The 126522-nt window shown below is 40.2% G+C and overlaps 2 protein-coding genes and 1 non-coding gene across 4 annotated transcripts; all 3 read left to right on the forward strand.

The window, feature by feature from the left end:
* The first annotated feature begins 6960 nt into the window (after positions 1-6960).
* Positions 6961-9583, forward strand: LOC147618737 (WD repeat-containing protein RUP2-like). Of its 2 annotated transcripts, XM_086774472.1 has the most exons (3): positions 6961-7414; positions 7529-9152; positions 9418-9583. In XM_086774472.1, exons 2-3 carry the CDS (start codon positions 7571-7573, stop codon positions 9474-9476), a joined length of 1641 nt encoding a protein of 546 aa, XP_086630598.1. In that variant the 5' UTR covers positions 6961-7414; positions 7529-7570; the 3' UTR covers positions 9477-9583. The 2 variants fall into 2 exon arrangements, with proteins under 2 accessions (XP_086630598.1, XP_086630597.1); XM_086774471.1 differs by lacking the exon at positions 9418-9583 and having other exon boundaries at positions 7529-9316.
* A 51901-nt stretch (positions 9584-61484) lies between these two features.
* On the forward strand, positions 61485-109860 carry LOC147618738 (uncharacterized). Its single transcript, XM_086774473.1, has 4 exons — positions 61485-61580; positions 61666-61843; positions 108636-108842; positions 109284-109860. The coding sequence occupies exons 1-4, from the start codon at positions 61530-61532 to the stop codon at positions 109736-109738; spliced, it is 891 nt and encodes a 296-aa protein (XP_086630599.1). The 5' UTR covers positions 61485-61529; the 3' UTR covers positions 109739-109860.
* On the forward strand, positions 67928-68001 carry TRNAV-CAC (transfer RNA valine (anticodon CAC)). Its single transcript has one exon. It is a non-coding gene; the product is annotated as a tRNA-Val (tRNA).
* Positions 109861-126522: the final 16662 nt, after the last annotated feature.

Raw genomic sequence — 126522 nt, forward strand, 5'->3', positions numbered from 1 at the left:
ATGCTAGCCACGGTGCAAGGACGAACAACTAACAAGAAGCGGAATTGCCTATCACACAATGAACTGCAGGCGTGAGTGAAGGGGGAAGGAAGCCAATCCATAGCGCGAGGATGAAGAAAAGACTAGAAACAAATTCTCTTTTTGCACGGTGAACTGAACGTTGAACTGAAAGTGCATGTGGAGGAAGGGGCAAAGAAGGAGGACCGAAATAAAAAAAATAAAATTTAAACAAGGCATGACTATATATAGATATTATTAAGGTTGACGTCATACATGCATGACGGAAGTGAAGGGCTGACATTACCAAAATGTGTCGTTGTGCCATGTGTAGGGCTGACATCATCATCGGAGTGCCACGTTGTAGGGCTTACATCCTCCTCACAATGATGACATCACATTCTATAAAATGGAGAAAATATTCTTTTTTTTCGGGTACCATTGACGACGCGAGTATTTTTAAGTGATTATTTCTGTAACTTTTTTCAACCTTTGCAATCCTCCCTCTACGGCGCAAAGAGAGTAATCTGTTAGCCTCCAATAAGGCTTATCGCATCGTGCACGGACTCCACGTTCTCGCCCTCCTCCCTCAACGGCATGAGTAGGGCTATCCGACAAGGTCCAATCTCAGTTATAACGCCATTGATAGAGCGACTCCTCGCCTTCATCCCTCTATGGCGCGATCAATCATATCCGCGACAGGCTCCAATACCTCGTATCGCATCGTGGACAGCTAGACATCGCCTTCTCGCCCTCCTCCCATGGCGCGAGTAGACATATCCGCAACGCTCTCTGATCTCTCTTATCGCACCGTGGAAGCACGGGTGAGTGTAGTCCTTCCCTGGATGTATCTTCCTCACAGTATGGCTTGTATAAAGCAAACAGTGAGGATGGTTTACCCAGATCCCTCCCTTCCTAAAGATTCAGTGCTAGAGCAAGAGCCAGAGGCAACAACTTCTAAGCAACCATTAGAAAAGAAACAAGTAAAGGGTAGAACCAATTTATCTAAGGCAAGAACTTTCCTCCAAAGACAAAAGAAATTGTTTGCTGAGATAAGGCAAGCATAGGAGGCTACACATCTGCTCATCCCTAGAGCACCATTCCTGAGAATTGTAAGAACAGTAAAGTGACAATATCAAAGGGCAAGGACATTATAGATGGCAGAGCAGTGCACTGGCATGTCTTCAAGAAGCTTGTGATTGAAGACTTTCTTATAGACTTCATGAATGATAGCTTCATATGTGCTCCCCATGTAAGAAGAGTCACTTTGATGGTGGACAAAGACATGACACTTGTTTAGCAGGGTGAAGTACAGGTTTGATAAATTTCTTCATCCCAAGGGCCAATGAGGGATAAGAAAGCTTTTGAGATCCTTGCAATTCCCCTAGCATTGAAAAGGAAATCAAAGGCAGATGATATTACAGTTGAAGAAGTTACTTCCCCTCCCAAGAAGAAGAAGAAAAGAAAGTTGGTTAAGAAATGTAAGCCAGATGATAAGAGTTCTGAGGAGGAGGAGGTGATTGAAAAGGTCTCACATGTGCATGATAGCTTAGAGACCCTTCTGCAGTTGGAGAAGGCCAATACTCAGAGGCTTGCCCAAGTACCAGGGCAGCTAATCTCTATATTGCACTTGGGGACCTTTACATGCTTGTAGAGAAGGATAGGGAGATCAATGATAGTGTTGTTCTCATGTGTATAAGGTATGACTACATTTTTCACATATGTATATTTTCTCATATGTATATGTTCTCATATTTTGTTCATTCCTTTATAAACTCTTGTAGGGCACTTATGAAGGAATTGCTTCTAAATCAAGTCAAGGAAATATTCATTTGTGATCCCTTACTGTCGCCTGCATTGATTGATATGAAGAAGAAGACTTCCGAGCTGACATCCTATTTCAAGCCAATGAGAAATAAGAACATTTGTTTTATTGTTTTGCCATATGTAGAGAGGTTCGTCTATAACTGATGATTCCTATGTGTTTAAATATTTGACATACGATATTTGCTTTCTTTATTATATCTTTTTCTTTTTTCCAGTGGGCACTGGAGTGCTTGTGTTATTAATCTTCTAAGAAGGATTGTTATTTTCATGAACAACCTAGCTGGCATGTATGGGCAGATTAAATTGTAAGTAGTTCTCCTTAATAACTTGAATATTGAGCTTCATACTTTATTTTTCCTTATATTCAAATTTGTTTTTTAATAGGGCATGTAAGAGAGCTATTGCCGGCTATTGAAGATGAATATCCAAATAAAAAGGAGACAGAGTATAAGTTTCTGAATCAACAGTGGCTTTACAAAAAGATTCTACCTCATGTGGATGGCATGTTATTGCTACTGTGTGGAAATATCTTTTATCTAAATATATCGACATTAATAGCAGTGTAGATTAAGTTAAAAACCCACTATTTTTGCAATAAATCTTTACTTAAATTTTTAACTTATTTTCTATAGTTCTTGGTTCTTAAATCTGAGAAGTTTTCTTAATTTGACAGACTCTTGGATCTCAGGAGTTTTGGATGTGGAGTGTTCGTGCAAGAGCTATCAATATTATTTTGAATAATTCAATTACTCCAAATGATTCAGATTCTCCACTACCCCCAAGGCAAGCCTCTCCATCTAAGAAGAAGAAGAAAATGCTTGTACATTCACCACTAAAGCATTTTATGTTTAAGCAAGGAACTCTACAAAAAGAAACCAAGGGTGCTCCTTAACAAGGCACGCATAAAGAAACCAAGGGTACTAAATCAAGAAGTACCTCAAAGAAAAGTGGTCCTCAAGTGGGTGCCAATAAAGGTGTTGGTGCAAGAAAGCTAAGAAGGAACTCAAGTTCAAATTTACTGGTACTGGTAGTAAGAATAACCAAAAACGGTCAAAGGATATAGACATGGAGACAAAGGAGGCCACAAAACCAGAGAAGACAAAGGGGGACATGGAGACAAAACCAAAGGAGATGGAGACAAAATAGAAAGCTTCATTCTCCTCCCTATTTATCATTGTAAATATTTATAAATTTTCTTCTAATTTTATAATCTTGTTGAGATTAAAAAATTCTCTTCTCATGTTGTGATGTTTTTTACTCAAAACACATTTGTACTTGAGTTTGTAATGGTTTTGAGATATTGTGCCATAATTGTCATCTCGTGGCTCGAGTACATCTCTAAAAGGAAAATATTAGAACTCTTAAAGGGCTTCATAAAAAGAGCTCTAAATATTAGAACTCTTAAAGGGCTTCATAAAAAGAGCTCTAAATATTAGAACTCTTAAAGGGCTTCATAAAAAGTGCTTTAAATATTGAAATTCTAAAAGAACAATATAAAAAATTACAAAGGCACAGCAATTACAAGACAAAACTTTTCATTGATGAATTACATACGTAAATTTACAAAATCCCAAGAGTCTAAATAATAGACTTCATATAAAAAAACTCCAAAGCTTTCTTATTAAGTCATGCTTTCACTTCCAATGATATTGAGGTGCTCCCTAATATTTAGTAGGCTCCAATGCCTGCTTGCACTTACAATTTCCACCACACCATTGGGCAACTTAACGCATATGTCAAGAGACAAAACAACTTGTTCATCCGCTTGCAATGGGACCCAACTAATATTTTTCGTCATCCACCGTTCGTAATAAAAGCGAATGTATAAGGTAGCACGAGCTTTAAGATACCAAAAATGTAACACTGAACTCTACTATTTTGCACTTGAATGTATCATCCTTATGCTGCCCCTCTATAATGTTCCACTACTCTCCAAGCAAGGTAACCATGTCATCACCTAGTACTTTCTTGCACACAAACATGGTAAGTGTTTGTGGGAAAGTAAATCGATTGAACATCTTAGCAAAAAGATGAATTGGACATACCCAATTGAGACCCACAAATCGAGAGCATCTTTGATTTCATGACCATAACCATCCAAGAATCAGGAGTTGGCCATTCAACAAAAGAGAGGAGAGGAGATGTGATGATCTCTAGCTTACCAAACCCATCGTCGTGCATTGGCACCACATAGGAGTGCCGGTAAAAAAAGATCTTTTCCTTAAGAAGGTCTGCATTGGTTTTACAAGAAAACAATGCCTCACCAATGTCTGTATGGAGTGCTTGAAATGTTCCAGTAAGGCTTCGTAATGGTTGCTTCTCTACCAAGCTGGAAGGAAAAATATCTACAACCCAAAAATAAGATCATTAAACATGAAAGATGTAGCTATCGTAATATCACAAGCCTCCTTCCTTCCCTATGATACTTACAGCTGCATGGGAATCAAGTTTGTTTACGAAGATGTATGTCTCATACCATGTACACATGTACAATGACCACCAGGTCTCCATTGCTCAAATTTTTTAATCCCTCTAAATGACCCTTCCAAATGAAGCTCCATCACATCTCGTCGTCTAACTCGGTGTGGACCAATAGCAGTAGGCGGCAGGAAAACCCAAGCACCCTTGCAAAATGCCTCTCTCACCCAAGCACCATCATTGTCCCTCTTGTTGTACAGTGAGATCTCCTCAATATCATCTTTTGGTCTTCTTCGTGGTGCAGCCATATCAATTGTGAAGCTATAGTAGTAAGATTAGGGTTGGGCAAATGAGATAGAGAAAGAAAACGTGAAGATGCTATGTAGATTAGAGTTTCGAGCTTAATGGATATTAAAGAGATGAAAGAGGAAGGGAGGAAGAGTTTAATGTAGACGTTCAAGAGGGAAAGCGGACTTGAAAATGAAATTTTTTACTACAATGAAATTTGAGATGGTTTTTTGGGAGGGAAAATTTCAAGGATTTTTTGAGCCACAAAATAAGATTAAGGTGGATTAAAGCACACAAGAAACTCCACGAGAGAGAGAAAGAGAGATTGCACATTCAACAATAGCTCTCTTGCATTTTCCAATGAACCATACAATGATATAGGTCTTCTAGCCTTATCCCACTTTACACATCATCATGCCATGTGGCACTCCCTTTTCCACATTCTTTTATGTGGCCCTCAACATTCAACACCACACAATATTATAATTATCTTGCACCTCTAAGGTGTGTTCACACACTCAAGCTTAAGATTCACTCACACATTTTACATTGCACATTTAAACACCTACTTCATTGGTTGCCTTTTGATCTTCACTAACACTGCAATCATTCTCTTAAAATTAAGCTCAAGAAATCTTAATCAAGATATAAACTCTGTTAAACAAACTTACAAAAGGCATAATAGACCATAAAATGTGTCAACTGTTGTAGATTATTGTTCAACTATTATGACCATGGTCCTAAACCTAATCTAAAAGTTGGTGCTCTATTACAATAGCCATGCTCATGATGATATTGGATGAGCTTGGGTTAAGAGCTTCATATGGGTTATATAATATCATGGAGAGCTTGTTTGGGATGTTTTGAGAGAGCATTACATGCAGATTACAACCATATGGAGGTGTTTATTCTCATACATTTAAGTTGAACCATGGATATGCATGTGAAACTGACATACACATAGTTCTAATTCTATTATACCATCTCTTAAATTATTGTTGCATGTAAGAGATGATCTTCCTTTATAAACTCAATGAAGCCTTATAGACATGTAGACACCCAAGTTGGTCATCTATTAGTGCAACTTCTCACGAGGAAGAGATAAGCTCTGTCTCATTAGACAACGTCTCATTCTCAATGGGGACTACCTTGGATGTGCACATGGGCGCTTTGCAAGTGGGGCCAACTTGCAAGGTATTCTATAGGTTACCTAACTTTACAACATGCAATGTGCTAAAGACTAGTTGTACTATGGATATGCACATGGATGATGCATATGGATGATGTCTAGATTGAGCTAATCTTTACGATGTTTTTATAGTGAGCTTACTTTCCTTCATATGTTGCAAGGGGTTCTCTTGTTATCACTGATGGGGATTGACTTGCTAGTTTCGCTAGTTGGTGTCTGCACCTATCTATTATGTATGTACATAGATTTTAGGTAACCTTCTTAGTTAGCTTGATGTATGGCCCTCTTTTGGTTGTTGTCCTTCAAATTAGAGACCTCAAAGGGAGTGGACAAATACTGGGGCAAAGGGTGGGCTAGTCTAGAATTATTGGGTAATGCATGAGGTATCTTGTCTTCTTTCTTCCTTGAGGGACACCACCCTAATGTTATCTATTGATCAAGAGGACCCCTATTCCCATACCTTTCATCTCCAAAGAGATCCATTCTCAAATTTAAACAAGGAGTATTTTTAAATTCCAAAATCGTAAAAAAGGTAAAGGTGCTTGACAAAGATGTAATTAAAAGATTTATTTGTTTGTCACCTATAAATCAAGGAAGAAGTGTTGCTAGCTATTAGCCCATTCACCTAACCAAGGCTAACCTCGCAAGTCTACCTATTTTAGGGCCATGGAGGGCTGTAACTTTTTATCATGTGGAAAGTATTTGTTTAGTGTTGAAATCTTGCGTATGTTAAACTTGCGATCTTGCATGGTTATGATGTATGTTCTTTGGAAACACCGGCAAAGCCACGAGGAAGAGTGCAAAATAAAACCCTGGGGTTAATTTAAAATTGAAACTTACAGACAAAAATTAGGACTGAAGATCTGGTTCTAGGCTTTAGGTATAAAAACCAGTAAACTGCATGATTTTTAGAGTTATTAGTAAATTTTTTTGGGAAAAAAAGTTTGTCATCATTTGGGTAGAAACTTGTGTTGTACACTGGTAGCCTGGTTAGTGGCTACCACTTGCCGGGAGTTGACCTGGTGAATTACCGGTCTATGATACGTGGACCAGGCAAAACAGCACCACGTCATCGCCCGGTTCCAATATTTAAGATACTGGCTTTATGAACGAGAAATTTGGTGAACACTGAAAAGTTAAGATATGTGGCTTGATTTGGTGACTGCGGTTCCCAGACCGCCACGCAGCTAGCTTTATTTTGGTGACTGCGGTTCCCAGACGGTACATGCACACGAGGGAATCGCAGCCATGGAGATTGGCGATCCGTGACGTTGGATTCTCCGTGCAGGCGTGGGCTGATGTTGGCCGTTCGCGATCTTTGATAGGCCACAGCCGTGAATGCGCGGCGAGGAAAACACGAATGATTCGCCGCAGAGGTTACGTTAGCCTCTCTCCTCCGGTAAACTCGCCTATAATCACTGATTTGAAATTGAGACACGAGAGCTCTCCTCTCTCCGCTTCAGGCCGGGATACAACCTAATATTAAGCTGCTAACAAGAGTTGTTGCGACCTTGCGGGCCTAGTGTGTACTCCGGCTGTGACAAGCGTGGATTTGGAGGGCCGGGTGGTGTCTGTGTTAACGTCTAGGAATTTTGAAGGAAATGATGGGCCGGTTTGCAAAGTAGTGTTTCCTGTGCCTCTATATGCTTTGATCTTCGATAACATCATGAGTCGTGAAACTGTCTGGTCAAGCTGGTAAGGGTTGGTTGCTCCACATAGTCTTTTTCAGATCAGTTAACTTGCACCGCGACGAGTTTCTTGTGATTGGTGTTATTTCACAATACGTTGTTGTGGTCTTTGTAAATGCAGGCAGGTGAAGAGTATCGTTGCCATGGTGATTCGGTTTTGTGCATGCCCAAAGATTTGTTTAAAGAGCCGGGCCATTCTGGATCTTGGATCCCGGACAGAGCTTCTTCCTTCGGAGACCATAACAACACCATAGTGCTAATCAGTCTCAGCCGCCCATCTCCTCAGATAGTAATTTCTGTGAACAAGCACTCTCAGGCGGCCGCGGGAATGCAGGGTTTACAGTTCCTGCGAGTGAAGCAACCTCCGTCACAAGATTCCAAACCACGGCAATGCAGTCCTGTGCAGGTTTCCTCCCCAGGCTCACTTAATGGCTTGCTTAAGCTGCAGGCAGGTTGTGAACCTAGGAAGGGTGTCTGTGAGTGTGACGGTTTTCCTTCGGATTCCGTTCACAGCAACTACCTTGCTCCTCCCAAGAAACTGTGCTTCCAGGTTGTTGCATCTCTGAGGGCGAAGCCTTGCTCTCTTGCATCAGATGTCATTGCAGCTATCGATTTCGATGAAACCGGTTCGAGATTCGCAACAGGGGGAATCGCCCGCAAGATCAGGGTTTACTCCTACACTGCTCTTACAAGCCCTCAAGAAACCTTGGAGGAAGATGTAGTTGAGGAAGACGATTCTGAAGAAGAGAAGCAAATCGGACCTCATGGATCCCGTCGTAGGAAATGCTACAGCGGGTTGAAGAGGAAGAATGCAGAACCAGGTGGTGTCCTAGTACAGAACCACGATCAAGCAGCTCTGAGGATGATTTGCACTCCTGCCAAACTTAGTAGTCTGAAGTGGAGACCTCTGGGGTCTAACGTGGTTGGATGTGGGGACTATGATGGTGTCGTGACAGAGTGGGATGTTGAGCAGGGGCTCTGTTTGAGCGAGAGGTACGAGCACAGTGGGCAGAGGATATGGAGTGTGGACTACAGCTGCTGGTTCCCCATCCTGTGCGCTTCTGCCTCCGGAGATGGCACAGTAAGGATATGGACCCACAACTGTGACAGAAGTGTAGGGGCTATCAGATCTCCGGGTAGGAATTCCATCTGCTGTGCAGAGTTCAGCTCTGACGGACCTCACAGGGTAGCTGTTGCGTGTGCAGACTCCAATATCTACCTGTATGATCTGAGGAGATTAGATTCTTCCTTGCTCTGCCTGCAGGGCCATGATAGAGCTGCAAGTTATGTTAAGTTTCTCGGTGACAATGAGCTTGTCTCAGCTTCAATTGACAGCACAGTCAAGTTGTGGGATGTGTCTAATGTTCCATTGTGCCGTAGCTGGAAGAAAGAAGTCTCGCCTAGGATCTGCCCCACTCCTGGAAGCATCGTGGGCTTCAAAAAACGCGGAGCTGAAAGGCTAACTAGGACATTCGACACTCACAGGAATGTGAAGAACTTTGTGGGATTGTCTGTGCTGAAGGAGGGTTTGTTAGCTTGTGGGTCTGAATCCAATGAAGTGTTTGTGTATGAGAGATCTGACAGCAAGCCTGTGTGGAGAATGAAGTTCCCATCTCCAGCATCACGGAGCTGCAGCAGTCAAGGTTCGATGAGGCATCGGACTGACGAAGGCGGTGATGATCGTTGCCTCAATGAAGGTGACCGAGGGAACTCCTTTGTAGGAGCCGTGTCCTGGAGAGAACAAGGTGATCATCACTCTCTTATCACCGCCAACTCTCAAGGCACTGTGCAACTGGTCAGAGTCTGTTGATCCTACCATCAGCAGATGATATATATTTGTATCTGCTTCAATTGTTCAAGTTCAAAGAACAAGTCGTAATTTGTTTGGCAAATGATCCCACTTGCAGTTTGCGCACTCTTTTCTTGGTTGGAACTCGGGAGTGGACTAAGTTAACGCGTTTATTCCATCTTTATTACAATGTCTCATTTCACCTAATGGTGTGTAACCAGGATGCCATAACTATACAATGACACTGTTGGCACAGTTCGAGACAATCGAAAGCTCATGAGACATGGCCAAAATTGCATTAAATGTGGTTTTAGCATGGTTCTTCGAAGGTTGAAACCCTTGAAGAGCTTGCAATTTATCTACTTGGATAACCCTTTAAAAGCTTTTAAATTACCTAATTGGATTTCCCGAAATCCATGTTTGCAAAACCTAGGTGTGGGAAATTAGAATTGGTTGTTAGTACAGTGAAAAAGTTGCATAAAAAATCGATTTGTATGATAGGGAAAGCCACATCTCTTTGTCTCTTTGTTGATGATTCATTCCCTTCTTATTGTTACCTCATCGTATTCTTAGTTTTTTCCATTCACTTGTTTGATTTTAGGGTTAGGGAAGATTTAGAGCTTTCTTTACAAGCTCTTCTCCCTAGCCCCTCGTCTTCTGTAGGCTCCACAAGACTCCCTAAGAACTCACATCTCTTTAGTGTTTGTGCATAATGTCAAAGACGACAATGGACATTGGAAGGGAGAAACTATTGGGTCTTTATATAACTTGGTGCCATAGGTCCCCATCGAGTTCAATAATAGTGTGTTATTGACGTTGGATGAGGAAAGGTATCACTTCAATACCCTTAGAGTGAAATGAAGAAATAGATACACCTAGTGAAATGAAGAAATAGATATACCTATTGACCTACAAGTGACAATGCCAAATGGAAGTATAGAACATGGTAAGTGCTAGAATTTGTTTAATGTGTGTGAGCTTAATGTGTGTGAGCATTTGATCTTGATGGGGTGCGAAGGAGATATAGTTACTTGTGTTTGTAGTTAATGTTCACCTCAATTTGTTTCTAATAAGAAAAGGGTTGGTTTTGCATGTTGGAAAACGAATAGAAAAATAAATAAAGGTATCCAATCAGCACTGGGGGTTGATGATGATGATGTTGTCCTGCAAAGCAATATGGCTTGAAGATGTGTTCATTGGCTTGCCATTTTGTTCCCGTTGTTGAATGCACAATCTTTTGTAACAAATTTGTCTAACTTTATCAATATGATATTTTTTATTTTATCTCATCTATATTGTTTATTTTGATCAAAAAACTTGTCAAGTTTACTTTGTCTCATCTATTTTTTGTTCACTATCTCATTTAGTTATTCTCTTTAAATTATGGTGCGAACATGCCTTTAACTTCTTACCTATAAGAGGAAACTTTAGGCCAAGACTCACCTCATTTAGAAAACGACTCTCAAGCAGTACACTAGCCTACAATCCATCACCCTCCTTGCTTACTGCACCATCAGATTACTATGGCTCTAACTACCTACGAAAAATTCTCACAATTCTTGGCAAGGTTGACTTTCAAGGACATAGAAAATATCTTTGTGGTATTCAACCATGAGATCAATCTAAGCAGAGCACAATAGCATGGCATGCAATCTCTAGGAGCATATTGATTACATGGAAAACCACATCAAGCCTTATGTGGTGAGCTTGCTAGCAAGCAAGGAGGCTTGAGTGCCATGCAACTCCTAACCTACATTAATTTAGACCCTAATTTTTTCAAACGCTTAGCTCAATTCATGAAAAAAATCATCCACTTAGTAGTATCACTAAGTACTATTGATATAGTGAGCAAGACGTGTGATTTGAATATAGACAATATAGGCCGATCATTTTTGTCATGGTCGACAACTTGTATTCTATTTCTTAATGAGGCTAGTGAACTCCCTCTCATGGACATAAGAAGCTCTCTACAAATTGCTAATTTTCTTGAGGATGTAGGTGAGATTTGTCTCCATGAAATCAACAAAGCACAGGATCAAGGGGCCAAGAACAATTAGAGAACTTGGAGAGCACTATTGTCTTTGGTGGAGCCCCAAATCTTAGGTCCATGAATAGTCGATCTGTGTTCCTACCGTGATGTTTTTTAAATCTTGAATAATTATTAAACCTAATAATATTTAAAATTTCATTAAAACTCATGTCAATAGCATCGATAGGCCACACACAAGATTACAATGAAACACTTTACAAGATGTAATTGTCATAGGTAGGGTCTATCTCTATTAATAATGGATCTAAGAAAATATCTAAGTCAAATGTGAAGCTCTCTAGATCCAAATGAATAATCATGTGTCTCCTATAAGATCTCGCCTCAGTAAAATCAATACTACCCTCATGCTCAATACCTGATTGCTCAAATATATGCACTATACCCATATAAATGTTGCTAGGTAAGCTGCGAGTACTACGAGTAGTTAAACATCTCCACATGTAAAAGCTCTAGAAGAATAGCTTGATAAATCTAGCACAAGAAACACATGCCTATGCTCAAGTGTATCCCGTGACCCCACATGTGAAGCGTCACTAACCTCGTGTATGCTAATAGATATATCACTAATCAAATGCTAACTCACGAGATCATCTAATACAAGATTATGATCCCTAGGAGGGTAGGTAGGCGTAGGTGTATGAACACTCGTAATGCTCGATGCTATCCTTTCCCTCAAGATCATGCCCACATGATCTAGCCCACACTCATCTCACTATCACATATATCAACATCATGTGCATAAGTGTCCGTGTCATCATGTGCACATATATCACTATCATCATGTGTGTCATCATGTGTATATATAGTATCATCACATGCACATGTATGTGATACATTAATATCATCATATGTGTATGTGCGCGATACATCATCATGTGTATATGGATGTAATACATCATTATAGATATGTGGGTGTGATACACCATCATCATCATCTGAATCTGTGTCGGTGTAGTCCAAGTACGTCCTCATGAACATAACCATGATGACCCAAGAGTGTGGGATACTCAAGAATGGGAAATGGGGAAAGACAGTGTAAAGTGTGAAAAAGGGGCAAGGATCCTAACGTATTAATGCTACGAACTTTTCCTTCTCCGCCATGATGGTGGCATGGCGGCAATGGGCTTTCTTCTTTCTCTTTTTTTAAGTCTGTAGTAGGTTCTCAGCCAGCTTCCCTTCCGCGTGATGACTACTGAGAGCTTTTAAAGCTCGATGATGCTTTGGAGGAAGGCGTAAGAGAGGCGCTGAGCTCGAAAGAAACGATCAAGGCACTATTTGCTTGCTGTGTGAGGCTGGCTTTCTGAGCTGAGCCTGATGAAGGCGCTATTGTGTTTCTCTCTCTCTCTCTCTCTCTCTCTCTCTCTCTCTCTCTTAAAAAGAAGAAGAAGGCAGCCACTGCGCTCGATGCTCTGAGATGGTGCTGCTAGGGGTTACAGTCTTGTTGTTGTTTTTTTTTTTAAAAAAATGCGCCTACGTTGCACGTTGATCTGCGTTGGGCCTCTTGTTTAATGTGTTTGGTGCTACTTACTCTTGTTTGGTGCTCTTCTCTCGTCGCAAACAATAGTGTGTTCTCGTTGCGCGTTGATCTGCTTACTTTGCCTAGCTCTCAAGGGCGATGATGTGGTGAATCATTTCATTTCGTATGCCCTGCTTTTTCAATCTCTAGATTGAGCTCCTTCACACGGCCAGAATAGACAACAGTTTCTTGCTTGATTTTAGACCTATCTGTGAGCAGAATCAACATGCTCTCTTTGAAGTGTCTGAGAGTAGGATGCTTTCTTTCTAAGTGCTAGGAGCGCTCCTCTATATTATTCTCCTCAAGCACGCTTTGCACAGGCCTCAATAATGTGTCAATCTCTATTGCAACATTTCGTTCCTGCTCTAGTGCAGCTTATTTGCTTGATTCTTTATTCACGGTAGAGGCCCCCAACCAATCAATTGGTTTAGTATGTTGATGGAGCCACTAATGGAGATTGAAGAAAGAGAGAAGTGTCAAAAACTAGTGAATTATTAAAGAATTCACAGTTCTTGGCTTAGGTGGAGTAGAGTAATAATGCATAAGACACTATATTTTTTCAACAAGGGAAGGCTTCTATTTATAGGAAAAATTGAGCTCCTAACCAAACAAATTGATTCTAGAATTTTTCAAGTCAGTTTGGTTGAATTTGGACTAGATTTGGACCTAGTTTGGTTACTTTTTAATTCGATTTGATTTCATTTTGATTTGGTTTGGTTCAAGAGAGATGAAAGATAAAAATATCACATTATTTTTTAGTTTAAAACTCATTCAAGCATGTGAAATATGTACCTCCTTTAAAGAACTCCCCTTCCTTACATAGGTGTCAAAATTTTATTGCTCATAGTTTTTTTACTAATAAACCTTGTACATTTTCAACTCTTCATCTTATGTGAAATATGCACCTTCTTTAAAGAACTCCCCTTCCTTACATATGTGTCAAAATTTTATTGCTTATAGTTTTTTTCTAATAAACCTTGTACATTTTCAACTCTTCATCTTATGTGAAATATGCACCTTCTTTAAAGAATTCTCCTTCCTTAAATATGTGTCAAAATTTTATTGTTCATAGTTTTTTACTAATAAACCTTGTACATTTTCAACTCTTCATCTTATGTGAAATATGCACCTTCTTTAAAGAACTCCCCTTCCTTACATATGTGTCAAAATTTTATTGCTTATAGTTTTTTTTCTAATAAACCTTGTACATTTTCAACTCTTCATCTTATGTGAGCATTTACTCATTTTTGGATATCTTCTTTTACAATTTGGATTTATCTCCTCCCTACACATGGATTGATGCTATTGGCCCATAGGAACCTTAATTGGACCATAATCCAAAAATTTCTGAAAATCTAGACCCTTAGACTAAGGTTCTTTATACCTATTTCCAATTAATTCCAATTGCACATTGGAAAATCCTTTTTGAATTTCTGTTTCAAGGGAACTTATTTTAATAAGATGAGTTTTTTTTCTATCCAAAAATATTCATAATCTGAATATTCTCTCTCTAGAATAATTTTCTCTCTCTAGGCTAAAACAGTTAGAAACAAGGTCTTTATATTTCTGAAGAGAGATTGATTACAGGGGAAGATACTAGACATCAAAAAAGGGGGTGGGGGAGGAATCTTACATTCTACCCCACTTAAAAAATGCGAGATGTCCTCATCTCGTAAACTGGGATAATTTCGCAAGATGCACGAATATGAGACTTAGAGTAAATTCTTAATCAAGATTAACCACGAAAAGTCTTAAAGAGAGCAAGATTTAAAATAAGAACAAGATTTAAACTTTATTCATTCTCGAAACTTATACAGTAAAGATAGAAGAACTCTTTACACTTCCATAAGCCCGTCCATCATATGGTCACAAAAGCAGCACTCACAAGCTGCACAAGTATAGGGTAACTCATCTATGGGAATGATTCTGCTGGTTATTGCCGCACCTATCTCAGTGGTATGAGGTGATCTAACAAAAGGACCTCTGAGAGGCAAGCCAAAAACGGGATAAAGGCATATCTTCTCATGAGGAAGAAAACACGCCAGTAAGAAGACCCGCTCAGAAAACCCAAGATGCCTTGATCTCATGACGCAGTAGTATCGAGGACCCAAACCCAAAGCTTCAATAACCATGGCCAAGCGGACATTGTTACGAAAGTGCTGCTGACCCCAGGGTGTTATCCTAGTTATGTTTTGATAGGTCCGCCATTTGGTCTGCGCTACAGAAGTTCCTAGGTGAGGAAAAAGCGAGCGCTCATACTGTTCTATAAAGTCTTTCTTCACAGACTCTCTTGCGTCTTGAAGGTGAGAAATCATCATGGATAAAACTAGTTCTTGTTGCCAAGCCATGAAGGAGATTAAGAAAGAAAGGAGATTGATGGGAGTAAGATTACTGTGAGCGACAAGTAAAAGTTACGACTTATATAAAGGAAGGAGCTAGCGTAACCTAGAAGCCAACGGTAACTTGCCACTGAAGTTTTACCGTCTTTCCATGATTTGTGTTTGACACATTTTTCTATAGAAGGCATTAAGAATTTTGAGATGAGGAGATAAAAGAAGCTTGTAGCTAAGTCACCTACTTTCATTGAATTCAGATATAAGGGTCACAATATCTGGGGGATAACTTCTTATACTCCCCAAGAGATAAAGAACTTCTTTTGGGCCGTACTCGAATGAAAACCAAAACCTTGGTATCCAAAACACCGATTCTCACTTCTGAACTCATTGTTCTAAATCTTTAAAACAGGTGGGACTCCTGAGAAGTATGCTAGGGAAAGGGTCTTCCTTTTTTAAACAGAAACTTTCTTTTATTTTAGAGAGGGAATAATTATAAGATCAGAAAGGGAGATTCTTACTCCTGTATACCTCGAAGGCTGGGGAGGAATCTTACATTCTACCCCACTTAAAAAGTGCGAGATGTCCTCATCTCGCAAGGTAGAGGACAGCTCTTTTTCTTAAGATCCAATTTTATTCTGGGGTTCCTTATATTCTGGTCAACCCAACAGAACACTGGGATAAATATCCCTTATATAGAACTCATCATTAATTAACAATTCATTCAGATCATGTCATTCATATCTTTAACATGATAATGGTCCATTAGACCGAAAAGTTTCCTTCGGAACATTCCTCCACGGAAATTTCAGTCAAACAAGTTCTCAATTTGACATCCCTTAACTTGATCTACCGGTCAAGTATTAACAGTAGCAATCTAACAGCACAACCCACTAACCTCATAGTGATTTGCTGAATTCATTATCATCATTCTAGTTATGAATATCATCACAGGGACTCGTCCCATTCCCCCTCATTGTGGTTTCATTATATTTCAACTAATTTTTAAAAATCATCATTTTTCAATCAGAATTTTCAATCAGAATCCAAATCAATTCATCCATTCTCAAACAGAATTAAAAATCATATCAATCACATGCAAAATCATCATCTGGATAGCATTAACGCTTATAATTTCAAGTCCTAGATTTACTCGTATATACTGTCAGTAAAGAGCTGCAGTATACTCTCGGTATATATGGGTAATCACGGCCCTTGGAATTATAAGGTAAATACTATCATGTCTAGGCCTCAAGCAAGTCAGGGATTCTATATAATTGCGGTACTTCCATCTGAAGACCCAATTACCAAATTACGAATTTCAGTTTGAATATCAAATTGTATGAATTATATCACATAATTATAACCTTTTTTGTGTTTCTTGATAAATTTTTGACATATTTGTCTTCTCAGTTGATCTTTATTAACCAAATGCTCTGATACCAACTGTAAGATCCCTGTTCCCACCGAGCAACGGATTCAGGATACTGGCAGCGGAAGTAGCACTTCTCGCGCGGGACAGGGGTCCCACATTCGGGGCCTCACCCACGGATATCCGGATAAGAGACTAATCCGTCGGTTGTTCCAAAGCCGAACCCGGAAAAACTTCCTTTACCGGAAAGCACGGGCGATTCCACCTGGATAACTTTTTACTCTAACGTAGTCAAGAACATTTCTGATCGAGCTGAACCAATTGCATCTATAAGATACATGGTCAGATTAAGGAAGAAACTTGCACTTGGATCATTGGGATCAACGCTTTTTTCCCCATTCAAGAGGCACAGCCGTTGATTCCTATCCATAGAACAGTTACTGTTCGGGATTTATTTTATCTATCGTAAAAACAAAAGTTTGAGTCTCGATTTACGGATCCATTAGTCCAGCCTAACCCCATCCAATCCCATGGGTTAGCCAACCGCCCAACCACTGTAGTGATGGGATCCAATTAAGAATTTGGTTAGGTTTTGTCCCGGGTACCAAGGAAAAGAGTTCCAAGGCCCCCTAGTCGGCGGATGTTCATGCAAAATAAAACTAGTCACACCACTCACACACCCATTATGAAATTGCCTTTTTCACAGATTCAACCAGTTTAAAACAATCCTTTAATAAAACCATGATATCACTGATCACCTTCTTCCAATTTATCCAGTTGATTCTTAATTTCCTATCATTCCTTCATCAGAGTATCTATGGCATCATTGGCAACTAGAACGCTCAGGGGCCGTTTCGATAGTTCCTAGCCCTTAATACTCGGCAATATAATCACTTATCAAGATGGACTCTCAGGGGCCGTTTCGATAGTTCCTAGCCCTTAATACTCGGCAATATCTATGGCATCATTGGCAACTAGAACGCTCAGGGGCCGTTTCGATAGTTCCTAGCCCTTAATACTCGGCAATATAATCACTTATCAAGATGGACTCTCATTGAAGATCAGCAAGATCAACCAACAGATCCATATAAAGAGCCATGGACTCATCCATTGAAGACCAGCAAGGTCAATCATCCATATAAAGAGCCATGGACTCATCCATTGAAGACCAGCAAGGTCAATCAACCAGATCCATGCCCGATTTCAGAAAACAACTCCAACTCTGTTCCAATATCTTCCTCGACGCACGCGTGGGTATCCTAGGCGACCCAGAGCCTGAGCACCGTATGGTCAGCACCCTCTAGGATCCTTCGTAGGTGACCTAGCGCTTCACTCATAGGCCGCTTCCTTGGCCCCTCATCCACCGTACCGGAAGCTCACCATTTTAATCGCACCGAGGCTGGTCAAGACCTCGGCCGACCTTGCTACGCAAGACGTCCTTCATTGACTCCCCGTCAACAGTTGCAACTTTACCATCACGACCTTAATCACAAGACGGTCAAAATGCTCCCCCCAGCATTCTTGACATAAAACAATCATTTACAAACAGCATTTACAAACAGTTTACAATACAATTTCTATTTTAACTTTCATTTTTCCACATTATTCCTCATCAATCTACATTACTTATTCCATATTCCATTTATATGTATACTCATCCCATCACATCATTTCCATCTCATCACTTCAGATTCCCTCACATCACATATCGTATATTCACATCCATACATCCACATCTATATGCGTACATTCACATCTACATGCATACATCTACATCTCTATGCATACATCCACATCCACATTCACATTCACCTCCATACATCTACATCTATATGCATACATCCACCTCCACATTCACATCCACATCTATACATCTACATCTACATACATACATCCACCTCTACATCCACATCTACATCTATACATCTACTTCTACATGTATACATCCACATCTCCATTCACATCTACATCTACTCATCTACATCTACATCCACTTCTACATGTATACATCTACTTCTACATGTATACATCCACATCTACATCCCTTCTACATGTATACATCCACATCTCCATTCACATCTACATCTATACATCTACATCTACATGCATACATCCATATCTCCATTCCCATCTACATCTATACATCTACATCTACATGCATCCATCCATATCTCCATTCCCATCTACATCTATACATCTACATCTACATGCATCCATCCACCTCCACATCCACATCTACATCTATACATCTACATCTACATGTATACATCCACATCTCCATTCACATCTACATCTATACATCTACATCTACATGCATACATCCATATCTCCATTCTCATCTACATCTATACATCTACATCTACATGCATCCATCCACCTCCACATCCACATCCACATCTACATCTATACATCTACATCTACATGCATCTACCTCCACATCCACATCTACATCTGTACATCTACATCTACATGCATACATCCACCTCTACATTCACACTCACATCCATACCTCTACATCTACATGCAAACATCCATATCTCCATGCATAATGATATTCTTTTAGTTAATCTAGGATGATAGTTCCTAGAATATGGTAGGAAGTTCTCTTTTTATGCTTTGAATGAAATTATTTTATGCGTAATTTCTATAAAAATTTTGCCATAGCTCCGCTACTATGACTGATAAGTCTCAATTTTTTCTAAGGGATAAGGTTTATCATTAAAGAAATAATTAGAATGGTCTCTAATTGGACCATCAATCCATAATGGTCTCTAATTGGATCATTAAGAAAATAATTAGAATGGTCTCTAATTGGATCATCAATCCATAATGGTCTTTAATTGGATCATTAAGAAAATAATTAGAATGGTCTCTAATTGGATCATCAATCCATAATGGATTGAATCATCAATATACATAAACTAAAAGCATAGAAAAAAAGCCCTTAATTTGGCCTCAAGTATAGTTTAATCTTGGATTAAGGAAAAGCCTTATGAAAAGCTTCATTTGGATTGAAAAGGGTCATGAGTATGACCATTTCTTAAGTGAGAGAGAGAAAAACCATTAGAATTAAATATAAATAGCATTTTATGTGATTCTTTACTATCACTAATTAATTAACTTCAATAGCAAAAACCATACCAATTAAGCTTCTCAAGCTTGAGAGGGGTTGAGAAGAGAGAATCATTGAGAAATTATAGAAAAGATCAAAATTCACTATACTTACCTTATAATTTGCTTGATTCTTTATTCACGGTAGAGGCCCCCAACCAATCAATTGGTTTAATATGTTGATGGAGCCACTAATGGAGATTGAAGAAAGAGAGAAGTGTCAAAAACTAGTGAATTATTAAAGAATTCACAGTTCTTGGCTTAGGTGGAGTAGAGTAATAATGCATAAGACACTATATTTTTTCAACAAGGGAAGGCTTCTATTTATAGGAAAAATTGAGCTCCTAACCAAACAAATTGATTCTAGAATTTTCCAAGTCAGTTTGGTTAAATTTGGACTAGATTTGGACCTAGTTTGGTTACTTTTTGATTCGATTTGGTTTCATTTTGATTTGGTTTGGTTCAAGAGAGATGAAAGATAAAAATATCACATTATTTTTGAGTTTAAAACTCATTCAAGCATGTGAAATATGCACCTCCTTTAAAGAACTCCCCTTCCTTACATAGGTATCAAAATTTTATTGCTCATAGTTTTTTTACTAATAAACCTTGTACATTTTCAACTCTTCATCTTATGTGAAATATGCACCTTCTTTAAAGAACTCCCCTTCCTTACATATGTGTCAAAATTTTATTGCTTATAGTTTTTTTCTAATAAACCTTGTACATTTTCAACTCTTCATCTTATGTGAAATATGCACCTTCTTTAAAGAATTCTCCTTCCTTACATATGTGTCAAAATTTTATTGTTCATAGTTTTTTACTAATAAACCTTGTATATTTTCAACTCTTCATCTTATGTGAAATATGCACCTTCTTTAAAGAACTCCCCTTCCTTACATATGTGTCAAAATTTTATTGCTTATAGTTTTTTTTCTAATAAACCTTGTACATTTTCAACTCTTCATCTTATGTGAGCATTTACTCATTTTTGGGTATCTTCTTTTACAATTTGGATTTATCTCCTCCCTACACATGGATTGATGCTATTGGCCCATAGGAACCTTAATTGGACCATAATCCAAAAATTTCTGAAAATCTAGACCCTTAGACTAAGGTTCTTTATACCTATTTCCAATTAATTCCAATTGCACATTGGAAAATCCTTTTTGAATTTCTGTTTCAGGGGAACTTATTTTAATAAGATGAGTTATTTTTCTATCCAAAAATATTCATAATCTGAATATTCTCTCTCTAGAATAGTTTTCTCTCTCTAGGCTAAAACAGTTAGAAACAAGGTCTTTATATTTCTGAAGAGAGATTGATTACAGGGGAAGATACTAGACATCAAAAAAGGGGGTGGGGGAGGAATCTTACATAGTTGTTTAGTGAACCATTGCATGAGCTCCTCTAGAGAGTTTGCTCTAGGTTGGATGTGTTGTGACTGTGCTCCTTGAGTAGATGCCTCAAAGGCTGAAATTTGTTCCCTTGCTACTTCTCCCCCACTACCTACTTGAGCTCGATACTTAAGCTTTCTATCTTTTAACCTAGCCAACTAGAGTGCTTCTTCAAACGTTCTCGGGAATTTCGCCTTGACCTTCTCCTTAAATGGTGTAAAGAGTCATGCTAGGAACCTATCTTTTCTCAAGAAATTTGGAGCCCTTTCCTGCCCTCCTAAAGATGTGGCCCATCTTCCCCACATCTGGGGAGACCTTGGCTAATAGCAATGATGGGAGACAAATGTTGGGAAACTTGGATGCTAGTGTTAAAGCTGCACCATGAGAAAGGAGGAGGAAGGAAGACCATCACATATGACATCAAAGTTGGTAGAAGGTGAATCTTAAGTATGAGATTATAGGAGATGAGCTTAGTAGTAGTGAGGGTGCCTTGTTAGGGAGCGAGATGAGTAGTGAAAGTGTAGAGAGTTCGTGTTGGAAGTGATGGGTCTAGTCCTTAGAGAGCCTGTTTCTCCTAGGCAAGAGGAGGACAATACCATGCCCGAGGTTGATGAAGGGAACTTGAAGGAATATTAGCTAAGAGTCTTTCCATAGAAGAGAGGGAATTGTATATTAGCATGCTAAGGAAGCATCATAATTTGTTCATCACCAACTACACACATATCACAGGGGTATGTGTAATTGAGCACCACATTGAATTGAAGGATGAAGCAAAGCCAGTAGCACAAAAATTGAGGAGATTGGGAGTAGTATAGAGAGAAGCACTATTGGAAGAAGTGAAGAGATTGCTGCTGCATGCATGGGTTATCTGTCCCCCAATGGAAAATGTAGAATGGAGATGTCTCACCCCCAGTGGTAGTCACTCCAAAGAAAAATGGGAAGTAGCGGATTTTTGTTGACTACAAACCTTTGAATTCAGCTCTACTAAGTGAGATCACTTTTCGCTTCCATTTAGGATGAGATTGTGAATGAGGTGGCAAGTCATGAATTGTATACTGCTTGTGATGGTTATTCTAGTTATTTTCAAATAAGAATTGCACAGGAGGATCAACAGCTGAAGACCACTTTCATTACCCCATGGGGATGTTTTGCATACAAGTAATGCCCTTTGGTCTCACCAATGCTCCATCCACCTTCTAACGGTTTATGAATTATGTCTTTTAGCCTTATTTTAGCTCTTTTATTCGAGTCTTCATTGATGATTTTTGCATCTATAGCTCAAGAATTCTACATCTGGCTAAAGTTGAGGAAGGCCTCGATAGACTTCATTGTTTGGGCGGGCATCTCAACCCCAACAATTGTCACATTGCGGAAGAGAAGATGGTTCTCCTGGGCCATGTCATTTCAAAGGCAAGCATCGAGCCAAATCTGAAAAAAGTTCAAGCTCTTGTAGCCCTCCCTTCATCGTCAACCACAAGAGAGAGCTGGTGTCTTTCATACAAAAGGTTAGGTACATGAGTAGATTCATGCATCTCCTCTCACAAGTATTATTTCCATTACAACAATAGACACATCAGAGTGTTTTTACATGGGGAGAAGAGGATGAAATGCATTTCTAAGAGGTAAAAAGTGTTCTCAGTTCTTTGCCCACCATTTCACAACCTAGATGGGATGGCACATTTTATGTTAATGCTAGTGTTAGGGTAGATACACTAGGAGTTGTGCTTATGCAAAAAGATCCCCAGACCTCATTTATGAGGCCAATGTATTTTGTTAGCTGGGTAATGACTCTTGCTTAGAAACAATAGGACAAATTAATGTTTACTTTGAAGAGGTTCTTCCCCTATCTCTTACCCAGGCAGTTTGAGGTGAGCATTATAGAGCCGACTTCCCTTATGTAATGTATCACACGGACACTTCTACCAGGATAGCAAAGTAGGTAGTTCAGATTTAGGAGTATGACTACATTTTTATTGAAGATAGTACTAGAGCATGCTTGGCTGATGTCCTCACACATAGGTGTCATGAGAAAAATCTCACTCTGAAGCCAAAAGAGCCCCCCTTAATCCTTCCACAGGAAGATTTAGAGGATGCTTACACTCTTCATTTTGATGGAGCTTTTAGGAGGAAAATAGGTCAAGCTACAGGTGGTGTCGTAATTCATGATCCTCAAGGGGATGTCTTTCTCAATCAAGGAGAAGTTCTGGAGGGGATAAATTCCAACAACGAAGCACAATATGCCACTCTTGTCATGGGTCTCAAATTATGTTTGGATCTGGGGGGTAAAAAGATTGAATGTTAAAGGTGATGCACTGTTGTTAATAATTAAACAAATTCAAGGCACTTGGGCATGCAAAAATTCTAGTTTAAATGCTTGGTTAAGGCATGCGAGGAAGCTCATGCAGGAGTTTGATCCATCACCTCCTCTTGGCAACTACGCAGGAGGCCCATCTCTCTCTCTCTCTCTCTCTCTCTCTCCTCTTGGCTTTGAGGCAACACCACCCACCCGTTCAGCCTCATTGCATGGTGACCTCAACCTCTCCTCACAACTATCTTATCTTCTGGAGTTCAAGCTATGACTTTCAAGGGGCCCTACATAATGGGAGGCCATGTATATAAAGAGGCCTGGGCATCTTGGCCCCCCTCCTTCCACGTGCAGACGATGGTCCACCCATGGTAGCATGGGCAATTGGTGCTCCCCTCTTTGCTATCACCCCTTGTCGATGGCGTTCGCCAGGCAACCACCCTTTCACCCTCTCGTACATCTTTTCTCTCTCTCTCTCTCTCTCTCTCTCTCTCTCTCGACTACTACTACTACTACTACTACTACTACTACTACACACACACACACCTATTCACTCACCATTTCTACACCTTCTCTCTCTCTCTTGTTTCCCACCCACACACACTCCCTCGCACTCCTGTCCCACCTAACCACACACACACACACACACACACACACACACACACACACAGTGATGCTCTAAATATAAATGTAAACATATATATGTAAATACCCAGCATACCCCCTATATTTATACCATTTCAAGATGTGTAAAATATATATGATTGGCTAAAGTACTTAGTACTATATATGTGTATATATCTATATAAATAATCTATGCATGCATAAGCAAATAGTTCCATATCTAATAGATAAAAGCACCCATGCATAATATATGCTCTACATTCTATGGCATACACCTAAGGACATGCATGGATATGTGCTTTACACATGCATATACATGCTTATGTATCCATTCATGCATAAACCCATGCACAAAAGATGGTGATTCTATGGGACATTACTCTCCAGTAAGAACGATGAAGATCTGGTGAATGGAATCTTCTTAGCAGCAGAGAGCAGCCCGAGGACAAGTGAAACAGTTGCACAACTATGAACCAAGAGTCACTTCCATTTGGGAGCTCTCAACGGTGAAGCGAGAATGGTGTCCTCACCATCGACTCTTTCCCTCTTAAGAGCCTTGTAAATCCACCCTCATGAATTTTATGTTTAGCCGAATAATATGCCTATGGCATCACCCCTTGTAAATATATTCCACTCCTTCTCTCTCTAGCTTTTTCCTCACCACTTTTTGCTCCATCATGAGGGCCTAGGGTGGGGTACTTGTAATCATCCCTAAAAAGTCTACCTCTATGGCCCCCCTTCATGATTTCCCTAGCCATGGTTAGGAACTCAACCCAAGTCCTAACCCATGGCTTCATGGACTATAAATACCCCACCTCCTTCCCCCTCAAGCATCCAAAAGCACCCCAAAATAATCGCACCCAATTTCACACCCAATACCATCTCATCTTACCCAAAATTACACTCCTCATACCCAATTCAATCCCTAGCATACCCAGCATCCACAACTCATTTTCACCTTGCATCTCATGGAGCATCCATCACAAATACACACTCCCACATAGTGTAAGCACCCAAATGAGTGCCACCCTCATTAGTTCTCAAGGATTCATGAATCTAATAGGTCACTTAGGATGTGAATAAAAACACCATGGCAATCTTGCACTTAGCACCAATGTTCTTATAATTCTATGCATCCTTACTCTCACTCTCTCCCATCCTCTTTCCCCTATGACATCGTTTGTACATGAGGAATCCTTGAATAAAAGATCATTCCTTTCTTGTTTCATGGCTCTCATGTGTTTCTTAGCATTTCTTTTTGAAGAGATTTGAGTTGTGTATTTAAGGTGATGTTCATTTGGGGTCATGTTCTACTCTATTTCTCATTTGTTTCTCATTGTTGTGAATGACCATGTCTTTGTGTAGGTGTCCTAGCCCACCCTCGTTTGGCTAGGTGGTGCCCCCTTTCTCCTTGATTGCTAGAGGAAGCTATTTACCTAGAAGTCCCTAGTGAGTTAGGAAAGTGGCTGGGGTGTAGAAGGCATCCCGACCATTTTATTCCCCTGAACACTATCACTATAAGTGTCCTCATTTGCCACCATAATCTCATCAACATGCATGATGTTCGTCAACCATTTACAGAATAGCACTCTTATCTCGTGTTGCATTTAAGCTTTGCTTGGATGACCCCTGATTACCCATAATTGAGTAATTTTGTATGTTGACAAAGCTTTCCAAATTTTGTATTGAATGGTCTTTGGCTTGTTAAGATAAGAAGGTATTGAAGGGCGCTTCCCCAACTATGTGATCACTTTTAGTTCAACCCAAGCATTATACCTCTTTGTTTAAATTTTTATGAAAAGTCATCCACTTGCTGATTAAATAGTTCCCAATCTCTGAATGGGGTGTGTTTGGCTTGTGGCTTGTTAGAGAGGTGTTTGGAGAGTACTTTCCATCCATGCAATCCATTTTGGTTCAGTTTGGGTTGGATACCTCTCTGTTTTAACTTTTTTTTAAAATCAACTATGTATGGTTGACCACCCAAATGATGTCTAAATCAAAATCTTGATAGCTTAAAACTTAGCCTAAGCTTAGTTAGCTTTATCAAGCTATATAAATACCTTTGATTTTGTCCTAATGGGTTTGGACTGAATTAGGGTTTTACATTTCTAAGAAAGTGATCAAATGTCCCAAAAAATGGTGAATCCATCAATTTGAATGCATCGATAATAGCTCACAGAGGTCTAATGTCATGTCCCGTATCAATTTGGCACATCTATAGGCATCTGATAGCATTTAAAGGCCTTGTATATGTGACCCATGTATTACCATTGTCATGCTTTACCATTGCCAAGTATTAGTATCGATTCTCTTGCCATGGTTTACCCAATATTGCAATGTTGCATTACCACTTCATTGCCTAATACGATGCTCAGGTCATCTCAAGTGTTGTATCAATCATTTTTTAAGTATATCCATAGGAAGAGTCAATGTGTGTGGCTCTTTCACCACCTCCTCACTAGGGTACCTAATCCTTCATCTATCGCCTTTTCCAAGGCACTCAAGGATATATGAGCTCATGCAAACTCTCTCTCTTGCTCCTTTTCTCCTCTAGCCAAGGGTACCCTTACCAAATCACTAGTTTCTATAGACTTGAAATAGCAAAATAGAGATTGCTTAGGGTAAGGTAAGTTCACTTATTAAAATCCATTTCATTCAACACTTTTAGCATGACTCATGCCATTATCTCCCATTACTCCATCATCTCTCTATAGCTCCATGTTTCTCATCAAGAATCCTAAAGTGTAATGAAATAGTAACTCCATTAGTTATATTAGAATTAGGGATTATGGTCATGGGCTCAAGTATAAAAGGGGACTTATGGGCCACTATCGCATCTTTTGATCATTTGACATTTAAATGAACGTTCGAGCCTTGAGCTACCACACTTTGGGTTAAGGATGGCTATTTCCATTATCATAGTGGAAGATTAAACCACTTAGGCAATAAGTGTGATATGTGAATGATGCTTGCGAATTGTATGCTAATCTACATGACGATTTGTCTCATACCTTAGCCTCTTAATCTTGCATCAGTGATTTTTCATTTCAATTGGTATTAGAGCTTTGATCTTGGTTATGGGAATTTTCTCACTAATATGGTACTTTAATGTCCCTTAATATGGCAAGAGATTTGCAAGAAAATGGACTTTTATGTGTGATTTTGGTATTTTCTTGATTTCTTGCATACTTTCTTCCTGCATTTTCTTGGATTTTCTTGATGTTGATGGGCGAGATGGTATAGTTGCAAATTTCTACTTCATTTCATCAAATTTTTAAGGCTTTAGAGCATTTGGGCAACATTTACATAAATTCTGGCAATTTTTGGACCAAATTTGGAACGCGGGATCAATTTTTTGAAAGTTGTGTACCAAAATTGGGGGGGGAATCTCTGCATCTCCACATTCTCTCTCTTCTCCCTCCTTGTTCTTGAGCTTTCCATAGCCATAGCCCTCTATTTTTACCTATTTTGCTTACCAAAGCTTGGGGTTTTGTTTAAGTATGGTCTAAGCAACACATAGAGCATACGTCAGGGAGTGAAGAGCATCATTTTTTGCTTATAAGGCTACAAATTTGTGTGCCATTTCATGGAGGATTTGGTAGTGATTGAATTCTCTCCGCTCAACAAGTTAATGTGGCTTCTAATCAAGGCAAGGGACATGGAAGAGTTTACAAGCTTCTTTGGTGTGAGACTTAGGGTTTCATGAAAATTAGGGTTTTGCATGGGGATTATGTACAAATTAACACCATAATCTTGTTTCCCATGCTATTCCCTATCCATACATGCTTTTGGTTGACTCTCAAATCATAAAATTAGGGTTTCTTGATCTTTTCTTAAATTTGGAGATTTTCTTGAAAACTAGGGCTTCTCTACACATTTTCATGAAATTGGCATTCCTTGGCTCTTCCTCATACTCTCCTATACCCATAGATGCCACCCTGGTTGCATTCTTGATAAGAAATTAGGGCTTCTAAGCTACTTTGGGATTTGGGGTTTCTTACCAAAATTAGGGCTTTCACTTAAAATGTCTGAGATCCAGGGTGTTAGTTCTCTTTACTATCTCTCCTCTACCCTCTCATATCATTGATTTGAAATAATGATCACAATTTTAGGGTTTCTTATGAGAAATAGGGTTTCGAGAATTGCCTTCAAGATTAGGGTTTTTGGTGGGATTTTTTAATCCAAAATCCTTCCTCCCTTGATCTCTTCTATACAATCATGCATTTCTTGATCAATTTGGCCAAGGAAATTAGGGTTTTGGGATAAAATCAAGGTTTAGGGCAAAATCCTTGCATATCATGGGATTCTCATCATTCCCTTGCATATTGCTTGCATTGCCTTGAACCTCTACTTGCTCTATAGATGTAAAGAAGCCAACAATTGGATTGAAAGAGGAGAAGAGTATGCAATCATTGACACTTCTTCCGTTTGTTATACCTTGCTAAGGGCATTTTTTGCTTCTCTTTGTTTGGATGGCTATTGCAAGCTTTGGAGCAAAGGATTTTGATGAAGAAAGGGCACAAGGAGCATAATGTAAGCATGAGTACATGCTAAAGTTGTAATGTACACGAGCATGATTGCATGATTTGAATTGTAAGCCCTCAAACACTCTACTCTCTTTACATTGCTGGATTCTCAATCAAATTATATAAGTTCATTCTAAACAAGCACTAGAATCTAGCATGTTGAGAATGTACCCTTGGCATTGCAAGTGACAATGATTGGAATGCAATTGAAAATCAATGGGATTTCGCAAGGATGCATAGTTGGCATTATTGGGCACATTGGTATAAATATAGTGATTGAGATTGGCTCATAAATGCACCAAGATCATGCTAATTTTTTTTCAAAATCTTGTCAAAATACCTTGGATGGATGCATTTGGATATGCCGAGATGCATACATGCATTGGTTTGCAAGTTGGTTGTTTGTGGTTGACAATTTGACATAACCTGCAATTTTTAGAAATGTGCGATTCAGTCTAAGAGGTTTTGGACTAAACCTAAATTGAATATTGGCAGTTAAGGAGTTACACCCGTTTGTTTTTCGGGTTAAGGAGTTATACCCGTTTGTTTTTAGGGTTAAGGAGTTACACCTGTTTGTTTTTCGGGTTAAGGAGTTATACCCGTTTCTCTACCGTATACCATGTTTGGATAAAATTTGAACCAAGTCTCATATCATAAATTTGGCTTCATGTTATATGCACATTATGTGTGCATATAATAGGAGGCTAACCCACATTCAGCTTGTGCACATGGGAGCATGGGAACAAGCTCTAGTGGAGCATGGGTTAGAACTAACCTTAAGGGTTAAGGTTAGGGTCAGGCATCCAAGGGTCAGACATGGGAAATGGAGAGTCAAGAGTCACTTGAGGGCCCTCCTATATAATAGGGGCATGGAGCACACTCAAGAGGGCTTGAGGCTTGGAGGCTTAGGCTATGGTCTATTATGTAGAGGATCATATCTACTCTCCTGCCATTTCACACTATAGCTACATGCTATTGGATTGGAGTTATACCACTTGATGGTATGGGACATCAAGGTAAAGGTATGATGTATTTCATTATTATTCATGTGTGCATCCCCCCTTGGGCTCGGGGGTGATCGAGTGGATGAGTTTATGCCTGATTTATCCATGTTTATGCATAAAAATTATCTAGAGAGATCTTAGGGTTTTAACAGTGGTATCATAGCAATCTCTAGTTAATTATTGTTATTTTTTCTTTTTTATTATATTTTTGGTATTTTTTTGGAAGTAAATTTTAATATTTACTAATAAAAATATTATTTTATTGATTTGTGTTGATGATTTGCACGTGGATTGTCGATATGGCGATTGGAACGCATGTTACTACTATTCAATGGACAATGGACATTGCGGGGGAATTCCGTGAGTTTAATGCTATTTTTTCCTATTTCTTATGGTTTAATATAAGCATTAATGGAAATTTTTACAAAAATGCGACATATTTCATTATGGATATTTTTGGTAGAATGGATTCTCTAAATTTTTAGAATTTTTAGGAATTTTTTGCTAAATTTTTAGAATTTTTTGAGCATTTTTATGGTTAAAAATGTATTTTTTATACATTTTTGCGGGTTTTTCCGCGGGTATGCGATCAAATTTCTACCGATTTTCTGTTGAAATGCAGTGGGGCAGCATGTTGATGCATTGAATGCTCTCACGTGTGCGTGGGACCCTCTTCATCTCTCAATTCCAAATTTTCCTTCTATTTTCTTCTCGCGTGTATAAACACCTCTTAAAAAAGCACATTTTTTTATTAATGTTAATCATAATTAGGATTTAATTAGGATTAAAAAGGTTAATTAAAAGTTAACCTCTCTGTTAACAAAGAGAGAAGGAGGGGGTGAAGAGTGAATTGAGTAGAGAAGATGTAGAGGAGAGAAGAGTGTGGAGAGAAGATTTCATCATCTCTCTCTCACTCTGCTTTTTGCGCACGCGGGAGGGGGGGTGCGCTGCAGTCCGCCGGCAAAAATCGCCCCCTCCCCAAAAAAAAATTATAAGCTTTTTATTAAAACTTAAAAAAGCTTTAAAAAATATAAAAAAAAGTTTCTTTTTCAAAATATTTTCAAAAATTAAGCTTGGAGAAAAAGCCTTAAAAAGGGAGAAAATTTGAAATCTAAGAAAAGAAAATTCTCTGAAATTTTCTGAAATTTTTTTCTTGGTGCCTTTTGGCTTTTCATCTTCCGGGAAACCTTTGGGCTTTCCGCTTTCCCAAAACCTTTTGGCTTTCCGAATTCTGGAAAATCTTTTGACCTATCAGATTCAGAAACTTTTGACCTTTCACATTCCAAATTTTTTTGTCTTTTCATTTTCTCGAAACTATTGGCTTTCCATATTCCGGGAAATTGACCGTTCGTATTCTAAATGCGTTCGGGGTTAATTAAAAATTTTAAAAAATTCTTGAAAATTAGACAAAGGTTATTTTAAATTTCTGAAAAATATGGGGTTGGCGTTTGGCATGTGGTGTGTCCATTCAGGCGTCCGTGACCATTCAAATTCCTTTAAAAATATATTTTTTGACCCAAAAAATTAGAAAATCCATTAAAATTATAAATTTTCATTGGATTTGAGAATTGTCGGGCAAAATTGAAAATTTCGTGAACGATGGGATTCTCAAGAAAAATTAGGAATTTTCTAGAAATTATTTTTAAAAATCCTAAAAATTAGAATTTTTTAAAATATCATTGGTATTTTGGCAAATCTATTTGCTAAAAAGTTTCTAGAAAAATATAGGTTTGGAATGCCATAAGTTAGGTATGGTGGAATTCAAAATTATCATATTTTGAGGCCTTATAAAATTAGAAAAAATTTCAAAAAAATCATGATAATTCTTTTTCTTGAGAATTTAATATTTTTGAGGGTTATTTAATGTTGAAGTATGTTTTCTCATTGTTGCTGACATTAGATAGATGTAAGTTATTCGCATATTATTAATACTATTATACCTCGTATTAGTAGATATTTTTGTTTGGATTAATTCTGAACGATGTTTTCATGATTTTTTATCATTGTTTAGCCATTCTTTTTGGACATGTTCCATACTTTTGATGGCTAGAATCTGCGTTCAAAGTGTGTCTCACCTTTGACACTTTTCCATGATAATTTATTTTACACTTTTTTAAGTGTGGTCTATGATTAATTTCCTAAGCCTAAGACAAATTCTATCATGGGTTAGTTGATCAGTTTGTTTTGGTGGATTTTATTGGATGTTTTCCAAGTTTTATATGGACTCATCAGGTTTTGCCTAGATCACTTGTATCTAGAGGTTTTTTAATGAGTGTTATACACATGTGTTTCACTTGCTTACTTTGGAGTTTTGCTTGAACGACACCACGTTCATATACTCTGGATTGATGAGTTGGCCACCAATTTTAATGCTTCTTTTGGCATGTTTAATGACCATTAGATGGCATGCATTGATTTTTATGATCAACTATGGTTTTCATGGATTTGAGGAGCTTCTATGCTTTTATCCATGATTTTATAAGGATCTTTTGATCTTTTGGATAATATCATGTGCTTTGAAGGTAGCATTTGCCTTCATTTTTTGCACGTAATTTTGGACTATGTTCCTTGTACTCTTGTACATATTCCAACTCAAATACCTAGTTGCTTATATATCTAGGTGAGTTATTTTTTCTACCCCAGCTTTATTGTGTTTATTGGGTACTTATCACATTAGAAAGGCGCCAATAATTCAAATTATTTTCTAATGATGTACTTGGAAAGAGCTATTCCTTGATGTACTTGGAAAGAGCTATTCCTTGATATGGTCTCAGGAATACATAGACAGATTTTAGTATGTGAAAGTCTGGGATAAGGCCATCTTATTCCTTTTATACAGGATTTTAAGATAGACCTAGAAAGCTATCAGTGGCAATAGAGGATATGGAAGACGAGGAATTAATGGAACAAGGCACTATAGACACAATGGAAGAGCTTGAAGAGAAAATGATTGGAGGAAGCACTCATAAAAATGCCTCTCAATCCTTGGATCAAACTTTAAAGGGAATGAATGAAGAGGATGCTAATGTAGGAAGTGCCCATAAGCACACCTCTCAAAGTTTGCAAGCCATTTCAAATGACATCTCTTGAAATTTCTTGTGAATAAACTTGATATCATCAACCAAACCTTGACTTCAAAGTTTGAATCTATGACTACCAAGAAAGGAGCCATTGAAGATCAATTAGGTTAATCCATGAATCAACACCATGAAGAAGCTATTGAGAATAGAATTGGTGGGGTTAACCCATGCATAAAGACATTTATGGTGGTCACTCACAAGGGGGGTAAAAAAACTATGCAAGAGGCTTCCATGAAGGCCCCTTGATTTGGATTTATGATGGGGATGCTAGATACCTCTCATAAAAGATTTGAGGCCTTTTGCATTTTAATGCGGTACTTCTCAAGTGAATAGCAACCATCACAAGAGGGTACCATCTTATCCAAAAGTAAATCAGCCCATCATGGTAGATGAGGAAATGAATTGGGATAAGGATGGGTCCGATCATGAATTGGGAGCACATGTCTTTTCACAAAGACAAGTGGAAGCTCATAATAGTTGGATGGAGTTACCTTATTTCATCTCAATAAGCAGTACAAAGATTTTGCTCATTTTTCCAACTCCTACATGCAACTGCAAAAGAACAAGCCACATCATGAGATTTCATCTTCTAACATTTCCAAGGATATCAAGGACAAGGTGTCTCTCTCCAAATTAAAGGATGATGGTTCCACTTTACATGAGTTGGAGGAGTGGATTACCAAGTTAGATACTTATTTTAAGCTTTACCCCAAGAATGAGCAAGACAAAGTGCAATTTGCTTCACTACACGTGGAGGTTTATGCTCGTAATGGTGGAGACATATGGTTAAACATGGGAATGTACCACACTCATGGGATGATTTGAAAAGAGAGATGAACTTGACCTTTATCTCACCTTTAGTGCTGCCTGATAGATACCATGAGCAATGGTATGAGCTTTCTCAAAAGTCCATGGTATTAAGGGAGTACATAAAAAGTTTTATGAAGTTATCCATGTACGTGGAAGGGCTCAATGAGCAAATGAAGATGAAGAAGTTATACATGGGTTGGATTCTTTCATTAAGGTGGGTGTATCACCAAATACTCTCAAGAAAGCTTGTTCACTTTGTGGAAACCTACTATGATGTCCTAGATCTAGTTGTTGTACAAGAGATGGTGTTCACTTTTTGGGACACCTACCTACTATGATGTCCTAGATCCAATTGTACAAGCGATGGTGCTGAATTGGGAGTTATTCTATGCCATCTATCATCTCTTCAGCCCTTCCATTTGGTAACCCTTGCACCCCACTCCTAGATGAATTGGCCTCTCCCAATTCCTCTCCTTTTGATCTCATGATCTTCACAATCTATCCCTTTTTTGTTTTAATATATGCATAGTTTATGGGTCAATGGCTTGAAGCCATGCATTACTTCTTTGGTCCATGACCATGGGGGATCATCACCACATCACTATGCATAACTTCCTAAATGGAAGCTATTATGTAAGTGCTAGGAGGAGCTTGCTTATTGTCCTTAAATCCACATCTGCACAAGATATCAACCAGGTTGGTGGTGATGTTAACCTAGTCAAGGCATGTCTAGGGTTAGGGTGGTTAAAGGATGTAACTGCTTCACTTTTGGAAAACATATAATGTTTTACCATAATAAAAATTATGTGAATAAATAATAGGCTTTGCCTATGTATGGATTACAATTATCTATGTTACATTTTATTTCATTTTTGGAAAACTTATCTTTTATATATATATATATACTCTTAAAAATAGGGAGTTTAGGCTTGTGAATAAGGCATGGACCAAGTTTGTGCATATATATATATATATATATATATATATATATATATATATACTCTTAAAAATAGGGAGTTTAGGCTTGTGAATAAGGCATGGACCAAGTTTGTGCATATTTTGAGCTTGAATCATAGTTTTTGGACACTTGAGTGACATCTCACTATTCAAGAAGGTTTGGAAAACTTAGCTTATATATGTATATATATATATATATATATATGGAGTTTGGGCTTGTGAATAAGACATGGGCTAAGTTTGGCCATATTTTGACCTTGAATCATAGTGTTTGGAAACTTGAATGCCGTCTCACTAATGGTTGGGCATCTAAGAAGGCTTTCCATTGCTTTGTGTGGTTATGGGCATTCACAACAAGAAAGAAGGGGTTACCAAGCTTAAATTCATTAAATTCAACTTCAAGATGAGAGGCTGGCATGGCATGATGGCTATGGTCAATTCAAGTGCACATGATGGCAGTCCTTATGAGGTTGCCTAGCAACCCTTCATGTATATAAATAATAAATAATGAGTGAGTAGACTAAGATTTAAGTGGGTTAGAGTCCAAGGACAATTGTGAACCACCCATAACTTATCTTCTTATCCATTTGTATATAAGTCATTTTCTTATCTTTCCAATAATGGACCACTCATGCATTATCTCAAACTATGTACTAAACTCTTACTTTTCAAAAAACTAATGCTTGACTCTATGCTTTTATGGTGATATGATTTCATGGATTTTCAAGTGACTTTGTGGTTGAGTCTGTTTTGGAAACCATTTTTGTTAAATTTACATGAGAATAAAGTCTCACTTTCCTCTTATTAGATGCTTGACTCTATGCTTCAATGACTATATGATTTCATGGATTTCAAGTGATTTTGTGCTTGTGAGTGTGTTGGGAGCCCATTTTTGTTGAATTTGCATGGGAGTGAGTAGGAGTAGCTTAAGAGATATAGCTCTATAATGGTGTGGCAGGATGGATATGGCTCTCTTGGGTGCAGGTAGCTTCATCTCTTACTAAATCTATAATCTTTATAGACGTGGAGTGAAGACATAAGAAGCAATTAGTCTCGTATGCTTGTAAGAGAAGATATGAGATGCAAGGAGGCAAGAGTAAGAGAGAGATAGTGAGGCGAGAGTTGAGAGAAGCTATGTGGGAATGAGTGCAAGAGATAATACTCTTCCATCTTTCTTATTTTTTGCTTACCTTGAGGGATAGGGAGAGATTTAGGCACTAGGGAACACAATCATAACAATGGAAAACTAAGGGAGGAATGAACTCTAAACTAATAGTATGTAGGATAGAGATTCGACTCTTAAGCCTTGAGCCTTGGCCGTGAACTATTGTGAGTGGAATTCTTCCACACTTGGGCACTTTAATGCAATAAGTGAACCCTAGACCATAAACTCCCCTATGTAAGCAAGGTAGAAGTACTCATGAGACAGGAAATATGTGAGAACTCCATAACCATGCTGGGCATACAGCAAGAAAACATGAAGTTCATAGCAACAAGTGAAATGAGTCTAAGCACCATACTCAAGGAAGCCATGCCATAATCCACACATGAAGGATTATGAGACAACATCCAAGTGGTAGTATCAATGTACTCCAAGAAATGACCATACATCCAAAATACAAAATGATCTAAAAGTTATGATTCCTTAGACCTTTTTATATGTAGTACGTACCTAATATTTATTCTAATTTTTATAACTCTTGGTATTAAATAACCCTTCATTACAATCCATCCCTTCCCACAAATATTTTATCCCCAAAATTACCATATATGTCAATGAAGTTCTATACCAATCGTTCATGACATCCACCACCAATGTTGTAGGTATATCTCCAACCACTTATTAAAACGGTTTCTCTACAATTATCCCATTAGTTTGGGGGTGATAAGCGGTGCCCATAACTTCAAACAAACTCTTCCAAAAAGAGCCCGTGAACTTAGGATCTCCATCACTTATAATTTGTTGAGCTTAGCATCCCATATTGCTTGACACATACTCCATGAATTGGGTGGCCACTTGTTGAGAAGCTAAAAATTGGGTGTGTTTTTTTGGAATGAAATGAGCAACTTTAGTAAGCCTATCCACAAAACATACGTGGAATTCCACCTATGCTTTTAAGTGGGATCTTTGTTTTGTTGACAAATGTAGGCATTGAGAAACATTATCGTACATATCCCTCGAAAATCCCTTCTAATACAAGCTTACCCTCACCTTATCATAGGCTTTATAGAGACCTAAATGCATCAAAAGTGGATAAAAATGCATCTCTTATAACACTTTCTCCTTGTATGAGGATTTGGGAAGCAAATACACGTTCCCATAATACCATAGAAGCCCATCGTGCACCTTATAAGGAAACTCATCACAAACACCTTGCTATAATTTTTGAAACATTGGGCTAGCCACATGATGAAGTAAGTACTCCTCTTGTATATCCATAATCCAATCTTTGTAGACCTCCAAAATAGAAAAGAGAGTACATGCCCACATATGGGAAAGAGCATCACCCCACCACACATTATATTTTCTAGCCATGTATGAAATCTCAAATCATATCTCAAAGGCATCGATTTAGAGAGTGGCCAACCATATTTGACTAAGAGAAGATTGGGTTAAGAGATGAAGTATTTGAGCACCTACGATCACTTCTCACCTTGAAATGACATTGTATGTATGATAGCCAACATCTCTTGCTCATAAACATGCAAAGAACTCTCTTTGTCGGTGAGCTTTCTACTCTCATATATGCAATCACACCATGCTCTTGACACAAAACAACCCCCAATACCACTACCATATGCATCTGCCCTTATGGTACAGGGTAGAGAAAAATCAATGCATAACAAGATAAAGGTTGAAGTGAGGATCTCCTTGAGCTCTTGAAAGATCTTCCCCACTATACCACCCTAAAATAAATCCTCTTTCTTTAGCCTATAAAAGGAAGAAATCTCCAAGAAAACTCTCAACTATGTAGTGTCAGTTGGAGTGGCCACCTTGCATCTTCTTTGGATCCACTTACCTTCATGACTCATAATGTGCCCCAAATACTCAACCTCACACTCCATAAAAGAGTATTTTCTCTCTTTGACATACAATTATGATCCCTCAAAGCATCCAATACTTCCCTCACATGCAATAAGTTCTCCTCTTTTCTCTTGCTATAGATAGGATATAGTGAAAGAACACTTAAACCCATTTGTAAAGAAAGGGTTAAAGCACCTTATTCATGAGTGCTTGAAATGTGGCACGTGCATTTGACAAACCAAAGGGAAAAACCATAAAATGGAAAATCCCTCTATTAGTTTGAAAAGATTTCTTGAATCCATCCCCATCCTTCATCCTTAATTGGTGAAGCCATCCCCATCCTTCATCCTTAATTGGTGAAGCCATCCCCATCCTTCATCCTTACTTGGTGAAACCCAAATTTGAGATCTATCTCGGAAAAGAACTTAGCTCCCTTGACCTCATCAAGTAGATCATTGCATGACTAATAGCATGTTAATGCAAATGAAAATTGACTTGGTTTTGCACAAATCACATGTCCATGAGCTTGCTTGGCAACCTATTCTCTCTCAAACTTGGAGAGCTTATAGGAATTCTTATTGACTGGGGTGAGCATTTGGCTCAAGTTCACTGGCATGGTCAACATCCCTAGCAAAACACTTAGGGGTCTAAGATACATCCTTATACTACTCCAAAAGTGGAACATATCTTTGTCACGTGGGGCTATCCACCCTTGTATTTTAGGATCCTTTATGAGTTGCAACACATATGGAGCTCAAATTCTTCATTTCCCTCTTCAATTGCTTGGGAGTGATGAGGGATAGTTTTGAGAAACCAATTCCATTAAGTGTCACAAGCTATCCACCATGCATAAAAACCTCATATACATGTGGTCTAAGTTCAATAAAAACTCACCCAAAGTGCTTAACTAATCACATCCCAATATCAAATCAATAGGCCCCAGTTCAAGATTGGCTTACACATAGTACTTGAGTATGAAGACTATGGTAGTAGAAGGGTAATAAATAGAAAGAAGCAACTTCATTCTACCCATTTTCTACTTGAACTCTCAATGCATGTGAAAGCTCTACGGGCTATAATCTTAGATTTTGGACAAATTTATAAAAGGAGGTTGTGTGGCTATCATGAAGAAAATTGCTTAAGTTGGAAATTTTTAAAATAAGTGTTAAATGCCACAATATTTGCATAGAGTCTGGAACTATACTTGCCATACTTTATTCACGAACTCTAATAACCCTTTATTTGCCCCCACAATATTTGCATAGAGTCTGGAACTATACTTGCCATACTTTATTCACGAACTCTAATAACCCTTTATTTGCCCCCACTGAAACTATCACTCCATCGGCCTCCTAGCTAGTTGATGCATCCTCCATTTAATATAATACACAATCCTTGGTGCTATCTTCATAGATTTTACCATTATGTTCCCTTGTTATTATGTGAGCTACTAAAGTAGTTGGGCTTAGATGTTGCAATTGTTAGAAATGATGTGTTATGGGTGAGCTAGGTATATTCTTCTTTTGATGCATCCTCCATTTAATATAATACAAAATCCTTGGTGATATCTTCATAGATTTTACCATTATGTTCCCTTGTTATTATGTGAGCTACTAAAGTAGTCGGGCTTAGATGTTGCAATTGTTAGAAATGATGTGTTATGGGTGAGCTAGGTATATTCTTCTTTTGTATTGTTCATTATTTTGATTGTGATTCCCAAGCATGTCTAATCTAGACACCATCATGGATGACCTATTAGCTTCATATGTGCAATTGGATGTGTCATGGATGACCTATTAGCTCCATACGTGCAATTGGATGTGTCATGGTCCAAGAGTACAAGCTTCACATCTATCCATAAGTTATGAATTGAGTGTATAAATTAGACAAGCCTATAAAAAATTTAGACAAGCCCTAACATGATTGCATAGGTGTAAGAATCATACACCACCAAGAGTACAAGCTTCACATCTATCACTAATTCATAAGATAAAAATTCTTGCCTTAAAATAAGGGATTGGTTTAAGATTCTGTAAAAAATCAATCAAAGTCAAATAATAATTAAAAGAATTCTTGCCTTAAAATAAGGGATTGGCTTCTCGAAAAGTGAAAACTTAATTAAGATAACATGTGATGTGTAAGGTTCCCCTCCCTTAAAGAAATAGGGAAAAACCATAAGATAGTCTACTAAGTCTAACTCAAAAATTTCCTAGTCGTTGACACCTTGACCATGTAAAGATATAAGGATACGATTCATAGGTAAGACCTAGTTCTATCCCTCGTAGGGGGAGCGTGGTCTTCTAAATGACTCTTAAAATCAGATCACTCATAGAGTGTCTGACTTTAAATCGGGCAACCTCTATTCTGATTCCTAGAAAAACAATGCTTTTTTTCTTCATCTATTCTGATTCCTAGAAACAATGCTTTTTTATTCATCTATGCAAGGCATAGCCGATGGCCTAGTCCTTTAGAGTAGAGTTGCCCAAGAACCTACCTACCTAACGTAGAACCTCTAATTAATTTGTTAGAAAGCTACCCGACTAATTAGGTCCACCCGTCCATAGGATGGTGTCGTCATGGCATTCCATCCTCCCACTTTCCACCTAACTCACGCATCAATTTTCTTTTCTAATTAGTCCTACCACACTTTGTGACATATATAGACAAGTTCCTTAATTAATAACCTTACACATTGTTCGTTTAAACAACCTTTAACAATGATACAACAATGCTTACAAACAAAGAATTCAATAAAAGAAATAGATACAATGTTCAAAATTATTCATAGCCAAATCTAGGCTCTCTTATTCCTTTACTTTATTCTACCGACGATGATCTAGAATTTGGCCTTCCAGCCTGGGCAATCCCCTACGGGACCATACACCTCATCATCGATAGCCTTGTCATAGCCCACGTTGCCACAAACACAATGCTTCAGTCAGATCACGAATCAGAGTTCATTTGCTCTCTTTATGAGCAAAAAATACTTAGGTGGGAAAACCACCTCTAAGAGCCAAAGAGCCCTTACTAAAGTCACCGCAAATGGGGGGAAGGTGTTCTTAAATTGGAATTTGGGGAAAAAGGTTGCACATACAGGGAGAGAGGGGGGAGTTCTCCCTTAAGTCTATTCACATGCGCCCGGGGGCGGGGGGTGAGAGTAGCTAAGGACACCCTCTACTCAACAACACAAGGGTGAGATGATGAAAAAATTTCTGCAAAGCCTACTTGGAGATGGGCTAAAAAGGCTTGCTAGAAAAGGGGCTGTAGAGGGTTGTCGAGTACAGTCCTACACAGTATTGGGTACGGACTGTCAAGTACAGTCTCCACATAGAGTGTTGGGTATATGCAGCACAGGGTGTCGGGGTACTGGCCATGGGGGTACCGGGGGGGGTTTATATAGGAGTTGGTACGAGTACAGGTGCAGGGAACAGGAGAGCAAAGCAAGGTGCAAAAGGACGGTGTACAGTGAAAGTACGTCGGCCTGACTGCATGAGCTTGGGGAAAGCGATGGTGCCTCTACGTGGGCAAAAGATGAGGTACGCATGTACCTTCCGGGTCAGTGGTAGCATGGGTGTCCACGTGTCGGCCAATGTGGACCGTACGTTGGGGTGGTCATCCTTTGGTCCTAACGCGGTTGTTGTACAGGCGCTCAGGTATGTGAATGCCATATTTTTGGGGCAGGGACCCCTAATTTGGGATACCGACCTCGATATGCATGTTGAAGCGCCCAACAGGTGCGAAATTTTTTTCCGACGAAAATGTCCAGTGTGTTTCCCTGGTCGTAAAGGGTGTAATCAGCCAAAGTAAAAAATCCTCTTCTTTGTTCCTTTGTCTTTCTTCTCTTCCTTCTCTTCCTTCTCTCTTTATTCCCTCCTTTCTTTCCTTCTTTCTTTCTTCTCTTCCTTCTCTCTTTCTTCCTTCCTTCCTTTCCTTCTTTCTTTCTTTCTTTCTTCTTATTCTTCTCCTTTTTCTTCTTCTTCTTCTTCTTCTTCTTCTTCTTCTTCTTCTTCTTCTTCTTTTCCTTCTCGTAGGTTGTTGTGGTGTTGTCACATCGTGGGTTTTAATCCCACATAGTGTTTACTGTGGGTTGGCTGGGAGAGTATATAAGGTAGGGCACGGCCTTGGGGCTACATCTCAACAGCCTCGGTAGTCCTTGTGTTGCCGGTTGGAGCTTCTATCCTCATGCAGGTCCATTCCCAGTTGTCCCCTGTGCGTTGCCCAGTCAGCAGACTGTTTACAGTGGTGGTGGCAATGGGCCAATTTTTGATGCGAAAACTATGTTGTTGATACTCTTTGCTTGCTGTTGGGTTGTGCTCTGTCCCATTGTGCACCTCTCTACCTCTGCATTGGGCCTTGTGTCTGAGTGTCTCACTATGCAAACCTCATGTGCTGCATGCACTCTTAGGGCCATCTGAGTGCCCAAACTACTAACCCTTTTTACTGAGACATATTGGGAGTGTACCAGTGCTCTGGGAGTGTACCAGTGCTCTGATACCACTATTACAAAAATTCATGACCTCTAAACGTGTGAGAGAGAGAAGACCATATTGGGTACCCCCCTAAGTGTGTGCCCAAAAGTGTGGTTGAGATCGAGGATTTTTATGTAGCATGGAGATGCCTTAGGATATGGGTGACATTGCCACATGTATTCCTTATAGGCATGACTTATCAGTAGTTATGGGATGGTTGGATGATGATGCATGGTCATGATATTTTCACATGTATTCATTACAAGCATGACTTATTAGGAGCTATGGGATGGCTAGATGATGCATGGTCATGATATTAGTGTTGTTGATGTGTGTAGCCACATGGTAGACGTAATGAAGCAAAAACTTTATTAGTCAAGTCTAGGGACTATGGTTTTGTAATGTTGTTGTTTAGGGTGCACATGCACATGAGACATGGGTCTAGCCACATTGGCTTAGACCTTTTGATATCTTTTGACCTTTTGGTCCTTTGGGCAATCTTAAAGCCTTTGTCTTACACAAATTTGGCTTATAGAAGGCTATTTACATCCTCTTAGTGAGAGGCTAAATCACTTAGGCATCATAGATTTATGTGTGATTATCATCTTAACTACAAGATTTCATGGTGATTTCCCATATCTTAGCTTCATTTCAATTAGTATCAAAGCTTTTCTTTGATCTTGGTAGCTTTTGGCTTTGATCTTGGTGGTGATTTAAGACTTAATCATTTTCGGATATTAGGTCTTATATAGTTTTTAAGATTGCTTTTATCTTGATTTATGTGGATTAGTAAATGAGATTAGTGTTAATCATTTTTAAATATATACTAATTACCATTTAAAAAAATCCTATCCTATTCTTTGAGTTTAATTTCTTTGATTCGTGACTTCTCTCATTAAATCTTTTCATAAACCTTAGTTTTCTTCAACGTTTATCTAGTTTCTTTAGATTCTTGGTATTTTGCAAGATAGTGAATTCTGAAAGTGAGTAAACACTTCACTTTTTCCTTTCATGAAGTATACCCACATAATAGAAACATCCTCTCATTGATGCTGTCTTTGTCAGCCAACCACTGCACCACATCAAGTGCCCTCTTGCTTACATTTGTGTCATACATTCTTTGCTTGCTTCCAAAATTGACATGCTTTGCAAAACTTATGCATTTCATCAACCTTAAACTTTGGCAAACCTGTAACAATTTCAAAATTCTACATGGACTTCAATCACGTTGCTCATTTACATAACCAGTACATTTGTGCCAAATATCTATATCAGCTACACACCACATGCACCTTATGCAAACATAACATCTTTGACCTCAGGTATGCTTACATCCAAAGTAACATTCTGTCTACTCTCTTGCCCGTTGTTGCAACCAAATGACATTTTTTCTTGAAGGCCTCTACATAGCAACAATCATGGTTGAAGCGTACTTACAAACCCTGCTCAATCAACTATCCAACAGAAACTAAGTTCTTTGTGATGTTGGACCCATGAAGTACACGAGACAAGTACTTCATTTTGCTATCCTATATAGCCAATGGCACATTCCCAATATGAGTGATAGGATAAGTTGTGTCATCTCCCGTCTCTACATAACCTGGTTTTTCCAAGTTCTTCACATCTCTAAACCACTCACCATGATAGGTCATGTGGTTAGAGGCTCTCGAGTCCACATACCATACATCATCATCATTTGTGGATACATCTAATGCTTGTATGATATCTTTAGCCTACTTGCTCGAAGATGCATAATTGTTTTACCACAATTTCTCATTATTTATGTCACTCTGCTTCTTGTGACATTCTGTAGAGAAAAATAAACTGATTTGCCACAATAATATCAATCTCCTAATTGTTGTCTACTCCAATTGCACAACGGTTTCTTTGGCTCCCCTTGCCTTGAGACTAAGCTCTTCCACCTGTGTACGATTGCTACTGCTGGTTGTGAATCATTGTTGTTCATAATTCTTGTTTCCATGTTAGATACCACCTTGGCCTCGACCATGACATCTACCTCTTTCTCTACCTTAATTGGAGTAGAAAAAATGTTGTGATGTGTTCTTGCCTTGTGGTTGAAGAAGAGCCCTCACCTAGAGACTTTTCTTCTATGATCAACATCATAGACATTAAGTCCCAAAATTTGGGAACATTCTCCCTAACTACAATAAAGGTCTTGAATGGGTTGTACTCTTTACCAAACCGATTCAGACAAATGCTACCAAATCATCATCACCTTTAACTAATACATTAATAGACCTAAGGGATTCAACAATGCCCTTAATCTTGATGGATATGCTCTTCTTCTCCATAATATGCAGCTCTTGTTTTAGCTACAGTTTCCTTGCCTTTGTATTGGTTTGGAACATCTACACCAGGTTTTGTGTTAAAGTGTTGGCATCCTATATGTGTCTTATCATTGTGTCTGTTGTTGTGACATTGATTGAAAGCCAATATATGACTTTTGCACCTTGGCTCCAATCCTTGAATGCCTTTACATCTACTAGAGTGGAATTCTCTTTAGGAAACTATGGAGACTCCTCATTGTCTCCTTTAACATAGTCCCAAAATCCTTTACTCACATGAGAAAATTGGTCATTTTGAACTTCCAAGCATGGAAATTATTCTTGTCTAGCTTCCCACACTGACAATTTAATTGAGTCCGTCGTCTCAGCAGACATGTTTGTATGTAACAACTAGAAACCTACAAACAGATAATTTTTGTATACAACATGTAATCCAACAGTATCTTATGTGAGACCACCATTAGCAGCGATACTTTTGCACAACCTGTATGTCGCCAGAAGTGACCAAAATATGTGTACGTACGTCGAAGATCAGCAATACATGTGTAAACATTATTTGCACTACCCGATTTCAAGCACAGATAGTTCTCAACTAGAACTTCTCAGAATTGCTAGAAAAGACCTTACAGTGAGGCAGTCTAGAAGGCGACAAAAATTAAGCGAAGCCAAAAACGTGAGCAAAGAAAATCGAGCAAGAGACCCTACACCACTTCATTTATTCCCCTACACATTGTGTATGTAATACACAAAATGCCTTCCATGCAATGTTAATTTAACTCACACACTTCGTTAATCTCACCCACACTTACATCTCAACAATTTTGCAATCCAAAAGTGTATGTCTAGACGTTCACATGATTGGCTAGAGATTCAAAAGTAGGTTTCACATAAAGTAACATTTCACAAGACACTCAATGATCGTGACTCATATAAACAAAGACACCATGTCTATAAAAGAAATTAGAGTAAGATGAGGAGAAAATGTGAGAAATGACATCTACACAATCCAAAAAGGTATGTCTAACCATTAATGCACCTGATTAACCGGAGATACAAAAAAGATACAATGATAATTTAAGGCCCACATCTCTACTTCCATTAGGGGAAGGTTGAGGTCTATAGGGGCCCTTTAGGCTGCCATATTATGATTTTAATGACTTTTTGTTAAAATGTTAAGTTTCTTTGACTTTAGATACCTTCTTATTCTTTAAATGGCTAGAAGTTTGAATTTCAAAGTTTTTCGCCAAAATTGAATTTAAAATTGAGTGGGCAAAACCATATCATGTGACATATCTATGGAAAGAGCTCAACGAGTAGATTCTGGATCTCTAATCTTCGACAAATTTTGAGCTCATATGTAGAAGTTATGGATGTTCAAAATTTCAAACCCCCCCCCCCCCCCCCCCCCACTTTTTGGGAATGAAAAGTACAAAAAGACATCTTCTAGAGAATCTTTTGGACCACCTTTAATCACCCAACATTTTTGTATACATGGCATCACATGATTGGCCCTTTTCCTTAATAACCTTTTAATCACATGGCATCTTAAAGGGCCCCTATAGACCTCAACCCTCCCCTAATGATGGTACAAATGCTTATACCTCCAAGCATTCGTCATCTACAAAGGTGCATTTTCTCTTCCTTTCACTTATAGTACCATCAAATCTCTTAATTTAAGCCATTTCCTTTTCCATATCCTCGACGTAGCAGCATAGAAGAACACTACAAAAAGGGTAGAATGGGAAGATGATAAAATAAGTCACTTTAAGATACATTTCATCAAACGAAGACTGCAATCAATCGTCATACTTTTAAAAACATCAAATATGACCCAAAATTCATCCACATATTCTTGTTCATCCTGACACAAAAAAGAGGAGCATGTCCATATAAATAAAGCCAACATGTCCAAAAAAAAAACAAAAAAAAGATGAGTAGAAAATGCAGAAAGTCCCAACAACAATATAGATGTGGAGGCTCATTAGTCATCATACGGATTATCAACTACCATCACTTTGTAAGCATTACCACCCGTGACCTCCACCACCACTTCGTCCACATGTGCCTTCATCCACACATGCAAGTGGCTAGTGCCTTCTTCACACTAGCCACTTGCACAAGAGGCTGAAGTATGGCATCAACTATGCTTTCATCATCATCATCAAAAGAGAAGCATGGATGAGAAGATGCTAGACAAGCATGCATCAAAGGTTCCATACCACACCCCATCTCAAGGAGTCCAACCTAGATGGGGGACATAGAAGATGTAACACACATGATAAAAAGCTAGTAGACCTCTCCAATGACCCACGCCAAGAAGTCATATAAAATGGCTATCGTAATATCTTTGATCTCTCTGGAAGATAGTGTGTCCAGTAGTTACATGCTAGATCAATCTACAACCTACAAAAAAAATGCCACTCTCCACAGGGTACATAGGTGGTCTACACCCTACTTCGCTTGAGCAAACATCATCATAGAAAATTGCATCTGCATTCACATGTTATAAAAATGGTAATCATTCAATGAAAAAGCAAGACATTTATAAAGAGACCCACCATCAATTCCAAGCCACATTGTGCGTCATGTCCATAGGGAAGTTTGTCATGGACAAATATTCTTCTCCCACCTTAAGGCCGAGGACATGCACGTACTGCTCTAGCCAAGTCAATGCATGGCCAATGCATGAGGTGAAGTGGTGAGACTCAATAACCCATCCTTGTAAGTGAAATTGCAAAATGAAAATTGTAAATTAGAATGAGCACCTGCTAGGGAAACCCACACAACAAGCCAACCATTGTCTTTGCTAAGGAGGCAACTACTCTGATCCCCATATGATCATGACCCTCTCTAAGCATGTTCCAGTGTTGTATCCCAGAATCTTTCTCTATCTCATACCCAATAGGTAAGTCAAGGAAAACTAAGTCCCATCCTCTTATATTTATGGTCGCCTCTAGCAACCTTGGAAAAGAGCTCATGCACCACCTTATAAGAGTCATTCTTCTTTCTCTCCACAAGTGCTGCTCCATTGACAAATAGTCAACCACCATGCAACCGTAGGGCATAACATCATCAAGTACATGCATCAATGTGGTTGGCGATCCAGGAACATATATAAAAGGCACCATCTCTCTAGCTACAACCCCGTCATCTACCAGATACACATCATAAATACAAAACTAAATATATATACTTGCAACACCTTATTATTTGTACCTTATATAGATGGAGAAAGGAGACAAAGAAGGCCATATTATTTACACATAACTGAAGTTGAGATTTTGTTTACCTTTTCTATCTTCATGTAGTACATTCACATGCTCTACATTGTCTCATGTGGCAGACTTTAGACGACCTCCTCTTGCACTACAAACCAATTGGAGAAAAATAAGGTAATGCATTAGCACAATGAATAAAAAGGAAAGGCCAAGGTTATTAATCCATCTACCATTGAGAACTTTTAACTCACCCTCTTGCTTTTTCCTAGTTTTTGTTACGCTTATTCGGACTCTATGCACATCCTCAACATGAGCACTATCCTTTGATTGAACTTTGTGCATCTCTTTGTACTATACATAAATAGCAGCACCTCTTACTGATCTTCTCAAGAGGGAAGCTTTATTTTGGGAGCCCATTGCAAAAAAAAGCTTCAATGAGCTCAAAGTTCTACTTACATCAGCCCCCCATTCTTGTTTGCCTTGATTTTTCAAAGACTTTCTATGTGAGAGCAAATGCAAGTGGAAGAGGACTTGGGACTATTTTATACGAAGAGCATGGGGTCATCCATTTGAGAGTAAAAAGCTTACCGACAAAGAGATGGGATTACATGTTTATGAGCAACAAATGCTGCTTGCTATCTTTCATGCCATTAAGAAGTGGCACCATTACCTCTATGATGCCCATTTCAAGGTGAGAAATCACCATAGAGTGCTGAAATTTTTCCTATCCCAACTAAATCTCTCTCCCAAGAAAAGAGGTGGCTGGCCACTCTTCAAAGTTATACACACCGGGCAAGGACAATGTGGTAGTGGGCAGATGCATTGTCAAAGATGTGGGCTTGCACTATGATATCAATCATGGAGGCTTATATTGATTGGATTAAAGAAATTCAAGAGGAATACCTCTTAAATGAGAGTGCTTCCCATATTTATAGGAAATTACAGCAAGATAATCATGAAGATGTCCCTCATTACAAGCTTCACAATAACCTCTTATGGTACAAGGATATCTTATTTCCGCTTCATCCTATACCTAAGGTGCTTCATGAGATGCATTCTTTTCCACTTGTGGGTCATGTTGGTGTGCTAAAGGCCTATGACAAAATGAGCAAGAGTTTCTTTTGGAAAGGCATGTGGAAAGATGTCATTGGCTTCTATGAACCAAGTGCAGACTTGTTCAATCCTTGATCACGCACAGTGAGTGCCGTTCGATCGCGGAGGAATAGATTCCTGTTAGAATGACTATGTTTTTCATGTGACGACATAGAGTTAGGTTCCTCTGTTTACTCAAATCCTCGTATTTTCAAAAGAGCACGATGTCATCAATCAGAGACTAGAGGACTTAGCCGCCTATCAAAAGGATCCCCTTGGCCCGAGCTAGGGCGGGGACCTTACACATGGTATCAAAGCATGGTTTAGGTCTAGAAAATTGAATGTTGTTATATTCTTTGATTTCTAGGCTTTCCTGTTAGACTAAACTAGTTATGGTGGTTGAATGTAGGATAGGATGGATCCCTACTCTTGATTCTTGGTGTTCCAATATATGTTCATGGCTGCTTGTCGTTCCCCAAACTTTGAGATACATGATGCCATGATGCACATCAAAGACAAGCTAACCCTTCCTCACTACACTCGTATTGAGAGGGGATGGAATAAGGATGAATATTGGAGTTGTGGATCATCCTACTTCATCATTCGGTCAGATTTGGTTGGAAATCTTTCCATCGATCTAAGGCAAATCCGCTATATTGAGATATTACGAATGGTTCCCTTGTTTTGGTTCTTTGGCACTCCTCAAAATGAGACTCATGAAACCATCAATGAAACTTGTATACTGCAGAATCGATGGGTTTATGAAGGTGACCGAGGTTTTGCCTCCCGATAGAGTAGTTGTTAGCCAAAGCTCAACTCATGGTTTACCTCCCTTACTAAAGACTTATCGAGTTTTAGAAACCTTGGCAGATCCTCTTTACTTATTCAATGCTAATGCCTCATACTTTTAATAGAAGTTTACCATGTAAATGAATAAGAATTGAGTTGTATAACTCAATCCTTGTAATCAGCTCGTTTATTTGTAAATATTAAAGCTTGGAATAAAGGATTTGGAATTCTTGCAATTAGTGTTCTTGTGATTGTTGTAAGACTAGGTAGCCCAAGTGCCATAATTCTAAACGTAATCTTGCATTGATAGCTAGGGTCATCAACTTCTTGCTCCTAATGCATTATTCACAAATACATAGGAGAAGAAGCTTCTGCTCAAACAAATGTAGCCTTCCTCATTCAATGGGAAAATCTCAAAGATTGAAAGGGATGTAGAAGTATGGATTGAAGCTATGGACGATTATTTCTCACATATCGACATAGGAGTTGGAAATCAATCCACGCTTACCAGGTTTTGTCTCACTGGAGATGCTAAACTCTGGTGGAAACAATGGTGTCGAGACAAGGGGGTCATTGAAGGTTCCCAAACCTGGAGTGACATTAAGCAAGCTATGAATGATCACTACCTTCCCCCATCTCATGAATCCATTATGATGAATGAGTTCTTTAGCTTCAAGCTCAACTTAACTATGGAGGAATACTACTCAAAATTTGTCACGCTTCGCAAGAATGCTCCGCCTGTGAGTGACAACCACAACAAGTGGCCCGTTTTTGCCAAGGATTGAATGAGCTCCTAGACTCTCGCCCTAAAGCAATGAGACCGACTACTTTGCAAAATGCTCTTACCCAAGACAAGCCATTAGTAAAAGAAATAAAGAGTGGTCAAGTCAAGAAGAGATATTGGTGAATCAACCTTAGAGATGGAAGAAGAAGATTAAGCCACCCTCCACACAGATGTGCAACATCAACGCTCTTAAAATATTACCCAGAGTTTATGTCAAGATGATGACATCTCGATTTTTTTAAAGGAGGGAAGGATGTAACATACCCATTGTAAATATAGCACCTTAAGGACAATATGGCATATCCATTGTTGCAAGTATAGTTTAGGCAGTTCATTATTGTTTTATTTAATTATTATTATTTATCCTTGAGAAGCTGCTATTTTGAGGTGATTTACGAATTAAGCACTTTTTACTTAGGAAATGAGAAAACTAAATTTAAATGTGAAATCTTAAGCACGATAATACCCCCCGTGTAGTGCTTTTTCGGCATTAAAATGCGTAACCGAAGTGGCCTTAATTGACCTGCAAAGTTATGAAATCTAGTGGCTTCAGACCAAAATTAGCAATATTTCAGATGTCTAAATGACAGACAGAAACCGCCCACCACAAGATCCCAAGGTAGTCCTAAAGAATTTCCCTTAAAAAATCACATGGCCCAATGAACGCCCCCCCCCCCCCCCCCCCCCCGGGTGTGCGCAGTGAGCCTCGACCCATGACCCCCACCCGGGTGACATACGACACCTATGAACATCTTCCCCAAACACCCAAGAGCTCATTTCTCGCTAAATTATGCATGCACGTATCCACGAGTGCTGCCCACCAACACCTCGGATCCACGGGCAATGCCCACCAACCTGCTGCTCGGACAATGCCGTCATCCTCTCCCTAGGGCATGCCTCCCTACATGTACCCCTTGCCACCTTCACGGCCCTCTAGACCCTTCCTGGATAGGTGGTACACATACCTCTTCTCCCCTACCACCTCTTCCGCCTATGTACACCCCTTCCAGACCCCTCCTAGGATGCTCTCCCCCCAAATGGCACTCCCACCCGAATGTACTTGTCTCTCTGTTGGCACTCCCTTTGTGCATAGGCACCCGATCCCCCCGCACCTTTAGAAACCCCCTCCTCTCCCCCCTCTAAGAGGTAGGCACTCACGTAGAGGCTAGGCTCTAGCTCTAGGGATGTCCTACACTCTTCTCCCCCCATGTGAATAGACTCAAAGTCACCTTCTTAGCCTCTCCCAGCCAAGGCTAGATGTACCCAAGTCTTGTTCTCTCTTGTTTTGTGAGCCCTCTGGCTAAGGACACCCTCTCCAAAAGTCCCTCCCAATGTGAAGAGACTTAAAGGGGAGCTTAAGCCTTGTTCTCATTAGTATTTCAGGCAAGCTTTTGTAAGCCCAATGGTGTCCATTTCCAACTCCGTTTGATCCATTAGAATCCTCTCTCTCCACTAGTGATCTCTAGTATTTTACATCCACCCCGCTCTCTTTCTATTCTCCGCTAATAAGGACCTTACTATGGCAACAAAACGTCGCCTAATTGAAGAACCACGCGACATTCAAGGTGGAAATGAGAAGATGAGCATCCATGCAAAAGACTTTGTCCCTCCCATAACAAATAGTCATGCAAACGACAACCAGGTTGACCATACTATTAATTTTCTTAAATATAAGCAACTTCTTCCTTTTTAGGTCATTAAGTAAAGATTCTTAGGCTTAGCAAGATTACGTTCCTATTGGATAAACATATAACGATTACAACTAGCATTGTAGAAGCATCACATCTTTCTTTAAAGTTAAGTAGCCAAAAAGATTAAGGCTCCAATATATAGAATTGCCACTTTCGTCTCCATATATACCCTTAACTAAGGCTAGTATACGAAATTATATGAGTGAGCAATCTTACTCCGGAATACTTTATGGTTATTTTTTCTTGTTGACAAGGATTGTGCCAAAAAGATTAAGGCTCAAATATGGAGAATTGCCACTTTCATCCCTGTATATGCCCTTAACTAAGGCTAGTATACGAAATTATGAGTGAGTAATCTTACTCCGGAATACTTTATGGTTATTTTTTCTTGTTAACAAGGATTGCTGCTAAAAAGATCATCGTTGTGTCCGATGTTGTTTTCTTATTGCTCAATGAATTATTGAAAAGAAAAGAATGTGAGCGCAAGCTAGTGGGTGAACTAGCCCACCTCATGAGCAGACGTCTCCTCTAAGGACTGGAAGGGTTTGGTATAAGTAGCATTGTGTAAAGCCATGAAATAGCCACGTCATGGTTGATGCCACCACTGTCACTACCTGTAGCACTCTCTCACTATTTTAATGCCTAAAGGAATGATAAGACGGTTTGGCCCTCACCAATTATTGGTCGACGACGAGAGAGTATGGTCCGTAAGATATGCCTAGCTGGTTGAGGCTCGAAGACTGAATTCTAGAGCATCAATGGTTTGGTTTTGGTTTGGAGATATCTATGGACATAGATATATGAAAGCCAGGATCTGCCTATTGACCTAGTTTCAAGGTCTCTTTAATGAATATTTTGCTGTAAGAACTGTTTGATGTAAATATTATTGTTTTCTTAAGAAGCACTGTGAAATTTTTTTAATTAAATAACTTATTTTTATATATTTCAAAGTGTGGTAGGATCTAATTATATAACAAAAATGAATGGGTAAGTGGGTGAAAAGTAAGTTGATGGAAGCCCCGATGGTATCATGCTATGGATGGGTGGACCCGATGAGTCGAGTAACTTTCCAATATATTTATTTATTACGATCGAAAATAAGAATAGGACCCAAACAAGTTTCATTTTGGGGGGAACGAGCCAACGGGAGTGCCTCGTCATAAAGAAAAGAGAAAAAAGACATTAGCTTCTATGAACCAAGTGTGGACTATTCTATCCTAGTTCACAAATATTGAGTGCCGTTCGATTGGAGGAAAAGATTCTTGTTAGAATAACTATGTTTCCCCTACAAGATAGAGTTAGATTCCTCTGTTTGCTCATATCCTCGTATTTCTGAGAGATCGAAGTGTCGGCAACAATCAAAGACCAGAAGACTTAGTCACCTATCAAAAGGATTCCCTTGTTGGTCCAACTAGGGTGGGGACCTTACAAGAGTCTCCCGTTTGGATGGAGGAGAACTAGCTTCACAGGAAATTCTCAACCTCCTAAAAGAGAGACGGGTGCCCACTCTCACAGAAAAATTCTTCACTCCAAGATCATAAGAGCAGTCTCTCAAAGCTTGAGAAGCTTAATTGGTATGGTTTTTGCTATTGAAGTTAATTAATTAGTGATAGTAAAGAATTACATAAAATGCTATTTATATTTAATTCTAATGGTTTTTCTCTCTCTCACTTAAGAAATGGTCATACTCATGACCCTTTTCAATCCAAATGAAGCTTTTCATAAGGCTTTTCCTTAATCCAAGATTAAACTATGCTTGAGGCCAAATTAAGGGCTTTTTTTCTATGCTTTTAGTTTATGTATATTGATGATTCAATCCATTATGGATTGATATTCCCATTTGAGACCATTCTAATTATTTTCTTAGTGATCCAATTAGAGACCATTATGGATTGATGATCCAATTAGAGACCATTCTAATTATTTTCTTAATGATCCAATTAGAGACCATTATGGATTGATGATCCAATTAGAGACCATTCTAATTATTTTCTTAATGATAAACCTTATCCCTTAGAAAAAATTGAGACTTATCAGTCATAGTAGCGGAGCTATGGCAAAATTTTTATAGAAATTACGCATAAAATAATTTCATTCAAAGCATAAAAAGAGAACTTCCTATCATATTCTAGGAACTATCATCCTAGATTAATTAAAAGAATATCATTATGCATGGAGATATGGATGTTTGCATGTAGATGTAGAGGTATGGATGTGAGTGTGAATGTAGAGGTGGATGTATGCATGTAGATGTAGATGTGGATGTGGAGGTAGATGCATGTAGATGTAGATGTATAGATGTAGATGTGGATGTGGATGTGGAGGTGGATGGATGCATGTAGATGTAGATGTATAGATGTAGATGGGAATGGAGATATGGATGTATGCATGTAGATGTAGATGTATAGATGTAGATGTGAATGGAGATGTGGATGTATACATGTAGATGTAGATGTATAGATGTAGATGTGGATGTGGAGGTGGATGGATGCATGTAGATGTAGATGTATAGATGTAGATGGGAATGGAGATATGGATGGATGCATGTAGATGTAGATGTATAGATATAGATGGGAATGGAGATATGGATGTATGCATGTAGATGTAGATGTATAGATGTAGATGTGAATGGAGATGTGGATGTATACATGTAGAAGTAGATGTATACATGTAGAAGTGATGTAGATGTGGATGTATACATGTAGAAGTAGATGTATACATGTAGAAGTGGATGTAGATGTAGATGAGTAGATGTAGATGTGAATGGAGATGTGGATGTATACATGTAGAAGTAGATGTATAGATGTAGATGTGGATGTAGAGGTGGATGTATTCATGTAGATGTAGATGTATAGATGTGGATGTGAATGTGGAGGTGGATGTATGCATATAGATGTAGATGTATGGAGGTGAATGTGAATGTGGATGTGGATGTATGCATAGAGATGTAGATGTATGCATGTAGATGTGAATGTACGCATATAGATGTGGATGTACGGATGTGAATATACGATATGTGATGTGAGGGAATCTGGATGTGAATATACGATATGTGATGTGAGGGAATCTGAAGTGATGAGATGGAAATGATGTGATGGGATGAGTATACATATAAATGGAATATGGAATAAGTAATGTAGATTGATGAGGAATAATGTGGAAAAATGAAAGTTAAAATAGAAATTGTATTGTAAACTGTTTGTAAATGCTGTTTATAAATGCTGTTTGTAAATGATTGTTTTATGTCAAGAATGCTGGGGGGAGCATTTTGACCGTCTTGTGATTAAGGTCGTGATGGTAAAGTTGCAACTGCTGACGGGGAGTCAATGAAGGACGTCTCGCGTAGCAAGGTCGGCCGAGGTCTTGACCAGCATCGGTGCGATTAAAATGGTGAGCTTCCGGTACGGTGGATGAGGGGCCAAGGAAGCGGCCTATGAGTGAAGCGCTAGGTCACCTGCGAAGGATCCTAGAGGGTGCTGACCATACGGTGCTCGGGCTCTGGGTCGCCTAGGATACCCACGCGTGCGTTGAGGAAGATATTGGAACAGAGTTGGAGTTGTTTTCTGAAATCGGGCATGGATCTGGTTGATTGACCTTGCTGGTCTTCAATGGATGAGTCCATGGCTCTTTATATGGATCTGTTGGTTGATCTTGCTGATCTTCAACGAGAGTCCATCTTGATAAGTGATTATATTGCCGAGTATTAAGGGCTAGGAACTATCGAAACGGCCCCTGAGCGTTCTAGTTGCCAATGATGCCATAGATACTCTGATGAAGGAATGATGGGAAATTAAGAATCAGATGGATAAATTGGAAGAAGGTGATCAGTGATATCATGGTTTTATTAAAGGATTGTTTTAAACTGGTTGAATCTGTGAAAAAGGCAATTTTATATTGGGTGTGTGAGTGGTGTGACTAGTTTTATTTTGCATGAACATCCGGCTAGGGGGCCTTGGAACTCTTTTCCTTGGTACCCGGGACAAAACCTAACCAAATTCTTAATTGGATCCCATCACTACAGTGGTTGGGCGGTTGGCTAACCCATGGGATTGGATGGGGTTAGGTTGGACTGATGGATCCGACTCAAACTTTTGTTTTTACGATAGATAAAATAAATCCCGAACAGTAACTGTTCTATGGATAGGAATCAACGGCTGTGCCTCTTGAATGGGGAAAAAAGCGTTGATCCCAATGATCCAAGTGCAAGTTTCTTCCTTTAATCTGACCATGTATCTTATAGATGCAATTGGATCAGCTCGATCAGAAATGTTCTTGACTACGTTAGAGTAAAAAGTTATCCAGGTGGAATCGCCCATGCTTTCCGGTAAAGGAAGTTTTTCCGGGTTCGGCTTTGGAACAACCGACGGATTAGTCTCTTATCCGGATATCCGTGGGTGAGGCCCTGAATGTGGGACCCCTGTCCCGCGCAAGAAGTGCTACTTCCGCTGCCAGTATCCTGAATCCGTTGCTCGGTGGGAACAGGGATCTTACAAACTAGAAGGCCTTTCAGTAAATTTGGTGTAGAATGTAAGGCAACCAAGATGCATTGAAAATCGAGAGCAAAGAAGGCACTCAAGGAAGTTCCACTGCTACTACAATTGCGGTGAAGCTGGGCACATCATGTACAATTACCCATACCCCAAGAGAGCCCAGGCAAACTACTATCCTCTGCAACAAATTACCACCATTGCAAATCCTCCTTATGTACAAGTGTTCTCATAGAGGAAAGAGGATGGGAGAGAGTGAGAGTAAGGATGCATGGAATTATGAGAACATTGGTGCTAAGTGCAAGATTGCCATGGTGTTTTTATTCACATCCTAAGTGACTTATTAGATGAATCCTTGAGAACTAATGAGGGTGGGGTTCATTTGGGTGCTTACACTATGTGGGAGAGTGTGTTTGTGACAACTTATTTGCACCTTGCATCTCATGGAGCATCCATGGATGCTTGGTTGTGCTAGGGATTGAATTGGGTATGAGGGGTGTGATTTTGGGTAAGATGGGGTGGTATTGGGTGTGGAATTGGGTTCTAGAGGGCTACTTTGGGATGCTTTTTGGACGCTTGAGAGGGGAAAAGAGGTGGGGTATTTATAGTCCATGAAGCCATGGGTTAGGGCTTGGGTTGAGCTCCTAACCCCATGGTTGGGGAAATCATGAAGGGGGGCTATAGAGGTAGAATTTTTAGGGATGATTACAAGTACCCCACCCTAGGCCCTCATGATGGAGCTAAGGGTGGTGAGGACAAAGCTAGAGAGAAAGGAGTGGAATATATTTACAAGGGGTGATGCCCATAGGCATATTATTCGGCTAAACATAAAATTCATAAGTGTCGATTTACAAGGCTCTTATGAGGGAAAGAGTTGATGGCAAGGATATCGTGCCCGCTTGACTACTAAGAGCTCTTGAATGGAAGTGACTCTTGGTCATAGTTGTGCTGATGTCCCCCGCTAAAGAAGATCCCATTCACCAGATCTTCACCGTTCACTGGAGTAATATCCCATAGAATCACAATCTTTTGTGCATGGGTGTATGCATGGTTATCCGGATGCATAAGCACCCAGAATATCTCCACACCTCCTAAATCTCCTCATGCTACCCTTTATTCTCTCTCCCATTAGATACTTCTCACCTTTTCACAGGTTCTCTCACATTTATAGATTCTCTTTTATAGCCTCTTGCTAAGGGCTTGTTCGCACACAGCCTATTCACTTGTATATTTCAACACCTCCCTCAAGTGAATACTCCTAGCACACCTGGACCCTATACCAAGTTTCCCTCTTACTTGATAGTCCACGACCAGTGCCTCAAGTCCCTAAACTCATAGTCCTTGTTGACACACTCTCTCTCTCTATGTGTCCAAGGCTACTACAAGTGCCTCTGCGACCTTGACTAAAGTGCTCACACATACATCTACCACATGGCCTACATCATCGGTGGCTCGGAGGTGGTTTTACTCTGTTGGGGCAGGTTACATTGGGTTGTGGGTTTTCACTCTCCCTCTCTCTCTCTCAGAAAAGATGATCTAACTCTAGTTCCTTAGGAGCCTCCATGAAGTTTGCTGATGTCGTTCCTTCTCCACTGGGTTTGCTGTAGAGCAGTCTCTTGCCATGTGTCCTGGCTTTCCACAGTTGTGGACAAGTGAAGGTCCTTCCTCCTACTCTGCCTCTTCCTCTCCCTCGTCCCCTCGAGAGAATCCTCCTCAGGTAAAGAATGCTTTTTCTTCTCCTGCTGTTGAGTCCAGCCATTTCTTCTCTTTGTCTCTGGTCTCTTGCTCTAGTAGAGCTCCTTCTATCTCGTGTAGCTTCAATTCATATACATTCTTTAATGTTGCTACAATGTTTTCATATTCACCTTTGTCCACACTCTTTATTAGAAGCACTGCTAGTGCCTCATAATCTTCTACCTTTTTGCCAATAGCTGCCAATTATTGCTTAATGCTTTTATATCTGTTCAAGTGTGTGATTAAAGGTTCACTTTCCTTCATATCCAATTTGTAGAATTGCATTAACAGATTTATCTTTGAATTTTTAGCTTGTGTGCCAAATAATTTATTGAGTTCATCCCATGCATCTTTTGCCCATTGTATCCCTGTGATGTGATGAATGATTTCATCATTTAAACTGAGTGCGATAAGTCCCAATGCTTTTTCATTTCCTGCTCTTCCACTCATTTTCCCCTCTCACCTCTGGACATTCATCTCTTCCCTCAACTAGCCCCCATAGATTTTTCCTCATGATGAGCAGATACATGGTTTTTGTCTGCCATGTGTAAAACTGCTCTCCATTAAATTTGTGCCGTACTCATGATGATGTGAAGGGGGTCTTACCTCTTGATCCAATTTCAAGATTCAAGGGCAATGTCTACCCTTTTATAACTCAATCTGGTGTTTAGGTGATGATTATAACAACAGATTTATCAGCATAAAATCACCAGAAATTACATTAAACCAAGGGTAACAAATCTGTACGGAATGGTTGGAGTATCAAACCATCTCCGAATTACAATCTAAATTTATAGGGATCTGTATCAGATACCCAATGGTTAATTTAAACCCTCAATTGCACCAAAAAATAGTGATTAATGCTGATTAATCATTGATTAGTATATTAATCCTCTATTTTGTGTGCAGAAAACAGAGTATGCGGGGAGTCTAGATTTGAGGCCTTAGAGTTCAAATGAGCTCAAATCCTTTCAAGGCCATCAATAGCAATTAGTCTAGTAGAGAATTAAGCCAAGAAATATAAGATATGACCAAACATTGAATGCTTAATCTCTGTTTTACCAAAGTCACCTGCTACTACAGATTTGATGAATAGCTTGGATCTCATTGTAGATTTGATCAAATCAAATTCTGTCTTCACCAGCTTGTAGAGCACCCTTGAAAACCCCTAGGGCTAAGAGGAATTAGACCCATTGCATATGGAGCAGCAGAGATCTCATTTTTCCTTCAAAAAATAGGCGCCTGCAAAATCGCGTAGAACTGCTGCGTGCGCCGGTGGTTTGAGCTTTTGTTTGAATGGGTTGGAGCACAAGGGTTATAGCTATTCTTGGCTAAAGTGGTTTGGGCTAATTTGATGTATGAAGGGAGAGAGAGCTCCTTCACCAGCTGGGGGTACAGAGGCTAATTGAAAAAAGAGGTAAAAACTTAATTATCTACTAATCCCAATTAGTCAAGTGATTAGCAAGATAATGGGCTCATAAATTGATGGATTCTAGGCTAGGCTCTGATACCATGTTAAATTTACAGCAATGCGATGAGCTATGGTGGATCAAATGCTAGAATCAACATCATTAACAAAGAGATTAGATGATAATTAAAACATGATTAGTGAGTAATTAATTGATAGCTTAATGTAGGCATGGGTAATAAAAAACCAGCAAATTCTCATTAGGCTAATGTCTCAATTTATAGGGTTTACATCCAAGCATCTAATCCCACTGATCTCTCCTTGATTCACTCCACCTCTTTTTCTTGATTCTCTCCACCTGTATACATGTATATTTTTTATTTATATGAACACACACATATATATACACATATACATATACTTTTTATTTTATTATATATTTAAATTTATATTCTATTAAAATCTACTTTTATTCTCTATCTATATCTTTTGACCCTCTCCCTCTTTACATCCATCTCTCTCTCTCTCTCTCTCTCTCTCTCTCTCTCTCTCTCTCTCTCCCCCAGGCATGCCCCCATCTAACTCTTTGTCTCACTCTCTCTCAAACACACACACACACACACACACACACACACACACACACACACACACACATGCACGCACACATGTACACATCGGCACTCTCTCCTCCCACCACACACACTCTCTCACATAGAAATTCTCCGTCTCTTTCTCACTCACTCACATACGCACACACTCTCTCCCTTCTTACACACACTCACACACATAGAATCTCTCTCTCTCTCTCTCTCTCTCTCTCTCTCATGCATGCATGCACACACTCTTTCTCACATGTGTGCATGCGTACACACACTCTCTCTCCCCCTCACATGCGTACGCGCGTGCACACATACACTCTTTCTCTTACACACACACACACTCTCTCTCTCTCTCTCTCTCTCACACACACACACACACACTCTCTTACATGCACGCATGCACACACACACACACTGTCTCTCTCTCTCTCTCTCACACACACATGTAAATATATATTATCTAACTTATGTTTTATTATATTTAGACATATATACCTATATATACATGTGTTTTTATAAAATAAATAAACACACATATACATATAATTTTAATTAAATAAATTTTAATCGATGAGGATGCATGGTGAGGTGCTCACTCTTAAACAAATGTATCTTACATACAATGTCTTTTGTCTTTTGAGAGAGAAAGAAAGAGATATCTACATGTTGAAGTTTTCATCATGAAGCTCACCTTTTAAGAGAGAGGTCCCTATTTTTTCTCTCAAGAAAATCATTAGGTAAGAAGGGATAGTTCTCCTTTCAAAAATTGAAAGGATATGAGATAAGAAAATTCACCATTGAGCCCATGATAATAGCTTGTATATGCAGTTGGGCTACCATGTGTCTTGGAATCAATCTTCTTTTGTTTGGGAGGATGAAAGATGGGATTTGCTTTGCAAATTATTGAATTGTAATAAGTATGACTTGGAGTAGGCTTGGGTTACAAGTACTTTGGGTGGAAGCTTTGTAAGAAAATTATGTGCTATAAATAGGGACTTTCAGTTTTAATATTATAAATATTTTCCAAAAAAAATCAAATTTGAGAAAAGAGAAGGGAGAGGAGAAATAAATTATAAGAGCATTGAAGCTAAGGGTGAACCAAAGTTGCATTGAAAAATGTGGGATTCAAATTCAAAATTACACCCTTTCCAAAATCTTCCTTTTCGGATGTCCCCTTTTCTCTCCTTCTCCTTCTCCTCTCCTTTCTCCTTCGTGCTCAAACTCTCCCTCTCCTTTTTCCAAGTGGATCCTTGGGCACTCGTGCTTTATTTTGTATAGACTAGGGCTAGTTAGCTTAACTTTCCCCTCTCCCAAGAGAACAATTTCTTTGAAAAGGATAGCTCGCTAGCCTAATTACTCCAGGAACAATGGAAACTTTTTCTACAAATCAATGACTTTGCTTCATGGAAGAGTTGATGCTTTGCTTTGCCTTCATTATAGCATTTCATAAGGAGAGAGAGACTTCCACTCCTTCTGTGAAAACACTACTTTCAGCTTCATTCCGTAAGGGGGCTGTCCCCGCATCTCCGGCTAAAGGCCTACCTGTATATATATATATATATCTTTGGCTTACTTTCATAGGTTTTCTCCAAGGCTGTGTGATCGCACAAATTAAGAGATGGGCCATATTGGGTTCTGGTAACGAAATGGTGAAAGAGCTCGAATTGAGAGGCATTATTGAATTTGCTAGTCCGGAGGTACGTGAAATGACATGAGATAAAATTATCGCTTATTGTCGTTTGCAGCTAGTAAAATTTAAATGAGCTCTGTTTTGTTTTCCAGACTGTGTTTAAGTTTCTTTATGAAGACGATGCCTTCATAAAATTGTATCATGAGGAGGTGAACGATGACCTCAATGCAAGCGCCACGAGTTGGAGTGAGGAGAATGGCGGCAAGCGGAGAGACGTTGCCTTCAAACCTCGCCTTGCAAACGTCCCTTTTCTCTTCCGACGCTATCTCGGTATTATGCTTAGAGCTTATGAAAGGAATTTCAATTTACAAAATAGGCTGAAATTATCCCAAAGCACTTTACTAAATTAGTTTTTGTTGGGTTGAAATTTATTTCGCAAGCAGGCTGAAGTATTCTTTTGTCTGTTTTAAAAGATAATTCTAGTCTTCTAACTTTAATATATTATATATATCCTCATTGTTGCATGGGATACCATATGGATACATGCATATGCACGCCTACATGCACGTGAACATGGTTATATCTATTTATGTGTGTAATAATGTATGTATTTGCAAATTGTGACGAAACCTATATTTGAGCAAGAAGTTTAACTTGGGACACATCTATATCTCTATCTCTATCTCTATTTCTATATTATCTTAAGGAAGAGATTCACAAAGTTGCCACTTGGCAAGAATTTGGAGGTTAGAGAAGGGGAGCAGGAGGTTTGAGGAAGTTTGAGTAGAATTTGATTTTGGAAGCTTCAAAAGATGCGAGATCAAAGGTTCCCAACTACTATATATTAATAAGCTCTTTGTTTGTGTGTCTTAGCTACTAGCTATCAGACCTCATGAGAAATTAGAGCCTTTGGACACTGCCGGATGTATGCATACTCAATATAGCGATCATAAAATCTGTAAGCCAATTCCGCATAGTCACTATTTTTCTTGTGCGGGTGTCGGAGAGAAGGCACGAACCAGCGTGACCTCAGACTCCGACTCCTCTTTTTCTTTTCTTTTTTTAATACATAAATGGGGGGGTTTGCTCCTGGCGCATCCAGCATGCTGCATCCAATGTACGTTTGCACACCAGATGATGGACAAACGGATTGAGGTTTGGTGGGCTTGAGCTGAACAACAAGTGGACACAAACCGTCTGGGCGCCTAGGCAGAACAACTGGATGGCTATCTTTGAGAGGCACTCGTAATTCGAACAATTGTGGGGAGAAAGAGAAAGCCATACTGTAAGAACATGAATCAGGACCAATCCTTTGTTTATATACACAGATATAAATGATTGAGAGAGAGAGAAAGAGACTCTGAGAATAGGCGATTAGAACGATTGTTTTATTGATTGATGGAGATGGAAACATATTTTGCAATCAGGCGTGGAGTGGTACATGGTTTTCCATATCCACAATTAATTAGTTTACTTATGCAAATTTGCTATGTGTGAACCACCACATTCCAACACACCCTCTTAATTGGAGCATGTAAAAAAAAACATCTTGGATCACGTGACAAGACTGTGACGTAGAACTGGTTTATCTTGTAATGAGTTGTCTTTTTTAAATCCTTGCTTCATTACTTGCGTAGCTGCATATAGAAATTGGCTAGGTGCTTCATTACTTGCTTCAAGAAGGAAATTGAAATATGGTAACCAGGAAAGGTTCACCTGCATGTAGAAATTGGCTAGGTGTTTCGATGGAATGTCTTCATAAGAACTTGGGTAAAATGTTCTTGGCCCCCTTGATCATGTTGAGATAGTTGTCCACTTAATTTGTGGGCATCAAAATCAACTCTTTAGGACACGAGTATAAAATATGTTGTAATTATTGCGGCCTTGGACATATGTTACATTTGTCTGCTGCCAGCTACCTTGATAAAGAGAAAAACCATGCCATAGTTTATATGCACAGAAATTGAGAGATAGAGAAAGAGACTCTGAGAACAAGCGAATAACGATTGTTGTATTGATTGATGGGAATGGTTTTTTTAGACTGGCAATGTGAACCTAGAACACTCACGAATGCAAGAAAACAGCTTAAGCACAATAGAATACAATGATAGAGAGAAGTAGACTATATTGCACTAAACAATGATACAATGATAGCTGTGTTCCACAACCGTGTACTCCTGCAGACGGAGCTTAGATGGCTACTAGAATTGCTTCGAGTGTGGCTGTAAGGTAATAATTACACATAGTGATGATGGTTGCTAGAGTTGCTTAGAGTGTGGCTGTAAGGTAATAAGTACACATAGTGATGATGACTGATGAATTGTGTAGAGATGGGCCTCATATTCTGTTAATAGGCCTTGAGATGCAGGGTAGCCATGAGTAGACCGTGTTGGTATGTGGTCATTGTTAGTGTCATGCATTATTGACTTGGACCATAAAGAACTATTAGCAACTAGATTTCTCGTGATGGTCATGCATTATTGACTTGGACCATAAAGAACTATTAGCAACTAGACTTCTCGTGATGGTGAGGGTTACGAACAAGCATAATGCATGAACTATTGCCAGAGTGAAGTACAAAGGTTCATAATGCATGAACTATTGCCAGAGTGAAGTACAAAAGGTCTTGGAGAGTTATTGTGCCAACTTCTTGAAGTAGCCTCAATCCATATCCCTTCCTTACATGCAATAGCTATTGCTACATACTCCGCTTCGGTTGAGGACAAAGCAAGAGTCCCTTGCTTCTTACTCTGCCCAGAGATAGTGCCTCCATCATGCTTGAATACATATCTTGTAGCGGAAGGAGAGGGATCTCCTCCCCATTTTGCATCACTCCAACCATAAAGAGTTGGTTGAACATCAGTGAGATGGTACTGATAGGTGAGGGTATAGTTGTTAACCATATTGGCTAACATTACTCCACGCGGGCAACATCTTCAAGCCATATTTTTGTACTACGTAATGCACTTCATGTAAAATGATTATAGGAAATCTCCGAGCTTACAACTTGTGTAATGATGGAAGATAGTCAAACACTGAGCTTACGACTTGTGTAATGCTGACGATGTATAATTAGACTAGGAAATTAGGCTAGACTAGCTTATTGGGCCCTGGACATTATTGAGTTTGAGTCTTCATGCTCTTGTGATTGAGTTATGCTTTTCCCTTCTTCTTTGTTGCATGCATGCTTAGGGATTATGTTCTCTTGTCTACCTTCTCATGCTTTCGCTCACCATGGCATAGAAGTAGAGGTTGAGCTTTCCATAGTTCTCTCTCTCTTTGCTCCCCACCCATTTGCAAAGTTCCTTTACGGTGATAATAAAGGAGGCAAGGTTAAAGATGCTAGCTATCCACAAGAGAGAGTTACTCTACCGAGAGTGGCTTGAGGTGCAAACCGGTATGATCCTTGCATTCTCCTCTCTTTCTTTCTATCTTGCAAGGCTTGAGTGTTGTCTCCCGTGAACATCTTTGGCACCATTGCCAAGAAAGTGCCTTTGCTTAGGACTCCCTTGCTATACTTTGCATTTGAAGTATTGACATAGTTTGGTTAGAGTGTAAATCTATCTTGCAAGGCTTGAGTGTTGTCTCCCGTGAACATCTTTGGCACCATTGCCAAGAAAGTGCCTTTGCTTAGGACTCCCTTGCTATACTTTGCATTTGAAGTATTGACATAGTTTGGTTAGAGTGTAAATCCATCGGTTCTAACTCTTGTTTGTTGTTGTTTTATGATTTATTTTGCTAGCGAAGCAACCCTAGAAATAGAGCATTCAAGCAATAGTGAGAGTGCTAGCATGAGTGAGGCCTATTCCTAGGAACTATCTTTTTGCGTATGATCTATTAACTACCTTTTTGTTGTAATAATTCTTTCTATTTGTTATGATCCTTAGTGCTAGGATTCATTATGGCTGAGTCTGCCCTGTATCTCCAGAGCGTTAATAGAAACTCAGGACACAAACCTTTGTATGAATGTATGCTCTTATGTGTGTGTGTGTGGGGGGGGGGGGGATCATATATTGAAACCAAGTTCTACCCACTATTGGGCACTAGTGGGGATGTCGTAGTATCTAGTCCATACTATGCATGATGGAGTAGATGGTTTATTGTCTTGTGGATGTCGTAGTATCTAGTCCATACTATGCATGATGGAGTAGATGGTTTATTGTCTTGTGGATGACTACCATGAGGTTGTAAGTTGCACTTTCTTATAAGGTGAATTTGGGCATGTTCTTGGATTCATCTAGGTATATATAGGCCTATTCTTGGGAACCTATTTCTTCAAAGACATGTATGGACTAAGAAGTTGGAGTGTCTGACTCCCCTACAACTACTCAAAGGAGTTTTGTAGACTTCATTAGAAATATCATCATAGGTGATCCAACTGAAACCAATCCAGACCTATGATAACAAACCTCGGAACACTTGGGACAGCGAGCGACAGACAGCACAATATTGAAACAAACTTTAGGACGTAGCGGAATAACCATAAACAATACCAAAGAGAACACAACATTGAGCCGAAACGGCTGGCCCCTGTAGGAACTGTTTTATTCCAATGAATAAACTGATACATACAAACCAAGGTGCCGGTGCAGTCTTGCATCGGATTTTCCACAAAGCTCAACAAACACTTGCTCAAGATCTGGGGTACCAATACAAACTAGTGCAAATCAGCCTCGAAATTTAGCCCCAAATCCTGTGCCAAAACATACCCCAATATGGACCTGAAATCTGCCCCAGAGGAGCTCTCAGAACTGTCCCCGATACCTCCAACACAGCCCCATAACCAATGGCCAGAAGGGAGTGATGAAGAGAGAGTGTAACCTGCTGTACGACGACTAGACTCAGGGGAGTAGTTGCTGTACGACGAGCGCTGTACGGCTAGTAGAGGTACCTGCTGTACAGCCAAATGGTAGAGAGAAGAACCTGCCATTGTACAGCCCGCGTAAGAGAGAGAAGAGGAACTGCTCGGCTGCCGCTGTCTTCTGTACAACCAGTGCAAGAGAGAGAAAGAAGAAGCCCGGATGCTGTCCTCTATACAGGCTGCGCAAGAGAGAGAGAGAAAGGATGCTCCGTCGATGTACTTGTAAGCATCTAGCAAAGAAGGGGAGAGAGAGAGCTTTTTATTGTAGCCGGCCTGTGTGCAGATCTTCAAGAGAGATAGCCTGCGCACATGAGGAGCTCAGGCCGACGAAGCTGCTCAAAATAAATAAAAAAAATCATTTTATTATATTTTAATCCTCCTCTGCACCGAACGTTTCCTTTGGCCGACCCTTTTCTCCCCACCAGTCCAGCCCAACACACCGACTGTCACCTCCACCTCTATAAAGATCAAAGGAAGGCCTTTTTTATCCCACAATATTGACGTGCGTTTTCATGCTGCGATGGGAGGGTGTGCAGGGGAGCCTCTTGGCCATAAAGCGGTCTACCAAGGGGTTCGATTCCCCTTAGGCTCAATAATTTTGTTTATGCATGTGAATAGGTGCATTGGGCGATCGATTGGCCGTCCATTGGTCGATCGGACTTTCATGTGCGAGGTCAATGTGGCATGTCCGACCGGCGATGTCCGGTGGGTTCTTTGCCACCGGTGGGTTCTTTGCCACCGGTGCGAGGTCAATGTGGCATGTCCGACCAGCGATGTCCGGTGGGTTCTTTGCCACCGGTCGGACTTTTTGGAGATCATGTGCGAGATACCACTCCGTTCGGCAAGGTCCGACCGGTCACTCTTTTGCCGGACGGAGGCCACCGGTCGGAGATGTGCACAAGCTAAGAGCAGCCCCTCTCTTGTGCACATCCCCAAGAACAACCCCTTCCTCGCTTTTTTTATGATTCAGCCCTTTTCCCCCTTAAAAAGAGTTGTCCTCCTCTATATCCAGTGCAAGCTTGCTTTCCCATTGGCTAAAAGTGGAAGCTTCTCCATAAATACCATAAAACTCCTTAAAAAGAGTGGTCCTCCTCTATATCCAGCGTAGGCTTGCTTTCCCATGGCTAAAAGTGGAAGCTTCTCCATAAATACCAAAAAACTCCTCTTTTTGGGAGTCAAAAACAGGCCATATATAAAAGCTCGCAAGATCCATGCAAAGTTGGGGGGCTCACTTGAAGTGTTCACACATGGCTTAAAAATTCAGGACCACCTCATGTGTATGCTTCTTGTCCAAATCCCCACATGTCCACCCACTTATAAATAAGTGTGAACAAGTACCCTTATAAACCATATAAGTGAATAAAATCCTATAAATTCATGTCCTGTAATCTGCCTTCTGATAGAGACATGCTGGATAAAAAGTTTTGCAACAATTCTTAGCTTTACACAAGCGTCTTTCATCTTGTGACTTCCCCGTTGCTTCTATAGAAAATCCCGGTTCACACCTTGGCTCCAACAGGTGTATGAAACACTGGTCAAGACTAAAAGGGACTGTCCAGATGGTGTAGTTGGTTATCACGCTAGTCTCACACACTAGAGGTCTCTGATTCAAGTCCAGGTCTGGACATGTCTTTTTCCAATGAAACCAATCCAGACCTATGATAAGAAACCCCGGAACACTCGGGGCAATGACAGACAGCACAATACTGAAACAAACTTTAGGATGCAGTGGAATAACCATAAACAATACCAAAGTGAACACAACACTGAGCTGGAACGGCCAGCCCACCATAGGAACTATTTTATTCCAATGAATAAATTGATACAGACAAACCAAGGTGCGGGTGTAATCATGCACCGAATTTTCCACAAAGCTCAGAAAACACTTGCTCAAGATCCGGGGTACAAATCAGCACCACAAACTAGTGCAAATCAGCCTCAAACAACAGACCGGTACAGTGCCAAATCTAGCCCTGAATCTCATGCCAAAATAGCCCCCAGAAGGGGTCTCAAATTTGCCTTAGAAGAGCTCTCAGAATTGTCCCTGATACCTCCAAAACAGCCCTAGAACCAGTGGCCAGAAGGGAGTGATGAAGAGCGAGAGTAACCTGTTGTACGACCAGCCTTAGGGGAGTAGTTGCTATACGACCAGCGCTGTACGGCTAGTAGATGTACATTTATAGCTAGATGGTAGAGAGAAGAACTTGCCGTTGTACGGCTCATGTACAAGAGAGAAGAGGAACTGCCCGTTGCTGTCTTTTGTACAACCAATGCAAGAGAGAGAAGAGAAGATGCCCGACAGCTATCCAGCCTCCTATGCGAGAGAGAGAGAGAGAGAGAGAGAGAGAGGATGTTCCGCCGCTGTACCTCTGTAAGGTTTGTAGGGAGAGGCAAAAACTGGCCACTTTACGACTAACTGAAAAGAGAGAAAATGTAATGAAGCACAAACTAAGGTCAAAAACATGTAAATAATGGGCCATGAGTAAGGCTACTATAAATAGGGCCTTGGGCTCATTGTAGGGATCTTTTATTAGCCAAGTAGTAATGTGCAACAACAAGCTCTAAACAACATGAAACGAAGCGAAAATGGCTGCAACCCCCCCACGGGAGAAAATAGGCAATTAAGAGCTTGGAAAGCTTAAGATGTAACCCTAAACCACATTTACTCAAGATTACAAGCCTTGCCAAGCTTAATCTTGGCATTGAAGCTCCAAAACCCCAAGAAAAGGGCGAAAAACGGCGGCAGTATGAGAGTACAATTCGTGAGACAAGAACTATGATTTTGTGATTAGAACGTAGCAAAGACTCTCCTCTTTCAAAGCTCTAAGCTTTTGTTAGCTTTAAACCCTAGATTGAAGCTCCATAGCTCTCAAGATCAAGCACAAAAAAAAAGAGGAAAAAGAAGAAAAGGTTTTGATTAGTCTCAATAATCTTGATTGGTGAGATTCTCCCAATTTTGGTCCTGAGATTCAAATTTTTGGTGCGGCTTTCCCAAGAATTTGGTCCCCATCAAACCCATGCTCCCAAAAGCTTAGGAACAAACAAAGATAAATAAATTCATTTATCCAAATTCACCATATCCATCTTCTTGATCAAGAAAATTCAAAAAAATCAAGCAAATAAAGAACATCAAGAAAATCAAGAACACTCGAAAGATTTTCAAGAAAATTCAAGAGAGTGGATCAAAAGCAAAGCTCTGATACCAATTGAAATGGATCTAGACCAAGAACCAAGAAATCAAACACACAAAAGACCAATTCTAGCATCCATTTGATGGGAAACAAGCACACATGAGAAATGTATTGGAAGGAAATAGAGAAAATCCATATGCACATGTAGCAAAGGAGGAATGTGCATAAGGCCTAAGTGATTTAACCTCTCACCATGAGGATGGCTATCAAGCTTGCATGAGTCCTAGACCATGTGTGGCCATCTCCAAGAAAGGAGCCATGAGTACATGACCGGTGTATGAAACATTGGTCAAGACTAAAAGGGACCAAATGGTGACACCAATTGAGGAGTAGGAGTCAAATTCATCAAACCGACCAACAAGTAAGAGACTGTGCTATAAAGACCAAGTACAGAGGCAACTGCACCCGGTATGGATTCTAACCAGTTTGGCTTGGGAATGAGAAGCATCAATCTTCTAGAGGAAGGAGTGATTCCTGTCACGATTGTGACTTAATCTCTCTTCATTGCCCTTTGTGACTTAATCTCTCTTCATTGCCCTTAATTATCCTTAATTACTCTTAATCATTGAAAGGATACCAGTGAAGGGTCACAACTTGTCACATGGGTCATCACACCAAAGGACACATCTCTTCAAAGGGACACATTTATTGATCAAAGGACACATCTCTACGTCCAAAGGACACAACTATTCATTCAAGAGTCACACACTTTCATCAGGGACATGCCTCTTTATTTGTACCTCTTCAAGCCCTATTTAACAAGGCCTTGTGTCTCAATGCAAACAACATAGCTTTTCGCTCTTTGCCTCATGTTTACTCGAGTATTTAAGCTTTAAGATATTTTAATCATATTTAATTAAGAGTGGTATATCAGAGAAAACAAACTCCAACTTGTAGGATGCCCACAACCAAACCCAAACCCTAAAAAATCAAAAAACCCTAACCCTAACCCTAACCCTAAAAATCAGCCAGCCCTAACTCTAAAATCAGCGTTAGCAAGTGTTGTATGGAAGAACTAGAGAGAATTTTCCTTTTCAATTTTTCCCAAAATGCCCAATTTTGCATGATTTATGAATTTTTCCAATTTTCCATTAAAAAAAGGATGGAAGGCTTTCAAGTCATATGGGTACCCATGGCTTTGCCAAGCAGATAACCGGCTCCCTCTCTACCTCTTCCAGGCATCGGCTCATCCAAATAGCCCCCTTTTACACATGGTTCCTGGCTTGCCTGTGTTCATGGCGTTGTTCCAACCTTTCGGCATCGTAAGTCTTCATTATTTGCAACTTCTGCTTAGGGCTTGACTCTTGCAGTACTTGCATTCAACCGTGCTTCTTCAAACACACACATTTCAATTGTGATCAACCCATATACCTTGTTGTTTTCATCATTAAAAAAAACACAAAATACAGCATAAATAACAGACAGGACAATGTGGCACTTTAAAGAAAGCCACGATTCATCATCATCATACGGGTACTATGCACTTCAGGTGTGCAAATCAAGATTTATGGTTTACATAGACATGAAAACCCCCTCTGCTCCCTCTTCATCGACAAGAACCAGTCCAGTGCTCTTGGAACTCCTCCTCATATAGGATGGTCTATAATAGCCTTGCTAGCTTGTAACCTACCTTCTCCAATCCACGTAATGTATCTGCTCCCCCTACTTGCTCTGATGGTTCTCACTAGGGCCCAAAGGTGTCAACAACCACAACCCCCGGAGCTTCATTTTGCAGAGTCTTCATCTCAGCCTACTACTATGGAGGATGAAATCCACCAGCCTGGCAATCCATCTCTAGCAGATTGGCAGCAGGCTTTGCAATAGATGCAGCAACATTTTCAACAGCAACTTCAAGAGTCCATGGCCACATTGGCTTCTCAGATCCAACAGTTGCAGATGGATCACCATTCTCATACGAGTTCTGTACCAACAGTCGACATTACAGCATCTGTACTAGACAATGAAGGCAACATTCCCCTTGAGGTGGAAGGTGACAATCTTAAGACTCTTTATGGTCTTTTGCAAGCTCTTAAAACAAAGAAATTGGAAGTTAAACCCCCTGAGTCCTATGGAGGACAACACAATAATCATACACTTGAACAATGGCTTTACAAACTTTGCCTGTATTTTGACTCGATGGTCCTTACCGATGCCAAGAAGATTACATTTACCATATCCTTACTTAAGGATACTGCCTTACTTTGGTGGCAACGACGACATGTGGGAAAAACTGTTACGACATGGGGAAAATTTGAGTGGGTCATTCGTAATAATAAGCAGTTCATTCCTGTCTATGCGGATTTTCAAGCCCGAACTCGTTTACACCACTTAGACCAAATTGGTTCTTTGGCTTCTTATATCTCACAGTTTACGAATTTGATACTGGAGATTGATTCTTTGTCCCTAGCAGATGAGCTTCATGCCTTCATTGAAGGTTTAAACCCCACACTTTGTATCGATGTGCAAAAGTACAACCCTGTTATTGCCATTCATTATGCCGAGCGGATCTGAATCCGAATTCTCAAACATCTGCCTCTCAAGGTTATTATGGCAATGGTTCATGTATGGCTCGTGAAGGTTATCAACAATCCTCATTAGACAACTTTCAATTCCGACCCAACTTCCCTTGACAACATTCACAACAATCTCGCCGACAAGAAGGGTCATCTTTTAATCATTCTCAACGTCAACATCAACAGCTCCTTCAACAACGTGCATCTGATCGTGGATGGGACTCTGGTCGTGACCAACCTTGCACTCCTTGTCCTACCTATAGCTTCACCTTCTCATGAACAACAAAAGACAGGATTGTGCACAATTTGTAATGGCAACCATAGATGGTTTGAATGCCCTAAACAACCCAATGCTTCTCAAAAACGTAATGTGGAATCCTCAACTTCAGAAGACTGTTTCGATAATTCAAAAGGAAAACATGCAGTAGCTCATGCACTTCATGTTAGTCCTAACCTTGGCACAGATATGGCAAACTTTATTGAGTCAGTTAATGACAACATCTAGGATTCTTTCAGCATGACTTCAAAAGAACAGCAAGATGATGTTAAGACCTTGGATTCTTTATCTCAAGATGATGAGTCACTCACAATGGACTTCTTTGAGGATATAGATATTACAAAAGTGGATATAACACTTGTTTCAATCTTACCTACATGTGATGACACAATCGATAGGATAAAGTTTTTAACACCGTAGAGAATTTCAAGCATTCTTCTAACAACTTAGATGAGTACTTTACTACTATGAAGCATAACACTTCAACGGATACTATTCAAGTATCATCGAGAGAATTCATGGTCGAACCTTCAGATTCTTCTACATCGTAATATAGCCAAGTCAACTTCAAGCCCAACATTTGGTAGCAGACAAAGAAGAAGACATTAAAGAATGATGCTACAACTTGGGATTTAGCATTTACAGCACGACAGCAAGACAATAGAGGAAACGTCTTCAATATTTCTCAGTGCAAGCTTCACCACAAGCATAAATGGCCTAATGACGAAGATCTTTAGCAGAAGTCTATTATTTAGCCAGAGTCTCATGTTTACTCAAGTATTTAAACATTAAGATATTTTAATCATGTTTAATTAAGCTAAAAGCTTAACAATTCTTCCTAGAACCACAACAAGAATGGTTTACTGAGACAACCACTACTTCAACAACTTTTGGCTCGGCCAGCTCATAGAACACGAACCTTGGTGTGTTTGGAACAACTTAGAGACCCACTGTCACCTCTGGCTTGGCTACATTAGACCTTGGTCTAAGCAGTGCAAGGGGTTTAGGTTCAACATGACCATAGAGGCCACAGCACCACTCAAGCCACTAGGGCTAAGGAGTCAATCCAAGCTACCAAATGCACAACCATGGGAGCTATGCAGCATGGAGCAGGGAGCTCCGAGAGTTAGATTGAACTCTAGGAGGAGCATACATGCCATGGTACAAACTAGCCTTACACAGCTAGCCTCCATAATACCCAAACTTGCTTCAAGGACAAGGGTGATACCTAGCTTATTCCATGCCTCTAGCAACCTACCCATGCCCATATTATCAAACCGTAGCTACCCGCTACCTCAACCACCACCCACACCACTACCCTTTACTCCATTGAGGATAGGAGCCCAAATAGGGAGGAAGCAAACCCATGCAAATTGTGAAATTGATGTCCAAGTTCAATAGGACTGGAGACCCCATTGCACACGTGGAAGTGTTTGATCACATGTGTGCCACATGCGAACGGCCTGATGACCTTGTATGAGTAAGTGCCTTCAGCCTTACTATGGAAGGAAAGGTAGGACAGTGGTTCCAATCACTAAACCAGAAGACAAGGCTGACTTCGACTCCATAAAGATTGCTTTCACAATTGGATACTCCCGCTAGGGAACCTGATGGAACCCAATCGATCTCAGCTTTACCGTGTCAAACAGCAAGAGAAAGAATCCATCAGAGACTATATCAACAGAGTGAGATACATGCACTCACGATGCTCAAATAATAACAAGTTCTCTGACAAATAGTTAGCTGGGAGATTCCTAAAAGGAATCCTTGATTCAACCTTGCATAATGCTTTGGTACTCAGAAAAGCATAAGAACTTTGAGTCATGCTGTAGAAGTTTCATAGACTTTGATGATAACTTCATGGAAACTTCTAAAGGAACCCCTTTTGGAGCATCCTTTCGTAGAGTACCTTCAAAGGTCGGCGTCAAAGAGAAAAAGCCGCACGTTGCACCAACCATAGAAGACTTAGTTGCCGTGTGTAACAAATGACAGAGCAATGGAAGGTCGGGTAAGGAAAGATAAGGTAGGCCAACCGTATCTGTTCCCAAACATGAGTTAGTCTGGTGTTCAATATGGCGTGCCAACCACACAAGCATGGAATTCACCCACCTAAGACTGATGCAAGGAGATACATACTGCATGAGGATGGGAAACCATGACACTATCCATTGCTATAAGAGTCAGCCACCTTAGAGGCAGTAACAACTGCTAGTTACACCAGCTCCACCTCACCCAGGGTAATATGTGTCCCAAAGAGGAGTCCTAAGAGTTGCAGAACTTTCCCTATCACCTCCGGTATTACCACAACCCATTCTCGAGAGACCCCCAATGACAAAATCCTTGAGGGGGAGAAAGAAGGAATAATGGGGGACACTAACTACCTAGAACCATTGGATGCACAGAATCCCCCGTCAAATCTTAAGCCCCTACATTTAGGCTGGCGATAGTGTCTACCCTGTATATATTGTTGTAGTGCAATCGAATAGGGGGAGGGAAATCAATGCCCTAAGATCTTGCATGCCCTTACAGTGCTATCACTGTAAGGGACTCACTACTAAGTGGCGGAATGTCCTATTAAGAAGGTGACAATAGCCACACCAAGCAACTCACGGCCTTTAGTACCACTCTGCATAGGATGTGGCATTGACCACATGTACAAGGATTGCCTATTAAGAGCATCCAATCCAGGTCCACAACCCAAGAGCATAAACCAAGTACGAGCCTTAACTTTGCTAAGTGTCAAGGATGGGTTGTTACAAACGGTTCCTCTTAATGTTGTGACTAGAATGCAGCATAGGAGGAGAGCCACTACTGCTCATGAAGATGGATAGATCCCAATACTCAAAGGGCATGTAAGCTAGCCCAAGAGTCCTACCACCCGTACTCAAAGGGCATGTAAGCTGGCCCGAGAGTCCTACCACCCGTACTCAAAGGGCATGTAAGCTGGACCGAGAGTCCTACCACCCATACTCAAAGGGCATGTAAGCTGGACAAATCCTTGGCGTGTAAGCTGGCCTGAGAGTCCTACCGCTTGACGAAGCTTTAGAACATGCTAGAGTTTGCCCCTAAGACCAGAAGATGAAGAACCAAGAAGATAGGACAAGGGGAAGACTGCATGACACTTCAAGAGGGATCGGATGAGGTCACGGTTTCCAACATCTCTTCATCCTCTTCATAGGAAGAACTAATCTTCATAGGAAGAAGTGAATCCCCAGCTTGCTAGAGACCTGGAAGGACATAGGCTCTAGCAACTTGCCTAAGGAGCTACAATCCTATTGAGGAAAAAATCAAACTCGAAGAAGCTTAAGAATTGGTAAGAGCATGCCAAGCTCAAATGGAGGCTGAACCTCTGGTGGTCCCAAACATTGGAGAGGATGCCATTGCAGAAACTAGTTTCACCTTACTCAAGAGAAGACCAAAGAAAGAACCAATCCGTCCCATGATCCAACAAAACTTGAAAGAGGGATTAGGGGATGAGGACAAAAGCTTTAAGGCCATGGCCTCCATATTCTTGGATAATGACTGAAGAGTACCACACTCAATGGGACCTATACACATTTCATACACCATTACCGGCACCGAAAATTATGTAAGCGATAATGGACAGACACCTAGAGACATAGCTAGATTCTTTGCCTTCCTTTCCTCCCAAGTCCAAATTTATGTTGGCTCCTTACTCCAAGGAAGTTGAAGCCTATGGAAGGACTAGAAGGATTGGATGGATGGAAAGTTGAAAGCGGGAATGGAAGAAGAACCAATTCAAGACTCCTTAGATGAGTCAGAAGATGACACACTCGCTAAGGGAGAGGCCGTTCACACCAAGCCTAACCCACATGATCGAGTGAGTCTATAAAACTCTCTCACTCCACAAGAAGGACAATGAACAAAGCCTTAGTAGTAGAAGCTGAAAAAGAAGCTAAGCGCGCCCTACAAGAGAGCGCCTGTGTGAACAGTTGAAGACCTACAAGAGAGCGCCCTACAAGAGAGCGCCTGTGTGAACAGTTGAAGACCTTAGAGAGGTACCTGAGCATTTCAAAACATACATTGTGGGTGGCCACTTTATACACTTTAAGAAGGCAAAGAGAACCCCCACAAGATGAGAAGCTTGGGATATCTTAGATGGACCACACCGATAGAGGTTAAAGAGGTCAACCTATCGAAACTTGACGGGAAGCTTGGGATATCTTATGATGGACGGACAGAGGTTAAAGAGGTCAATCTATTGGGAATGATGACGATCCCAAATTTGTATACATTGGGAAGGACCTCTCTCCTGAAGAAGAAAATGACCTCACTATCCTATTCACTGAATTCCAATTGGAAATAAGAAATGGAAAGATGCCATGGATGAGGAGATGGGAGGAGCATTGGATGCAAATGCAACGTGGGAGTTAGTGCCTTTGCCTAAGGAAAAGAAGGCAATTGGATGTAAATGGGTGTATAAAGTCAAGCACAATGCTGATAGTTCAATGAGTAGGTACAAGGCAAGATTGGTTGCCAAGGGCTATGCGCAAACTTATGGCATAGACTATGAGGAGACATTCAGCCCGGTTGCAAGAATGGCAATCGTGAGAGCTGTCATTGGCTGCAGAGCGAAGGGTTAGACAGAAAGAGTCTCATAAGTGAGGAAACAAAAGAAAAACTAGGCAAGATGGAAAAGTGAGAGGCCAGCCCACCTATTTAAAGGTAGGAAGGGCTGGCCGACTGGACATGCTACTACTGGCCGACTGGCCAACTGGACATGATAAAGTTAGCCGACTGGGAAAATACATCCAGGCTGGGAAAAAATCCCAAAAAATATGTAAATAAGGAGTGGCCTGCCCACAACCAAAGGCCATGCAAAAGAGACCAAAAGGACACCAAACATGGGCAAAAACTGGGGATGAATGTGCGAACAGAAAGAAGGTACCACCCATTTTGCACACAAAGGATAAGATCTTTCAGGCTGACCAGTATGTGGAGAACATGGATGAAGCTTATAGGAGAGTGAAGTTGGCACTCCAAATAACTCAACAAAAGCAAAAGAAAGAAGCAGACTGTCACAGGCGTGCATTAGAATTTGCATTGGGTGACTGGGTTCTTTTGCAATTTGAGAAAGCCAGGCTCAAAAAGATGAAGGGTAAAGAGCACTTATTCCCTAAGTTGAGCATGCGCTACTATGGACCTTTTCAGGTAATGGAAAAGATCGGTGAGGTAGCCTATCCTTTGAAGCTACCAGAACACTGGAGGATTCACAATGCATTTCATGTGAGTCTACTTAGACCTTTTCGAGGGGATGTGCTTGAGGATGTATCAGCTGAGGCTGAGCTAGAAGTGGAGGAACTTGATAAGGTTCTTATTCCCGAGCAAATACTGGCACACAAGGAAAGGAAGGTATGAGGTAAAGTTTCCCGTCTCGCTATCTTGTGAAGTTCAGGAACTATTCACCGATGGATGCAGAGTGGATGGAGGAGGGTGACTTAGTAGATTCATCTCGGGTATTGCAGCTTTATCTTGATGCCTTTGAGTTGGAGCTGACTCTTGCTATGACTCATTCAGGTTCAGCAGAGCATGGGTCTGGAGCATTTCCTGATGCTCAAGAGGGGGGTAGTACCTCCACTCCCTTGATACAGTCATGCTCGGATGTCATCTAGAGGTCGCTTGGTGTAGCTTTTCTCACCCGAAGGTACTGACAACTGATAGTACACCTGCTTATGGGACTTCTATGATATATGTGTACTAGTCACATTGGATGTTGTGGTTACGTATGGTTCATAGTGGTATACAACTTGGACTATTACTATACCATTGGTTTGCAATGAATGTTGCTACGTATGTAGGCTGAGAGAGATTGGGACGCTGTGTATGGTTACATATGGTTCATAGTGGTATACAACTTGGACTATTACTACACCATTGGTTTGCAGTGAATATTGCTACGTATTTATGGCTGAGAGAGATTGGGACGTTGATCTTGCCGTATTGTACTTTTCACTTTCAATTGGATCACATGGCTGCTGTCTTGCTGTATGGGCAGCCTTGGTTATCATGTGATTCTGCTTTGGATGTCTTGTTGTATCACTTGGCAGTTCCTAAGAGTGGAAACAGGCCAAGCTTTTGTGCTATTTTGGAAGATTCTACAGGTTGATGTATGGCTATGTTTTTGGCTATGTGCATGGGCCAATTGGTTGCATATTCAGGGCCTCGTGGATGTACTTTCTTGGCAGGTGAAAAGTGCAGAACAGTGTGGTGTTTTGAGCATAGGGCTGTGTGAAACCTCTATGCCGAGAGAACTAGAGGACTGGCAGTTTGGACATGTATATGTATAAGCCATGTACGGCCATGATGTATTCAGTTAGACTTTTCTTTGAATGTGAATAAAGAAATACGGAAAGGGGCGGCAAGCTTTGGCATGCCTTCGTCTATCATTAGTGACCGTGATCCGTGGATGACGAGTTTATTTTGGAGAGGGATGTTTGACAACATGGGTACAACTCTCAAGTTTTCATCATCATTTCATCCATAGACAGATGGGCAGTCGGAAGAGTCTAATTCCACAGTGTTAGATCTTCTCAAGTGCTATGTATATGAGCACAAGCAACCATGGGAAAAGTTATCTTCCTTTGGTGGAGTTCGCTTACAACAACACCGTCCATACCTCAACAACGGGCAAGGCGCCTTTTGAGATTGTGGAAGGAGAGAAGAAGGTACCACCCATTTTGACAAAGGATAAGATCTTCCAAGCTGACCAGTATGTGGAGAACTTGGATGAAGCTTACAGAGAAGAGTTAAGTTGGCACTCCAAAGAACTCAACAAAAGAAAAAGAAAGCAGCAGACAGAGGTGTGCATTAGAGTTTCCAATGCGTGACTGGGTTCTTTTGCGTTTTGAGAAAGCCAAGCTAAAAAAGATGAAGGGTAAAGAGCGTTTATTCCTTAAGTTGAGCATGCGCTACTATGGACCTTTTCAGTAATGGAAAAGATCGGTGAGGTAGCTTATCGTTTGAAGCTACTAGAACCAAAAGTAGAGGAACTTGATGAGGTTCTTATTTTCGAGTAGATACTAACACACAAGGAAAGAAAGGTACGAGGTAAAGTTTCCCGTCGCTATCTTGTGAAGTTCAAGAACTATTCACCGATGGATGCGGAGTGGATGGAGGAGGGTGACTTAGCAGATTCATCTCCGGTATTGCAGCTTTGTCTTGATGCCTTCGAGTTGGAGCCAACTCTTTCTCTACGGCTCATTCAGGTTCAGCAGAGCATGGGTCTGGAGCATTGCCTGATGCTCAAGAGGGGGGTAGTACCTCCACTCCCTTGATACAGTCATGCTTGGATGTCATCTAGAGGTCGCTTGGTGCAGCTTTTGTCTAACCTGAAGATACTTACAGCTGATAGTGTATCTGCTTATGGAAATTCTATGATATATGTGTACTAGTCACATTGGATGTTGTGGTTACATATGGTTCACAGTGGTACATAACTTGGACTATTACTACACCATTGGTTTGCAGTGAATGTTGCTACATATATATGGCTGAGAGAGATTGGGACGCTGATCTCGCCATACTGTATTTTTCACTTTCAGCTCGATCACATGGCTGATATCTTGCTGTATGGCAGCCTTGGTTATCAGTGTGATTCCGCTTTGGATGTCTTGCTGTATCACCAGGATGTAATCAAGTACGCTTGCCATTTTTCAAGAGGGGGGTATGTCACGACCCTTTGAATTTGTACAAGCGTATCCGAGCATGTGGGCATGGTGGTTAGTATGCAGGACACAAGTGTGCAGGACATTTATTGAATGTTTATGCTTGGGGTAAGGGTGACATTAGGAATTAATAACGACCTTTTCACAAACCCATGGGAATAAAGGGTTGGAGGGGACAAAGGATTTAAAACCTTTTAAAAAAGAAAGAACCTCTTTTTTGTGGATCGTGGCCCTTTTGGGAGGGGCTGCGTTATTTTTGGAGGGGGGACCTTCTTTTGGCTGAAGTCGGCTCCACGCTGGATCTCTCTCTCTCTCTCTCTGTTTGGCTAGAGTCGGGTGCTGTAGGGAAGCGCAGGTCTACAACTGCACGCAGCTCTCTCTCTAGGTGATTGGTAAGCTGGTCTGGTAGCAACAGAGGAGTCGGGTAGTTTGCAGGTGGGGGTAGGGGCTGACCAGCGCGAAACGGCGATCCGGAGAGAAGCATGGATTGGACTACAGAGAAGCACGGGCTTGACAAAAGCTCTTTTTGCTTTTTGGCTATTGGTGGGCTACAAGTGCAAGAACTGGACTGCTCTCTCTCTCCCTCTCCTAGATACAGGCGAGTAGTTTGCAGGCAGCCCCACAGAAGTGCATAGCCGACAAGTTTCTCTCTCTAGGGGAAGGTGGCACAAGGACTGCAGATTTCTCTCTCTCTCTCTCTCTCTCTCTCTCTCTCTCTCTCTCTCTCTCTCTCCTTCGAGCAGGTGGGGTGCATAACCGAGTCTCTCTTTTCACTGGCTCGAGGCTGTCTCGAAGGTGCTCCTTTGGCCCTTTTCGAGAGGAAGGATTTGGCAGTTTTGAGGGTGGAAACAGGGAAAGCTTTTGGACTGTTTTAGAAGAGTCTACGGGTTGATGTATGGCTATGCTTTTGGCTATGTGTATGGGCCAATTGGTTGCATGTTCAAAGCCTCGTGGATGTACTTTCTTGGCAGATTAGAGGTGCAGAACAGTGTGGTGTTTTGAGTACAAGGCTGTGTGAAACCTCTAAGCCGAGAGGCCCAACCCAGGGGACTGGTAGTTTGGACATGCATGTGTTTGAGCCATGTATGGCCATGATGTATTCAGTTGAACTCTTATTTGAATGTGAATAAAGAAATACCGAAAGGGGCGCCAAGCTTTGGGGCCAACAGGTGTCGTTGTTTTTGTGTAGGAGAACTCTAGCTCCATTTTGTCTATTTTCTTTTGCTGACTTACAGTTGTGTTTGGGCGACTATTAGTTTACCGCACTTTGGTTCCATGATGATGGGGTAGCTTGAGTAGAATTGCACTTAGCATCCACATTCATTTTGGTGATTTCTTGGATCTTTTTTGGTGATGATGAGGGCTTCTAACTGGAGATTTTGGATGGCTTGGATTCTATCTACATCAAGCTTCATGTCAAGGGAATGCTTCATCAACTTCTTCTTCATCAACTAGCTTTATGTGCATCAAGTGGTAAGAGGCCTTCCAAGTTTCCAATCAATTTCATTGAAGAATCAAGGATTGTCATCCCTTTAAAACCCTAATCATGCACATGATGGTGAGCTTCTTGCCATTGAGGAGCAACTAGGGAAGCTTATTCATTATTCATTGCAATTCCATGGTTGTAATGATGCCATCTTCATAAACTATTGAAGGGGTATCGAAGCATTTAGACACATTACATCCCATTGATGATGTCTATGCTTCTATTGGCATAACCTATGTTGGTCTTATTCATGCTATGGGACATGCATATAAGAAGGTGTAGAGATTGACTCACATGCTCTTGATGGTTATGATGGATGTGATTCTATGCAAACTTACATGCTCTTGATGGTTATGATGGATGTGATTCTATGCATTAGAAGGGTTATGGGACTCATGAATGAGCTCTTGGAACCAATCTTGCATTGATATGATACATATTCTCATATCTTTGAGCATTACAAAAGGGTATTGGATGCCATTGAGCCACTTATAACCATCTCAATGCTAGGAGGAGTCACATGGAGTGTGGACATGCATATGAGATTGTGGATTGAGCTATTGATCTTGCTTACTCTCACATGCTATTGTTGTGGTGATTGGAGTTGAGTGGTTTTGTTGGATGGAGGGAAGATTCTTGGGATTTGATTGAAAAGCATGAGTCCATGCTCTTTGGTTGTAATGAATGAGTTGTAAAAAGGGCATGAGTCATGCCATGTGATTGTAAGCAATCTTCCTTGCTTTTACATTCAAGCAAAGCACACTACCACATCACAATTGTTCTCACAACTTTCCATTCCTATGTTGTGAGGTACCTCGGCGGGCATGGCTTGAATCCATCGTGCCGTGAGTGCCGTGGGAAAGCGGTACAGTGGAGGATTAGGTACTTGGTGGGAAAGAGATGGCCCCAACTTGTGCCTAGAATCGGACTAGGTATGAGGGTGGGAAGAGCTTGGCTAGGAGATTAGCAAGCTTCGACGTGCTTCATCAAAGACATTGGTACATGTATTGCAGTGATCCACTTGGGTTATGCATGGATTTGATGCCTATTGGTTGAGGCAAACATTGGGGCAAGGTGTTATGCAATTTATGCAAGATGCCAATGAGTGTTAATGCTGAAATTTGATGCTTAGGAGATTGAGATTTGGCTCCTAATACAAAGGAGACCATGTCGAAATTTTTCCAAAATCCTATACAAGGTTGGAGTTATGGACATTGGTGAGCACATACTATGAGCTTTTGGATGTCAATGGAGTGTTGGATGCTTGAACAAGTGAATTGGGGCAAGCGGGAAGCCATTGGTCACTAAGAAAGTCACTTGGGTAAGATTCTACAGAATTGTCAAAATCCTAATTCAGTCAAAATCCTTTAGGACTAAATTAAAGGTGATTACACAAGCCCTTAGTGCTTCCTTAGACCTACCCAACAAGCCCTTAACCTTCGAAATCCGATATTCCTTTAGAGCAAAAATTAGGGTTTTACCACCAGAACTGATAAAGCCTAATTTAGTCATAGGGAGTTTGTGGTCTCATAGATCTAATCACATAGGCTTGTAGAACTCATCAAGGCTTCGATTTGAGTAAGAAAGTTTTGAATTCCGATATTTTTAGCTCAAGATATAGCCAAAATACTATTTCAGTAAATATCCTTGAGAACCCTAAAACAGAGAGTAGTAGCACACTTCAATTCTTTTGGGTCTTTGCATAGGGGTTTAGAGTATCTCATTAGCTCTCTATCAAGCTATAGATCTCTTTAATCTTACAACCCTATCCCAATCAATCGCCATTTTTTCAAAAATAGAGATTTTATGGCACCGAAACCCAAGGGACGACCGAGGAGCAATGCATTGGCCTTCGAGGAAGTAGAAGGGGAGGAAGCAATGGAGCATGGCATTTTGGATGTGCCGGAGGAAAATTTTGGGCAAGAAATGAATGTTGGAAGTGTCCCCAATTATACCCCGTAATCCTCGCATTCCGTCTCCAATGATGCTCTCCTACAAATGCTAATGGAAATCAATGCAAAGATGGATTCTATGGCTACGAAGGTGGAGGTCAATGATAAACTTGACACTATGGCTACAAGGATGGAAGCTTTGGAAGAGAATGTCATTCGACCAATGAGTCAACATCCGTATGATAGTGGTCATGGTGGTCAACATGAAGACAAGCAACATTTTGAGATAGCTTTTGAAGGCTGAAGGAAAGGCAAACAACCAATGATCCAAGAGGCTTCTCCTAAGTTGACACATGAGCATTCAACCAAGAATGTTTCCTTTGGGTTCATGGCGAATGCTCGAAGACCTTCTATGATGAGGGAGACAAAGCCTACTTCATTTCAAGCGGGTTCTTCTCAAATGAATGAAAGGCAACATGCACCTACATTCAAACATGTGGAGTCCAATGTTGGGGATCCGATCCTAGAAGAGTACCTTCGCAACCCAAAGCAAATCAATACTCCATGATTGAAGAAGAGGTGTATGATGTGGATGATGTGGATGTACATGATTGGGAACATATGTTGTTCATCGAGAAGCAAAGAGAAGCTCATGATAGGTGGATGGAAATGCTACACTTTCTCAAGAAAGATTTTGCACAATTCTTTGGGTCATATGTGCAAATGCAAAAGTACAAGCCTTCATACCATCATGAGAATGCATCATCTACCGCATCTAAGGATGTGAAAGACACGATCTCTCTCTCCAAGTTCAAGGGTGATGGATCAGCCCCAAATGAGTTGGAGGAGTGGATGAACAAGTTGGATACATACTTTCAGCTCTATCCAAAGAGTGAAAGGGATAAAGTGCAGTTTGCATCCTTACATTTGGAAGATTATGCACATCAATGGTGGAGATATATGATTAAGGAAGGTACTATGCCACACACTTGGGAAGAATTGAAGAGGGAAATGAATATGTCATTCGTTTCGCCTTTGGTTCTTGATCGATACCATGAGCAATGGTATGAACTCACACAAAAGGGTATACTGGTTAGAGAGTACATCAAGAAGTTTATGAAGCTCTCTATGTTCGTGGGGCTCAATGAAGGCATGAGATTGAAGAAGTTTGTGCATGGTCTAGATTCATACATCAAGGAGGATGTTTCGACACAAAGACCTACCACTATATCAAGGAGGCTATGAGGTTGGTGGAGCTACATGAGCCGAAGTATAGGAGATTTCAGCCCAATGCAACCACTCATAAGCCATTCAATGCTTCTTCTAATTTTGGGAAGAGTATGTCTTCTACCACATCCACTTACACTCATAAACTTCCATCATATTTTGGAAGTGGGCATACCATGAATGAAGTTTATAATGATGCTAAGATGAGCAGTGGGTTCATCAAGAAGTCTCCTCAACCCTTCAAGAAGACTCAAAGGATGTATGATCCTAAGATTGAGGAATTGAGGAGCAAAGGCCTTTGTTTCAAATGCAAAGAAAAGTGGTCACCCGGGCATATTTGCAAGTCAAAGAAAGTGGTGGCTACTATGATTATCATGGATGAGGATGATGACTCCAAACCATCTCATGACATGGAAGAGTTTCAAGATTGCAAAATGAAGAGACACATGGGGAGGATTCGGAGTATCATTCTTTTGTTAAAGAAGAGGATGAGTTTCCTTTTGTTAAAGAAGAGGATGAGTTTCCTTTTGACCCCGGTGGAAGGAATCATGCATGCATTGTGGGTGATGATATGCCCAAAAGTGCAAACTATGCAAAAAATGCAGCTCATGTATATTCCATTTCACAAGAGCTTTTGGCGGGTTGCAAGAGCCCAAATTGTGCTTGAACCAAATGCAACGGTCGTGAAAAAGCCTCCTTACCGTTTGTCTAAGGTGGAAAGGGAGGAAGTGGCAAAGCAAGTGCAAGATTTGCTCTCTATGGGTCTCATTCAACCCTAACAATCTCCGTTTGCATCTCCCATTCTATTGGTGAAGAAGAAGGATGGGTCCTTTCGTATATGCATAGATTACCGTGATTTGAATAAGGTCACCATCAAGAATAGATACCCCATACCTCGCATCGATGATCTTCTTGATGAGCTTAAAGGGGCCAAGTTATTCACCAAGATTGACTTGAGATCGGGATATCATCAAATAAGGATGAAGAAGGGTGATGAAGAGAAGATGGCATTTAGGACTAAAAGGGGATTATTTCATTTTATAGTCATGCCTTTTGGTCTTACGAATGCCCCGGCCACTTTCCACACACCCATGAATTGGGTGTTGGCTCCTTTCTTGTTCAAATTTGTGCTTGTGTTCTTCGACGACATATTGATCTATAGCAAGAGCAAAGAGGAACATTTGGCACATGTGAAGCAAGTATTTGAAGTCATGAGGGAGCATAGATTGTTTGCAAAGGAGACTAAATGTACCTTCATGGGTGAATGAGGTTGAATACCTTGGACATTTGGTGGGGGAGAATGGAATTAGAGTGGACCCAAAGAAGGTGGCATGTGTCAAAGAATGACCAATTCCTAGCAATGCAACTCAATTGAGAGGATTTTTGGGGCTATCTTCTTTCTATAGACTTCTTTCTATAGAAGATTTATGGAGCATTATACATCTATTGCGGCACCTCTTACCGATCTACTCAAGAAGGAAGCTTTCTTTTGGGATGCCATTGCCAACAAGAGTTTTAATGAGCTCATAGCCTTGCTTACATCAGCTCCTATTCTTGTTTGTCTGGACTTTACAAAGACATTCTATGTCTGAGCGGATGCAAGTGGAAAAGGTCTTGGAGTAGTTTTATATCAAGAGCATGGTGTCATTGCATTTGAGAGTAGAAAGCTTTCCGAGAAGGAGATGGAATTGCATGTTTATGAGCAAAAGATGTTGGCTATACTTCATGCAATCAAGAAATGGCATCACTATCTTTATGGTACTCATTTCAAGGTGAGAAGTGATCATAGCGTGCTGAAATTTTTCCTCTCCCAACCCAATCTTTCTCCCAAACAAAAGAGGTGGTTGGCTACTCTCCAAGGATATGACTTCGAGATATCCTACACTCCGGGAAAGGACAATGTGTAGTAGCGGATGCATTGTCTAGAATGTGGGCTTGCACTATGACATCAATTATGGAAGTGTATAGTGAATGGATCAAAGGGATTCAAGAGGAGTATCTTGTCAATGAGAATGCTGCCCATATTTACATAAAATTACAGCAAGGAGAGGGTGAAGAATTTCCTCATTATAAGCTTCGGAATGGTCTCTTATGGCACAAGGATAAGGTGTATTTGGTTCCTACCTCATCTTACATTCCCAAGGTGCTTCACAAGATGCATTCTTCACCACTTTCGGGTCATCTTAGTGTACTCAAGACATTTGACAAAGTGAGCAAAAGCTTCTTTTGGAGAGGCATGTGGAGAGATGTAAAGAAGTTTATTTTAGAATGTGTCATGCCGAAGGAATAAGGATAGTCACCAATTGCAAAGTGGTTTACTCTATCCTTTGCCTATTCTGGATGGGAAATGGACTCACATTTCTATGGACTTCATCACGGGTCTACCAAAGATGAAGCATGGATGGGATCAAGTCTTTGTGGTGGTGGATAGACTCACCAAATCAGTCAATTTCATTGCTTCCAAGACTACATATGGAACCTCTCACATTGCCAAGCAATTTATGGAGCATGTATTCAAGATACATGGATTGCCACTCAATATAGTTTGTGATCGAGATACCAAGTTTATGGGAACTTTTTGGAGGACATTGTATGAGAACTTGGTTACTCAAATCAATCCCTCTACAGCCTATCACCCTCAAACAGATGGGCAAATGGAGTGCACAAACAAATGGCTTGAAGTGTACTTGAGGCACTATTGTCATGACATGTAAGCATCATGGGATGAATGGCTCTATCTTACTGAATTTTGCCATAATTTCAGCAAGCATTTGAGTATTAGGATGTCACCTTTTGAAGCTCTTTATGGCTATCAAGTGCATGTGTCATCCATTGCCTTTCATGAGGATAAAATGGTTAATCCTTTAGCCAAGGATGAGTTGGAAAGGATGAGACAGCTTCTTCAATTATGTAAGGACAACATGAAGAAGGCTCAAGAAGTCATGAAGGCAAATGCAGATGAGCATAGACATGAAGTGGAGTTCAAGGAAGGTGATTATGTGTTACTCAAGCTTCCTAAGAGCCGTCACAATATCCTCAAAGGTTCTTCCAACCCAACGTTGGCTCATCAGTATAATGGACCATATTTGATAGTCAAGAGAGTAGGTGAATTGGCTTACAAGCTTGACTTACCTCCTTCCACAAGAATCCATAATGTGTTCCATGTTTCTAACTTCAAGAGGTTTTTGGGTTCTCTTCCTCAAGAGCTTGAAGAACTACCACCAATGGATAAAGAAGGAGAGATAATATATGAGCCGGAGAGGATTGTAGACAAGAGGACAAGAGCATTGAGGAACAGGGATATTGAAGCATTTGCCCATGTATGAGGCTACTTGGCAATCAATGGAGTATGGAAGCATTTGCCCATGGATGAGGCTACTTGGCAATCAATGGAGTATGTACAACAACATGGTTTGCTTGATGGAAGTATTCCTTGACCAAGTGGCATGTTTAGCATGTGGAGAATGGGCATTACATGAGGACTACATATGTTGTAATCTTTGGACAGATTTGCTATAATTTCTGGACAGCTTTGGTTGGATCCATTGTTGGGGCCATCATTCTACTCCAACACACTTGGAAGATCATCATAATATAAGGCAAAGATGTGGGACTCATTTGGTTGAGGTTATGCATCAATTGCAATCCACTTACCACTGTGCATTCTCTTCTCAAGCACATGCAAAGGGACATAGATTTCGCTTGGTTCAGCTTTGTACATCGAATGCAGCTGAGGCAGAAGGTTTTGACAGAATGCCATGCTCCGCCTTATGCAAGCCATCGTGGTATTGAGGCTACAGTAAAAGCTTTAGAGGCATTCTTTTATTGGCCTACTATATGCACAGGGATGCTGATGCTTTTGTTCGTGATTGTATCATTTGGCAGAAGGTGAAGTATGAGCGTCAAAAGACTCCTGGGTTACTTCATCCTTTGCCTATTCCAGATAGGCCATGGGAGAGTATTGCTATGGATTTTATCTTTGATCTTCCTAGGACCAAGAGTGGGAATGATGGCATCTAGACTATCATGGATCGTTTCAGTAAGCAGGCTCATTTCATTCCAGTCAGGAAGAAGATTAATGCAGAGCAAATGGTGAGGATATTTTTGACAAATATTTTCAAGCACCATGGGATGCCCACATCTATTATTAGTGACCGAGATCCTCGACTGGCGAGTTTATTTTAGAGAGCATTGTTCGAGAACGTGAAGACTTCATTGAAGTTCTCATCGTATTTTCATCCACAAACAGATGGGCCATCGGAAATTGCCAACTCAATTGTATTGGATCTTCTAAAGTGTTATGTTTCGGATCCTAAGGAGTGGAAAAAGTATCTTCCTTTGGTGGAGGTTGCTTACAACAACACCATTCACACTTCAACAGGTAAGGCACCTTTCGAGATTGTGGAAGGTGGAAAGAAAGTACCGATCCTTCATACAAAAGATAAGATCTCCGAGGCAAATTGTTTTGTGGAGAATATGGATGAGGCTTACAAGAAGGTCAAGTTGGATCTTCAAAGGACTCAAGAGAAACAGAGAAAAGCAACAACCCTTCACCGTCGATCATTGGTTTTTGATTGGGTGATGATTGGGTGCTTTTGAAATTTGAGAAGGCTAGACTCAGGAAAATGAAGGGTAAACAACACTTATATCCTAAACTGAGTATGCGGTACCATGGGCCTTTTCAGGTGATTGAGAAGATGAGTGATGTTTCTTATCGTCTTCAGCTACCGGATCATTGGAGGATTCATAATGCATTTGTCACGTGCATCCTGCACTTGGATGCCACGTCGACATATCTATACAGACAGTGCAGGACCTGGGATGGTAAACTGGTCCCATGTGAGCCCAGTCTAGGACGAGTCAGCCAGGGATCCATCCCAGTTGTCCGAGGTCAAGTGTGCATTGTCTTGCACAGGAGTCCAAGGTTTGGTGTGCATTGTCCTGCACATGAAATAGTGCCACTCCACGCTGTGAGTCTCCCTCTGGAATGATGTCAGTGATTCTGCGTATGCGTACAGTTCTGGGTGAGCCTCTTTCAGAGGTTGAGCTTGTTGAGGCCTTGAGAGTCCTTCCGCACCATAGTTGCCCTGGGGAGGACGGATTGACGCCTGCCTTTTTTATGCGCTATTGGGACCTTTTGGGGCCAAGCCTCCGCAGGGGCTTTCAGTATGTTTTGGACACTGGGGCGATGCCACAGAGCTTTTCAGAGGGCTTGATCTTTCTTATCCCCAAGGGGGAGGGAGTATCAGATGATATTCGGCATTGGAGACCTATTACGATCCTCAATACTGTCTACAAGGTCTTAGCAAAGGCCTTTAGTTTGAGGATCCAGCCCTTCCTAGGGGAGTTGATTCATGCTACCCAGACAGGATTCGTCAAGGAGCGTAGTATCCTTGACAACATTTTCACCTTCTGGAGGTGATGGCCCGAGCTAGATTTCTCGGTGAGGACCTGGTCATGATGCTTCTCGATTTTGAGAAGGCATACGACCGAGTCCATTGGAGTTTCTTAGAGGGCACTATGCTTCGCCTGGGCTTTGAGCCAGTTTGGATTCGAGGAGTGGCGGCTCTATATTCCACAGCTCATAGTAGCCAGGTGCTGATGGCAGGAGGACGGGGGCCGAGTTTTGAGTTGACCAAATCAGTCCGTCAGGGGTGTCCTCTCGCCCCGTTTCTTTTTCTTTTCTTTGCTGAGGCTATGAGCATGTATCTGACGGTAGAGGAGGTTGGTCTCCAGCTCCCAGTCCGGGGGGAGGACCTGCTCGATGCTGAGTTTGCGAATGACACGGGTTTATTTTTGCATGGCCAGGAGGCCAATCTTCAGAGGGCAGAGCAGTCGCTTCAGGTTTTTAGTGCAGCTTCGGGGGCATTGATCAATTGGCGCAAGATAGTGGCCTTTTGGATCAGTAGCGCTCCCACGCCGGCATGGAGCCCAGACTCGGGTTTTAGATGGATTCCTCCTGGCACAGCAGTGCGGTATTTGGGATGCCAGATTGGACTAGATTGTCACCTGAGTAGCAGATTACCCCGCTTCTTCTGAGCATTCGGAAGAAGCTTTTGTATTGGAGTACAGCTCGGCTATCCTTGGCTGGGAGGGTGGTGGTGGCAAATCAGGTGCTTTTAGCGACCATGTGGTGGTACATCACGTCTTGCTGGATCTTCTCGAGCTCTTGCATCAGCTAGGTACAGAGGCTGATCATGAACTTTCTTTGGTCTGGGCGGGATGGTCAGCCAGCCCGGGCTAAGGTCGCTTGGGTAGTTATTACACTTCCACTGGCCCAGGGGGGCTTGGGCATTATAGATCCAGTTGATCAGAGTAGAGCCTTATTGGGGAAGCTTATTGTTCAGGGGCTGCTTCCAGAGATACGATGGATCTTCATAGAGATGAGGAGGACAGGCCTCAGTAGAGGATGGGAGGACAGATTTGCCTTGAGCATCCTACGAGCTTGGGAGTTGCTGAGACCAGGTCTCTCTCAGAGACCTCCTCCTTGTGATGAGGAGCGGGCCAGACAGTCGCTCATCTGGAGCCCAGCGGTTCGCACAGAGCAGGGTCATATGCTGGGTTCTCGGCCTCGTCTAGCCTGGGGACCATTGGCGGCAGGCCCAGCACGTAGTTTTGGAGACTGTGGCAGGCCTTCTGTAGCCTCCCAGAGGAGATCCAGGTGGAGAGGCTGAGTCACTTTAGAGGGGGGCTGATTATGAGGAATGACATTCAGGAGGGGGGCTGATTATGAGGAATGACATTCAGGAGGCACTCACAGAGGAGTGGTTCACGCCTCTCGAGCTAGTGGCCCCATGGTGGATGGGAGCCTTTACACAATTGGAGATCCTGATTGCTGTCAGAGCTTGCACTGAGGATGGTAGATGCCTCTACTATGAGATCCAGGATGAGGGCAGACTTCAGAGAGTGGAGGTGGAGTCGCCTTTGGTTGCAGAGTGCATTTTTCAGAGGATACGGGTAGTGGCTGCCGCTTCTTGGAAGTGGCATATTGACCCAGACCCTGCAGATGTGGACTCTGATTGGCGTATATGGGCATATGCAGCACGCCCCTTGCCAGTGGGACCCTGGCGAGTACGAGTGGCATGATCCTCATGCATCCCCCGCCGAGGCCACAGAGATCACCTTTTTCCAGTATACTATTCGGTTGGGCGACATATTTTGACGGTGAGGAGGATGGTCTCTCCAACTGTATCGGAGCATTGACGGCTACAGGGACTCTCACAAGAGTTCCTGGAGGATTTTTGGACCAGGCTCTGGGGGCTAGTCGCGATAGGCACGCAGGATCTCGACTTTCCAGTGTGGCTGGTCGCCCACAGGGGCTCTGCAGTTGGCTTGTCTACAGTGGTCTTCCGGTGGCCTGTGTCCGATGCGGCCACCCTATGGAGACACAGAGACATTGCCTATGGGACTGTCCTCAGGCGCAATAGATTTGGCTGCGGATGCTGCGTATTCTGGCCCCCCTCTCTCCAGAGGTTATGTATACGTGGGGTGCCACTGCTTGGTCGACTTCGTCAGGGCCTGCTATGGGCTATGAGACGGAGCAGGACAGCCAGGCCATCAGAGTCATTAGGGGCCAGCCTCGCCTGGTTCCTTCATCGGATTTCTCGTCCGCCGGCTGGACACCGGAGAGGGATCTACGATGGGAGCTCCTCAGCAGCCTCACCATCTGGTTCACCTGGAGAGCCCAGTGTTTCAGGGCCTTTGAGGGGAGACTGGAGCCACCAGCAGAGACTGTTCGGGGGATTTGGCAGGAGTTGATCCACACCCTGCGAGGACAGTATGACCGCATCCGGGGTGACTCGGATGAGGCGATCTTGTGGCGCCAGGCCTTTCACACCACTTGGCGCAACGGCCCCTTCCACACCCTGCGAGGACAGTATGATCGCATCCGGATGAGGCGATCTTGTGGTGCCAGGCCTTTCACACCACTTGGCGCAACGGCCCCTTCTATACCCTACACGCGGTTTTCCCCCCGCTGGCACTACAGGCCACCTGTTTGGCTTTTCCCCCCTCCTATTGTATGATATAGCCCCTCAGTTCTTTGTACTGATATTTGTACTTTTCTGCACCTAGGGAGAGTCTCCCTAGCTACCTTGCTTGGATCTCTGCTCTGTTTTCTTATGAGCAGGAGAGGATCTTTTGTAGCCCTACAGGCGTTTTTATATAACTAATGAAAGGATCTTTTCTCGGAAAAAAAAAGAACTGAAGGGAAAACATCCATGTGAATGTCAAGTATGCAGTAATACAATCAGGTGGGATCAATGTGGGTCCTCAGCATCAATGTGTGCATAGAGGCTCTCCAAGTCCACTTTGTCTATGGAGGGGCACTCGTGTGTCTCTAGAGGATCTCTTGGATTGAAGCTGTCGAGTGGAGCATCTCCTCGGACTAGTGGGTTTGGGGCATCTAGCGCGCTGAACCTGGATCACTCTGTCTAAGGAGACACCTTGGAGACGGGGTGGTACTGCGAAGGTACCCTGCCTGGGAAATCGAGTAGGGGCATCTTGGTCAGAGATCTCATGGTATCACTGGCCTCCATCCTGGGTCAAATGGAAGAAGCTCAAAATGGGGGGTTGTGAGGTATATGTGGTCTGCATATGTGTCTCTCTCAATAGGTAATCTTTGTAGCAATGCAGTCCCATGCATCGCTAGTCGGGAGAGTCAATGACCTGAGACAGTGGGGCCAAATCCCTCTTTGAAGAGGCAATGAAACCTCCCTGGTATTGCATAGTACTCTAGGCATCTAAATTGCGAGAGAGAGAGAGAGAGAGAGAGAGAGAGAGTTTTAATTTGTAGTACTTTTAGTACATATGAGAAAATTTTGATTTGTCTTTCTTCCAAGAGCGGCTTGTCCAGATTGCAGCAAGTGCACATGCTCGTGCACACAGAGATAATCACAGAACAACCTTATGTTTTGTGGTGGAGAAGAAGCAAGATTTTTTTCTCCAAAAAGAGATAATTCAAATAGTAAAAGGGAAACTTCTTACTACAAGTAGATTACAATCCTTGGACGAGGTAGAAATGCTAGGAAAAAATAAAAAGAGAAGCGGGGAGGCTCCCTCCATGGCTAGCTGTTCTCCGAGTGGGACTACATCCTTGGGGGAGAGGGGGAAGCCAAAATAATACCGGAAAAGATCATTCTCGTCCTGAGTGAGAAAGGGACCAAGGCTCCACATGCACAGGAAGGTTGCATGCTGCTGCTAATTTCTCTCTAAGTCACCCTGAAACATTTCTAGCATCCATGGAGGGTGTGATGAAGCGAATGGTCTCTGCTTGGGGAGGGTGGCCATACCAATGTACCATCTATGGTCTCGTTGTTGCAAAGAGCCCATCACGTGGCATAAGTGCTGCTAAGCCCCTACCTGTGCTCATGGGGGTCATTGGGGTCAAAGGGACTGCTCAAACCTAGGCAATGGCCATGATGGTGATCCAAAGACGTGAGAGTGTGAGGGCGTGACCCTAGCCATCATCTTTGTAAGATCCCTGTCCCCAACCGTGAAACAAATTCAGGGGTGCTAGCAGCGGAAGTAGCACTTCTTGCGCGGGGCAGGGTCCCACACTCGAGGCCTCGCCCACGGATATCCGGACAATAGACTAATCCATCGGTTTTTCCAAAACCGAACCCGGAAAAACTTCCTTTGCCCTCGGAAAGCACAGACGATTCCACCAAGATAACTTTTTCCTAACGTAGTCAAAAACCTTAACTAACTGAGCTCATCTGACCAAACCCGTAAGTCCCATAGTCAGAACAGGGAAAAAGACTGTATTTGGATCATAGAGACCAACGCTTTTTTCCTCATTGAGAGAGGCACGGCCGTTGATTCTTTTCCATAGAACAATTTTTGTTCAAAATTTACTTCATCTATCGAACTAAACAGAAATTAAGTCTCGATTTACGGATCCATCAGTCTAGCCTAACCCCATCCAGTCCCATGGATTAGCCAACCATCCAACCACTGTAGTAATGGGATCCAATTAGGAATTTGGTTAGGTTTTGTCCCGGGTACCAGGGAAAAGAGTTCCCAGGCCCCCTAGCCGGATGTTCATGCAAACATAAAACTAGTCACACCACTTACACACCCGATATGAAATTGCTTTTTTCTCAGCATGAGCTATCTTTAAAACAATCCTTTAATGAAATCATTGTGTCACTGATCACAATCCTCAAAATCTCTAGTTGAATCCTTATTTCCAATCATTCCTTCATCGGAGTATCTATGGCATCATTGGCAACCAGAACGCTTAGGGGCCTTTTCAATAGTTGCTAGCTCATAGTACCCGGCAATATAATCACTTATAAAAATCAAGATGGAATATCCGTTGAAGATCAGCAAGACCAACCAACAGATCCATATAGAAGAGCCATGGACTCATCCGTTGGAGGACCAGCAAGGTCAATTAACCATATCCATGCCCGGTTTCAAAAAACAACTCTTACTCCTTGTTCCAATATCTTCCACGACGCACGTGTGGGTATCTTTGACGACCCAGAGCCCGAGCACCGTATGGTCAGCACCCTCTAGGATCCTTCGCATGTCACCTAGCGCTTCACTCATAGGCCGCTTCCTTGGTCCCTCATCCACCGTACCGGAAGCTCACCATTTAAATCAAACCGAGGCTGGTCAAGACCTCGGCCAACCATGCTACACGAGACGTCCTCTGTTGACTCTCCGTCAGCTGTTGCAACTTTATTAGTTAGGTCTCCACGACCTTAATCACAAGACGATCAAAATGCTTCCCCAGCATTCTTGACATAAAACAGTCATTTACAAACAGGTCACAATTACAGTTTCTATAATGAACTCTCGTCTTTCCACATTATCTCTCATCAGTCCACATTCCATTCATATGTGTACTCATTGTCATCCAATCACATCATTTTCCATCTCATCACCTCAGATTCATTCACATCACATATCATTTATTCACATCCCAATTCACATGTCATCACATCTCATCCATTCGCTCATATCGACGTCACATCATTTCACATACACATTCGCATTCATTATTCTACATATACATCCACATTCGTACATCCACATCCATACATCCACTTTTACATCCGCATTCATATATACACATCCATATCCACATCCATACATCCATTTCCACATCCACATCCACATCCACATCCATACATCCACATTCATACATCCATATCCACATCCATATCCACATCCACATCCACATCCACATCCATACATCCATTTCCACATCCACATTCACATCCATACATCCATTTTCACATCTACATTCATACATCCATATCCACATCCACATCCATACATCCACATCCCCATCACATTCATACATCCACATCCACATCCACATCCATACATCCACATCCCCATTCACATTCATACATCCACATCCACATCTACATTCATACATCCACACATCCCCATTCACATTCATACATCCACATCCACATCCACATCCACATCCATTCATCCATTTCCACATCCACATCCACATCCACATTCATACATCCACATCCATATTATTCATTCATCCATCTACATCAACCCACATCATTCACACATCAAACCACATCATCCATACATCAATCTACATTAACCTACATCATTCACACATCAAACCACATCATCCATTCACATCCGATTCACACATCAAACCACATCATCCATACATCAATCTACATTAACCTACATCATTCACACATCAAACCACATCATCCATACATCAATCTATATTAACCTACATCATTCACACATCAAACCACATCATCCATACATCAATCTACATTAACCTACATCATTCACTCATTCACACATCAAACCACTTCATCCATTCACATCCGATTCACATGCCGTCATTTATTCACATCCCTTATCATTCATTCATATCACGATTCACATTCCTTCACATCCTATAGCATTCAGTCACATCCTCATTCACAGGACATCACATCCATTCATCCATTTTCATTTATCTGATTCATATCACTTCCATCCATCCATTTTCATTTATCTGATTCATATCACTTCCATCCATTTACATCTATCTGATTCATATCACTTCCGTCCATCCATTTACATCTATCTGATTCATATCACTTCCGTCCATCCATTTACATCTATATGATTCCTATCACATCTCATCACATCTATTTATAGAATGTAAGAGAATTCTAATTTTTTGATATAAAGATTCTTTACGCATCTAATTAGGCATAAAGACAACTTTAGTAGAAATAACACTTATAAAAATCCTTTTATGCGTCTATTTAGGCATAAATTTAATTTTAAGAAAAATAACACTTTCGAATTAAAAATAAACCTTTTATGCATTTTACTATGCATAAATTCTATTTTAATGAGAATAACACTTTCAAAATAAAAAATAAATCTTTTATGTATTTTAGTATGCGTAAATTTCATCTTAATGATAATAACACTTTCAAAATAAAAATAAATTTTTTATTTATTTTACTATGCATAAATTCTATTTTAATGAGAATAACACTTTCAAAATAAAAATAAATCTTTTATACATCGATCTATGCATGAATTCAATTTCAATGAAAATAGTACTTTCAAAATAAAAATAAATCTTTTATGCATTTTACTATGCATAAAATCAAAATTGATGAAAATAACTCTTTTGAATTAAAAATAAAATTCTTTATACATCTATTTATGCATAAAGTTAAAATTAATGAAAATAACTCTTTTGAAATAAAAATAGATTTCTGTATTTATCTTTCTATGCATAAAATCAAAATTGATGAGAATAACACTTTTGGATTAAAATTAATTCTTTATACATCTTTCCATGCATAAATCCAATTTAGAAGGAATTACACTTTTAGAATAAAAGAATTTTTCTTATACATCTAATTTATGCATAAAATCCATTTATGATGAAAATCACACTTTTAATATATATAAAATCCTTTTATGCATATAAATCATTTATGATGAAAATCACTCTTTTAATATAAAAGAATTTCTTTTATGCACAAAAATAATTTATGATAAAAATCACACTTTTAATATAAAAAATATCTTTTATGCATATGTTTATGTATACAAATCATTTATGATGAAAATCACTCTTTTAATATAAAAGAATTTCTTTTATGCATAAAAATTATTTATGATAAAAATCACACTTTTAATATAAAAATTATCTTTTATGCATATGTTTATGCATACAAATCATTTATGATGAAAATCACTCTTTTAATATAAAAGAATTTCTTTTATGCATCCATTTATGCATAAAATCATTTATGATGAAAATAACACTTTTATAATTAAATTAATAATTTCAATATACTTCCTTCTATGCATAGAATTTAATTCTAAAGAAAGTATTACTTTTTTAATAAAATATTTTTAGTATGCATTTTTCTATACCTAAGATGAAAAGTAACACTTTAAGAATACATATACGATGGGAATTACTCTTTTTGATTAAAAAAAGTAAAACTTATTTTACACAATTTTAGAAAATTTTGCCATAACCTCCTTTGTATGGCTGATCATTTTTCAATTTTTAACTCTCTAAAATTAATTAGAATTTCACCAAGAGAATTTAAATCATTCTAATGTAAACATTTTCTACTCATTTAAGAGAAACATTATGAAAAACTTGATTTTATTCATTAATCATTCATCTAGGATAAAGAATGGATGGATTTACTAAAGAAGAGAGGGAAATGCCTTTTTTCAATGAGGCATAACATCATATTCATTTTAGAGAAGACAAAAATCATAAAAACCATAAAATGAAATAGAAAAGAGAAAAATCTCCAACTTACAAGGAGAATTTGAGAGCTTTCCTCTGGCTTGATGGTTTGAGAGATCTACTCTTGTTTGAAATAAGAGTGGCCACCAATCTTTAGAAGAGGGAAAGGTCAAAAACTAATGAATTATGAGTAAATTCACAGTTTTTAGCTCTTGGGAGAAGCAGGGTAATAGTGCAAAAACACTATTAAGCTTCAAAAAAGGGAGAGACTTCTATTTATAGGAAAAAGTGAGCCTCTAACCATGCAAACTGATTTTAGAATTTTCCAAATCAATTTGGTCAATTTTTGACCATTTTTGGGTCAGTTTAGTCTACTTTTTGGATCTAGTTGAAACAGGAGAGAGGAGAGATAAAAATATCTCATTATTTGGGATTTTAAAACTCTCCCACACATGTGAAATAGGTGCCTCCTTCATGAGGGGAATTCTCCCATACTGAGGGGTCAAAAATGCATCATTTCTTCTAAATATCTCTCTTTTTTAACTATTAACCTTGTCCTTAGTCAACTCTTCATCTTATGTGAGTATTTACTCATTTTTTGGAGATTTTTCTTTTATTCTTTCATTTATCTCCTCCCTTTTATTTGGATGAATCTTATTGGTCCATAGGAACCTTAATTTAAAATTTCGAAAAAAAAAAAAGATAAGACCTCTTGAACAGATTATACTTGATTTCTAATGCACCTTCTGAAAATCTTTTTGAACTTCTGTTTTGGGGGAACTTATTTAAATACAAAGAGATATTTTTCCATCCAAAAATATCCAAAATGTGAATAATCTCTCTCTAGAATATTTTCTCTCTCTAGGCCAAAACAAGTAGAAACAAGATCTTTTATATTTCTGAAGAGGGATTTGACTTTAGGGGAAGATACTGGACATCCTGAGAGACTGGGGAGGAATCTTACATTCTACCCCACTTAAAAAACGCGAGATGTCCTCATCTCGCAGGTGGAGTATGATCTCTTTCATCTTCTCCTTCTTCTTCAATCACTTGCAGCGTTACTGCCTTGGAAGTGAACGGCCGATTTGGGAACAACTCTCTTTGACTTCCCCTATTTTGAGGTGGAGGTCTTGCATTACTTTGGATTGAAACTGTAGGTTGGATAGAGGGTCTACCTCCGGGATTTTCCTAATTTTGGCAGATAGAACCCTGATTACTTTGGACGGAAGGGACTGGAGTCTAGAATCTTGATCCCTGATTTTCCTGCCCTGAAAACGTTGATCCAAAAGGAGTTGGGCAATCCATGTTGTGATGTCCAAACCCTTGATAGTTATAGCATTTCACTCTCTTGTTCAAGGGTGGAACTTCTGAAGTTGAATTCCAAGGGATTGAGTTTCGGGAAAAGGACATTTCTTCCATTCTGGAACTTCCCATATCCTGGGTTTGACCCTAATATCTCTTAGGCGGAGGAAGGTTGGAATCATCTTCTAGGAATAAAAACCTTTTGAAAGGTGATGGTGCTGGTTTTGGCGGGACTTTGACATCAAAGGCTTTGGCGAAATCCTTCGCCATCTGAACTGCATCGGCCATGGAAACTGGCTTGGCATTCTTCACCAGGATATTCAAAGGTTCGTTCAGTCCCCGAATGAACCTGGCCATCAGCTGTTCTTCATCCAGCGGAGGCGAGTATCTGAGGAGGAGGGCGAATGCTTGGTGATATGCTTTAATAGTTCTACTCCTCTGGGTTAACTCTAAGAATTCGTTCATCTTTGTTTCTAAAAAGCCGGGAGGACAGAACCTCTTCCTTAGGTAAATTTTGAGATCAGTCCAGGTTTGGGTATTTCGGTTGAGACGGTTTGTCTCGCAGTGATTCCTCCATGCAACCCTGGCTGTTTCCACAATCTTTAACCTGGCGAGAGCCATCTTGCTTCTCTCATTGTAGCCAGTTACATCAAAGTATTCCTCCATGGCCTCAAACCACTTTTCTACAACTTCACCTAACTGTTCCCCCTCAACCTTGAAGGGACCAGGCTGCGAACTATGAAGAGTTTTACGAACATCCAGGTCGAGCTCTTCTTCATCGAGTTGGGGATTAACATTTCTACCACGACGACCTCGATCCATGTTCCTATCAATAGGAAAATTCTTGTTAAGTTTCTTTATTTATGATTCAATCTAGTTTTTGATTCAACTGATTCCAGGGTTCTTTAAATAGGTTGGCTCTCCACATAATCATGGGGTAAAGATACTCATATAGAACACATTATCAGATAACAATTCATTCAGAATATCTCATTCATATCTTTAACACAATAATGGTCCATCAGATTGATTTTTTCCATCTGAACAGTCCATGGGGATTTCAATTTTTCAGATTTTTAATTTATCATCCCTTAACTTGATCCACTGATCAAAATTTAGAAGTAGTAATCTGCCAGCATAATCCACTAATCTCATAGTGATTTGCTGAAGTCATTAACGTCATTCTAGTTATGAACATCATCATAGGGACTCGTCCCATTCATCCTCATTGTGGTTTTGCTCAGCTTATTACATTTCAACTAAATTTCAAGAATCATCATTTTTCAATCAAAATCCAAATCAACTCATCAATTCACAACCAAAATTTAAAAATCATATCAACCACATTCGAATTCATCATCTAGATAGCATTAATGCTTATAATTTTAAGTCTTAGATTTACTCGTATATACTGCCAGTAAAGAGCTGCAGTTATACTCTCGGTATATACGGGTAGTCATGGTTCTTGGAACTATAAGGTAAATACCATCATGTCTAGGCCTCAAGCAAGTCAGGGATTCCATACAATTGCGGTACTTCCATCTAAAGACCCAATTATCAATTTACGAATTTCAGTTTAAATATCAAATTGTATGAATTTTATCACACAATTACCTTTTAGTGCTTCTTAATAAATTTTTGACATATTTGGCTTCTCGGTTGATCCTCATTAGCCAAATAGCTCTGATACTAACTGTAAGATCCCTGTCCCCACCGCACAACAAATTCAGGGGTGCTAGCAGCGGAAGTAGCACTTCTTGCGTCGCGGGGCAGGGTCCCACACTCGGGGCCTCGCCCACGAATATCCGAACAAGAGACTAATCCATCGGTTTTTCCAAAACCGAACCCGAAAAAACTTCCTTTGCCCGGAAAGTACGGGCGATTCCACCAGGAAAACTTTTTCCTAACGTAGTCAAAAACCTTAACTAACTGAGCTCATCTAACCGAACCCGTAAGTCCCATAGTCAGAACAGGGAAAAAGAGTGTACTTGGATCATAGAGACCAATGCTTTTTTCCTCCTTGAGAGGCACAGCCGTTGATTCTTTTCCATAGAACAATTTTTGTCCGAAATTTACTTCATCTATTGAACTAAACAGAAATTGAGTCTCGATTTACGGATCCATTAGTCCAGCCTAACCCCATCCAGTACCATGGGTTAGCTAACCGCCCAACCACTGTAGTGATGGAATCCAATTAGGAATTTGGTTAGGGGGTACCAGGGAAAAGAGTTTCTAGGCCCCCTAGCCGGATGTTCATGCAAACATAAAACTAGTCACACCACTTACACACCCACTATGAAATTGCCTTTTTCTCAGCATCAGCTATCTCTAAAACAATCCTTTAATGAAATCATTGTGTCATTTATCACAATCCTCAAAATCTCTGGTTGAATCCTTATTTCCAATCATTCCTTCACATCGGAGTATCTATGGCATCATTGGCAACCAGAACGCTCACCCCGGTTTCAAAAAACAACTCTTACTCCTTGTTCCAATATCTTCCACGATGCACGTGGGTATCTTCGACGACCCAGAGCCCGAGCACCGTATGGTCAGCACCCTCTAGGATCCTTCGCAGGTCACCTAGCGCTTCACTCATAGGCCGCTTCCTTGGTCCCTCATCCACCGTACTGGAAGCTCACCATTTAATTCGAACCGAGGCTGGTCAAGACCTCGACCGACCATGCTACACGAGACGTCCTCCGTTGACTCTCCGTTAGCTGTAGCAACTTTGTCAGCTAGGTCTCCACGACCTTAATCACAAGACGGTCAAAATGCTTCCCCAGCATTCTTGACATAAAACAGTCATTTACAAACAGGTCACAATTACAGTTTCTATAATGAACTCTCTTCTTTCCACATTATCCCTCATCAGTCCACATTACTTATTCCACATTCCATTCATATGTGTACTCATTGTCATCCAATCACATCATTTTCCATCTCATCACCTCAAATTCATTCACATCACATATCATTTATTCACATCCCAATTCACATGTCATCACATCTCATCCATTTACTCATATCGACGTCACATCATTTCACATACACGTTCGCATTCATTATTCTACATACACATCCACATTCGTACATCCACATCCATACATCCACTTCCACATCTGCATTCATATATACACATCCATACATCCATACATCCACTTTCACATCCGCATTCATATATACACATCCATATCCACATTCATACATCCACATCCATACATCCATTTTCACATCCACATTCATACATCCATATCCACATCCACATCCACATCCATACATCCATTTTCACATCCACATTCACATCCATACATCCATTTTCACATCTATATTCATACATCCATATCCACATCCACATCCATACATCCACATCCACATTCATACATCCATATCCACATCCACATCCATACATCTACATCCCCATTCACATTCATACATCCACATCCATACATCCACATCCACATCCACATCCACATCTACATTCATACATCCACACATCTCCATTCACATTCATACATCCACATCCACATCCATACATCCGTTTCCACATCCACATCCACATCCACATCATCCATTCATCCATCTACATCAACCCACATCATTCACACATCAAACCACATCATCCATACATCAATCTACATTAACCTACATCATTCACACATCAAACCACATCATCCATTCACATCCGATTTCCATGCTGTCATTCATTCACATCCCTTATCATTCAATCATATCACGATTCACATTCCTTCACATCCTATACCGTTCAGTCACATCCTAATTCACACGACATCACGTCCATTCATCCATTTTCATATATCTGATTCATATCACTTCCATCCATCCATTTACATCTATCTGATTCCTATCACATCTCATCACATCTATTTATAGAATGTAAGAGAATTCTAATTTTTTAATATAAAGAATCTTTACGCATCTAATTAGGCATAAAGACAACTTTAGTAGGAATAACACTTTTATAAAAATCCTTTTATGAATCTATTTAGGCATAAATTCAATTTTAAGAAAAACAACACTTTCAAATTAAAAATAAAAATCTTTTATGCATTTTACTATGCATAAATTCTATTTTAATGAGAATAACACTTTCAAAATAAAAAATAAATCTTTTATGCATTTTATTATGCATAAATTCCATTTTAATAAGAATAACACTTTCAAAATAAAAATAAATCTTTTATGCATTTTACTATGCATAAATTCCATTTTAATGAGAATAACACTTTCAAAATAAAAATAAATTCTTTATGCATCTATCTATGCATGAATTCAATTTCAATGAAAATAATACTTTCAAAATAAAAATAAATCTTTTATGCATTTTACTATGCATAAAATCAAAATTGATGAAAATAACTCTTTTGAATTAAAAATAAAATTCTTTATGCATCTATTTATGCATAAAGTCAAAATTGATGAAAATAACTCTTTTGAAATAAAAACAGATTTCGTTATGCATCTTTCTATGCATAAAATCAAAATTGATGAGAATAACACTTTTGGATTAAAATAATTTCTTTATGCATCTTTTCATGCATAAATCCAATTTAGTAGGAATTACACTTTTAGAATAAAAGAATTTCTCTTATGCATCTAATTTATGCATAAAATCTATTTATGATGAAAATCACACTTTTAATATATAAAAAAATCTTTTATGCATGCATATAAATCATTTATGATGAAAATCACTCTTTTAATATAAAAGAATTTTTTTATGCATAAAAATCATTTATGATAAAAATCACACTTTTAATATAAAAATTATCTTTTATGCATATGTTTATGCATACAAATAATTTATGATGAAAATCACTCTTTTAAATATAAAAATTATCTTTTATGCATATGTTTATGCATACAAATCATTTATGATGAAAATCACTCTTTTAATATAAAAGAATTTCTTTTATACATCCATTTATGCATAAAATCATTTATGATAAAAATAACACTTTTATAATCAAATTAACAATTTCAATATGCTTCCTTTCTATGCATAGAATTTAATTCTAAAGAAAGTAACACTTTTTTAATAAAATATTTTTAGTATGCATTTTTCTATACCTAGGATGAAAAATAACACTTTAAGAATACATATATACGATGGGAATTACTCTTTTTGATTTTTTTTTAAAGTAAAACTTATTTTACATAATTTTAGAAAATTTCGCCATAATCTCTTTTGTATGGTTGATCATTTTTTAATTTTTAACTCTCTAAAATTAATTAGAATTTCACCAAGAGAATTTAAATCATTCTAATGTAAACATTTTCTACTCATTTAAGAGAAACATTATGAAAAACTTGATTTTATCCATTAATCATTCATCTAGGATAAAGAATGGTTGGATTTACTAAAGAAGAGAGGGGAATGCCTTTTTTCAATGAGGCATAACATCATATTCATTTTAGATAAGACAAAAATCATAAAAACCATAAAATGAAATAGAAAAGAGAAGAATCTCCAACTTACAAGGAGAATTTGAGAGCTTTCCTTTGGCTTGATGGTTTAAGGGATCTACTCTTGTTTGAAACAAGAGTGGCCACCAATCTTTAGAAGAGGAAAAGGTCAAAAACTAATGAATTATGAGTAAATTCACAGTTTTTGACTCTTGGGAGAAGTAGGGTAACAGTGCAAAAACACTATTAAGCTTCAACAAAGGAGGAGACTTCTATTTATAGGAAAAAGTGAGCCTCTAACCAAGCAAACTGATTCTAAAATTTTCTAGATCAGTTTGGTCAATTTTTGACCATTTTTGGGTCAATTTAGTCCACTTTTTGGATCTAGTTGAAACAGGAGAGAGAAGAGATAAAAATATCTCATTATTTGGGAGTTTAAAACTCTCCCACACATGTGAAATAGGGGCCTCCTTCATGAGGAGAATTCTCCCATACTGAGGTGTCAAAAATGCATCATTTCTTCTAAATATCTCTCTTTTTTAACTATTAACCTTGTCCTTAGTCAACTCTTCATCTTATGTGAGTATTTACTCATTTTTGGAGGATTTTCCTTTTATTCTTTCATTTATCTCCTCCCTACATTTGGATGAATCTTATTGGTCCATAGGAACATTAATTTAAAATTTCGAAAAAATCTTGACCCCTAGGATAAGGCCTCTTGAACAGATTATACTTGATTTCTAATGCACCTTCTGAAAATCTTTTTGAATTTCTATTTTGGGGGAACTTATTTAAATACAAAGAGATATTTTTTCATCCAAAAATATCCAAAATCTAAATAATCTCTCTCTAGAATATTTTCTCTCTCTAGGCCAAAACAGGTAGAAACAAGATCTTTTATATTTTTGAAGAGGGATTTGACTACAGGGGAAGATATTGGACATCCTGAGAGACTGGGGAGGAATCTTACAATCTTCTTCTCTCTCTCTCCTCTCTCTCTATATCTTTATCTCTTGGACACGTGGTTGAGTCTGTCACTACACGCCCCGCTGGGCTTACAGAGAGATGCTGGGATAGATCATTTGTGACCTTGAGAGGAGAGGGGTCGATGTGCCATACCTGCCTCGGACGGGGTGCCCATGAACTATAGTTGAAAACCATCATGGGGAGATCCTTTTCGAGGGCAAGGGGGCAAAGGGGGCAAAGGGGGCAAAGGGCTGCCACACCATGCTCCAAGCCTTCAGAAATCTGATGGGCAGTGAAACAAACACTCGCACATAAAACATTTCAACACCATTGAGGACCTAGAAAAGGAAAACAAACAAGGGGAGCTAGAGTGCTCCTGCAAATAGCACACGGACATCGATTGGCCCCAAAACGCAGTGGCGCCCCTTGCGGTATTTCTTTAATTGATTATAAGAGCTTTGATTACAATAAGGCTGGGAACTCAGCTGTCATAGTAGAACTCCTGAAGCCTGCAAATACCTTGTATCATGGCTTCATATCCACTCGGCATCCACAAACAAGTCCAGCCATTGTTCACATCAAAAGACTCTCACACATTGAGTCCTACATACAGAAGCTTTCTCCCATGATCAGGGCTGCCACCACAACCATCTATAGCCTCTCACCCTATGAACAGCATCACACCCTGACACATCCAGTGCTTCTACATCACAACATAGACTCCCAAACTGTCTCTCAAAAGAGAACTCGCATCACAGCACAGCATACCATACAATCTTCACACCTGTACCAACCTTCTCTACCTTCCAAGGGTACTATCCATCTCTGTCGTGGATTCCCTGTCCCCTGCCCAATCAGTATAGCAAGGTTGTACCAAACATGTGTCCATTCATGTACCTTTTGCCTGCATGTAACCTATCTCCTGGAGAAACCCAAATACATGTTTCCTTGAGAAACTATGGACTTGTTTCCACCTGAAACCAAAGACCTGTATCCCATAAACTATAGGCCTGTTTCCATGAGAAACCCACAGAGACACCATCCAAACACGGTGCCAAAACCAGGGCTGTTTACCACAGAAAAACTCTGTGCTTTTTCCATAACAAAGAGAGAGAGAGAGAAAGGAGCCTCTCGGCTGTCAGGTCGCCAAAGACGTGACGTATGTGTGCGAATGTCCAGAGTAGCAAATCTCCAAGTTCTTCCATTTCCACGTGCTAGAGAGAAAGAGAGAGATGCCTCAGCCCTACACCAACAGACACACACATACACTCTCTCTAAAAACAGCCCCTAAAATCCAATCTCCACGATGCCAATCCCCTCCTCTCACGAAGGGCTTCTCTATATCCTACAAGCTGCACTTGCCCGACCAGCCCCCTCTGCAAACCTGCCCTCTGCTGTCCAGCTGGACCCAACGCTCCCTGCTCAGCCCTCTTGTTTTCTGCAGCCAGTCGCCTGCCTTCCCAAGAGAAAAGCTCCTGTGCACTGTAGCAGCAGCTCGCTCTAGTATGAGAGAGAAAGTGTCCACGTGCTGTTCAGCCCTGTGCGCCTGCAGTCCACAGCCCGTCCAGCAGTAAATTGCAAAGAGAGAGAGAAAGCCTGCGTGCTGCAGCCTGACTGATGCAGTCCAGCACATGCGCCAGCCTTCCCTGCGTGGGAGCGAGAGAGAGAAGTCCCACCTTGTGCTTGCAGCCCCCTGTCGCCAAAAAAGCACACCCATGTAGATGCAGTCGGCGCCTCCAAAAAAAGTGCATGGGCCCCCCATAATAGCATATGGGCCACGATCTCTCCATAAAAGGTGTTCTTTTATTTTTAATGTTTTAAAGCTTTGTCCCCTCTAACCCTTTGTCCCCTTGGGTTATGTGAAAGGACTTTAATTATTTGGCCTCAAACTAGTGTCATTCACACTATCCACCATATCCCCGTGCACACCTGCATACTGTCCAGAGAAAAACACAGGGTCTTGACACTCAAAAAGCAGGAAATCCTTCCTATCCCCCCCCCACCCTAGGGATCCCAAGGGATGGAGGCCGTGGACCATGAGTTCGCCTAAAAGCACCTTGCTTTGTATCAGTGATGCCTAACCCACCCACCGTTATCGGGGGGTTGAATGATGACATTCCATGCCACCTTGGCCTGGGCTGTATGAATGAGCCGTTGTACATGTCCTATGCATGAGAGCAAGGACCCCCTACCTAGGGAAGAGGACACAGTTCTAGTTGAGGTGTAGTGTGAGTGGGACGACGTGCTGGAGGACCACGCACATGCGAAGGGGCTTTTGTTTCTTTTGCCACAAATTTTATTCAAATCTCTCTTTGCCAAGTTCTTTTTTAATTTTTTCCCTGCCCTCATCACCTCATTTGTGCCCATTTTAATCTTATCAGCATAATCTTTGCTCTCGTGGATGGCATGCTGCTAAACTTCTGTGTAAAGCTTCTCACAAAGACTTGTTGCATCACTACCGTGGTGGGGTTGCTGCATTTGCCATAGTAACTAGCTCATGCTGAGACGGATGGACTTTAACCAGTATTTGAGTATTGTGTGAGGATACATGCTGACTTATTTGAAATTTTACCTTAAGCAGGAGGTGATATTGCCCAGTTGGTGGAGGTCCAGCATTGTACAGGAGATGGAATTACTTTTACCATCCATTCGGAATTATCAACTGCAGTGTTTAGTGGTTCCACTTTGGTCACTCATGGTGACACAATTTTATCTCCTGCAGAGAAGGGTTGTGCAATTGTTGTCAAGTTGACTCTAGAGTTCCAGACTAGCTTGTGGGGATTGCAAGGTAATTGACTTTCTTCATAGATTTTATAGCACACGTAATGAAATGTAACTGGTGGTGGTGGGCAAATGCTCTCTCTCTCTCTCTCTCTCTCTCTCTCCCCAACACAAACACACACACAGCTGAACACAAGTTATATGGTAGGGCCGATGTGTGCAGGATGCTCTCTCTCTCTCACATACAGCTGGACACAAGTTATATGGTAGGGCCGATGTGTGTAGGATGCTCTCTCTCTCTCTCTCCCAACACACACACATACAGCTGGACACAAGTTATATGGTAGGGCAGATGTGCGAGATTAGGAGACCTGATTAGATTGTTATACAATAGAGGAGTGTAAATTGAAAAGTTTTCGGTGTTGTTATGGCGTGACATGATTTTAAAAAAAAGACTCTTTGTAAACCGGAAAGAATTTTGCTCATTTTGATCGTATATATATGCTAGGGCGGGTGGAGATGTATGCAGAAATAGAAGCAAAGGCCGTTTTCAAGCGATGGTTGAACATAGCGAGGAGGTTTTGTGAAGATAAGATGGGTTTGGAAAAGGAGCCCTTGTTGAAAGAGGAGGACTTATTTTATGATGTAGAAGACTTGGCACAAGAAGAGGTGATACCAGCAGCAGCAGAACTGAATACAAATTGCATTACTGGTCTTCCAAATAGCCCAAGTTTGATGCATTCCCAGAGAAGATTGCAGGGTTGGTTTGTGCAGAAAGCATGGAGAAACTTCCGTATCGCTGTGCAGAATCATGCCAAATTACAGAAGATTGTGAGAGAGATTCTCTTGTTGAGACGTTCACCTTGGTTCTTTTGTACGGCTTTGACTGCTTTTGGGCTTGGTATCGCCACCGGTTTATGTCTAGCTTCTTTGTATAACAGGCAACTGCATAGGCACAGGTGAAACATTGTATGCTTGCATGTTAAAATTTGCCTAGTCATGAACTAATAAAAGTGATTCATGAAGAGAATTCCTTTCCCTTTTTCTGAAGATGGCTAGGAAGGTATTAGAGGCATCACGGCATAGGAGACGCTGACGAAGATGAGAGAAGGCGACTGCGCTACTTTTGTTGAAAAACATGGACCAACTCTTGCTTAAAGAAAACGCTTGTGAGAGTAGTGTAGGGAGGATCGATCAGGCATGTGGCCCACCATGATCACACTGGCCCCATGAAAATATGCAGTTGTATCCACAAGCACTAAAGAGGCAGCCTATTTATTCTAGCTGAGCTTAGCAGCAGCAGCAGCAGCAGCAGCAACTCCTACACGGTCTAGTGTAGCTTCACCAGGTCCATGCCCAGCTTGCTACCACTCTAGGTTTTCGTACGTTTACCATCTTATTTGCTGAGATATTTTTTTTAAAACTTTGTTTCATATGGCCTTCCATTCCGTTTGGGTGTTCAGCACAAACTCTATTTTCTAGCAGTTATTAATTTCACACATTACTAGCCAACTACATGATGCAGGACTATAGCCAGTAGGGCATCCTCGATGATGTATATATATTTATACATACATACATATAAAACATATATATATATATATATGTGTGTATATATATATACATATGTATGTACATAAAGAAATATAATTATATTTATTTTTTTGTAATGAAGGAATTTTAGTATGCTCATGTACATGGGACATGAGACATGGAGCTTAGGGCATCTTTATGCATGTGGGATTTGGGTCAATGTGACCTTGAGACAATAAAAGGCACATGGCCTATGTACCTTTTAACCTTTTGATCATTTTACATGTGATACATATTACTTTCTTGGAGCTTATGGCCCAAGCTTTCATAGCTGTGTCATGGAACACTTCCTAATATGTCTAGATGCTACTCCCTATGATGAGTGGATCTATGGTGATACTCCCTTCATGAGTGCAATCTTCATGTATTACATTACTTCCTTGGAGCTTATAGACCAAGCTTCCATGGTGACTACTCCCTTGAGCAACACGTGTGAACTCCATGTGATGAGTCCACCCTCTTGGTAAGAGGTTAACCCACTACTTTCTCTCTCTAGGTTCCTCTCGTAGTGATATCAAAGCTTTGCTTAGATCCTTGTTTAAGGAGTGATTAGGGCTTAATTATTTTTGAATTAAAGTTGACATTTTCATATATCATTTACATGAGTTTCATAAATAGATCACTTAGATTTGAGTTTATTATGATTAATTCATAATTAGTACTTAATTTTGTAACCCTAAAAATCCTAATTTCTGCACAGTACCATAACCATCCTAGAGTCATCATTTTATTGCAAAATCTTGAAGGATTTTCTGTTTGGTGAGACAATTTCTATTCATCAACAAATCTTGGGAATCAAAGATCAAGAAAATAAGTTGTTCAAATCTCAAGAGAATTTGGGACTGCATTTCTTGTTCAAATCAAGTCTACAACAAAGATTTGGAGTGCAAACATGGTGTAAGTGCTTAATCTTTATTTCTAGGCAGATCTTATACATCTACTAGCAAAGAAATCATTCTTGTAAAAGAAAGATTGCGAAGAAAAGCTGGACAGAGACATGGCATGTGGAAAAGTAACAATAATACTTGGATCTTGAAATTTCTTGAAGAAACATTGAAGGCCTTGTCAAGAAACAGTGCAGATTGTAGACTTCCTATGCAAATTGGTAAAGAGGTGTACACTTACGTAGTTCTTGGTACAATTTTAAACAAATCCTGATGCAGAGTGTAGATAAGTGAAAAATCTCGGTACAGATTTTTAAAGTTTAAAAGGAAAAGTGTACACAAGTGAAAAGTGTACACAAGTGAAGATTCATCGTAGATTTATGCAAGCTTGCTTTGCAAAAGATCAACATTCAGTTGATCACAACCGAATCTTCACACATTCTTAAGTCTTGGCAGCTGGTCATCGTCCCTGCTAGTCATGCGGTGCAGGGTGTGGAGGAGGGCTCGCTATGTAGCTTATAATCGCCTTCGCTGGTGCAGGCAAGCGCATCACAGCTTTAAGCTTTCTGCTGGAGCTCTGCTTGTGTAAGGCAAGGTACAAGCGATTATATTTGCACTTCAAACTACAGAAAGGCATAGGAGAATCATAATAGTGGAGTGACCAAAGCGCAACTGAAAGAGCTTCTTCTTCTAAGCCTTGTCAAACCTGGCAACATAGAAGAAGCCCAGTGAAGCTCGAACCCTTCGTTGCCTGAGTTGGTCTTCTCTCCAAGCCAACGACCCTTATGAACAAGCAGCCATCACAGAGCTTTGTGAAGCTCTAAGCTCAGCAACAAAAGGGACGTTCATGGTCATCGAGCTCAAAGAGTTCTCAGGGGAAAGATTGGCCTGAGAAGGGGAGAGAGAAAAAAGAAGGGGTGCATATTTTCATTAGATTTTCGGGTTTATTTTTGCCTTTTCACACGTCTCTTTCGTCCTAACCTGTTGGCTTTTCACACTGTGGCCATTTATCTTCCTTGGCCATTGACACATCAACTTTATCACCGCAGTTTGGACATCCAATTACCCCACTTTCCTATCCTTTTTCTATAGATATTGGCCTTCATTTTACTTTTTTTTTTCCTTTACCTTATACCCATTTCTTTGGTTCACCCACACTTTACTTGACCATGAGAATTGCTCCCATGTTTTGGAACATTAGGGTGTTTTGTTCACACACTTTTGGTATTTTATGAGGTGTGTTCCCACACTTTGTATGTTGTGGACATGCTCTTGTACATGGTGCCCATGCATGTGGACATGGAGGCTTTGTTGGCATCGATTTCCATCATTAGGGATTTTGATAGAGTGTTGAGAGATTTGACACTGAGACATCCAACCATCTCTAGAAACTCCTGATAGGTCATGCTCATGGTGAATGTGTAGCAAAGTCACGATGCACTAGAATCCTGGGATGCATGGTCATGATTTGGTGGTGTTGATACATATGGCTACATGGCAAATGATGATCATGATGGTCATTTGTTGGGAGCATTCCGTGAGTCATGGCATGACAATAGGATTGGATCCTTGGAGGACATGTGCCAAGCATGCTTACACATATCATGTGGTGGTGGTCGCATGGGTCTTAATAGCTTCTATGGCTCACGTACGATATCTACTAGCCTCGTCCTATTGATTTCCATTCACCTAGACCAATTCATTCATTGTATTATGATACGGATGATGATGATGATGTATCACACATGCACATGATGATATTGCTACACATCCACATGGATAAAATTGACACGTGCATATGATACATATGATGAAGATATATGTGATATTAATGTGTGCAAGCTATATAGATCATGTGTGATCTCAAATACAGGAATGGCATCGAGCATTGTGGGTGCAGATACTACATTGGCATCGAGCATTATGCCTACCTACCTTCCTAGGGATCATTGGGATACATTAGACGATCATGAGAGCTTGTATGCATTAGACTATCGTAAGGGTCTTCTTCCTGGTGATATTCCTCGATGGTTTTGCTCCCCTGCTTTAGCCCTAAGAATTCGTTCATTTTGATTTCGAAAAAACCAGGGGGACAAAATCTCTTTCTCAAATAGGTTTTAAGGTCGTTCCAGGACTGAGTATTTCTGTCCACTCAGTTGGTGTCACAGTGGTTCTTCCATGCCACCCTAGCTGTTTCCACTATTTTCAGCCTGGCACAAGAGCCATTTTGCTCCGCTCATTGTAGCCTGTGACGTCAAAATATTCTTCCATGGCTTCCACCCATTTCTCCACAGCCTCGCCCAGGTTCTCCCCTTCTCCTTTGAAGGGTCCAAGCTGAGTCCTATGAAGAGCCTTGCGAACATCAGGGTCAAGCTCATCATCTTCAGAGAAAGGGTCTGGCTGACGGCCACGGTTTCCTCGTCTCATGATTCTGCCAAAAATTATATATTATTAAATTTTTATTTTGATATCGTCCACGAGATCTTGGGACTTAAGAGGTTTGGAAAACAATTTCTTAAACAAGACAATGATCTTATTGGAGATCTATGACATATGTCTGATAACAAATTTTTCTTTATCAGTTCCTCCATAAACAATCACTTATACAACACGGAATTTTTCTCCAGAAAACATTTCTTTATTTATATAAAAGTTGCAATATGTACATAGAGTAGCTCGGCTCCAGAATTCAAAATCTCCTCGGAACACGCATAAGACGACGGTACTGTGGGCCATAGCCATGCCCTGATACAAACGTTCACTTACTGACAAGGGAGCTATTATCTTTTCCTTAGGAATAAAGCAACTAAGGAGTCTGTAGACTTGGCAAGAAAGTCTGAAATTCCAAGGCGTTGAATGATATAGAATGACATCATACACCATTTTCAGCTTTAATAGAATCATTGCCAATGAGAGGTTCTGCCTCAGCATTGCACCCCGGTCGCAAGAGGCGTGGACATACTGCCCTGCAAAAACCACTTATGATATCATCTCTCCGCTGGGTCAGGAAAATATAAATCCTCGAAATGGCGTGCAACTCTTGCTTGGCTCGTTCGAGTTGTAGCGGAAGAGATGAGATGCTCAAAGGTGAACGCAATCATATCTTGAGACTGGGTGAGGTCGGGAATACCAGATAAGTATGGAACTTCCATCTATAAAAATAATTTCTTTGATTAAAAATTCTTCATTAAAGAAGCTTACAGAATGAAAATACATTATGAAAAATGCTTTTTCTGAGTTTTTATTATCAATTTTTAATAAGAATTTGTTTATCCTTATTAGCTTTCAACAACACTGATACCAGCTGGTGAAGTCCTCGCCCGCCCGCTCCGGGGCTCCTGCCGGCGGCGGCGGCGGAAGCGGCATTGGCCTCTCGCGCAGGGCGGGGGTCCTGCACACTTGGGACCTCGCCCATGGATTTTCGGGACGAGAGGCTAGCCCAGGGGGCGGTCCCGGAAGACTCCCCTCGCCCGAAAGGCACGGGCGATTCTGCCAGGAAGGGAAAAAATCTTCTAACTAGGAGATTACTCTAACGAGTCAAGTCTTGATTAAATTAAACTGATCTGACCGAACCTGAAGTCACATGGTTAGATCAAGAAGAGACTTGCACTTGGTCCATGGAATCACCGCTTTTTTCCTCATTTCCGAGGCACAGCCGATGATCCCTTCCCACCACAGAATAAGGTCTTCTCAAGATTTAAACTGATTAATCTAACTAATCGTATCTAGTTGTTTCTCAGGAATCCTATGATCCAGCCTAACCCCATCCGGCCCATGGGTTAGCCAACCACCCCCCGACCACTGAATTGGTAGGATTCCTTTATAAAGATTTGATTGGGTTTTTGCCCGGGTACCGAGGAAAAGAGTTCCCAAGCCCCCTAGCTGGCGATTCAGGCATACCACGTACACACCCAATATGAAATTGCCATTTATAACAGATTCGACAAGCTTCTTTAAGACAATCCTTGAAAAAAATCATAATATTTTCGATCATCAATTTCCAAAATTCCAAGTCCAGTGTATTACAAAAATGCATCCTCTGAACTCTCTGTGTTGAAACCAGCTGGCCAACCAACGAGATCCAATATCAAATTTTTGTTCCCAAAAATCTTTCCTTTTTGTCCATCGGACATCTTCCTCGACGTACGCTTGGGTGTCCTAGCGACCGCGAGCCTGTGCATCGCCTGGTCAGAACCCTCTAGGATCCTCCTCCTTAGGTGTCCTAGCACTTCACTCAGGGGCCGCTTCGTCGAACCTCGCCCATCATACTAGAAGTGCATCATTTTAACCATACCGAGGCTGGTCAAGACCTCGACAGGCTTTGTCGCGGGGCGACGTCCCTTGACGACTCCCCGCCAGCTGTTCCAACAAACCTCCTCTTTGAAAAACATAAGCCAAATGCTTCCTCCAACATTCTGGCGTAAAACAGTCCTTTGAATGAAAAATAGAATTTCCAATGCAAGTGAGATTCCAGTTTGAGATCGGTTCTAAAGACCCTTTTTTCCATAATTCCCAGCTCCATAATGAGGATCCTTGATCTCTCATGAGGGTAATCTACCCGTCATTTTATCCATTTATCCAACTAGATTCTTAGTGAGATTGGTCAGGGAAAAACTAGATTAGTTCTGGTAGTCTATTCTTTGGATTTAGTAAAGTGGAATTGGTCAGGGAAAAACTAGATTAGTTCCGGTAGTCTATTCTTTGGATTTAGTAAACTACTAAATTCATTCAGCTTAGTTCTACCAGGATTCCTTTTAACTAAATAACTAGTTTTTGGGTAAATATCCATTTAGTGATTTTACGAATTCAAATATCCAAGATATTCTTTTTCCCACATAAATTCTCAACCTTAATTCATTAAGTAGAATTATGATGGAAATTCATCTTTTGACATTAGAATTTAATTCAAATCCATCTTTTCTTAAATATCATGGAAATTCATCTTTTAACTAAAATATCAATACCTATTTTTTTTAATAAACTTGAAATCCTTCTTTTTCTCATTTCAATGAGTGTAATCCAATTATCATGGGAATTCCTCTTTTCCATAAATCAAATCTATTAAAATTTTTCTTAAAATTTCATTAAAAATAACCATTAATTCCTTTAAGCTAAAAATTCCACCTTTTTCAGGTAAACATTTGAATTCCAATATAGTGGGAATTCCTCTTTTATCTTTTTTTTCATCTATGCAATAAGATAAATTTGACTAAATTTTTCTCTTAAAATTTAAACAAAAATCTCCATTAATTCCTTTGCACTAGGAATTACACTTTCTTTATTTAATTAATTGGATTCCAATATGGTGGAAATTCCTCTTTCATCATAAAAATTTATCTATACAAAAGATAAATTTAACTATATTTTCTCTTAAATTTTAAATAAAAATCTTCATTAATTCCTTTGCACTAGGAATTATACTTTCCTTATTTAAATATTTGAATTTCAATATGGTGGGAATTCCTCTTTCATCATAAAAATTTATCTATAAAAAAAGATCAATTTAACTAAAATCTTTGATAAAATATACATTATTTTAGCATTCTAAATTTTTTGCTCTAAATCATTGGAATACATGGATTTCCAATGTCATGGGGATTACTCTTTTAACATTAAAAAAAATTACTAGAAATTTCTCTTTTTCCTAATTTACTAATTATGCATAAACATAAAAATCAATTTCTCCATGATTACAATGAGAATCATTCAATTAATCTAGGATGATAATTCCTAGAATATAGTAGGAAGTCCTCTTTTCATATTATGAATGAAAATATTTTATGTGTTTATTTTATAAAAATTTTACCATAGCTCCGCTGCTATTACTAATAATTCTCAATTTAATTAAAAGAATAAAGTTTAATATTATTGATATGATTAGAATGACCACTAATTGGATCATTATCCAATTATGGATTGAGTCATAATTTCTCTATGAAATAAATATTATAAAAGCATTAAAAAGCCATTATTTTGGCTTCCAATTAGATAAGCATAGAAATTACTTTTGGATTAGAGAAATGCTTCATGAGAAGCTTCATTTGGATTGAGAATAGGTCATAGGAATGACCTTTCTTTGGGGGAGAGAGAGAGAAGTGCTTAAAAACCATTAAAATTAAGCATAAATAAAAATTTATGTGTTTCTTTATTACAATTCATAAAAGAACTTCAATAGTAATCAAAAGCCATTCAAATTTAAGCTTCAAGCTTGAGAGGGGTTGAGAAGAGTAGCATTTGGAGTTTTAATTAGGAAAAGATAATAATCCACACTTTACCTTCTAAAATGCTTGATTCTTTAGTCACCATAGAGGCCCCCAACCAATCAATTGGTTTGGTATGTTGTAGGAGTCACCAAGGAAGATTGAAGAGAGAGAGAAGCTCCAATCTCTTCAATTTTGTAGAGGTTTTTAGAGGATAATAGAAATTAAGCTTAGTTTAGAGTAATACCGACATAGTTTAATTCACAGATAATAATACAAAGGAATGAGGGTCTATTTATAGGAGAGGGAGGCCACTAACTAAGTCCAACTGAGTTCTAGAATTTTCCAGCTTCAGTTTGACTGAATTTGGACAAGATTTGGACCAGTTTGGCTCCCTTTTTGATTTGGTTTGATTTAGGAGAGAGGAGAGATAAAAATATCCTATTATTTTTGAGTTTTAAACTCATCCAAGCATGTGAAGTAGGTGCCTTGTTGAAGGTCTCCCTTTTCCTTACGCATGTGTCAAAAATGAATGATTACTCCAAAATATCTCATTTTTTATTAATACTTCATAATTTTTAACTAATAAACCTAGTACTTGGTCAACTCTTCATCTTATGTGGGCATTTACTCATTTTTGGGTATTTTTTTATTCTTTGGATTTATCTTGTCCCAACACTTGGATTAATTTTATTGGTCCATAGGAACCTTAATTGGACCATAATTAAAAAAATCAAAAATGTGGACCCGTAGGCTAAGGTCTTCTGAATCAATTTTAATTAATTCCAATTGCACCTTGGAAAATCCATTTTGATTTTTTGTTTCAGGGAAACATTATTTTGATATTTGAAGAAGTAAGATACTTCTTGGTAAGCAAAGGCTCAACCGCATGATAGCAGGGGATAATGGCTTGTGGGAGGAGAGCATGCAAAATGCAGAGGATATGGGCATCCAAGGGTAGCTAACCGTGATGAGATTACAACAAAACCTCAAATAACAAAATAGTTGTAAATGTTTCCCAAGGAAGCGGAGGACCGGCTCACCATCCTAGTGTAGTCGCTTATTGGGCTCTAGCTCGTCGTGTAACTGGGACCAAATCATAGAAGTTTTTGATTAAGAAAAGGGATTATCTAATGCATTTAACTAGGGTATTTTTTCAAAAAATAGAAAAGGTTATCTCTCTCATGTGAGAATGTTTGATGCATTGATTTTGCTACATGAAATATGGATGCAAGATAATGACAAAACCAGTAATATATTCTAGAATTATTGTTAAAAAAACCAAGAGACGTGTTCTCTTGGGATAACCATTTCAAAGTGAGATGTGTTATCTTGGGGATAACCATTTCAAAGTGATTGGTCTGGGGGAACTTGGTATTCCCCCACCTAGGGCAACCAACTCTTGAGAATTTACGGAGCTGAGACAATTGATTATGATGGTTAACCCACCACAAAGCAGGGCGACGAGGGTTCCTTCTAGGATTACAAACCCGAGCTTGATAGGTTTCATGTTAGTGTAGGTGAGTGAGGGGACATTTCACCTTATTAATATATGATAATTTCACTTTATTAATATATGATAATTTCGCCAATGGCGGTTGCAATACCTGGATTGTATGTAACTCGATGCGTTGAAGGATGTTTTTCTAGATTGTGTTGTAATTCAAGTTTATGACTTTAAATGTATTATTTTTTAAATGATTTGTTGGCATGGAGTTCTTAGTGTTAGATGTGTTAGGCTACTCCTCTAGAGATTTCACATTTGGAGACAGTCCTCGTATGATCACTACTCCTAGTTATCATAGCTTTTACCTAGCAATGTTTGTGTTGGGAAAGTTCATGTATTTGAGCAGCCACACATAGTGCATGAGAGTAATATCATTGATGGAGGTAGATCATACCCCTACGGGGATCATGTTTTACTCTGTATGTGTATGTGTAAGTTTGTACACATGTGTGGATGCAGATACATTGTTGGTGTGTGTGTACATGTGTGTGCATGCTCATATGTGTGTACATGTGCATGTATATGTTTTTGGGTATTCTCTTACCTTGTGCAAGTGTAGCAGCTGAGACTTCTTCTCTTTTATTGGGCACTCAGGGCAACATGTGGGGCAGCCCTACAAGTGTAGCCAAGTTGTAGCCAGTCAGCGACGGCGGCGGGTGATGTGGCGCTGCCACGTGGCACAGGCGGCGCTGACGTGGTGGACTGCAAGCTATGGAGGCGGCTGGACTGCAGGGCGATGGCAAGCTAGCGCACGTGAGGCAGCTGCCAGGCAACGTGGTGGTGGCTGATTGCACAGTCATCTGACGTGGCACAGGGCACAGGCCACATGGACTGTAGGCGAGCTGGCGCACACGCAAAGCAAGAGAAAAGCTGCCGAGCAGTTAAACTCAAGAGAAAAAGGCCTTGGGATCAAATCGTAAGAAAAAAAAAGCATGGAATCCCAAAAACGCAATTGCCATGTATTTTTATTTTTTATTTTTAAAGAAGAAGAGTGAAAAGCCTTCGAAGAGTTTATTTTCAATAAAGGAGAGAAAAGCTAGTAGTTTTTTTTTCTAGGGAGAAAAGGTATGCTTTTCACCCCCAAATTTGTATAAAAAGGGGGCCAAGGCTCTTGTATATCCCACAACACAAACTGGGTGAAAGTTCAAGGAGATCTCCTTACTTGATTTTTCTTCTTCTTCTTCCAAGTTTATTGTTCTAGTTCATAAAGAGGCTTAAGTGTGATTAAGTGTGCTCACCGCCCGTCAAGATTAAGTGTGCTCATAAAGAGGCTTAAGTGTGATTAAGTGTGCTCACCGCCCGTCAAGATTCTGAACCGGTTTCATGCCTTGTATCTAAAGAGGGAGGATTAAAATGTAGGCTCACCATCTATGACCTCATATAAGCTCTCTACATCCACTGTTTGTGGCAGAGGTATTTGTGCCTCAGGAGTATCTAGCAAATATGGAGCTGCCGTGTGTATTGCCACCTCGACCTAGTATGCCTTGGTCGTCAAGCTTGTTGCAAAGCTGGAGTGCTCTCTAGAGTGGCACGCGGGAGACAAAGTGTCCCCACAACACTAACAGGCACAGGGTCTTAAGACCCCCTCCAGGAGGGATCAAAGGTAGGGAATGATTTGGGATCACGATGGCACTTTTTGGCTGTCCGATCAGGTGAACTCGGGAACTCAAGGTGGTAAACTTGGGATAGTAAACTTGGGGATCGAATGTGGGGATTAAATCAAGTTCGCGACGCCACTTTTTGGTCGTCGGATCGGCATCAAAAGTGATGTGCCATGTAAATTAGAACCAAAAATTAGCAATGGGTACTTGCTAGAAACTATAGTGTAGGGGTTAATACTTGAATCATACCGCACAAGTCCTGGGTTCAAATCCCCTTTTGCGTATAGTTTTTTTCCCAAAATTTTTCTAAGTCCCAATTCCAACCCAACTTCAAGCCTAGTTTACCCCAAGTTTATGCCCCCGAGTTTACCCGCCGCAATTTATTTAATGCCCCAAGTTTACTTGATCCAACGGCTGAAAAGTGGTGTCCCGATCCCAATTTAATTCCCACTGTCAATCCTCGAGTTTACTACCCCAAGTTTACCTGATCGAACGGCAAAAAGTGCCATCGCGATCCCAAATCATTCCCCACCTTTGATCCCTCGTGGCAAGGGTCTTAAAGACCCCGTGCGATATAGTGCTGAGGGGAGTTTCCTGGGTGGCTCTAGTACTATCGATGTGTACTCCCTAGCTCGTCTGGTGAGGGCATCTAAATCAGTGGCCCCTCGTGGATGACCTTAGTGACCTTAAGGATACCATGATTAGTGATGTGGTTGATGACGCCACTTATCTATCATGTGTGAATACCTTGTAGGTATTCATCAGTGATGATTATGATGATCATACTTCTACTTGTGATCATCATACTTCTACTTGTGATCATCATACACACATAGGGGATTTTACACAAGGATATGGGGTATGGTTTGGATCATGCTTATACACATATTGATGCAGTGGATCATGGTTTGAATTTTATACATGAGGATATGGTGCATGGTTTGGATCATGCTTATACACATATTGATGCAGTGGATCATGCCTTCGATTGAGCAATGCTACATGGGACGATGGCATGGATTCACATTTGATCTTGCTTGATCTTGACTTAGGTTGGTTAGTGGTGTTCCATAAATCCCAAGAGGATGGCATTCCTGTAAGTTGATGTGTCACTTGGGGAACACCAAGAAAGGCTTTCAAGCATGTTCCTATGGCTTCCATGATTGTCAACACGATCCTATTTTCTTTGGAGCCGAAACGTTTATCTTTGGGTGCACCATATGTCATTTGAGATGTATGGTATTACATGGCATACCACTCAAATGCACATGTGATAGATCTTGGGCTTCGCCTACACAATGGTTCTTTTATACTAGGAGCATTCGACATTCTAGCTATAGGATATGATTTCATTTCATGGATACCCTGGATGTCGGCTTCACACTATTGTCGCAAGGAGGGGCCTATGAGCTTTCCCTTGGACTTGAACTTTCTCTTCAATCTAGGAGCTATTGCTACATCAATTTTAGGGATTCATGCCATGGCTATCCATTTTGATCCTGGTGGATATACGGCTAGCTTCAACATTGACATTGGTTCCGTATATTTTTCATTTGATCCAAGAAGATGGAGAGCCATTTCTTTGGAGTTTTCATGGATCAGATTTGCCTTTGATCCAGGCGGTTACTTGGTTAGCTTCATCATCAATAATAGGAGTTAATCATCCTTTCCCTTTAATCCAGGCAGTTTCTTGGTTAGCTTCATCATCGATGGGAATCCATCATCCTTTCTATTTGATCCCAGGGACTTTGCGACTTTGACAATTCATGTTTGACATGTATACCTGCCCTCTGTCCTTGGCATTGACACTATAACTATGGGAGATTTTGGTTTCTATATATAGCCTTCTATATGTGTTTGATTTTTGCATGACCACCTTTGATTTTAAGGATGAAATCATTATAGGAGGGGATGGTTTCTAATAAGCAATAAGTTTTAGATTACGTCTAGGACCATGATCATGGGCTCAGGTATATAAGGGGCTCATGGGCTGTTATTTGTACCCTTTTATCAGTATCTCTTTTGGACATTTGTATGTTCTTGGAGCTTTTGGCTACAATAGGCGTATGGAAGGCTATTTTCATCCTCTTGGTGAGAGGTTAACTCACTTAGTCATTATGGCTCTTTGTATGAGATTATCTCCTTACTTTTACATTAATCCATGGTGATATCCCCATATATCAGCTTTAGTATCACTCCATTATAATATAACATGTATATATACATGTGTGTGTGTGTGTGTATGTATATGCATATGCATACACACACACACACACACACACACACACATGCATATATGTATATGTATATGCATGTGTATACACACACACACACACACACACACACACACATATATATATATGTTTGTATATATAACATATGTATATATATACATATATGTATATATACAAATCGGTAACAATAGATATGTTATGCTCTCACCGATTTGAGAACACTTGAGCCTCACAAGATAGGGGGAAGTAAAGGAAGAATGCAAGAGTCTTTTACCGATTATAGCACTTGCTGTTGTTAGAGTAACCCTCTCTTGTGTGTGAGAGCTAGGGTCCTCAACCTTGCCTCATTTTTGTCACTACAAAGGAGCTTTACGATTGGGTTTCCGGAGAGGAATTTCCCTACGCACAATGAGCGCCAGCTTGAAAAACAAAAACAAACAAAGGAGCTTTACGATTGGGTGGGGATCAAAGAGAGATAAAGATCTATGAAAAGATCAACATCTACTTCAATTCCATGGTGAGAGTGAGAGCAAGAGGGAGAATGGGAGAGGGAGAAGAGAACATGCATCAACATCATCAAACACCCACACGATCCCTAAGCATACATGCAATAAGAAGAGAAAGCATACAAGCAACTTCAATCACAAGAGTAAGAAAAGCTCAAACTCAATTGTGATTATGCCTTTTCCTATTAGTCAAATTGCCTTATATATAAGACTCATATGTACAATTGAAAAATACCTCACGTACCCTTCCTTCTTTTGAGATAGGGAGGAATTTCATTGGTAAGCATCATCCCAAGCTTTCTATGAAAATTTGAAAAATACCTCACGTACCCTTCCTTCTTTCGAGACAGGGAGGAATCTCACTCTGGTAAATAACACCCCAAGCTTTCTATGAAGATCGCCTAATCAAGAGCCACTCCTTGACTATCTAATATATGAATACATTCATGGTATTAGGAGTCCTACCTAATATTTACTTATATTTTGCTTGGAAAGTACCTAACTAATTAGGTCCACCCTACCGCCCACTTTCCAAATTTGGGACACGGTCATCTATGATATTTTTAGTTACTAAGCACGTTGTTAGTATAGATGCATCACATAACAAGGCTCCTTAATTTAATTCCCTTCACTGGTTCCTTTATCTCTTAATGCCAACAAATCATTAAAAAATATATTTATAATCATAAACTTTAATTATAACACAATATGGAAAAACATCCCCTCGATGCACCCAATTACATACAATCTAGGCATTGTCGACCATCTCGTTGGTGATAAATTCTCACATATTAGTAAGGTGAAATGTTCACTCACTCTCCTACACTAACATGAAACCTATCAAGCTTGGGTTTGCAATTCTGGAAGGAACCCTCACCCTACATTGTGATGGATTAACCATCATAGCAGTTGCCCCAACTCCATAAATACTTAAGCGTTGCTTGCCTTGGGTAGGGGAATACCAGTTTCCCAAGACCAATCACTTCAGAATGGTTATCTCTAAGAGAACAAGTGCTTTGGTTTATTATAAATAACAATTTTAGAATATATTACTGGTCTTATCATAATCTTGTATCCACATTTCACGCAGCAATCCATGTAATAAATATTCACATGTAAGAAAAATAACCTTTTCTATCTTCTCTTTACTTAGTCGAAAATTCCCTAGCACCAATTAATCCCTTTACTTATCAAAAACTTCTAAGGTTTGATCCCACTTACACAATGAGGTGGAGGCCGTGTAATCACGGGGTTACAGGGACATGAGCCGATCCTCCATTTCCTTCGAAAATATTTAAAGCTACCATTATTTGAGGTTCCATTGTAACCTCATCACAATCAGCTATCCTTGGATGCCCATGTTCTCTGCATTTTGCACGTCCTCTCTGCAAGCCATTACCCCTGTCGAGGTTGAGCCTTACCTAGCTGAGAAGTAAGTCATTGTTCTTTGCGTATACCAAAGAACGGCAATTGATGCAAAAGAGTTGGGAGTCAAGTGGAAATTCTCCCTTAGGTAGAGACAAAGTTTTTTTTAAAAATTGATTAAGAGATATACTTAGAGCCACTTGGGGAATGAACCCACAACCTCAAGTTTATCAAAATATTCTTCAACCACTAGGCTATGAGTATATTATATGATTAATAATCAAGTTAAAGTTATTAATTTTAATTTAAGCATGAAAAAATAAGAGAGAGAGAGAGAGAGAGAGAGAGAGAGAGTTATTTTTGAAAGGTTAAGAGCCTTGGTTGGATGAGGGCATTCAGCATGGTGACCTGGTTGGTGATAGTTTTTCAAACATGCTCATCTTCATTATAATAAAGAAATGTTCCTTTTAAATAGATGAATTTATGAGTTTTATAGTGTAAAAATTAATGACTTTATTAAACGAGCCATTTCTACTTAGAATCTTCAAATTCCAAGTCCAAATTTGGAATCTGCGTGTGATTTTACCCTAATATAAGATTTTATAACATCCAAAACGAACATCGGATCAAGATTATATGCAAATTTTAGTTATTTTTAGTTTAAAAAATGGCAGCCTTTAAACCTTAATAAATGCATGACCGGGCGTCCGATTGATGGATGGTCTGCACCCCAACGAGACCAAGGGAACATCCCGGACATTTTCGCTGGAAATTTTTTTTTGCCCCCCGGACACTCCGCACGCAAATCGAGGCCTGTGTCCCAAATTTGGGAACCCTTTCCCAAAAAGGACCGTACACACTCACAAGGGCACCCGTACAATGGCCGCGTAAGGACCAAAGGCCGACCACCCATTGTATGGTCCACACGTATCGCCACGTGGACATCCATGCTGCCTCTGACCAAAAGGGTACATGCGTACCACACCTTTGCCTGTGCACCACCACCATACCTTTCCCTAGACCCATGCAGACCACTGGCTGGTACACTTTGACGGTACACCATCCTTTTAACCATATTTTGCTCAGTACCCACACCCTGCAGCTATATAAACCCCCTGGTACTCTATGGCGGCCAACACCCCTTTGCGTAGAGTACACCCCTTTGCGTAGACATTTTTTAGGCCTGCCCAATGAAAGCTCCTCCTTATGGCATTTAATGTTTTCGCATATCTTGGGTGCCCCATAGCGGGACTATCATGAGCTTCATGGAGGATTAGTTTCTTTAAAGCAGGATCCTTAGGGATACATAGCCTCTGATTGAAGTAGAGGTTTCCTTCATGAGTGGACTATCCCTTGATTAGATTCTTCTCCTTTTCTGAAATTCCCCCTTCTTCTACTAACTTCACCATCCTCTGATAATCTAGATCATGAGATGAGACTTCCTTCACCTTGACCAGTATGGGATCATTTGGCATATCGAAATTGCACTTAAGAAAGATTTGCACAGCTAAGTGCATCTGCTACCACATTATCTTTCCCAGGGCAAAATTTGATGCCGAAGCCATATTCTTGTAGGATTTCAATCCATCTCCTTTGCCGCATGTTGAGGTTAGGCTAGGTGAAGATCCACTTCAGACTTTTGTGGTCAGTTTACAAGCCAGAATTTGCACCCCAAGAGATAATGTTTCTATAATTTGAGGCAATGAACAACTACTAAGAGCTCCAAATCATGGGTGGCATAATTTGCTTCATATTGCTTCAGCTTGCGGGAAGTATAAGCAACTAGTCTTCCTTCTTAGCCAAAGACACGACCAAGTGCGTTAGACTACTGGCATCAGTAACCACTTCAAACTCCTT

This window comes from Cibotium barometz, chromosome 34 (assembly GCF_041138505.1).
Source record: "Cibotium barometz isolate CiBa-2024 chromosome 34, ASM4113850v1, whole genome shotgun sequence".
In the NCBI taxonomy this organism is placed as follows: domain Eukaryota; kingdom Viridiplantae; phylum Streptophyta; class Polypodiopsida; order Cyatheales; family Cibotiaceae; genus Cibotium; species Cibotium barometz.

Excerpts from the sequence above, each read along its gene's own strand:
- LOC147618738 (XM_086774473.1), top strand. The coding sequence starts at position 61,530 with ATGGTGAAAGAGCTCGAATTGAGAGGCATTATTGAATTTGCTAGTCCG. Across the intron at positions 61,581-61,665 it reads TTGAATTTGCTAGTCCGGAG|ACTGTGTTTAAGTTTCTTTA; the intron begins GTACGTGAAATG and ends TTTGTTTTCCAG. Across the intron at positions 108,843-109,283 it reads TAGCTTGTGGGGATTGCAAG|GGCGGGTGGAGATGTATGCA; the intron begins GTAATTGACTTT and ends TATATATGCTAG.
- LOC147618737 (XM_086774471.1), top strand. The coding sequence starts at position 7,571 with ATGCCCAAAGATTTGTTTAAAGAGCCGGGCCATTCTGGATCTTGGATC.